Source organism: Arabidopsis lyrata (genome assembly GCF_000004255.2).
Source record: "Arabidopsis lyrata subsp. lyrata unplaced genomic scaffold ARALYscaffold_5, whole genome shotgun sequence".
Classification (NCBI taxonomy): domain Eukaryota; kingdom Viridiplantae; phylum Streptophyta; class Magnoliopsida; order Brassicales; family Brassicaceae; genus Arabidopsis; species Arabidopsis lyrata.
The window spans coordinates 11,622,641-11,764,392 of record NW_003302551.1 but is presented as its reverse complement, the minus strand read 5'-3'; the positions used below and the strand labels follow the sequence as shown (position 1 = coordinate 11,764,392).

Genomic DNA, 141,752 nt, shown 5'->3' with positions numbered 1-141,752 from the left:
ATCCAGAAGTTTGTTAGACTTGCGATCACTGAGCGTAATAACTGCAATCTCCCCGCAAACGACAAAAATTTATTCTTCCATGAGTTGATACGTGCTCTGATTTTTTCAAGTAACGGAAGACAGTCAGAAAGTGTCATCCTCTTAGTCATCAGAGGCAGTCCCAAGTAGCGAACTGGTAAAGCTCCTGAATCAAAAGGAAAACGAGCTAGTATGTCCTCTCTGTTAGTCCCAGAAATACCGGCCAAAAACAGAGTTGATTTCTCCAGACTTATACTCAAACCTGAGATTTTTTGAAACTCCTTGAACACTGCAAGAATTCCTTCCATGGAAGCTGCTTTTCCATCTGTAAAAACCATTATATCGTCCGCAAAACAAAGATGTGTAAGTTTCATGTTTTTGCAGCGAGGATGAAATCCTAACGTCTTAGCCACCGCAGCTTTGTCAAGTAGAGATGATAAGACATTCATACATATGACAAAGAGATATGGAGAGAGAGAGCAGCCCTGCCTTAACCCTCTTCCGCTATTGAAAAAACCAGTCAACTCACCATTAATTTGAACCGAAAAAGAAGCCGTTGATATACATAGGTGAATCCAATGAATAAATATGTCCGGGAAATCCATCGCAGCAAGCACATTCAACAAGAAAGACCATTGTACTGAATCAAACGCCTTCGAAATGTCTATCTTCATCGCACAACGAGGAGAGACTCCTACCTTATGATAGTCTTTCACCAACTCTGTGGCAAGGAGTAAATTTTCCATCAAGAGTCTATCTTCAATAAACGCAGACTGGTTAGGAGCAATGAAATTGGGGAGGATTGACTTCAACCTATTTGCCAAAATTTTTGAGATGGCCTTATACACCACATTGCAGCATGAAATTGGCCTATAGTCTTTCATCACTCTTGCGTCGATCGTCTTAGGAATAAGTGCTAGGATCGTAGCATTCACTCCTTTAGGTAAGAATCCAAACTTGAAAAAAGATTGAATCGCAATTGTAAAGTCACTGCCAACAATCGTCCAGGCTGCCTTGAAAAACTCCACAGTGTAACCATCAGGTCCCGGTGATTTGTTTGTAGGCATAGAGAATAACACCCTCTTCACTTCATCCTCTGTGACTTCCCCTAGCAACTTCTCTCTCTGTTCAAGAGAGCAACGAAAAGGAAGCAGCTCCCGAAGAGCATCAATCTCCATACCAATAAAATCCGAGGGCATGTGTGTCAATAATTCCGAGAAAAAACGGACACCTTCTGCCTTTATATCCTCCATATGATTTAGACAATTGCCATTTGGATCAGAAATCTCATGAATAGAGTTTTGAGCATTTCTTTCCTTTATAGCATTGTAGAACGTCTTGTTGTTCTTATCCCCTACATTTAACCAATGCAATTTAGATTTTTGTTTAAGAAAACCCTCCTCTAGACCCGCTAGTTTCTCCCATCTTTCCACAGCAGAGGACTCGGCGGCAACTTCTAACGGTGATGGGTTTGATAGGGTGCTCAACTGCCGCACACGTAGCTCTTCAAAAGCTTCTGCAGTTTTTTGTGAAATGTCTGACAGAGTGTTACGACTTAGATCCCGTAGAATTGGTTTGAGAAACTTTAGTTTCTTTGAGAAGCGAAACAATGCTGAAGTAGAATGAAACAAAGCTTGAGAATCTCTCCAATAATCCTCCACTTGAACAAGAAACTCCGGTTGAGACGCAATTACATTTGAGAACCGGAATGGCCCTTTCGGTTTCTGAATTCCGGAATCCAAGAAAAACTTACCCCGGAGATGGTCCGAACACCCCCCAGCCTCCATTACACAATAAGCATGTGGAAACTCTCTAAGCCATGTATCGTTGTGTAGCACTCTGTCAAGCTTCTTACAAATGATTCCATTCTCTTGTCTATTGGACCAAGTAAAGATAGGACCGTGAGTTCTCATGTTTAAAAAAGAGCAGTACCGTACAACTTCTTGAAAATCCCTCATCCCCGACGAAACCATGGGGTTAATAGCAGAATTTGAATGCTCCTCAATGTCTAACGTCTCATTAAAATCCAAAAAATAAATCCAAACTAAATAAAAACAATGGATCTGATCCAATTTTAGATTTTTAGATCAGCTTTGGATCTGTGTACGTGTTGGTACGTGGTTGGTCGAGATTTAGTATTACGTCTGATATTTTTTTTCTCCGTGTTTTCTCTTTCGCCAAACCACGGAGATATCAATGAAATCGAAAGCAAACTGCGGAGAACTACTGACATCGGAGTCCTCGATCCGCCGGCATCATCATCTCCACGGATGCATAGCACGATCGGCGCCTTTGATTCAGCAAATCGGTGTGTTTCATGTGTTCCTCATGCGTTTTTCAAGTTAACTAATGTGTAGGAATGATTTTGTGTGAATGAGTTCTCTTCCTGCTATGAATCTCGTTGCATGACTAAATTGAGTGGCTGTAATACTAAAAATCTAGACTTTATTTAGGTTGAGTATGATTTCAATGTCTAAAGCCCTTATTCTCTTAAACTAGATCCCTTTTATGTGTAGGAAACTTATTGATTTCACGGGCAGAGGAGTTGAAAAACCAGGCTAACGAAGCTTTTAAAGGTGTGTAATTTTATCGAAAACATTAACGAAATCTTGTGGAATCAGTTTATTTCAACTCTTTTAGTGAGGTACTCTATCTATTTGCTTTAAATTAAGAACAGCTTGCTCTTTTTTTGTTTGTAGCCATAATTGCTTGTTAATTCATGTGTAGACAGGCTCTTCTGAATAAGGTAATCACCCAAGAAGGTCTTCCACTTCCATTTTGATTTTGATTTTGATTGTTCTTGTCTTTTGTTTACTAGTATTTCTTTAGTGAAAAATTGTTGGGTTTTAAGTGCAGATTTGGAGTTTAATGGCCGAATTGACGAACCCCATGTCAAGAGAAGGTCAAGGACCTTGTTTGGGATCCTATGGTTAGTTCTTATGGCCCTGATGAAGGTCTTCCGGAGTTAAGACAGACTCTTCTGAATAAGGTAATCACCTAAAATTGAATCACCGGATTTCACATCCTCTAAATTATTTCCAAAACTTTAATTCTTCAAATAAAAATCCATTGGTTATCCTATACATCATAAAATCTTCTAATTTCTTACCTAATATACGTACCTTTGCTTCTTAATTATCAATACCTTTTTGAGAAATCCCAAAGATCCTTGACCAAAACAAAAGAGACAGTTTTTCTGAAAACCGAATAGGTGAGACAAAAAACCTTAGAAAACAGAAGCAGTTAACATATATAAGAGAAAATCAAAGAAGCTTTTTATTTTATTTTATACCTTTTCCGTTGCTTCCTTCCTCTACAACTTAAAAACAAAAATTAACCCACTTTATTATATAATTAACTCACTTGAACATGGATAATGGAACCGTGATTTTGAAGATGAAGAGAGAAAAGGGAGACTTGATAAGAGCTATTGGTGTAGTTATAATCGCTAGATGGTACTCCTCCTGAGGTTTAAAAAAAAAAAAAAAAGAATTCGACTCACATGTTATATGTGTGAGATATATAGAGATAAGAGACTCATACAGTTTAGGAACGCAACAGTACGAAACAACTTGTTAAAAAACAAACAACAAAGATAGAAAACATGAATCGAAATAATATCAGTTTTGATTCTACCTACATGGTTCCTTCTTCTTTTCCTATAAGCCTTCTCTGATCAATATATCCTTTTCTTTCTCTTTTGATTCTTTTCACGCTTCCTTCTTCTCCTTGTCTCAATGTCTTCTTCTTCTTCTTCTTCTTCTTCCTCTTTCTGTTTGTCTTTTCCAATATGCTCTTTCTTTTCTTCTTTACTTGCTACGGTGCCAACGTGATCACGTTGGCGATAACATAAGAAGGCTCACAAATTTCAGTGATCTCCAACGTGGCTGTGGTGGTGATGATCTCAACGACGGCGGCTTGGATGCACAATGGATATCAGATTCAGTTTCTCTCTTGAAACTTTATGGCTTAGGGTTTGCGTGAGTTGAGACTCGGCGGTGGCGGTGTCTCCGGCTATGACGATAGGAAGTTAATGTATTTATAGGAGGTTAAATATGTGTTTCTAGGGTTTACGATTTAACATATAGTCGGTGTAGTTGTATATTTTGTTCGGCCCATATTGGTTAAACGGATTACACAATGTGGCCTTTTATTTAAACGAAAATCATTTAATATAATTAGATTAAAAACGGAAAAAAAACAAGAGCTCAACAAGAGCCGTGAGTCTGACACGTCAGCAAAAACACTTCTCAAATATTGTTATTTATAGATTATAGATACATTAATTAAAAGATTACTCCAATTGCCTAATAATATGGAAGAAAAAAAGTTAACCAATGAGACTTCATAAAACAGTAAATAAGAATATCGAGCTAAAGAATCTAACCTAAAATTACATAAAAAAAATAAAATAAATACGAAAATAAATTAACAATTTAAATTCATCTAGTAGATTAGAGAAAGTGGGTCATTCTTCAGAAAACTGCACCATCGAAACTAAATCTATACAATCAATTTTAAATACCTGACAGTTCAATCCTTTTTGAAAAAATATTCTTCATAGCCCAAATTAAAACTTCCATCTCCGAGTGAAGGGAGAGGAACACTTCCGAAGATTCTTTGCATCAAGAAGTACCGTTTGATCATTTCCTTGAAAATACCACCATCCTAAACCCATAGTTGGATCCAAAGATTTCTATGTACCAATGGCACGACCAATGAAAAAAAGAGTTAAGGTCATTTAATTTAAAGCAATATTTTAATATATTTATAATCACATACACTAATAAGTGGGATTTTTGCCAAATGTACCACTTTTTCCCAATTTCTTTCAAAATATACCACATTCCTATCCTTCTTTCAAATCATACCACATTTACATGCAAAGTTACCATTTTGTCCTCACTACTTGACAACATCCATTTTTTCGCTTCCCTATTAATCTCTCATCCCTCGAGATCCGTGCACTTTAACCTCATATCATTATCTCCCTTAGAGAAAACAAAACGCTTTCGTCTCTCTCACTTTCCCTTTCTCTTTCTTCTTCAGATATTGTCTCATAATAAACGATTTCGTTTTGTCTCCAGATCTTGTCCCCGATTGAAAATTCTCTGTTGCGTCTAGATCTTGTCCCCGATTTAATCAGCTTGCTCTATTATCATGAATCCCAGATGATATGGTTTTACCAGCCTGCAGAGATCTGGATTTACTCGGGGACAACATCTCTTAATTATCTATCGCCAGATGATGTGGTTTTACCAGCCAGATATCTGGATTAACTCGGGGACAACTTGATCTTTATTTTATTCTACCAGAGAGCCGAAGACGAAGATTTGGATTTACTCGGGGACAACTTTATTTTACCAGTCTTAGGGACGAAACGGTTACCAATGCGCCAGGAAAGAGAAAAAGGACGGCAGAAATTTTGGAAGGTGTCCTTTTCTCTGACACACACTTCTCTCTCCATCAAGGGAAATTTCGTCCAGCTTTAGGCATGTGGCATTGAAATGTGGTACATTCCAAAAGTTTTTCCCAAATATGGTACTGGGCCTAAACTTTCTCTGGAAAGTGATATCCAATCTAATTTTTCCATAATAAGTTGATACCAAGTTTATTTTTTGATAGCCTAAATATAGTAGTTGTCAAATATGTACATGTTCGTAGTTTGGATTATCCCCTAATTACTATGTCTAGTGGAAAGAAATGGGACAATATCTCTTCTTTCTGAATCAAGAAAATATTTTTCAACATCCATTTACAAAATGAAAAAACATTAGAGAAAAATAAGATTTGCAGAAAATGAATTACTCCCTCTGTTCCAAAATATAGAATTTTTTAGCCTTTTTCTTTTGTTCCAAAATATAAAATTTTCTCAGATTTCTATGCAAATATTCAATTTATTAAAACAATTTTGGTCAAACAATTTTAAAATTCTAAATTCTACTCCATCGTTATTTGTATTGTGTCTTTTAACATTCTTAATTATCCCTTCTATTTAATGTGTTTAATTAATAAGTTATTTTGTGTTAAAATTTTCTTTAATAAGCGTGCTTTTAGCCCAAAAATTCTATATTTTAGAACAGAGGGAGTATTATTTTAAAAATTTGTTGTTCTTACAAAATAAATAATAACATTAAATTGTAATAACGTATACAAAATTAAATTTGGTGTTATCATCTATTTTTATTAAAAAAATCTAAAACATTTTTTTAAAACAAATTTAAGATCTAATAGAAAAATAAAAATAAGATAAGACCCCTGAATATTGTGTTGTTTAATGTATTAAACATATTACATGTCTGTATTATTATATTAACTTACTTTAAATTTATTATAACTTTTGTGCTCAGAAGTTTATGGATGAGTTTCTCAGAATTACCATTACTAAGAGGAAAAGAAATGGAGTACTTAATATTCTTGTTATGTAAATCTTCTATATAATAAAGTCAAAGAAATTAAGATAATATTTTCACATCCATCTACAAGAAACAATAGAGAGAGAAAAAATATTTGAAAAAAGAAATATTATTTTAGTAATTTATTATTGCTGTAAAATTAATAAAATTAAATGGTAATAAATATATACAAAAATAAATTTGGTGTTATCATCTATATTTGTTAGAAAATCGAATTTTTTTTTAAGTAGGCATTAATGTAAAATAAAAATAAGATAAGATTCATGAATATCTTTGGATACAATGTATTAAACATATTACCAGGTTGTAATATTATTTTTACTTACTTTGAATTTATTATAATTTTTGTGGTCAATGAAGTTTATGGATAAGTTACTCAAAATTACCACTACTAAATGGAAAGAAATGGAGTACTTAATATTTTTGTTATGTAAATGTTCTATATAAATAAATTTAAAGAAAATAATTTGTCCCCATCCATTTACAGAAAAAAATCTATAGAGAAAATTAAAGATTTGGAAAAATAAATATTATTTCAGTAATTTATTATAACTAGAAAATTAATAGCGCTAAATGGTAATAAATATATATATATATATATATATATAAAGAAATAAATTCGGTGTTATCATCTATTTTTGTAAAAAAATCCAAATTTTTTATATTTTAAGTAAGATATAACATAAAAATAAAAACAAGATAAGATGCATGAATATGGTATGATAATGTATCAAACATATTAGCTGTTTATATTATTATTTTTCTTACTTTGCAGTTATTATAATTTTCTGGTCAATGAAATTTATGGATAAGTTCCTCAAAATTACCATTAGTAAGTAGAGAGAATTTGAGTACTTTGTATTATTTTTTTTTAATGTAAATCTTCTATATCTATACTAGTATAATCGCAGCATTTTTTGTGATGGGTGGGTAAAAAAGTTTTCGGGTATATCGGATATCCGACCCATTTTAAAAATTCCTTCACAAAAAATTTGTTGGGTCGGGTTATATTTAACCCAACTCATACACCGGATATTCCATATTTAATAATTTAGATTTTTAGAAGATTTGATTAAGATTTATAATTATGATTCTCCTATCATCTTTGTTTGATTTGTTTTTAACTGTTTTGAATCATCATATAATACATAAAGTAAAAAAAAAAATCAATTTTTTTTTCTGCATATACTGTGATTCGAAATTTTAAAAACGGACATATATTATCCAATTGACGAAAATGTGTGTTCAACGTTCTACATCGATTAAAATATTTAGACAATGATTCAGAATCATATCATAAATAAGAACATTAATAAAATAAATGAGTTTTTTGGCGGGATGGGTTTGGCGGGACGTATTTTTGAATCAACAATAATAAAAAGATTAAAATATCATTAATCCGCCGCTTCAATACGGATTTAATCCTTTTTTTTTAATACAAATCACAGGACGGGTTAATAAATTACGGAACGGGTTATATTTCGGAAATGATTTATATGGCGGACGAATTTGAATCAATATTTATATACCGCTTTAATACGGGTTAAATCCTCAGTTTATTAATAATTATCTCGTGGACTCGTGGTATACCGTTACTTAATAACAATTGTAAACTATAATATAAATAAATATGTTATAAGGAGATACAATTTACAAAATATTTTTATACTAACTTTAAAATTAAATCATCCCGCGGTGTACCGCGGGTTAAAATCTAGTAAACCAATTAAAAGAAAAGTATGTTTTCACATCCATTTACAAAAGAAACAATTGACAAAAAATGGATTGAGAAAAATAAAATTAACAACAAGCATAGTTATGTTCATCAAAAGACAACCTTATCTAAAGACTGTCATGAGAAACTTGGATGGTGGTGGCCGCCGTTTTCGGTTTCCAGTTAACTGTGCTTTCAATTATTTTAGCCGACAAAAAAAATTGCCTTCAAAACTGACAGTAAACTCTCTTCCCAAATGTTGAGCAAGCTATGGCTGACTTGGCATTTCGGAGGAGGCAACCAACAATTTTGCTGTCAATCTTGAAACTGAGATTTTGTGTCAGTTGAAATATTTGGGAAGCACAGCTCACTGGAAGCCGGATGAGACGGTCACGACCTCCAATTTTCACATGACGGTCTTTGGATGAAGTTGCCTAATTAGAATTAGGCTTCTTATTTGGTTTTCATTTCTCAAATCTAGTTCTGATTTTGTAAACTGTAAGCAGGAGAATAGATTTATTTTACTTGGTTTATAAAAGATTTTCATCATTAAGTAGATATACATCTACAATATGGCCATATGGTTGATGTATGTTATGTTAAATAGGCTAAAATTATTATGGTATAACTAGGTGATTACTCATACTAGGATGTATATTTTAATTTTTTTATGTAATTTTTTTTGTGATTATTATGTCTGTTTGTTACGTTAATTTTTTGTAAAACTATATTGTACTCAACATTAATGCGTATAATATTGAATATTTTGTTATCATTAATTCATAATTTAAATAAAACACCACGAACCATAGCAAAAACAAATAATAAAATCAAAGTACAAAACAAAAAAAAAAAAGCCGGATTACCAGTGTTCTTTTTTACTTTCCGTTCAATTATTTTAAAAACTTTTCATTCAAATCTTCAGCAACGTTAATGATAGTTCAACCGTTTGATAATAAACAAGTGACATCACAAACGAGTACCAACAGGCAACAACATGGCTTTTTATACCAAGTAATGCATCAAAAACATTGAGAATATCAGTTTACCATTGATTCTTCAAATGCGCAGAAAATCATTTTTCTTAAAACTATTTATACGTCAAAACAAATACAAAAGATAATGGAGATTATGGGACAATTCTCGATATTTTTTTTTTTTTATTAAATCCATTCAAATCTTCAGCAACGTATATGGTAATTCAACCGTTTGATAATAACATACAAGTGACATGATAAACGAGTACCAACATGTAACAACATGGCTTTCTATACAAAATAATGAGTCAAAATCATCGAGAATATCAGTTTCGCCATTGATTGCTCAAATGCGCGGGAAAATCATTTTCTTAAGACTATTTATACGTCAAAACAAATACAAAAGATAATGGAGATTATGGGACAACTCTCGATTTATTAATCAAAATCACAAACTAAATACATGTCTAAACGGCTTATTTATAATAAAAATCAAAACCGCAACATAATCTATAATTATTATTTACATAATAAAATATTTAAAAAATTTCTAAATATTTCGCTACATGAGTTTGTTTCTGGTTTAAGGTGGCTATATTTAAACTTCGGCTTAGCCTTTAATCTCGACCCATTTTAAACTCCCGGGTTTGCATTACTCGAAACCCGTCGGTGACACACTAATATTCTAACCTAATTCTGGAATTTGTGTCAATAGAATTTCTCAGCTATTCAGATACGGCATAAAAAAAATTGAGAATGTTTTTTCATGTGACAATATACAGAAAGATGCCTTATCTTCCATGTGACAGATCCCTTAAAATCTAATTTGTCTTTATTAGGTCAATCTCGCACTTAACGTCTAAAATAAGTGATTGATTTAAGTCAATAAAATGATCATATTATAATTTTAATCATCAATTTGCTTATATAAAATCTTGTAAGCACAACACATACATAAAATCAAAAACAATTTTAGTTATTTAATATATATATATTTTTTAATAATTTCATATACATATAAGTACACGTAAAATAGAATAAATAATAAATCCATAACTTCGTGCATGCTTCATTTCTTTCAACTTATATATGTGAACAACAATATTTACGGCATTGGTGAGTCCATTACGTCTTCTTAAACACATAGATTTGCCTTCTTGAGCTTAGTCTTACGTATTTTTAATGTTAGTATAAAGAATCTCACATTCAAGATCGAGGAAGAGATAGAGAGAAAAAGATATGTGGAGGTTAAAGTTATCGGAAGGAGACGAAGAGAGTGTGAATCAACATGTTGGAAGACAGTTTTGGGAGTATGATAACCAATTTGGAACCTCTGAAGAGAGACATCACATCGCCGATCTTCGGGGCAACTTTACTCTCAATCGGTTTTCTTCTAAGCATAGTTCTGATCTTCTCTACCGTTTTCAGGTACACTTTTTTTTTTCCTCTCAACGCATGTAACACAGCAATTGTATTACATTTAGATTTAAACTTGAGAATTGTATTACTTAGTTTTAATAATTATTAGCAAGCATATTTTCTAAGTTCTAACTATGATATTTACATTTTGTTTTACTACACGTGATTGGTGATCCGCATGCACTTTGAATGTAAAAGCTCACTTTTTAAAGCTGTATAGAGGCTGTAGAATATTTCAAAGTTTGCGACGGTTATATTTTGTTATGTCTTGGGTTTTTTTTTCTTTTCTAAGCCAGATATTTTCGGTGACTGGAAAAATTATCTTGAACGTAGTGGAGACTTTAAGAAAATATTAAAATCTTTATATATATATATATATATATATATATATATATATTATCAATTTATAATATTCTTGTAATTAGTATTATAGTGGTTTTTCTATTTCAAATTAATATTCAATTATATTAAAATAGTGGTTCTCACTTTAAAAGAATTGAAAGATATAGATGGGCTATGATGAAAAATGGGCTATGAGGAAAAGGAGCTTAATAAGAACAAGAAAAATGGGTTGTTAGTAAGGTTTAATTAGAGAAAATGAGAATTTAAAAGATATGAAAAGAAAGTTTTTAAAAAGTTAGCAAATGCTAGATTGAAGTTAAAATATGAACTTGTATCTAGTGTTGGAAAGAGGAAGGAAAAGGAAAGGAGAGGCTTCCACAAGTGAAAGTAAAAGAGGGGGGAGAAGGAGAGATAAATGAAGAAGTGGTGAATGTAACATTAAGAAGAAGTTTGAGATTCTACTCAACACTTCAATCACAAGATGGGTTTTGGCCTGGTGATTATGGTGGCCCTTTGTTTCTCTCGCCTGCTCTGGTAATTCTTTAATTATTCTTTCTCTCTAAATTATAGAGATAAAATGTATATGTGAAAGTTATGATACGTATTAAAGCTTATAAATGGAAATATAACATATAGATATAATTCATAGAAGAATTTTAGAAGTGGTAGTTTTTAGTAATAGATATTAACACAAAAGTAAAATGTAATGGTACACTAAACAGTAAGATGTTTTGAAAAGCTTAAAATAAAGTTCTTACATAACATACACCGATAATGATTTTGGCCGCAGGTGATCAGCTTATATGTGACAGAAGTTTTAGACGCAACTTTAACTGCTCAACATCAAATGGAGATTCGTCGTTATCTCTATAACCATCAGGTTTCACATCAAGAAAAATTATTGAATCTTGTTGTAGTGAAAGAACCAATCGTTTTGTTTGTCCAGGATCTTATGAAAAAAAAAAACCTAACTTGCATAAGAAATAACGTGTAGAACAAGGATGGAGGATGGGGACTACACATAGAAGGGAGTAGCACCATGTTCTGTACGGCTCTCTCATACGTAGCACTAAGGCTCATGGGGGAAGAAATGGACGGTGGAGATGGAGCCATGGAATCAGCTAGACTTTGGATTCACCACCGTGGTGGTGCCACCTTTGTTCCCTCTTGGGGCAAGTTCTGGCTCTCCGTACGTTAACAACAACACAATCTTGTACTGGTTTCGCGGCGAATCACGTAATGAATTTGTAAGTTTATATAAAACAGGTTCTTGGAGCTTATGAATGGAGTGGCAACAATCCTTTACCTCCAGAGCTATGGCTCCTTCCTTATAGTCTTCCATTTCATCCAGGCCGAATGTGGTGCCATTGTAGGATGGTTTATCTTCCAATGTCATATCTATACGGAAGAAGATTTGTTTGTCGCACTAATGGAACTATTTTGTCCCTTCGACGAGAGCTTTACACTGTTCCTTATCATCATATCGATTGGGACACGGCTCGTAATCAATGTGCCAAGGTAGAATCAATTTTTAAAAAATCTTTATTGTTAGATTTTGGTGCATTAATATATAAATGTAGGAGGACTTGTACTATCCACATCCAAAGATTCAAGACGTTCTTTGGAGTTGTCTGAATAAATTTGGAGAGCCTCTTCTTGAAAGATGGCCATTGAATAAGCTAAGAAGCCGGGCTCTTCAGACAGTGATGCAACATATTCAATATGAAGACCAAAACAGCCACTATATTTGTATCGGTCCTGTCAATAAAGTAGGTTAATTATACATAGAGCTCATTCTCAATGCTCTAGTTATGACCAAAAATTAGCTAACAATATGTTGGTTTGGTATTGGATTTAAGGTCTTGAATCTTCTTTGTTGTTGGGTTGATTCCTCGAATTCCGAGGCATTTAAATCTCACCTCTCGCGTATTAAAGACTATTTATGGGTGGCTGAGGATGGAATGAAAATGCAGGTACATTATCATTCTTCTATTTCTTTTCTTTTAGCCCACTTGAACAACATTTCATGTGTATATAATGTCCATATAGGGATACAACGGATCTCAGCTGTGGGACGTGACTTTAGCGGTCCAAGCAATCTTGGCTACGAATTTGGTTGATGAGTATGATTTGATGCTTAAGAGAGCGCATAACTACATCAAGAACACTCAAGTAGTTTGTTCACCTTATTCTATAGATCATTCTATGTGATATGAATATTTCACTAATCTCTTGATTCATAACCTGAAACAGATAAGGAAAGACACTTGTGGAGATCCGGGGTTGTGGTACCGACACCCGTGCAAGGGAGGATGGGGTTTCTCCACCGCAGACAATCCATGGCCTGTTTCTGACTGTACTGCTGAAGCCTTGAAGGTTACTTAACTAACATTGCAACTCTTACACTTAATTTTGTTCATCTCCTCATACGTTTTTTTTTGTTATAGGCGTCGTTGTTATTGTCACAGATACCAGTTGATTTGGTTGGAGAAGCCATGCCTGAAGAGCATTTATTTGATGCTGTTGACTTTATCTTATCATTACAGGTATATTTTATGCATTTTCATATGTGTTTGTATTATACATTTGCTATAAGCTTACCTTTTCCAGAACAACAATGGGGGATTTGCGTCATACGAGCTAACTAGATCATATCCCGCGCTAGAGGTGAAACCATTTCTTCCTTATTAAATTCAACATACAAGCTAAAGCTAGATACGATAAGTGGACTCTAATATCATTTGGTTTATGCATGTACATATCAGGTGATCAATCCATCAGAGACTTTTGGGGATATCATCATAGATTATCAGTAAGATGATAACTAGTATTATTTAAATTTCAATTCAAAAAAAAAAAAAAAAACAGTTTCTTGTTGATGAAGGATTAAAAAATCCACAGATACGTAGAATGTACGTCAGCTGCAATCCAAGGTCTTGCGTTATTCACAACGATCAATCCAACATACAAGAGGAAAGAGATACTAATATGCATTAACAAAGCAGTTGAGTTTATTGAAAAAACACAACTTCCGGATGGTTCATGGTCAGTACTCAGTAGTTGGTCTTTACTTAAATACGTGATGTGGTTTTTCTAACGGTGAGCTGATAAATTGTTAGGTACGGCTCGTGGGGAGTGTGTTTCACCTATGCGACATGGTTTGGTATTAAAGGGATGTTAGCTGCTGGCAAAACATATGAGACCAGTCTTTGTATTAGAAAAGCTTGTGGTTTCTTGCTCTCCAAACAACTTTGTTGTGGTGGGTGGGGAGAGAGCTACCTTTCTTGCCAAAACAAAGTATACACCAATCTTCCAGGGAACAAATCGCATATCGTGAACACATCATGGGCAGTTTTGGCTCTCATTGAAGCAGGACAAGTGAGTTTCATCCTTCTATATTATAGAATGCCTTTTTGGTTTAAGCATTTTAGATGCAAGGGGTTACTTAATCCATATTTTGGGTTTGAATAGGCTAATAGAGACCTGATGCCATTGCATCGCGGGGCAAAATCGCTGATCAACTCGCAGATGGAAGACGGAGATTACCCTCAACAGGTGAGAAAAAATGGTATATATTCATAGGCAGGTTTTTTTTTCACCAATCTAATTTAATATATTTGCTTCTTAATTTTTGTTCAGGAGATATTGGGAGTCTTTAATCGGAATTGTATGATCAGCTACTCAGCTTATAGAAACATATTCCCTATTTGGGCTCTAGGAGAGTACCACAAACTCATGTTGTCTTCGTCTGTATAAACAAGTTTATCTATGTCAAACTCAGATTAAATAATTAAACTGCAACTATGTATTCTCAAATAGTTTTATTGAAGAAAATTTCAAATTTTAACCGCCGTAGAAAGAAAATGAAATCATCCAATTAATTTTTGTATTGGATAAAAAGAAGTTGCTGTCGTAATCATCTTAATTATGCACCCACTCATCGCTTAGTTTCTTTTATTCTTTTCTTGTCTCCATTTCATTGAACCTCTTTAATTGAGCTTCTTCTCATCTTGTTTTACTTTTGCGTATTGAAAACTGATAGTGCCTTTGATTATCCGTTGATAAACAAATTTATTGTGCTCTTATCTCAATACTAGTATTAAGCAATTTTAATCAAATTTATAGATAAACCGACTAATTTTTTTCTTTACCCCTTAAAACTTAAAAGATAAATCTTTGTCACATGCTGTTATATTAACAAAATGAAAATCAAGATGTAATCATATAACGTATAGTGGGCTTAGTTTCATCTAATCGAAAGAACTCACGAATATTACTTTAGTTGAAGCAAACCAACGGAAAATAACAAATGAAATGAAGTAATGGTTTACTTTTTCATGAGAAGTTACTTTCAACCCTTACAATAATTGCTATTGCTCTTACATTAATACATAGAAAATTAAGATTTCTTGGAAATCAGAGATTTGTTAACTATACATTATAACAACATACATGTAACTCATATCCAACTTATTTTCTCTTTATTTTTTTTTCTTTCGCCAATAAATCTGACAATAACATAAGAAAGAAACACAATCTTAAGAGAATTCTAAACAAAAACAAAATTAAATCATTGATAAATATTGAGAAAAATTTAGAAAAATTACAATCCCAAGTCTTTTGGTTACTGAGTTTGATCGCAAGTAAAGTCTTACAAAGAGCTTTGGATCAAATGACAAAAGAGATGTAAGTAAAACTTACATGTTCATCGTTACCAATCATAAGGGCTATTTTTTTTCTTCTTAACTTGTCCGTCTGAAGAGAAAAAGAATCATAAGATAATTTCAATCAAAACTTAGAAAGAGAATGTGGAAATGAGTATACATGGGATTTGCAAAAACAATATAATCATGTAAACTTATAAGAGAATGGTGACAAAAATTTAGACACAAAGATGCTTTACATCGTTTAAGAACTAAAATGCAGGCCACCAATTTTTGCACTCTGAGACATGAAGGGCATTGTAAGAATCTCACTCACCGACGCAAAAGCTACCGATTTAACGAAGAAGAAGCAGAGAAGTGTGGAACATTTTCCCAACTCTACAGAAACTTGATCACATTATAAGAATCATTAACAATTCTTATGAGATTGCAAATAATATCTAATGCAGCAATGAAGTGAAATTGAAACAGAGATTTGAATAAGGATAAAGAAACGTGATATCACAAACTAAAAAATGTTGAGTACCATGTAATTGTAGCGTAGTTATGATTGGCTAGAGAGAGAGAGAGGGAGGCAGTGTTAAGTTTGGATTGATGAGAAGAAGAAGATGAAAAGAAGAAAAAGAAGAAGAAGATTTGATTTGATTCTTTGAAGAGACATGGGATTGATGAAATCATGAAACCCTAAGATGAGAGCATGTAGCGACTTGAAAAATTTTACCCGATAAAAATTGCAGGAAAGAGCGAGCAAGGAATCAGAAAAAAAGAGATTTGGAAACTTTTTGTATGAAATAATGTTGTTGTTCTATTGTTGAAGAAGAGAGGCATAGTGGAGATACTGAGATCGTGGGGGTGAAGAGGGAAAACAGTTGCAAGGAGATTTTTTTTCTTTTAATCTTCTTTTTTCTGTCGAATAGTAAAGTTTAATTGTTTAGAAATCTGAAAGTGTTAAAATTGAGACTTAAGACAGGTGTCGGATGGAGAGAGTTGCGGTTTTTTGAGAATTGACTTGTGATTTATTATATAAAGATATAAAGATTTGAGGAAAATTAATTTCTTAACCAATTGATATTATCTAGTAATTCTCATTTGAGGAGGAACTTCCTTATAGGTCTAGATTAAAGAATAATTTATGGCGCATAATTGTCTAAATCATTCATATTTGGCCCGTCGAAGTGGTGTCATGTTTTAGGTCCATTAGAGAACCCGGTGAATGGACTACTCGACGGTTACACTCACCCTAGAGGATTAGTCTGGTGATAAAAGCCCGGATGGTTATCAAAAATTTTAAAAAATAGAAAAAATGATATTTATTTTAAAATCTTTCTATATTTTCTTGAAAAGTAATTTAAAAATATCAGAATCTAAAAAGAAAAAAACAATTATAACACAGTAGACTTATAAGTATATTTCTAGACTAATTACCAAAAAAAAAAAGTATATTTCTAGACTAAATTTTTATTTAAAATAATATTTATGTAATATCTTTAATTATACTATGATCCCGGTAAATAATATTTGTGTGTCCACAAATAAGAGTCAATTTGAGTTTTAAGCTTGTTATTATTCTGTGATGATTAAAATCTAAAATCTAGTGTTTTTATGGCCCTATTCGAATGAACTGAGGAAAGCCACGATACCTTAGAAAATTTAGTGATGAATGTTGAGGTTTTGGGAAATGTTAGTGATGAGTTTTTCTGGTTTTCATCAAATATATTCCAGACTTGTTTGCTACCCCATAAACGAAGTATTTAAAATATACTATATACCACAATTTGAACATTTTAAATTCCATAGGTATTTAAAACAAATTTTGATTTAAAAAAAGTACACTATATAAAGGAAAGGCGACAGTGACATTTGGGATAGATTGTTCTGAGTTAATTAGTGAAGATGGCAGCAACTCCGACGGATTGATCTGCACACTTGAATGAATTCGTGAGGATTAATGATCTCTTTTTAGTTCTTTCATTCTTACATTCCACACACTTTCAAATCTAAGACATATAGTTTAACACGGAATACTTTACAATATCGTCTGACATCATCTTTGTAGATTTTTTACCACAAGTTTGGATTTTTTTCCTTTTTATTAAATTCATTCTTATCTTGAAATCAATTTCTATAATTGAAACAATCATACTTTAACTTAATTGCTAGGTAAGAATCCGTGCCATGAACGGATAAATCTTATGTTGAAAATTAGAACGATTAAAACTTTTTTTTTATATAGAACGAATTTAAAAAAACAAACTCAACGTTTTCATCGTATCCCGAAACGTGAAAACCAAATTTTGTAGGTGCGTTTTAGTCTATAAATAAAACTACAAATTAAATTTAAATATTTTAATGATTTATATTATACAAATTAAAGTTGCATTTACGCTATTTATCAATTTAGGCTCAAAGATTTGCAGTTTCAGTCTTTTTTTTTTAATAATATATGAAAGAATCTGTTTGTTTGAAATATATATATATATATTTTTAACATCTTACTTTACTTTATTAATATGGAAACAGAGCATACATAGTTGTGTTTAGGACATACACATAGAACCTAGAAATGATTAAAGCTTAAGAAGAAGAAAATACAGTTGAACAAGTGAAGTAAACGCCGCTTTCTTTTATAAGCCTTAAACGTCAATAGATTATCAAATCTATTATCTTCCTTCTTCGTTTTCTTCTTTAATCCGATATGATCATCACGTTTGGCTATCGTTCTTTTGACGAAATTCTATTTAACTTTAAAACGATCAATGGTAGCGATCCATCTGTTACATCGCTTTCCAATAAAACATCTCGAGGAGATGACATCTTTCTTGGTTATAGGTAATGCCCATAATTGCTCTTCGTCTCTGATTCTCTTGTTGGCGTTCTCAACGACCAGAAATGAAAGGTACTCCTTATGATTGCTTCTTGTAACTTCTCCGACGGGTTGTCCTCCATTAGTAAAAGGAATATGAAAGTCCGGGTGCGAGGACGCCTCACACATTCGGGATAAAAGCCCTTAAAACCTTCAACATCCAATGTGATTGGCCATTGATCGTGGTCATAACAACCACGCCAGAGATAATTGATCTGTAATTGATGTAGACGAAGCAACATCTTACTACGACCGCTGTTGTAACCGTTCTGATTTGGGATCGGAAGGTAGATGAACTGCCCTGTTGGTGAATCCTTCCACAAAGTGTTTCCCGAATCACCATAGGGTTGAAGACAAGAAGAATCACAATTCTGATTCCATATAGAACTGTCTGATTCCGACGAAGGAACAAACGCCAGTAGCAAGAGGCGATTGACGATAATAGATTTCGATTTGGAAAACCCATCCCTCGCTCACCTTAACTTCAAAAGTAAAAAACTCAATACAAACAAAAGAAAGAAAATCAAGAGTACGTCCGACGCCGGAGCCGACGTCGGCCGGTAAATCTGCTAATAGAGGTCGATGGTTCTTTTTGCTTTTTTGATCGCACGGTTTCGCTCAGAAAGAGAGAGAGAGCGTCTTTTGGGCATGTTTACGTGTTGATATATATATTATATATATGTTTATATTGTTTAATTTTCTAATTGAGAAACACAATTCCTTTAATATAAACTAGATCATGACCCGCACATACGTGCGGGGTTTCATATTTTTAAAAAAGTTCTAACAAATTTTAATTCAATATAGATTATTTCGTTGTTTCTATGATATATATTTTAGTGTATTAGATCTGGATTCACACGTACATGCAGATATATTTTTATAGAAATTGTTATAAAGATTTTAAAAATATAAAATATTTTGTTTTGTTAGTGAACTTTATAATAGTATAAATATTATAAAATTAGAGTAATGAACGAAATTCAGTTGCGTTAGTGCATAGTTATATTTTAAGATTCAGACCTACACGTACGTGCGGAATTATATTTAAGATAAAACTAAGATATAATTTAGTTGCAAAAGTTAAATGATGTTACTTTTTTATTTTCTAAACTAATCAAAACATTTCTAATAGTTTGATTACATGTGTTAAATAGGATATAGATTCGGTTTGAGTTTGGTTATTTCATGTATATTAGCTAGGCGTAACTATTTTAGAACGGAAAACCTATCCCGTCATGTATCTGTCATAAATTCTTGGTCCCATAACCCGTCTCGTATACGTGAAATAAAAATATGACGGTCCAGTATCCCGCATAAATAGTATATGTGTAACTGAAAACGTACGTATAGGGTTATGTATGTAAACAAATTTATTTTATATAGTGCTCATAACCTGAACTCATACCAATTGGGTATTTAGTTTGATTTTCAATTTATGTTCCCCTCTCATCCCGTCTCGTAATTCCTATTCTCATTTTATTCTATTAAAATCATGTTCCAAATTCTTATTTGCTTACTTTTAAATATCATACAATACATACTGTGAGTTTTGCAGATTAATATATATGCTGTTAAAGTTACAAATATATTTTAACAAATTTATTAATATTTTTTTCCTTAGCTAAATTTTGCATATTCTTCTTTTTATTGTTTAATCATAATTAATTTGATTTTTGGACTAAAAATAAAAATTTGAGATACATCTCTAAAAGGGATATGCTATTGCTGCATAATTTGTTTTGAATTCAAAATATATAATTTGAAAACTGTGTGCAATATATTATTTGAAAACTGTGTGCAATATATTAGTTTGCATTATTTGAAAACTGTGTGCAATATATTAGGGGTTTATTAAAGGAAGATCCGGTTGAAAACAAAAAATAAAACTCAAAATTAGAAATTAATATTTACAATCTATTGTTAGATATTTATCAAACTTGCTCTAAACGAAGGTTATAATGATAATTACTTTAAATTTATTATTATTTGAGTTTATTTCATCATAAATATAAATAGTTGTTAATATCTAATATCGTATTTTAGAAATTTTGAAATAAAATTTTATTTTATATTTTAAAATTTGTGAAAATATTATAACAAAACTGAATCTTAAAATATTTGTATTTAATTTTCTTACGAAATTTTAAATTTAATCTTAAAGTCCTCCATTGATAAATCTTTTAAACGATAGTGTATTTAATTTTGAATTAAAATGATATTATTTTTCTCTTTATTTTTGATATAGAATAGTCTATTACGATTGGTTTAGATAAACTCTTAGTTGGATATCAAATCTTAGATTTTCAATTCTTATTGGTTAACAATTTTTTAAAAATTAATTTCAAATTTTCATTTATAATTAATAAGAGAGAGAAAATTAATTTATTTTTTGGAAATTAATAATTATTTAAAAGAATTAAACTATTTTTATTTAAATATATTAATTTTGTGATTACTATTGTACCTTTAATGAAGTTATTTAAAAACACTAAAAACTAATGGCATTTTTTGTAATATTTTACTCTTCATAAGGTTATTTAATATTTAGTGATTCCCAATTAATAATATAGATTAAATCTTCATATCGAACATTTTTTATTTATAAATTCGAGATATTTAATTTTGGTAAGTTTAGGTAATTAGAATACATAGTATAGGTAATTAATAAAATGTTTGGCAACAAGAATAATAGAATTAAGTCAATAAATTAAAAAAATGAGAATAATTGTGTGTTTGACACCTAAGCACCAATGACTCTCTTTTGATATATAGAGGATAATTATAGTTAATAAAAATAAATAGTATATGAAATTAAAAGTGTTTGGCAACAATAATAATATATTTAAATAAATAAATAAAGATGAGAATAATCGTGTGTTTGACACCTAAACACCAATAACTCTCTTTTAAGTTTTAATATATAGAGGATTAGTTTTCAACTAAAATCATATTATTTTTCTCTTTCCAAATTAATGGACTTAAAAGATGAAAATTCTAAACTGAACTGAATCCAAAACAAATTAAGTAACTCTTGTTACTATTATTCATCTTAACTAGGATCGGACCCGCGGTCCACCGCGGGAGAATATTGGTTTACATACGTTGCGTTTAATATTGTGTGTGTTTTTTAGTAGAACAAATCGTATAATATACTTATAAATATTCATAATAACGAATTGTAGAGAAAATGTAAAATTGTTTATAAATATACCCATCGTATTAATTATGATTTACAAAATAGAATTTTGTGTTTTAAAATTCTAAAATTAGATGATTCATGGGAATTAAAGCAGTCAAAATAGATCAAAAACCGCGGGTCGAGCCCACATCATCTCACTATGGGGCAGATTTGGGAAAATATATTAAACCCGCAAATAAGCGGGCCACATGGATTAATTCGCAGTGGGTCATAGGTTTAATCGGTTTTCATCCGCGGGTTGGCGGATCAGCCCGCATATTAGTATTTATTGATAAAATTATAATTTATTCAACATGTGGTAATTTAAACAAACTTTTAATAGTATTTTGATTTATTTATTTATTTTAGTAGTATTTTAAATTTTGGTTACTTTAAAATTATTTAAACAAAATCCATGGACATTCCCGCAAATCCGCATACATTCGCGGGACGGGTTTGTATTTCATATATGCTACCCGTGGGTCGTGCAGACCGACTAACTACAAGTCAAAATATTTTTTGTCTATCGCAAAATGGACTTAACGGGACGAATCAACTCGCTTTGACAGTTCTAATGGGAATATTATTTAGTCATACAACAAATGAAGTTTGGACATAGTAATAATAGAATATGTATCTTATTTGTTAGATGAGAGATTGAAAGATGAAGTATAATGATTAAAAATTAATTATTATTTTTCATGATTCACAAAATTTAATAAATACTTATCATCTTGTTGAATAATTCTAAAATCATATTCAAGAAATCTTTATAAATTGAAAATTAAACTTCTTTGGTAAGCTATAGGTATGAAAATATCATAATTTTGATTTAATCTAATTAAATTAAAATTAGTTACATGGATTTCATATCTATTTAATTTACACGACCAAAATAAAAATATCTATTTAATTTACACGACCAAAATAAAAATATCAATCTCTATCAATCTCTATACTATTAAAAAAGAAGTACAAATGAAAATTCTATACTATTAAAAAAGAAGTACAAATGAAAATGGATCGGGTTAAAATCAGAAAATTGACCCGAAATTCTGAAATCGGATCTTTGAATTTTTTTTGGAATATAAATTCGAATTAATAATGAAAAATCGAATTAAAATCAAATATTTATGGAAATCAAATAAAATCTAATTGTACTTATGGCAACTAATTATAAAAGCATATTCCGAACAATATTATACATTAATTACGTATAATAAATTTGTTCATATATTTTTGGAACTAATTTCGCTCATTTTAGCCAATTATCATTAATTGAAAGATATCTTACTTGCTTCTAAAGATTTTTAGAAAATTTATCACAAATAAGTAATAACCCATCTGTTTTATAAATTAAATAGATATTTTTATTTTGGTCGTGTATATTAAATAGATATAAAATCCATGTAACTAATTTTAATTTAATTAGATTAAATAGAAATTATGGTATTTTCATACCTATAGCTTACCAAAGAAGTTTAATTTCCAATTTATAGAGATTTATTGAATATGATTTTAGAATTATTCAACAAGATGATAAGTATTTATTAAATTTTGTGAATCATGAAAAATAATAACTAATTTTTAATCATTATATTTCATCTTTCAATCTCTCATCTAACAAATAAGATACATATTCTATTATTCCTATGTCCAAACTTTATTTTGTTGTATGACTAAATAATATTCCCATTAGAGCTATCAAAGCGAGTTGATTCGTCCCGTTAAGCCCGTTTGCGATAGACAAAAAATATTTTGACTTGTAGTTAGTCGGTCCGCATGATCCGCGTGTAGCATATATGAAATACAAACCCGTCCCGCGAATGTATGCGGATTTGCGGGATTGTCCGTGGATTTTGTTTAAATAATTTTAAAGTAACCAAAATTTAAAATACTACTAAAATAAATAAAAATACTATTAAAATTTTGTTTAAATTACCACATGTTAAATAAATTATAATTTTATCAATAAATACTAACATGCGGGCTGATCCGCCAACCCGCGGATGAAAACCGATTAAACCTATGACCCACTGCGAATTAATCCATGTGGCCCGCTTATTTGCGTGGTTAATATATTTTCCCAAATCTAACCCATAGTAAGATGATTTGGGCTCGACCCGCGGTTTTTGACCTATTTTGACTGATCTAATTCCTATGAATCGTCTAATTTTAGAATTTTAAAACACAAAATTCTATTTTGTAAATCATAATTAATACGATGGGTTTATTTATAAAAAATTTAACATTTTCTCTACAATTCATTATTATGAATATTTATAAGTATACTACACGATTCGCTCTAGTAAAAACACACAATATTAAACTCAACGTATGTAAACCAATATTCTCCCGCGGTGGACCGCGGGTCCGATCCTAGTTTAATTTATAAAACAGATGGGTTATTTGTGATAAATTTTCTAGAAATCTTTAGAAGCAAGTAAAATATCTTTCAATTAATGATAATTGGCTAAAATGAGCGAAATTAATGACAAAAACGTTGATTGTTATGGAATTATTCTCAAAAATATATGAACAAATTTATTATACGTAATTAATGTATAATATTGTTTGGAATATGCTTTTATTATTAGTTACCATAAGTACAATCAGATTTTATTTGATTTCCATAAATATTTGATTTTATTTCGATTTTTCATTATTAATTCGAATTTATATTCCAAAAAAATTTCAAAGATCCGATTTCAGAATTTCGGGTCAATTTTCTGATTTTAACCCGAGCCATTTTCATTTGTACTTCTCTTTTAATAGTATAGAGATTTGAGAAACATGAAGAAACAAAAATAATAGCAGCCAAAATAAAAGCAAATTAAGTTTTTTTTTTCTGAAGCAAATTCAAGCCCTAGTTGAACAAAAAAAATCTATAACACATATCATTATTGTAACGACCCGACCGCCCTTACCAGTGAACATCCACGTCCTCTCTCGGTTCAGTAGGCCCCACCCTTGTTCGGCAGTCAGTCCGCTACGTCCGGGAGGCTTTAAAGACTTGTTTACCGACCCTACAAATCACCACATGATTTTTCTCTGTGTTTTATCCTGACTCACACAATTCCGACAATCACTTTCCGGAAAGTCATCCATCCTGAAATTGCTCCAGCTCAAGCACCCTTAACTGTGGAGTTCTCTCAGGAAAGTTGACCGAAAAGATAAGTGCATTTTGGTGACATAGATGGTCAAATCAATTCTTTTAAACCCCTCCGCATGCACCACCATATTCCTGAAATCGAAGTGTTACAATTCACCCCCATTAACAGATCGCAACGTCCTCGTTGCTCACCAAGACCGTCACCCCCGACGGTGTAAGCCCTCTTGACTCCACACTCGCCTGGGTTCGGCTCTTATACCATTTGTAACACCCGTCTCCCTCAAAATTGAGACGGCGTGCGTTCACCTTACTTATCTTTTCCTCTATTCCACTTTCTTAATCATACCAAATCAATTAATCTAGATTTAGAATTTGGTTTAATTATTAAATTAATTTTAGATTATTAATGGAAAATAATCTCTTATCGGTATTCTAAATCTCTGCAGATTGAGATCATTGTTGAACCGGTTATCCGTTGTTGCTAGTCTTAAATCGTGATATCCAACCGAATTGCTAAGGTGAGTGTGATCTGCGGAGATGCGATTACAAGTTTCTATTTTTATGCTTCATGATTCACTTGCATAGGATTAGATCCGTTTGCTTAGTAGTAATGACTTGTTAATTAGGATTGATGATATGATGATTGTTTTAGTTATATAGGATTATTGAGTTAATGTCATTGAGATGACAAGTTATTATATGTGTTATATGAGAAAGTGGAATTACCATCTTTTGAGATGATGAAAAGTGGAACACTGGAAAAGTAGAAAATAGTCTACATTGAATTGACAGGTTCTTTGTAGCTCAATAATAGACTGACGAGTCCAGTGGAACTAGATAGATTCAAAGGTTAGGAGAGATGATCGAACCTGGTATTGATGTGGAGATCTCGCTAAGGGCGAGAATGAATTTTGTGTTATAGTTTGCATAGTAGTGCAGACTATATGAGTGTTGTGTCTTTTTCTATGTGGTTGTTGATTGTTGTTTAAAGATAGTTTCATGTATCGTATTTCTAGTGGGCGGAAAAGATCCTCTCACTAAGTAATTCTTTACTCACCCCTTTTTACCCTTTTTCTCCAGGTTAAGGTGAGAATCGTAAGTAGTTGCGCAAGTCCGTCTCACTTGTGATGTATTTCGGGAACCTCGGGTTATTGGCTTTTATTGTTACTTTTTTATACGTCTCATTCAACAGTTTTAAACGATTTAAGTTTAATTTTAAGACAAGTTTATATTGAGTTTGTAGTAAAAGAAATGATTTCCGGGAAAATACGACATGATGAATTAAGAAAGTGGAATAGAGGAAAAGATAAGTAAGGTGAACGCACGCCGTCTCAATGTTGAGGGAGACGGGTGTTACAATTATTCTCGAGGGTGGACATAGGGTTGCTCATCCGTCCCCATCCCCAACTTATCAAACTCATCAAACAGTGGTTAAGGATGCGGTTGTTGCTGAGGCATTGGTGGTCGTACTATAATAGATCTATTTTGATTCACCATCAAGTGTCTATTTTCCGTCATATCTTTTGCCTGGAAACTAGCTAAAAGAATAAACTCGATGATTGTAGCAGCCGGAAGTACCAATCCATGATGACGAGTAATATTATTGCTAAAAACACCACTTGTGTCTGCATAATGAACAGAGTTCTCACTAGTAAAATTGTGAATGTTATGATAAACAATATTAGGATGATTCATATTGCTTGAATTATGAATACTCATATATGGGTGAAAGAAATCATTCGAGGAGTCATTCGAGGTGGTGTCGACACCGTGGCCCGTGGCAGCGAAGATGGCTGGCTCGGCATTTCGAAGGAGCCAACCGACGGTTTCGCCTTCAGCCTTGAAGCTGAAATATTTGGGAAGCACAGCTCACCGGAAGCTGGATGCGATGGTTACCGTCCTTGCACGATTTTGAAGTCCTCCTTGTCTTTCGCTTAGTGTTGATTTTGTTATTTCTCGAATCCATTTTTCCCTAGCTAGTTTTTCTTTTGAAAGTGTAAGTTGAAAACTAAATTTCTTGTGCATAGTTTATATAGAACCAGATATGGACCCGTGCGTTGCACGGGTTGGCCGTGGAGAATATCATTTTTAATATTTTTATTTTATTTTTGTAAGCTTAACTAAAATTATATAAACATATATATTTTAGAACATACAGCATAATTATTTCTAAATATAGATTTATTAGCATAATACGCAATATAAAACATTATTTATAGTTATGTTATACTAATTATTAAATTATCTAATATAAATGTTGGCCTATTTATAAAATTACATAATTTTTTGCTTATTATAAGTTATGAAGTCATAAATGTTCAAATGTTGTATTATTGAATTTTAATAAGTTATTTGCTAAGAGTGTGTTACATCTTATAATTTTAATGTGGGCAAGATGGAAACAAAACTATGACAATAAGAAAATATAAAATTATATAGTTACGTAAACATATGAACGATATATTCATAATATGTAAATATATAGTCTGAGTTACCTAAATATAGATATTTTTTTTAGAAAAGTTTGACGTCCTAATAAAATAGTGATAATCAAAGAAGAGAAAATATGAGACCGTCTATATTCATGTCATGTAACTTTACTTGATAATATGAAATACTCTCAACAGAAATAAACAATTTAATAAGAAATTAGAAAATATACACTAAAAAATTTAAGACTAAAAAAAATCAAAAAAAAAATATCATACTAAACATTATCTATTTGCTACATGGCTTTTGTCATTTTAGGCTCATATTACCAATTTCTTCGTTTTTTCTTCTTTCTAATTTTCAAATCTTTATGTATCTCTCATTAGATTTCTCTTATTTTTGTTCGAACTCCTCTTTCTTTCTCCTTCTCTCCCTCTCGTCGGATTTCTTCACCACCATATCTTTATTTATTTTTTTTCCCTATCTCCATTTCTCGCATTCGTCGGGATCACTACTGAGTCTCACTACTCTGACCCACCACCACAACTGAATTTCACTACTATCACAATCACCACCATCATCAATTCCGAATCTCGCTAATTCCGACTCACCATCTTTATCAATATTTACCGACGCCACCACCACCAAGCTTGAACCACCATCATCAACACCAACACCACTGTTACCGCCTCTTATCCTCTTTCCCCAACTTCTCTTATTACTCCACTCTTCTCCGACATTAGACCAAGCCTCTCAGACAATAACTCTAGTCTATGTCTATCGCCGTTCATAATTATTAATTTGCCTCAATTGCCATATATTCATTAAATCTGAATATCATATGCTATTTTTAGAAAAACATCGTTATTCAAAGTATTTTTTTATAATTGATATGATATAACATCGTTAAGAAATTAGTTTGATTGATGAGAAAATATGAGATAATCTATTTATTTATATAAAAGTAACTATTTACTATCTTTTTTCTTATAGGATTAATAACTAATTGTATAATTTTCTTAATTTTTTTCTAATTTTTAATCTTTTTCTTGTACAGTTAGTAACTTATAAATAACAAGTTTAGCATAATTTTATAATTTTGATTTTTATGGAAATATACATATAAATTCCTTATATATATATATATATATGTATAGTTTTCTTATTATAATCTTTTTATATTTTAAAACTGTTTAAATTTATAACTTTGTTATAATTATCTTTTAAAAACAAAATTTTTGTTTGTTAGATGGCAAAAACTCTTATGGAAATATATGTACAATTTTCTTATAATTAGCTTTTTACATTTTAAAACTGTTTAAATATATAATTTTTTTATAATTATCTCTTTATTTAAAAAAAAAATTTTATTTGACACATGTCAAAATCTCAGATTGAAAAATTGACACGTGTCACGATCTTGTGAGTTACTAACTTTGAAAACCATACTTTATATAATAAGATATTTGGATAAGAAAGATTCAATTTACTTCATTTCTATTACGTTATATATGGAAATAAAAATGGTGTAACTGACTCATAAATATAAATAATAAGTATATTAAATTTTAAATGCAAAAAAGGAAAAAACAAATGGTCAAAGTTTACAAGTTATATAGGAATATTTAAATGATAGGTCCACTTACTAATGGTAATTTGGAAAATATTATTTAAAAACTTTACATACCAAATACAGCTAATACAATTAATTAATACATTGTATCACACAATATTCATGCATCTTATCTTATTTTTATTTTCTATATTATATCATAATTAGTTTATGACTTTTTATAGAAATGGATGAGATAACTGCAAATTTATTTTTATATACTAGTTTATCACCATTTATAGTTACTAGACGTTTATAAGAAAAATAAAATAATCAAAATAACATATTGGGTATTTTTTTTTTTTCTCAAAGATGGTATTTATTTATATTGACAAAGACATCGTACAGCAGCTTCCAATAATGGATGAACCATTTTGGATAGTCATTAACAGCATTTAACTTTTACATAAACATAAACATAAACATAAACGACAGTCCAGATGACTTTCAAAAAAGCCCAGGCCCAAGAAGAGAATAAGCTCAAGAACGTGTCAGACCGACTGGGATAAGCTGAGGACACGTGTTGCTTCCACAACCTTCACCGCATGCAAGAGATTCCAAATCCGGTGAATCAGAAACGTCGCCGGAGCAAAAACCAGCAATGAATCTTCTTTTTTCCTCACCGATGATGACAATAACGGGTTACAAGACAAACCAATCTACTCATCTCATCCAAAAGATAGGAAAAGAAATAGATCGAATTAATCCACCCTTGATGATCTACGTGAATCTCTGAAATTTTCTAAAAGCAGCAAAAGGCAATCGAAATTCGCAAAGGAAACGAGCTTTTAACCAAATCTTAAGACTCCACTAAACCGAAACTGTCTTTTAATTGGAAAAAAAAACACCACACATCGCCGGAAAACCACTAGATCCAAAAGCAAAAACTTAACGGCAAAGCATATCAAGGCAGAGGAAAATAGATCTGACGAAGTGAAAACTCTCTCGATCTAACAATCACACAAACCAGAAATCTTCTCCATCAAGCTTTTGAGATAACAAAAAGACATGGCAAACGAAAAGCCATGTCGACGGCAAGAACATGGCAACGGAAAATCCATGTTGACAGCAAGAACATGGCAACGGAAAAGCCATGTTGACGGCAAGAACATGGCAACGGAAAAGCCATGTCGACGGCAAGAACACGGCAACAGAAAAGCCGTGTTGGCAGCTAAACTTACGGCGATACTGGACCTCTTACATGAACTCTCTCTCTCTGAAAAATATTAGAGAGAGAAGAAAGAGAGAGTCCTAACATATTGGGTATTATAAAGCTTTTCTTGAATAAATAAAAATATTTAAACAATAATAAACAAAGAGCGCAAGCTGCGCAACAAAGAAAAACTACAAAATCTACCACATTTTCCCAATTTCTTTCAAAATCTACCATATTCTTCTTCATCTTTCAACTCATACCACATTTTGCTGTAGATTGACAATTTTGCCCTCACAGTTGATGGTAGTTTTCACGACTTGACAACCTGCACTTTTTTCCTTCCCTATTAATCTCTCCTCTCTTGAAATCTGTGCGCTTTAACCCCACATTATTATTCTCTTTCTTCTTCAGATCTTGTCTCATAATAAACGCTTTCATTTTTGTCTCCAGATCTTGTCCCCAACTGGAAATTCTCTGTTGCGTCTAGATCTTGTCCCTGATTTCATCATCTTGCTCTATTATCATGAATCCCACATCTTGTCCACCAATTGTTCTCATTTAAGGATTTCGAATTTTATTTAGATTTTTCACCATCTATTTTGGTCCACAGATTAGTTGAGCATTATTGTCTTCACCTACCCGGATTATTGAATTATTTTTTCCTTCTATTTGCAGAATAACAAAAAAATCCAGTTGTCCCCGAGTAAATCCAGATCTCTGGCGGACACTTTCGTTTCTCTCTCACTTTCCCTTTCTCTTTCTTCTTCAGATCTTGTCTCATAATAAACGCTTTCGTTTTTGTCTCCAGATCTTGTCCCCGATTGGAAATTCTCTGTTGCGTCTAGATCTTGTCCCCGATTTTATCATCTTGTTCTATTATCATGAATCCCACATCTTGTCCACCAATTGTTATCATTTAAAGGTTTCGAATTTTATTTAGATTTGTTCTCATTAGTTGAGCATTATTGTCTTCACCTACCCAGATTATTGAATTTTTTTTTCTTCTATTGCAAAATAACAAAAAAAATCCAGTTGTCTCCGAGTAAATCCAGATCTCTGGCGGACAAAACTACACCATCTGACGATGGACAGTCAAGAGAATTGGATGATAAACATCATCACGCTCAATTTTTGATCTAATTATATTACTCATTCGTTTTGACTTGTCCCCGATCTAATTCTATTACCCATTCTATCTGAACTTATCTCCGATCTAATTATATTACTCATTCGATATGAACTTGTCCCCGATCTAATTCTATTACTCATTCGATATGAACTTGTCCCCGATCTAATTATATTACCCATTCGATCTGAACTTGTACTCATTCGAAATGAACTTGTCCCCGATCTAATTCTATTATTCATTCGATATGAACTTGTCCCCGATCTAATACTATTACCCATTCGATCTGAACTTGTCCTCGAACTAATTATATCACCCATTCAATCTGAATTTGTCCATGATCTAATTATATCACCCATTCAATCTGAATTTGTCCCTGATATAAGATAACCATGCAGCATTTATTGCAGACCTGCTCCTTCTTTGGAAGCACCAAACGAAACTGTCTTGTCTCTGACACAGATTGTGTCCCAAGTCTGTCTCTGACACAGACTTTGTCCCAATCAAGGGTATTTTGGTCCAGCATTCCACATGTGCTATTGGAATATGGTAGATTTTGAAAGCTTTTTGAGATTGTGGTAGATTTTGAATGCCACTTGTGGAAATGTGGTAGATACGTATTATATACATAGTATAAACATAAAGTATTATGATTTATGCATAATAAAACTCTGATGGTTATTTTCTCATTTCTCAAATCTATTCTTGCTTTTAGAAATGAAAGTGGGAGAAATATTTCATTTACTTTTTTTGTGTGTAGGATATATGCACTAAATCTATTCTATTAATTGGGAAGCATTGGCTAAAAAATAACTTTATAAAGAGTAAAGAATTACAAAGGATTGCCATTACAATTTTTTGATTCCACGACTAAAAAAAAATATCTACGACGAGGGGTAAAATGGACAAACGTTATCTAACAGGGACGCGGATCTTGGATTCTTTTGTCGGATCTCGGGTCTTTATCAAAACTTTAGTGTGTTTTGATGAATGATTCTATTGGGCTTACGATCAATAGGCCCGATCAGATCTGCAGTATTTAAAGAAATATCCTGAATAAATCAATGCAATCACGAATAAACAGGAAACTTTTTGATTTATATTCGATTTCATTCATCTGTATTTACCACAAATAACAAAATTCGTGATTGAAATATCCTTCTTAGATTCAATTACTTTAAAAATCTTTCCATAACAACTAAAATTATAAATGCGAATTTTAAAAAAACAGGTCACGAATAAATCAATGCAATCTCAATCCCAATATTCCCTATATCGAATGATAACTAAATTTTCGAGAATATATTTCCTATTTTATTTTATATTTAAAACTATAAAATCTCTTCAAATCCATATTCAGTTCTACATTATACCCAAAAAACTCACCCCATAATACAAAAATAGCATAAAATCAAGCATATACCTTAAATATTCTAATAGACTTTATACTCTTCCTCGATAATTCTCTAAAACCTAGAAAAATTATAGCCGACTTTCGATTACTATAAATATAGGATCCAAGCTTATGTTAAACTCACCTTTTCAAGCTTTCACCTTTTCTCTTCACAATCCCACTAAGAAAATGGCAGCTGAGCTAGCATTCACCGACCTTGCTGACGTCAAGCCTTTCAAAACAGAATGGAGAATTCAAGTTAAAATTGTCCATTCGTGGACTCAATACACAGGAGAAACCGTGGAAATGATTCTTGCTGATACATCTGTAAAACTTATATAGGTTTTGAATTAAATATAATGTTAATTCATATACAGAAGCAATATTTACGTTTACGAATTCATGAGGTTGTTAAGGATATGATGATTCATGCAATCTCAATAGGTCACGAATTTTTTTTGAATTAAATATAAATACAGAAGCAATATTTACGTTTAGATATTATCAATCAATAGCATAAATTAACATATATGTCAAACTCTAATATAGTAAAATCATTTTAGAAAACAATTGACAACTACATGTTTTATAACAAGTCTACAATTTCAAAAAGAAATAACAAACTCTAAAATTTCAATTCACTAAATAGAAATATTAAACTTATCAAATCACTAACCTTGACCGAAGCTTCTTTATTTCTCCCTCATCCATAATAATTAAACTGCGAACTGATGCTTGGACTGTATACATTGAACAAACAAAAAGGAATGTTTTGTCAAGTTTTAAAACATACAATGACAAAAGAAATGATATATTTAACAGTTCTACTAATTCAGAAATAGTGCAATAACTAAATACTATTATGAATTAAACCAAATTTGAATCCTTAACAACTCACTAACTTTTAACATTGTTTTCAGATTCTGTTATGGCTTCTAAACGTCATCAAATTTGCCTTCTCTAAAAGACTAAAACTCGAAAATTTTTACTTCTCTGAAACATTGAACTTTGTATCATCAGCACCATATATATTAAAAACATCTTTTGTTAGAGTAGAGCCGTAACATAAAACTTATCTTTGTACATCGTCTTCTTTGGGAAAAATCATCATCTTTCTAATTATCTGAAATCAATTTAGGAACAAATTAAATGTTAACACTATTCAGGAAACAACATATATTGTCAAAATCTATAAACAATCAAATTTTAAACTCTATTAACTCCAACGCTTTGAAGATTAATGTAGATAGATTGAGTTACCCGGTTGAACACAAAAAATTTAGAAAATCAAATTCGGATCTAAACAAAAAATATAATTGACAATACTTACTCATGCAAGTTTGGGTTATTCACAGTCATTGTCCAAGATATCTGTTCAAACACAGAATTTCAAAGATTGTAAATCGAATCGAAAATTTTTAGAAATAGATTGATTGAAGAAGAATCTTTAAAAACCTTACCTCTTTGTAGAATTCCAAATCTGAAATAGAAATTTGATAAACGGAGACATAATAGGGAAATTATCGGCAATTTTTGTTGTTGATTTAAAGATCGAATAATCTTCTGATTTGTAGGGTTTCGTTATGTTTTCAGCGATAAGACAAATATTGTTCATTCGACAATTATCTGTCCAACAATCAATATATTAAATATAAAAAAAAACAAACGAAACCGTGGATCGATTTCAAGACTATTTTTAACTGGGCGTACAATAATTCCAGCCCAAAAAGAATAGATTCGTGATTCATTCATGGCCCATGAAAAAGTTTTGCTTTTGGGTCAATCGTTTACATAAATTACCATTGCATCAAAATTACAAACAATAATTTTGTTTCACTAAATAAATAATTTTATAATGTTATAAAAAAAAATATTCAATAAAAAGCATAAACAAAATTCAATCTTACAAAATAAAACACACCAATTTTACAACTTTCTAAATAATTCACCAAACACAAATTAGTACATTCTTACTAATCTTTCTGTTCACACTTTAAAACCAATCAAACAAATAAAAAAGTTATGTACCAAATTTTATTTTAAACACAGAAAAACATTTTCAATTTAAGTTTCTAATATTATTGTATCTATTCTATTAACTAATTAACACAAGAAACAACAAAAAAAAACATTTACTACATACTACATTAACACAAATATATTGATTATATGTTATACAACACATATCTTATAATATAAAATTCCGCACGTACGTGCGGGTCCGGACCTAGTAGATACATTAAAAGTACAATTTGTTCCATAATTGTTACGTTCAATAGGATAAAGGCCTGGGAGTTCGGGTATCTGTTCAGTTCCGGTTCAGTTTTAGTTCGGTTTCGATTCTTTCGTTCTAGAGTTTAAGATCCATAGAGGAACCGTAACAATTTTGGTTCGGTTCCAATTTGGTTTCAGTTCTTTCGGTTCTGAAGTTTAGGATTCATTCAGCAATTAGGTATTTCGGATATTTTTGGATATTTTCGGATATTTTTGAGTATTTTCGGATATTTTTGGTATTTTTGATATTTTTAGATATAAAATTATATTTGGATATTTTTGGGTACCCGAAATATTTCGATTCGGTTGGTTCTAGAGTTTATGATCCATTTGAATATTTTAAAATGTTGGTCTGATTCCGGTTTGGTTCTTTTTGCTTTGGTTTTAGTTCGGTTCTTTCGGTTCGGTTATTTTGCCAAAACCATTATAATATTACTCATACCCGATGAATTGACTTATAAATCCATTATAGTCAAAGCTCATTTAACCCATCAATCATATCCTAGTGGATTGTTTTGGGTTGGGTCAGCCCATATTGACATCCTAAATCGTAGCTATTTGCTTTAGTATGCTATTCTCGAAAATATACTAGACACTACATCTTTCTTTGTTTTCTATTTTTAAATTTCACACACTTTGAATTCTAAGAGAGATATATATTTTTTAAACTAAGAAGTTTCAGGCCGAAGCCCATATATCTCCCTAGATCCATGTCAACCTATAATAGATTAATCCGTCCAAGCTGCAACTCGATCCTGGGACCTTTTGGAATTTTCCAGAGTACTTTTCCAGTTGAACTATCGACCTCTGATAAATCTAAGAAATATTATTTAGCATATATTGCTAGACTGTTTGCCATCATCTTTGTAGATTTGTTCCATCGGTTTGGATTTTTTCCTTTTTAATTAAAATACACTCTCATCTTTGAATCAAAGTCTCTACAATTAGACTCCAATCATATTAATTTAATTACTTTGAACTCTCATCCATTACTTTTTCCAAATTAATAGACTAAAGATTGGAAAAAAAAAACTAAAAGATAACTTAATCCAAAAATAAATAAATTTAGTTACTATTATTCATCCCAAAAACATTAAGAAACAAAAACGCAAATAACAACCAAAATCAAACCAAATATAGTTGAATATAGAGACATCTCTAACGCCTATCATTAGTCTTGTGAGGAGACATGGCTTGCTTAGAATTCCCCATCTCCACCTTATTAAACTCATCAAACAGTGGTTGCGGCTGGGGTTGCTGTTGAGGCATTGATGGTCGTAGCATAACAGGGCGGCTGTTATGATTAACCATCAAGTGCCCATTTTCCCTCATATCCTTCGCCGGAAAACTAGTTGAAGGACCATACTCGGTCATTGCAGCCGTCGGGAATACCAGTCCATGATGACCAGTAATATTCTCTCGCTGATGGCTGACAACACCACTTGTGTCCGCATAATGGATAGAGTTATCAATAGTAACGTTGTAATTGTTATGATAAACAACACCACTTGTGTCTGTAAAATGGTAATTGTTATGATTACCCATATTCATATATGAGTGGATGAATTCATTGGAGGTTTCATTCGAGGTGGTGTTCACACTGTGGCCCGTGGCAGCGAAGATGGCTGGCTCAGCATTACGAAGGAGCCAACCGACGGTTTCACCGTCAGTTTTGAACCCTAGTTCTTGTGTCAACTGGAAAATTTGGGAGGCACAGCTCACTGGAAGCCGGATACGATTGCTACGGTCCTTGGATGATGTTGGAATCCTCCTTTCCTTTCGCTCAATGTTGTTTTTGTTATTTCTTGAAACCATTTTTTCTCTAGTTTTTCTTTTGTAAGTATAAGTTGAAAACTAAATTTCTTGCACATGATTTATATAGAAAACTTACATAAGAAAAATACAAAATAGTTCCTATGTTATGTATGGAAAACAATAATTGCATAACTAACTCATAAATATCAATAATAAGTTTTAAAATTGTATATGCAAAAAAGGAAAAAAAATAGTCAAAGTTTACAAGTTATATAGGAAAATCTAAATGATAGGTCCACTTAGTAATGGTAATTTTGAGGAAACAAATCTAAAAACTTTACAGACAAAAGACAGCTAATATATATAATACATTGTATTACACAATATTCATGCACCTTACCTTTTTTTTATCACCATTTATAGCTATGGATTTGTTTTATAAGAATCATTAATTAAAATAATATATTTGGTATTATAAGTTTTTCTCAAACACATAAAAATGTTTAAACAATAATGAACAAATAGCACCCAAATTTTTTTTGATATGACAATACCTATTATATACATAGTAAAACATATAAATTACTATGATGTACAAATAATAACATTCTAATGGTTGTTTTTTCTCAAACCCTTTTTTGCTTTTGTAAATTTTGTAAGTGTGATAATTTTTCCTTTTGATTAGTTTCTACATGAGATTTGCACTACATAGATACATTAGAAATACAAGTTGCTCTATGAATGTTATGTTTAATAGGATAAAACTATTACGGTTTTACACATAACCCATGAATGAACTCATAAACCCATTATAGTCGAATTGATGGGTCGTGTTGGACTGAATCGCCCCTGCATTTTTGACCCATTGTAACATTTCTAAATCATAGCTATTTGTTTTGTAGCTATTCTGGAAAAGATAGACAAATAAATGGTGAACTAGTAGTAGACTCGACAATTTCCTCTAAAGTGTAATGTTATAATACTCAAAAGTAATCATTATTTTTCATGGCGAATGAACTCTTTGCTTCATCATCGTCTCTCCTTTTTCATAGATATTTTCCGTTTGGGAAAGACAAGAATTTACTAGAAAAAATCTGAAAACTGTATAGATAATAAGTTACTTCTGTCCTAAAAAACAATGAATCGATGGAGATGAACTTGAGTCACCCATTTCTCACTTTATCTTCTTCCTTGAGACCCTCAGATACCTCGACGTCTCGCTGATCGCAAAGACGGATATCGGGTGCCTCCTCGATATCTTCATCAGGCTGAGGCAAATTCCATTAACTTTGGTGATATTACATTTTGTAAACATCAACAGTTAGAGAAGATGAGTCAATGAGAGATCACCTGTAGTAACTGAAGTAACCGCCAAAGCAAGTAATCGAGGATCATAACCATACAAAATAGCTTCCCTGCCCAAGCTCCACACGAGAGGAACCTACAAAAGATCAGATATTCATCAGTGTTAAAGAAACAAGGAGGGGGTGAGGCTTACATTAATCTAGATACGTAAGGATATAATGTACCGTGATAGACGTTCTAGAAGACTCCTATTTGAACACTTCAAGGCACGATCGTACACAATCTCAGTTCTTTTAGCAACATCTTGCCAACTGTAGAGCTTCTTCATCTAGTTGCAACAAGCAAAACAAGAAATCAAAGGCTTAGAAGAGACTCTTAACTCTTATAAGTAAACTGATACGTTAGGCTTGGATTTGAAGCAGAACTCACTCGATTGTGCATATCCTCGGGGTTAATACTTGGGAGTATTGATATTGCCTTCTCAATTGCTCGTACCATATCATTAGGATCTGGTTCAGCAAGTACAACCATGTCATCTGGTAGGACCTGTAAACCGTGGAAAAAAAACCTGATTTTATCAATCTGGAAGATAGAAGCAATGAGGATGAAGCGAAAGGGCAACGAACGAATTATAGGAAATGTTACACGCCTCTGGGACACCTCCAACACGAGTGCTAACAGTTAATAATCCGCAACTAGCCGCCTCTAATATAGCTATGCAGAAGGCTTCTGTTAAAGAACTGTCAGAGGATCAAGACTATAGTAGCTTTAACTGATGAAAAGTACTGTTGAGTTTTGTGAATTTTAAAAACAAAAACTGTAATAGTTAGCACACCTGTTAAGAAAAATATGACCGGTCACCAAAACAGAGCGCACACGAGAATGCGGAACTGCACCCAACATTTCGACTCTATCTTGGAGAGAATGCTTCTCTCTCATTTCCTCGAGTCGCACATGTTTAGGTCCATCCCCTCCAACTACAAAACGAACCTTTAAAAAAACAAAAACAAAAAAGTAAATGCGGATATTAAAGAGAAATGACAGAATAATTGTGTTACTAATGTGAGCTGGGGGTTATAAACTCACATTCGGGTATAAACGGCATACTTCTGGAATGACTTCAACGAGCAAATCAGCACCTTTCCGATAAACCAATCTACTTATGACAACTATAGTGATGATATCAGTACTGGGTCGAACAGAAGCGGGCTTGAACATAGCAGTATCAACAGCATTTGGTATCATAAAAACCTTTGCTGGGGACAATCCAGACCTTAGAACAGTATTCTCCTTGCTCGTGTGTGAAACACAAATCGCCTGGTCTATATCTGCTAAACTAAACTGTAAAACCTTGTTCATATGGATACTCCCAACATCAGCAAAACCGTACAAGGAATGATCTGTGAACACAACTTTATAGCCCATTGTCCTGGCATGCATTAAAGCTTCATGACAAAGCGTAGAGAAAGCTTGATGTCCATGAACCACCGTGATTTTCTCGCGTCGAAGTATAGTCCTCACAATGGGAAGTGTTCCATAGACCGTCGGAAATGTAGTCTGCATAACAAAAGGTCTCCAAGGTACATAATAGACTTTGAGTCCACCAGTCATGTATCGAACTCCAGAACGGTTCCCATAAGCATGTGTCATAACCACCACCTGCAACAAAGGTAACAATTTCTCAAACCAATGCCCACAGAAGAGAAAGAATGAAACTTTGGCCAAAGCTCCTATCACACTATGCTACATTCGTTTATTACATCTATTGATAATAAAGCCCGAAACTTTGAATTTGAAACTAAATTCTGATCACAGCTATTGATGATAAAGCTTGGAACTTTGAATTTGAAACCAAATTTTTGATCACAGCTATTGATGATAAAGCTTGAAACTTGAATCTGATTACAGCTATTGATGATAAAGCTTGAAACTTTGAATTTGAAACTTGAATCTGATCACAGCTATTGATGATAAAGCTTGAAACTTTGAATATGAAACTTGAATCTGATCACATCCTATTGAAGTAGCATTGCAGGGTTGTGAGAATTTGATTTCTTTATAGCTAAAACCGCAAAAAGGTATGAACTTTTGTTGATATAGAAGACACTGACCTTGTGACCGAGCTTTAACAAGCATTGAGAGAGATAATAGATGTGATTCTCGACACCACCAAAGTTTGGGAAGAAGAAATCAGAGACCATTAAAACCCTAAGCTTTGGTGGTTCCGCCATAAGATAAACTTCTACAACAAAGCAACAAATCAGAACACAAATTAGAAAATTAGATGCTCTAATCGAAAAAGGTTACACATTTTACATCTCTGAAGAAGAGACGACGACTCACGGGGAAGAATCGCGGTGGAGCAAAGCGGCTGAGAGAGCCACCGAAGATCCGACGGAGGCTCTAGGTTTTCGATCAGGATTCGTTAGCTCCGATTGAAGATTTGGAGCCACCGAAAGAGAAGCGAAGTTTTCGGTAACGCCGGAATGCCTGGCCGTGAGTCCCTCCCTGTCTCCGGTAACTTGACCCGGATCCGAGCTCCACTTCCTTCTAGCCACCGTCTCTTTACTCTAATTGAAATTAATCCATAATTTTTTGATTTTTTCTATCAAGTACACATTAAACTTTAGATTTGGTATATGTATAAAATGTAATTTAATATGTTTCAATCAGGAATATTCTGATATTTTTTCTTTCGAAAACTATTTTTTTAAGGTGAGTACTAGATCCTGACCCGCACGTACGTGCGGGGTTTCATATTTCAAAAACATTTCTTACAAATTTTCATACAATATAGATTATTTTATTGTTTTTATGATGTATATTTTAGTGTATTAGATCTAGATCCACATGTACGTGCAGAGATATTTTTTTAGAAATTGTTATATAGATTTTAAAAATATAAAATATTTTGTTGTGTTAGTGAACTTTGTAATAATATAGATATTATAAAGTTAGAGTAATGAACGAAATTTAGTTGCGTTAGTGCATAGTTATATTTTAAGATTCGGACCTACACGTACGTGTGAAATTGTATTTAATATAAAATTAAGATATTATTTAGTTGCAAAAGTTAAGTGATGTTACGTTTTTATTTTCTAAACTATTCAAAACATTTCTAACAGTTTGATTACATGTGTTAAATAGGATACATATTCGGTTTAGTTTGGATTATTTCATGTATATTAGCTAGGCGTAACTATTTTGGAACAGGAAACCTATCTCGTCTTGTATATGTCATAAATTTTTCGTCCCATAACCCGTCTCGTATACGTGAAATAAAAATATTACGGTCCCGTATCTGTCATAAATTGTAACTAAAAATGTACGTATAAGGTTATGTGTGTAAACAAATTTATTTTATATAGTGCTCATAACACAAACTCATACCAGTTGAGTATTAAGTTTGATTTTTAATTTATGTTCCTCTGCCATCCCGTCTCGTAATTCTTATTCTCATTTCATTCCATTAAAACCATGTTCCAAATTCTTGTTTGCTTACTTTAAAATACCATAAAATACATACTGTGAGTTTTGCGGATTAATATGTATGATGTTAAAGTTACAAATATTTTAACAAATTTATTAATGTTTCTTTCCTTAGCTAAATTTTGCATATTCTTCTTTTCATTGTTTAATCATAATTAGTTCAATATTTGGACTAAAAATAAAAGTTTTAGATACATCTATAAAAGGGATATGCTATTGCTGCATAATTTGTGTTGAATGCAAAATATATAATTAGTTTACATAATTTCAAAAACTGTGTGCAATATATTATGGATTTATTTAAGGAAGATCTGAGTTGAAAAGAAAAAAATAAAACACAAAATATTTCAAAATTAATATGTACATTCTATTGTTTAGATTTTTTCAAAAATTGCTCTAAACGAAAACCATTATGATAATTACTTAAAATTTATTATTATTTGAGTTTATTTCATAGTAAAAATAAATATTTGTTAATATTTAATATGGTTTTTTAGAAATTATGAAATAAAATTTCGTTTTATATTTCAAAATTTGTAATAAAAATATTATAACAAAACTGAATATTAAAATATTTGCATTTAATTTTTTTACCAAATTTTAAATTCAATCTTAAAATCTTCCTTAAATAATATTTGCATCTAGTTATTATTTAAGGAAGATCTGAGTTGAAAAGAAAAAAATAAAACACAAAATATTTCAAAATTAATATGTACATTCTATTGTTTAGATTTTTTCGAAAATTGCTCTAAACGAAAACCATTATGATAATTACTTAAAATTTATTATTATTTGAGTTTATTTCATAGTAAAAATAAATATTTGTTAATATTTAATATGGTTTTTTAGAAATTATGAAATAAAATTTCGTTTTATATTTCAAAATTTGTACTAAAAATATTATAACAAAACTGAATATTAAAATATTTGCATTTAATTTTTTTACCAAATTTCAAATTCAATCTTAAAATCTTCCTTAAATAATATTTGCATCTAGTTATTATTTAAGGAAGATCTGAGTTGAAAAGAAAAAAATAAAACACAAAATATTTCAAAATTAATATGTACATTCTATTGTTTAGATTTTTTCGAAAATTGCTCTAAACGAAAACCATTATGATAATTACTTAAAATTTATTATTATTTGAGTTTATTTCATAGTAAAAATAAATATTTGTTAATATTTAATATGGTTTTTTAGAAATTATGAAATAAAATTTCGTTTTATATTTCAAAATTTGTAATAAAAATATTATAACAAAACTGAATATTAAAATATTTGCATTTAATTTTTTTACCAAATTTTAAATTCAATCTTAAAATCCTCCATTGATAAATCTTTTTAAATGATAGTTTTTTTTAATTTTGAATTAAAATGATATTATTTTTATTTGTATTTTTGATATAGAATAGTCTATTAGGATTGGTTTAGAAAAAATCTTAGTTGGATATCAAATCTTAGTTTTTCAATTCCTATTGGTTAACAATTTTTAAAAAATTAATTTCAAATTTTCGTTTATAATTAATAAGAGAGAGAAAATTAGTTTATTTTTTTGGAAATTAATAAGTATTTAAAAGAATTAAACTATTTTTTATTTAAATATATTAATTTTGTGATTACTATTGTACCCTTAATGAAGTTATTTAAAAACACTAAAAACCATTGGCATTTTTTGTAATTCTTTACCCTTTATAAGGTTATTTATTATCCAATGCTTCCCAATTAATAATATAGATAGCTACGAATAGTTTATTCACCGAATTTAAATAGATTTATAATATGGTATTATATTCTATTGGCTAAATATCAATGAAATAGTTTTCAGAAGAAATCGAACTCAAGGAAAGTTAAGTTGTATTGAAACTAGGATCGGACCCGCGGTCCATCGCGGGAGAATATTGATTTATATACGTTGATTTTAATATTGTGCATGTTTTTAATAGAACGAATCGTGTAGTGTACTTATAAATATTTCTAATAACAAATTGAGAAATTGTTAAAAATGCCCCTGTTTTATGATGTCATAAAACATTAAAAAGTAAGAAATTTTGCATAGAAATTTGAAAACGACATCTAATTTTAAAAAAAAAGAAAATCCTAAAACGACACTTATTAAAATACGGAGAGAGTATAAAATATGCAAGCGTTATTTGACTAAGCAAAACTGATTTATTTTGTTGGCATCTAAAAAAGATTACTATCAAACAACAGTTAAATGGTTTAGGAGTATTAAAGGAAAACATGATTATGCCGAAATTCTATCCACCAAATAATCAAATAAGAATTATTTTTAATACCCGCAAAATAAGAATTTGTAATGGTATTTTCTGTAATAAGCCACATCACAATTGGTTAATTTGCTAACAACATTGCTCAAATAATAGTGTAGAAATGATTATTTTTTGAGGATTAAGGTGAATATGTGTAGGCTTAATAATTTATTTTAATTTGTTAATTTTCTTTTTTTTTTAGTTTCTTTTATTTTTTGAGCCACCCGTTACCGTCCACAACCGCAAACGCTTGCAGGAAAAAGCTTTTGAAATCCATCGATTCAAGCTGTCTAAAACGGTTTTTATGATTCGTACAAACCGCTAACAATCGCAACGGCCGCACGCTGAATTTGCGGGTGATCGCAGGAAAACTAATCAACACCTTAGTATTCCTTTCTTGAATTTGCTTTACTCTAAACTTTAACTTTTTATTTTGTTTTGAAAACTAACATTATATTGGCGTAGTTCAACCATAACTTTCAAACGAAAACAAAACAAACAAAATTGCATTCATGAAAATATTTTTTCATACAAAAATTAAACATGATTTTTAAGATCAAACAAAATTAATTTGTGGATATATATATAATATTTTTATATATTTAAATTTATGTGACCTTAATCCATCTTGATTTATAATTTAAGGCAGTATACTGTATACATATATGTATGATCATCAACATATTAATGCATAAAAAAAAATCAAATAAATTTCAACAAATAACTTTTTTTTTTTAATTAGATACGACATACGTTCACTTGTATCATCATAATTTCAGTCACTGCGGTGGAGATATTCGACCACCACGATGTTTGAAAAAACCGACATCAACTTTATTCATAACATGAAATCCATAATCACACTTATCACGGCTTTTGTCGCAATACGCTATACCACATAGGCAGTTTTTCCTGCATTCTTCATCCGTCGAACAAGAATCTTCATACGCAAGAGTGTGTCCTTAAAACACACCAAAGTATAAGAAAAGTTATCTTAAATACAAACACATATATAAAAAGAAAAAAAGAATTAACTAGAAAATGATTTCGAATATAAAGTTTGTTTTAAAATTTTTCAGACTCGATTCTTTTATAAAATGGCTTTTAACAAATATATATTACTTTCAATTATTTGTAAAGACATGTAAAATTTTGTTGGCTTGTATGAAAATGTTACAATTGGTAAGGTATGTATACTTACGAAAAACTACGACAAGAAGAGAAACCAATAACAAAAGTTTAAATGAAATGCTTTTCATTCTCCAAGTTGAAATTTTTTTTCTCTTTTTTTTGTGCTTTTGATGGTGAAGTTATGCATGTCTTTCGTCTCTTTTATAGTCTAGTTTAGGTGATGGTTTGAGCAAAAAAAAAAAGCGACCCTAATGACATCATGTAAGAAGTAAGAAAGAGGGAAACCACTTGGTGGTAAGGTGGTTTGAATTAAAACCACTCATGGATGATTACCGGTTCTTGATGAGCTCATGTTGATGCATTCCAAATCCTGAATCCACCACCAGGGACGAACTGAAACCCGTGGTTACGGAAGACAATCGGATCAAAGAAACGATGCGGTATTGGAGGGAAGACATCTCCACCTCCAATTGCATGACCATCATCGTCGTCGTCATCATCATCTGTATCTCCACCACTGTTTTCACCAACCCCTCCTTCAGGAGGGTTTCCCTCTCTGAGATGACGGGCATACCTATTTTTCACATCCCTGATATTTACCTTTCCACTCCAAGGTAATTTAAACTTGTCGCCATTAACTCTTCCCTTGTAGATGAGAACTGCCCTATGTCCTAATCTCAGAATTTTTAAGATCAAACAAAATTAATTTTTATATATTTAAATTTATGTGACCTTAATCCATCTTGATTTATAATTTAAGGCAATATACATATATGTATGATCATCAACATATTAATGCATCAAAAAAAAAAAAAATTCAACAAATAACTTTTTTTTTAATTAGATACGACATACACTTGTATCATTATAATTTCAGTCACTGCGGTGGAGATATTCGACCACCACGATGTTTGAAAAAACCGACATCAACTTTATTCATAACATGAAATCCATAATCACACTTATCACGGCTTTTGTCGCAATACGCTACATCACATAGGCAGTTTTTTCTGCATTCTTCATCTGTCGAACAAGAATCTTCATACGCAAGAGTGTGTCCTTAAAACGCACCAAAGTATAAGAAAAGTTATCTTAAATACAAACATATTAGAAGTAAAAAAGAATTGACTACAAAATGATTTTGAATATAAAGTTTGTTTTAAAATTTTCCAAACTTGATTCTTTTATAAAATGGCTTTTTAACAAAGATTACTTTCAATTATTTGTAAAGAGATATGTAAAATTTTGTTAGCTTGTTTGAAAATATTACAATTGGTAAAGTATGTATACTTACGAGAAACGACGACTAGAAGAGAAACTAATAACAAAAGTATAAATGAAATGCTTTTCATTCTCCAAGTTGAGTTTTTTTTTTCTCCTTTTTTTTTTCTGCTGTTGATGGTGAAGTTATGCATACCTTTCGTCTCTTTTTATAGTCTAGTTTAGGTGATGGTTTGAGCTAAAAAAATCTTACAGATTTTGTTTGTATATTTACAAGTAATTGTTATAGATATAATAATTCTTTCAAGATTTCACTTACCAAGAACGGTTACTACTTTTAATAAATAAAAAAATATAGTGATATTTAATCAATATTGAAATTTGATTAATATATCTTGTTCATGTGGCTGGTACTAGTCTACTATTTCTCGTCATCCGACCAGTATATTGAATTCGCATGTGTGATGACTATGATATAACAATATATAATGATTAGACGATTTTTCTCACGATGTTTTATTTTATCCTTTTTTTTTTCTTCGTTTTATTTTATCCTAGTTTTGGTAGTAGGTATATAAAATATACACGATGATGATTATAATGTATTTTTTTAATTCAATAGGAAATTAATATGAAAATTTTTTTTACTTCATGAATGTAACGTTTGGAATTTTTGTTGTTTAACGATGGAACCCACTTACTTTGTCCTTTTAGATTCTTTCCCCACAAAGTACAAATCATTCATAGAAGAAAACTTTTTATTACCATTGTTTCCATACAAGATTTACATTTTTACCACTTTTTGATTGTTGTTTATTTAGGGTCCACACGGTGAATCTGAATCATGTGAATAGCATTAACTTTAGATTTTGTTTCTTTTTTTTTCCATTAAGTAATTAGTTTTCTCAATTAATTGTTTTGGTAGTTTCCACTAAAGCTTTATGGTGCCATGATTTTGTAGGGAATGATATCTTAAATGAAATATACTTAAATTGGTGAGAAAATAAACTAGTTAATTATTGTAAAAATTAAAATTCAACTTTTTGTTTATAAATAAATTTAAAACTTAAAGTTATAACTCATTGGGTGTATAACTAATTAATTTATTTCATTATAATAAATACAATGAATAAATAAATATTTAAAGCTGAAATAGCTTTTTAATATAATTATAACTATTAATTATTTTAAAATTTATTTTATATAATGTTGGTAAAATCTTCAATACTGAATAATCAATTTTATCATTATATTTTGAATTTAAGCAAGTAAAAATAAATATGTTCAATTATGGATATTGATTTTGTGTGGTTTAAAATTTAAAACTTAAGTCCATTAAGGCACGATAAACAATCCAAAACAAAATTTTGTTTCAGAATCACAAGCTCTATAAATACGGTATCTATCATCAAAAAAAAAAAGAACCCAATCCCTTGTCTTTGTAAATCGATAGAGCTCATGCAAAGAAACTTTTGTGAAGGTACATCTACATACTCTTCTCCTTTCAATAGAAGTAAAATTCTATTCTTATTATTAAAATTTTTACCACCTCAATTGCGTAAGCAAGTGCATATATTCTATGAAAAAGATAGATTTAGTCGTAACAAAACCAAAACCAAGTTCATACTGGTTTTTTTTTTCTTTTTTTTTTTGAGATTATTTCACATATGGTTAGATATCGAATCTACTTTCTTATTACATAGTTAAATTGCTTACAAAGACCTAATCAAAATGAGTCGGCGAAACTTCTTAACCTTCTCATTGAATAAATCTTGACCCAAAGACAACCCTATTAAAAATAATAAATAATAATATATTATTACAAAACCCCTCTACTTTGATTGTCTCTTAATTTCACATACTTTATTTTTTCTATCTAGATTCCATCCTCTAATTTTTAGCTTATTGTGTTCTGTTATTTAATAAAATGGGTTTGCTTATACCCTTCATTGGATTTAATCTCTTGAATAAATGCTTCTAAAAAGTTAGCAACAAAAAATTAGATTCTATTTCATAAAACTAAAAGGGACCGATTTGATATAAAAATAAAATCTAGGGATGTCTTTGTCAAGAAAAGTAAAATGTTGGTTAAGTTCAAAAAAGCCAAAAACATTTTATAAAAAAGCGCAATAAAAAACAAAATATTTTTTTTTTTGGGTCTGTGTAAAAAAAAGAGATACGTGAGAAAGAGAGAGAGAGAGAGAGAGAATCTTAATTCTTAAAGAAGTCGTGAAGGCTCTCTCTCTTCGAGCGATGCGTTGAAGAAGACGAGTGACCAACAACAATGGCGAATATATCTTCCTTCTTCTCTTCTTCTTCTTCTTATCACGATCCTCATTATAAACCCTAATTTTTTTCACAGTTTTCTCTAACTTCTCCGATCTCCGATTTTCTCTTCTCCGGTATGTTACCGATTGATCTGCATTCCCGATTTTGTCCTCTGATTGTTTGATTTGTTCTGAATTTGTTTGTTTGTTTTGTATAGAGATGATGACGGAGACAACGACGAAGGTTTTGTATATAGTGGTGCGTGAAGAAGGTGATGATGTTGATAATAATGGAGATGATTCGTTTCGTTACACGCGTCCTGTTTTGCAGAGTACTCTTCAGCTTATGGGTTGCAAAGCTCGTCACGCCTGCAAGGTGTGATTTCGATTTTACATTGTTTGAATAACTAAGAGGTTCTGAGCCTAGGCCCGTTACATCCCTTTAAGCCAGGGACCAGAGCATTTTATATGGTCTCTTCCCAAGCGAAAGTCGAAATGATCAATCTTATGAAGATTTGTGAATCTAGTCTGACTTTTTTTTTTGTATTGGTTAGATCAATGATGTGTTTGTATCTAGAAAGGACATAGCATGATTTCGTAATTTGGAAATTTTGTATACTTGTATTGAGAGCTTGCTGCTGTGAGAATTAATGCACGTCTTTATCGATTTCTATTATAGTCTTTCTTGAATTTGGTAAAGGACAAAACTTTCCTTAAACCCATACTATATTTCAACATTGGAGTGATTTGTTTTCAGTCCTGAGAATCTCTTTTTTTTTTTCTCTGTTGGCAGATCAGCCGAAGGGTTTTTGAGTTAATAAGAAGTGAGGGATCTTGTAATAGCTCACCAGAGAATGGGAAGGAAACTGAATTTACTAAGGAAGTTGGTGGTTCAACTTGTGTAGAGAAACTTAACTGTTTGGTTGCTGATGATGTTGATGTTGACAAGAATAAAAGTAAACCGTTTGAGATGTACAAAAGGCGGACTACTGTTGTTGTTTCACGAGAAATATTCTTGGATGTTGTGTGTGATGCCCTGGCTGAGTATAAGTACGTTGGTCGCGACCAAAGGGCAGATTTGATTCTGGCATGCAGGTAAATTTCTTCCCTTTTGGAATATATCTTTATTTGTTATGTCATAAAAAGCTATGGCATATAGAATCTGCATATGTCTTGTGTTTTATGTCGTAATTTCCTCATTTAAATGCATTAAATATGTTTTTGTGCCTTTTTAAGATATTCTTTAGCCTTTGTATGGTTTTCTAGTGTATCTTTGTGACATAAATAGTAGCCTGACTGTTTCTATTGAGTGGCTAATATAGAGTTGTTTAACTCTTAATGTTTAACATTGTTGCTGGTCACGCTTTTCCTATATGTCAACTGTTCTCTCTTTTTCCTTCTCAGTGTGGATAAACATAGTTGTATTTGGTTTGTTATTGTCTGTCTGTTAAGTGCTATGCTCGTGTTTAGCTTCATACTTATCTCCCCCCTTTAGTGCTCCTGTTACGTTGGTAGCGCCATTTATGGCTGTAACTTTATGTTTTACCCATGTGGTTTTATTGTGCCTCGGGTTTGCTACTTTCCCAGTCATATATCATATCCGGAAACTGTAGTTTTTCTTCTTTTATTCACACATTGTCTACAACTCTTATTTTCACTCACAGAATCCGAGAAAGGAAAGAATCTGTAACTGTTTTGCTCTGTGGCACCAGTGGCTGTGGTAAATCTACATTATCCGCATTGCTGGTAAATATTCACTCCCTCCATTTATATGCTTTATACTGACATTAAGAAGGTCTCTTCTTTTGTATTTCGTATACTCACCGTTTTCAGAGTGAGACAATTCATAAGTTATCTGGTTTCATTGTGTTCTTAATCAGATGCAATTTATAAATATGTGTTACAGGGTAGCAGGCTGGGGATTACGACTGTGGTATCAACTGACTCAATAAGGCACATGATGAGGAGCTTCGCTGATGAGAAGCAGAACCCTTTGCTGTGGGCTTCAACATACCATGCTGGAGAGTACCTTGACCCTGTGGCAGTAGCTGAGTCAAAAGCCAAAAGAAAAGCCAAAAAGTTGAAAGGCTCTCGAGGTGTAAATTCCAATACCCAAAAGACGGATGCTGGATCAAACTCTGGCACCACTGAGTTGTTAAGTCATAAGCAGATGGCTATAGAAGGTTATAAGGCACAAAGTGAGATGGTGATTGACAGTCTCGATAGGCTCATTACAACTTGGGAAGAGAGGAAAGAATCGGTAGTCGTTGAAGGGGTCCACTTAAGCCTTAACTTTGTGGTAAGTCTTATCAGTATCTTATTACACATTGTGATCTAAGGTTTTTCAATCTAACTTTTTCTTTATTTCCATTTTTGCAGATGGGACTGATGAAGAAGCACCCTTCGATTGTTCCCTTCATGGTATACATAGCCAACGAGGAGAAACACTTGGAACGGTTTGCAGTCCGAGCCAAGTACATGACATTGGACCCAACAAAGAATAAGTATGTAAAATATATACGTAACATCAGAACAATACAGGATTATCTATGTAAACGAGCTGACAAGCATCTCGTTCCTAAGATAAACAACACAAATGTCGACAAGAGCGTGGCTACAATTCACGCGACGGTCTTTGGTTGCCTGCGTAGACGTGAAACAGGAGAGAAGCTCTATGATACAACCACAAATACCGTTGCTGTTATCGACGACGAGCACAGGAACCAATGTACAGCCAATTCATTAAGTTCCAAGGGAATGTTTCAGCTGATCCAAAGACAAGGCTCCTCTAGGCGTTATATGGCTCTTTGCAATACTGATGGTACTGTGGCCAGAACTTGGCCTGTTGGTTCCGTTGATAAGATCAGGAAGCCCGTCGTTGATACCGAGATGGATAATGGAACAGAGCATCAGCTACATAAAGCTGAACCAGTGAACCTTCAGTTCGGTCACTTTGGGATCAGCGCTTGGCCTAATGATGGCGCAACTAGCCATGCCGGGAGTGTGGATGAATCAAGAGCAGATATTATTGAAACTGGAAGCAGGCATTACTCTTCTTGCTGCAGTTCGCCACGGACATCTGATGGGCCTTCAAAAGAGGTAAATATTGCACTAATCAAGGTGTGGAAACATAAATTTTTTGCGTTTTGTGAAGATTGTTTACCATATCCTCCATGCAGCTGATGGAGGAGCAGTCTGTAGATGGGAGCGATGAAGATGAAGAAGGCGACGATGATTTTCCTGAGCCAGATTCTGATGAAGATCTCAGCGATAACAATGACGAACGCAACCGTGACGAGGTAACCAAATGTTGATTCGTTGGGAGGATGTTAATGCCATTTATCATGTTTTTAGTGTAGCTTTTGGTTAGTTTTAAGACCCTTACATGTACTCTTAAACCAGGTTGGATCGGTGGATGAGGAATCGACAAAGTCAGATGAAGAGTACGATGATCTGGCAATGGAAGACAAGAGTTACTGGACAGACAACGAAGAAGAAGAGTCTCGAGACACAATCTCCATGGTGTCCGAAAACAACCACAACGAGGCTACAAAGCCCAACAAAGATGACAAATACTCCCAAAACCTCGATCTTTTCCTCAGGACAGCGAACCAGCCATTAATTGAATCCCTTGAGCTGTCGAGTGAATACGGGAACAGAATGGGAGTAGCCGCCTCGGATAAAGCCAAGATGAGGAAACGTTCACTTAGTATTCCGGCTGTCGGGAAACATCGTTCAATCATAGATGACCAGATTTTGGCTAACCAGACTGATCCAGTTCTCTAGAGTGCCCTGTGACCTCTTTGCCTGTGTTTTTCGGGCTTTTCTTTCCGGTTTTGTGTTTTAACCTATCATGTAGCTTAGGTTTCCAAAACTCATTGAAGTGTCAAATCAAATTTGCTAATTTCATCCATCTTTCTGCACCATTAATAGTTCACTCATTTCATCTCTGGATATGGAACTTGCTAATATTTTGATCTATTTTGGTATTGTGAAACTACTTGCCAAAACGATTACTATAAATTTAATTTGACTTTTTACGAATTTTAACTAGTTACTTTCCCAAATCAACTAAGATTAAAGATCAAAAGAATATTATCTATCTCCCTTTCCTAACCCCTATTAGTTTTCTGTAGATTTTTTTTTTTTTTTTTTGTCAACCACACATTAATTAATAAATAATTCTTTGATTGGTTGTCCAATTAGGAGGAGTAGAGTTTACAAAAGTAACTTCAGAAAATAAAAGTCTAGAAGAACGGGCTAAGCAGTCCGCTTGAACATTACATAAACGAGAAATAAGAGAAAGCGAGAAGAAAGGGAAAGAGAGACGGAGAAAACCAAACTCGTCTAGAAGATTGGAGAAAGCAGGCCATTCATCCGGTGAGTGTATCATCGAGACTAACTCCGAGCAGTCTGATTCAAACACCTGACAATCGATCCCTCTTGAAAGGATATTCTTCATAGCCCAAATTAAAGCTTCCATCTCCGAGTGAAGAGGGGAGGGACACCTCCGAAGGCACTTTGCACCGAGCAGTATCGTTTGATCATTTCCTTGAAAACACCACCATCCTATACCCATTGTTGGATCTGAATTTTTCCAAGAACCATCAATCCGACATCTTATAGATTGAACCGGTCGTTCCAAAGTTTCCGTAGTAGAACTAGTTTCGATCGGATCCAACTGAGCTTCTTCCCACATTAATTTTTCACTCAAAGCATGATTTAAAATATCTCTTGGTTCAGATTGTAATCCCTTGAAAACCTTTTTATTCCTATCTTTCCAGATGAACCACAAAATCCAAGCATAACTGAAAGTTTTCTCTCCCCCATCTAGATTAGATGGTAACCTCCAATAAAGATAATCTAGATTTGAGAATTCCGAGGTTAGAGGAAAACTACCTATTGCCGTAGGTATATCTGATAATTCCCATATTTTCTGAGAATGAGTGCACTCAAATAAAGCATGATTTATTGTTTCCTCTGCCATCTCACATCTTTTACAGAGAAAGTCACATTGGACACCTCGATGTGCTAATTTTGAAGTAACTGCTAGAGATCCCGTAGCAATTTGCCATAAGAAATGTTTTAGTTTTGGAGGGGCTTTGACTTTCCAAGCTTGTGCTTGTAAATTCTTATAATTCGGGCCCCATTCGATCGTTTCTGTCATCTCTCTAGCAACCCGATAGCCTGATTTTACTGTATATCTTCCCGATCTTGTATGATGCCAGATAAGCCTATCTGGCTTATAAACTTTGCTAATAGCCAATCCCCTAATAAACTGAATATCCACTGGATCCAAAAATTCTTGTAAAATAGGAAGATGCCATTCTTTAGTAACCGGATTAATTAAATGGTTAACCATCAAACTTGGAAGTAATGTTTTTCCTCTTCCATTTGCGGTCCGTGGGTTAATATCAGGAATCCAAGGATCTCGCCATACCGATAGATTGAAACCCGATCCTAGTGACCATCTACCTCCCACTTCAACTAATCTTTTAGTAGAAAAAATACTCTTCCATCCAAATGATGGAGAGTTTGGTTTTTTTGCCTGTAAAGGATGAATATTCCTGAAATATCTGCTTTGTAGCACCCGAGCTACTAAAGAGTTCGGATATTGGATTAAACGCCAATATTGTTTAGCCAACATGGCATCATTAAAAATGTCTAGGGAATGAAAGCCTAAACCTCCTTCTTCTTTATCCTTACACATTTTTTCCCATGCTATCCAATGGATCCCACGATCTCTCCCATTGGAACTCCACCAATAATTAGAAATAGCACTTGTTAACTTAGAAGTTAACTCTTGAGGTAGTTTAAAACAAGACATAACATAGGTTGGTAGTGCCAAAGCCACTGATTTGATCATTGTTTCTTTCCCACCTTTCGACAGAAATTTAGCTGACCTTTAAAACAAGACATAACATAGGTTGGTAGTGATGTTCGCTTTAGAATCAAAACACAAATTATTTGTAATGGATGAGAAAAAGATTGCGATGAACGTTAGAAACGAAGACTTAAGCGAAGAAACAAAGACTCTAATCTCTTCACTTCCTTCAGACAAAGATTCCACTGGGAGAAATGTTTGTAAGTACCAAGGATGTTGGTATACTCCCCATATTCTCCAAGCTGTCCTCAATTTCCAGAAGAACTTCAAGCCTCAAGACACTGATATCATCGTTGCTTCGTTCCCTAAATGCGGCACAACTTGGCTCAAGGCGCTTACATTCGCAGTCGTTTGTAGATCGAAACACCCTTCTCATGATGATCATCATCCTCTTCTTTCTGATAATCCACACGTTCTTGTACCCTACCTTGAGATGAATCTCTATTACTATAGCGCAAAGCCGGACTTTACCAAGTTCTCATCATCTCCGAGGCTGTTTTCAACACACATGCCGTCACATATGTTGCAAGAAGGTCTCAAAGATTCTACTTGTAAATTTGTGTATATGTCCAGGAACGTAAAAGACACATTGGTTTCATATTGGCATTTCTTTTGTAAGAAACAAACCGATGATAACGTTTTAAGCGGTTTCGAGGATACGTTTGAGATGTTTTGTAGGGGAGTCACCATTTTTGGACCTTTTTGGGACCAAGTCCTAAGCTACTGGAGAGGAAGCTTGGAAGATCCAAACCATGTGCTTTTTATGAAGTTTGAGGAGATGAAAGCAGAACCTCGTGAGCAGATCAAGAGACTTGCAGAGTTCTTAGGTTGTCCTTTTACTAAGGAAGAATAAGAGAGGGGAACGGTGGATGAGATAAACAAGTCAGAAACCATATTTCGACAATTCGAATAATGGGAGATAGGCGGTACGACAAGGCGTCTCAACTATGGCTTCTTTCTCGGAGTTAAATTACATAGTTTTTAAGCACTTTCAACATTTAATTTTTTCAAAAAAAAATTCAAACACACGACACACTTTGTTGTAAAAACATTTATTTTTTTTAATATAATTTAATATTACATTAAAAAAAATCATAAACAAAACCAAACTAGAAAAAACAAACTGAATAGTCATAAACCCCGAATAAATCTTTACTTTTTTTATCTGAATTATCCGAACCGAATGAGTACACAAAATACTCCGAATATTATTTTTATATATCCAAAAATATCAAAATAACCAAAATATCTTAAAATTCTTAGTTATATTTGTCAAATTAATCAATTTTTGAAAATTTTAACCAAATAATTTTATTAAATTTGAACTATTATTTTTTTTCTTTTTTTTGTGGACCAAACATGAATTTAATTGAAATCTGACACCTATTCGAACTGAGCATAACCAAAGAGGTAAAGAGTTTTAAAAATTCTAATACAATAACCAAATAGTTAAAAATTCGAATACAATACTCCAAATCTTTTATACCCAAGTCCGGAAAATAAAAACTGATTCAAACTGCTCTGAAAACCTAAATGCTCAGACTTTAGTGACATGCATTAAATTAAGCGCTGCTGCGCTGCAGATTAAGAACTTGCAAAACATTTGATATTTCTCATTGGCCGATATGACGGTGGCGACTAAAACCTCTTATTTTAGCATTTATAATTATAGTTGTTGATTCTGAAAATGACACAATGAATTTGTTTAAGAAGGAAAACAAATTCAATTAACTCTCTTTAAACTTTTTGATCAAAGATTCAATAGAAAGAAGGTGAATTTTATTGCTTAGAGAAAACGCTAGGGTTTAGCTCAAGAATAATTAGGTTTTATGTGTAAAAATTGCGGATCCTTTGAATAGGGACAAACCCCCCCTACTTAACCCCCCTACTTATACATAATTAGGACGGTTTCGAGATATGTTAATCTTCTAAATCTTCAAGACTTTATCCTGAGATTTTCCTTTCTCTTCGGGATTCTCTTTGATTCTTTAGGAAAATCTCCTTTTTCTTGGATGAGGAAGTCGGTTGCAGGCGATCTCCCATCTTCGAGTCGAACTCGCCTGGGGTGATCTCCTTCTTCAGCCCATTAACAGGCTTAACCGGGATTCCCCAGTTTAACTGAATTCTCAGATTAATTTGTGATTTGTCCGGTTTAAGCCAGTATTGTCGGAGGTGCTAATTCTTGCACCAACAATTAGTCCCCCCCCCCAGTTCGAGAAATCTGAATGCTTTAATTCTGAATTTCCGAACTAGAGAAGTGAATATTCGGCTTATACCTTAGGAATGTGCGAATTAATTGCGAGATTTCCTCATATCGTTTCGAATTCTCGGACTCTTCAGTTTTCCTTTGACACGTGTCGCCGCTTGTCGTCTAAACAAGCGCGTGGAATTCGGAGAACGAAAGGTCTAGTAGGCCTAATGATTACTTTACCTAGGACTGCTGCCCACTTTTACCTACTTATACCCGATGAATCTCTCTTGTTTTCCATTTTCAGCCGCTTGCAAGAGAGAAAACAAAGGTAGTCTCCGATTTCTTTTTCTTTTTTGCTTATAATTCTCTGCTTGTTTTTGCGATTTGTGCTCTATTCTGATAATGGGTAAGAGCGCCGGAGTCTCCTCCTCTTCCGATAGTGAAACCGCTAAACTGATTCGTCGCAACTCTCGTCTGCGGCGGAATCTAGGAGGCGAAGCTGAGTCAAGCCGGAGCAATCAGATTAGAATTCCTGAACCGGCTGACGAGTCTAACCAGAAAGAGACGGTGGAAACTCAGTCGTCCATCATGATGATCCGGTGGATGGGTCCAATCGGTTCGAAGTGTTGATCGACCTTACGGAGGGACCTTCTGATCGTCCCGCATATTCCGAGGCTGAGGTGGAAACAAGATTGGCTCCCCTCGATGTTTTTATCCGTGACATCTCTTCAGTGATAGACTGGAATCCAGAGATTTTCGGGGCCCCCACCCTCTCAACCGAGAAGTCGATCAGCGGGATGCTGAATTCCTGCGGTTTGGCGAACTGCGGGATTACTTTTATAATTCCCATGCCAGCTGATCGCCCATGGAATCCCCTAGGGGTTATATTTGTTTGTACAAGGCGTACTTCATGCAATGCCACCTGTGGTTTCCAATTCCAACCTTCGCTGCTTCTAGGAAATGACCACATTGAAGGCCAGCAAGTCGCCAGGCACTTGGGTCGTGAATAATCGGCCGAATCACAAGTTCATGCCCGGAGGTAAAATCAGCAATTTCAAGAATTGGGAACGTCACTACTTCTTCGTTCGCTCTGACCTCAAATCCTCTGAGCTTCAGCTCTCTAGCCGAAGAAGTATTTGGAATGAGGCTCCTGGTAGACCTCTGAGCATGTGGCCGTATCGAAACATATATTTTCGACTTTATACTTACAATTTACTATTTTCTTTTCAGATCGCAACAAACCTAGCAGAGAGTTTTTTGCCAAGTACGAGGAAGTCAAGTCGGCTATCTTCCATGTGCAGAACCGAGCTTGGAAGGACGTCACCAAAGAGAGATTCACTCGCATAATCGGAAGAGTGAGGAGAAGTTTTGTCAGTTTCGCAGCACGGCTGCGAGGTTCGCAGCTCCCTCCGGCGCGTGCCTCTGAGGGGGGTCCTTTTGCCCAGGACCCTATAAATTCTTCCGTCCCAAGGTTGCCCAAGGCGACCGACAGTTCAACTGAAGATGATCTCGCTCTAGTAGAAACTGAGATCGCTGGACATGCTGAAGACCAGGCTGAGGCTGGTATACTGGAGGTCACCGATCCGACCACCAACTCTCAGGTCGCGGCACCTGAAACTACCAGAATCAACTGGGGACGTCCCTCCTGTTGAGGAGGTAACTGCCCTGGAGCAGAGAACCTGACTCTCGAGGGTCCCCCTCGAAAGACCTTTTGCTGGACGAGGGATGATCCAGATCGTCCCGACTGATTCTCTTTTTGGTACGTTGGAGATAAGTACCTGATGAAGGATTAGGAAGCCGCCATCCAGCTCTGGCGCAACATGACTCTTCCCGGGGTCCAGGCCTTTCTAGACTCGGATGAGCTAATCTTCAACGAAGAATACAAGAAGTTTGCTCGCTCCTCTTTCGAGGTATTTATCTTTTATGCTTTTAAGTTTTATTTATTTAGATTCTTTTTCCTCTTTCGACTACAAGGAAGTTTATATTATGCCTTCTATGTTTCAGACCAACGCTTTGGCTAACGACCTGATCGCTCAGTATGAGCGAAAGCTTAAACTCAAGTATACGGACAGGACCCATTTCAGGCTGCTGAGCTCGGTCTTTAAACGAGAGAAGAGTGATCACGAGAAGCTCAGAAAGAAGTACGCTATCCTTGAAGCGGGATCCAATATTCACTCGGCTGAGGTCGCATCCCTTAAAGACGAGATTGTCAGGCTTGGTAGACGTGAGGCTGAGCTTGCTGAGGAGGTAACCAGGCTCGGTGATCGCGAGGTTGCGCTCATGGGGGAGGTCGCCAAGTTAGAAGTCGATCTAGATTTCTCCAGGGACCATGAGGAGAAGGAGCTGACCAGATTGCGGAATGATCGATTTGCCAAGGTCAGCTGTACCACCGAGAAGGCCCAAGCCCGCCTTGACAAGGTTAAGCGCTATATAAAGGAACATGAGCAGATCATCCAGCCCAAAATGGACGCTCTGAATCAATCTAAGGGCGCTCAGGAGATCGTGACAGTCCTCATCAGCCGAGGTTCCGTTGTTTTGGAACTTGAGCTGGAGAATTTGGCCAACGAAGCCAAGATCGCTGAAGAAGAGGTTGACGCTCTGAATGTTACCGAGCTCTCTGATGCCGATCTCAACATGTCCCCTTACCAACTCGGCTTTGGACTTACTCGATTATCGTCTCAGGTCATTCCTGTTTCAAATCAGCATGGCTCGAACTCCGAACTCGTTGGCCAAAGTGACATTCGACGTGTAACCGTTGAAGAGCGAAACCCTGAAGATTAGCGAGCCTCGTCCCTTCTTATCTCATAGTTTTGTTTTTACTTGATTACTTGAATTTTTTCCTTTTAACCGCGGATCCACTTTTGGGGCGGTCTGTTACTAAAACCGAATCCAACCGTGGACCCACTTTTGGGGTGTTTTTTATTTTTAATTATTTTTCGCGTTTCAATGCTTATTTAATTTTCTCCTTCATTCGAAGTAGAGAAAAGAAGAATCGATATTAATGTTTTCCTTCTTGGAAACAAGGTGTTTTCCTTTTCTCCCTCGAGAAGAAAGAAGGCAGAATTAAGTCTCCTTTTTTGAAAAGAGATTCGGCTTTGTGGGTATAAGTATCGCCCTTTGGGTATCGTTGATACCATCAAGAATCAAAACTTCATTTTCTTTGTTTAAAGAATGGAGAGCTCTGGTTCCTCCTTCGAGGTTAATCACAACGTTCCGGCCTTCTCCAATTCTGAAGCGATTGAGCGAGGGATGCCCTTTTTCAACAATATTCGCGTTCCATGGACCCTTTTATTTCAGTTGAGCCCAGAGTCCAGGCAGCAGGTGGAAGGATTTCTTTCTTGCGTTGAGAGTCGACATAAAAAGTATCGCGAACTGTTGATCTTTCACGAGGATCGGCCGATCTGAACTTTTGCACAAGCTTGATTTGCTGGAGTCTCATCAACGATACTGATTGAAGAACGGTTTCCAGCGGTTAGCTCCCATGCCAGATGCTCTTGTATCTTATTGTCATGCGTGCGCACAAGATGCATCTCTTGCTCCGAAGGAAAGACATCCAGCTATCATCGTAGATGGGGATTTTATTCCGAGGTCGCCCGCAATGTTTTATCTTGGCCCATCCGCTTCGAAGGTTGAATCAACTGAGTCGCAGAATTTTGTCAACCTGGTATAAATCGTTAATCTTTGATTATCTTGCTTTTTTACTGTTCGCAATTTACTAAACTGTGTTCTTGTATCCCCAGGTCGGAATAAAGCATCAGGAACAATGTTGCGAACTCCAATACTTTCGCATCAAGAAGCGGAAGGTGGATGATGGACTGGAAGAACTTGGAGCTGAAGTCGCCAAGTTGAGAGCCAAGCGAAAGAGAGTCGTTGCTCGTTTGGAAGAGATCGAGCAAATAACAAGAGCCTTGGAGATTCACTCAGAAGATTGGGAGAAGGTCGGTCTTCAACTGGTGTGGCCCATGCCAGATCGTCTTTTAAAGGATAGCCGATCTGCTGCTGATCGAGCTATCTGAAGCTTATATTTCTTTTTTGCAGTTAGATTAGCTGTCTTTTGTTTTTAGCTTTTGATCAAAATATCATTGTACTGGCGATGATTTATCAAGTTTATGATTTTGAATGACATGAGCTAACTCAAAAATATCAAGTTTATGATCTTCAATTTTTGTTTATCGGAATAATTTGGTTACGAATTTCCCGCGATCCTCGAGATCGGCTTTTGGTTTTTAAGAACAGTTTTATGTCTTTTCGCGAACCTTTGTCGATTAACTTATGAAATAACCAGATCGGAATCTCAATCTTGTAATTAATTTTAAAGATCGACTAAATCGAGTCATCTGCGAGCTTCGAGTTCGGCTTTCGGGCGGACTGGTTTTTACCTGACGTCACAACCGATTGTTCTGTCTAAGTTTGGGTTAGATGTTAAGTGCGAGACGTCTCTCGGCTTATGCCTCAGCAGTCCTATGTTTGATTTAAAGAGGGAGTTCTGGGCTCTGTTTCAAAATAAGTGAGGTGGACTCAGCATATTATCTGAGGGGCGAGATGCTGGGCTCGGCTTACTCCCCGTAGGCATCTGTTCGGCAGATCGCGAAATACAGGGTTTGGCTTATGTTTATGTCCGAACCAGATCTTAAGTGCGAGAAACTGGTCTCGGCTTACCCCTTCTAGATAAATTAATTTTCTAGAAAGGCGTAGATTATTTCACCACTGCATCCATGTGAGACGCGCGTCGAACGCCTGGCCAGGGCGCCGAGAGTTGATCTTTGGTGATCTTAAAGTGAATTCCGTTTTTAGAATGCAAATTTTAATTTTATTAAGTATTATAGCTGCATCTTTACGAAGGATTACCCCTTCGTAGTTCAAGTTACATAAGATAACCGATCTGTTTTTTTTTTTTTTTTTTTTTTTTACCTAGTAGTAGTATTTCTTCAGGTGGACTGCGTTCCACGGATTCTGGATTTTCTTAAGATTCATATTCATGAGCTGGTAGACTCCGGGGTGGACCACCTTTGAGATCAAGTATGGTCCTTCCCAACGAGCTCCGAGTTTCCCACGTTTTTCTCCTTTGTATTATGGAAGACCTCGCGAAAGACGAGGTCGCCTACATTAAAGCGGCGTTCTTTGACATTCTGGTTGTAGTATTTCGCAGCAGCGTTCTGATAGATCTGAATCCAAACTAAGGCTTGATCTCGAAGTTCTTCGGAGAAGTCGTTGTGATGTCGAAGTAGCTGATCATTTAGTGTAGGATCCTCTGCCATCATACACCTTCGTAAGGTCGGAGTTCCTGCTTCGCTTGGGACATTGCTTCGCCGTGGGGTAGTTCGGTGTGACCATATACCCTATCTAGTTTGGCGGCCCAATTTACCTTCTTTGGACCTAGTCGCTTTTTGATTCCCTGTATGATGGTTTTGTTCGTGGCCTCTGCTTGTCCCGTTACCCTGAGGGTATCTTGGAGTTGAGTTTCTAAGGCGAATGTTCTATTTAGAAAGGAATAGCCTTGTAATAAGCGAGACGAACTGGGTCCCATTGTCCGTTACGATCTCTTAAGGTAGGACGTGCCGGTATATGATGTTTTTCCAGATAAACTCGGCGATCTGGGGCGATTTTACTTCGTGGTATGCTTCCGCTTCAACCTACTTAGTAAAATAGTCAGTTAGGACCAGCAAGAACTTCTTGGATCGCGAAGGGGGCAACGGTCCTACAATGTCCATAGTCCATCGCATGAATGGGTAAGGTGCTGTCACCGCGCTCAGCATGGTTAGCCAGTAGTGGTTAGCCAGTAGTGCCCATCTTTCTTGATTTTAAGGGCCAGATCTCGTCTGCCGGAATGATTTCCGCCATCTCTGTTGTGTGTCTCCTCCATGTTGATCGCGACTTCCTTTGAGTTTACGCATGTGAGTAGTACTTTAGTTGCGCTGTACCGATACAGTTCGCCGTCGTGGAGGATGTTTTTTGCGGCCTTGGTTTTGAGACGTTTTGTTTCCCATCGATATGCGGGTAATTTACTGTTGGCTATGTAACATTTGATAGGATCCCTCCAATCAGTTGGTCCGGGATCTACTTCAATATTTGGTTCGTCATCGATTTTCATGGCTGTTGGGAGGTTAGTGATCACGCAGATTGGAGATTGAAGGTCGATGCTTGGTACGTCTATGTTTTCGACTGGGGTGGTACGCCTCAGACCGGGATCCGTATTCGAATCTAAGGCAGCTAGAGCGTCTGCTGAGGTATTATCACTTTGGGGTATCTTTATTAGCTCGAAATTGTCGAATTGCTTGGTTAGATCTTGGACCAGAGTGAGGTAGGCCCTCATTCGCTCGTTCTTGGCTTCGAATTCGCCGCTGAGTTGACTTACCACCAGTTGTTAATCGCTGAAAACTTTGACTCGTTTAGCTCTGATTCTTTTTGCGAGGTGCAACCCAGCTATCAGGACTTCATACTCCACCTCGTTGTTGGTGGCCTTGAATTGGAGTCGAAGTGATTGCTCGAGAATCTTTTTGGCGGGGGATTGGAGCAGGATGCCGAGTCCAGATCCTTGTGACGATGAGGAGCCATCCGCGTAAAGTATCCAGTTCTCCTCGGGGGCATCGTCGACGACATCTGGAGAGAGTTCTATCATGAAGTCAGCTAGTACATGTGACTTGAGACTTGGCCTCGACCGATACTCCACATCGTACTCGCTGAGTTCTATTACCCACTTTGCTATTCGCCCAGATTGGTTTGGGCTGTGGAGTACTGTCCGAAGTGGCTGATCGGTATAGACCACTATGGATGTGATTGGAAATATGGTCACTGCTTTCGAGCGGCTGTTACGACGGCTAAGGCCAGTTTTTCCAGCGTGGGATACCTTGTTTCGGCGTCATTTAGGGCTTTGTTGGTGTAAAAGATCGGTTTTTCGTTGCCACGATCGTTCCTTACCAGTACCCCACTCACCGCCGAACTTGACACCAAAACATAAAGGTATAGCATCTCTTCTTCTTCTGGCTTAGCTAAGATCGCCCCACTTGTGAGATATTCTTTGAGTTCCTGAATGGAGATCTCGCATTTTTCGTCCCAGTGGGAGTCCTTGTTTCCTCGGAGGAGCTTATAGAAAGGAAGACACCTATCGGTTGATCTGGCGATAAAGCGGTTGAGAGCGGCAATGCGACCTGTTAGGCGTGACCTCCCTTTTGTTCTGGGAGAAGGGAGCTCGAGTATTGCATTGATCTGCTTTGGGTTTGCCTCGATTCCCCTCTCAGTCACTATGTAACCAAGGAATTCGCCAGAAGTTACACCGAAGGTGCACTTGGTAGGATTCAGCTTCATCTGATATTTGTCTAGAACGTCGAAACATTCACTAAGATGTTTGACATGATCCCCGGCCTATAACGACTTGACCAACATGTCATCGATATAGACCTCCATCGTGACTCCCAGCTGTTCGGCGAACATCTCGTTGACCAGACGCTGATAGGTCGCCCCTGCATTCTTGAGCCCAAAAGGCATCACTCTATAGCATTAGGTGCCTCGGTCGGTGATGAAGGCTGTCTTTTCGCAGTCATCTTTGTGCATCAAGATCTGATTATACCCGGAGAAGGCATCCATAAAAGATAAGAGCTGATTCCCAGCAGTTGCCTCGACAAGGCGATATATGTGTGGAAGAGGGTAGCTGTCTTTCGGACAGGCTTTATTCAAATCGATATAGTCTACGCAGACTCGCTACTTCCCGTTCTTTTTCTTCATTACCACCGGGTTTTCTAGCCATTCGGGGTACTGCACCTCCATCATCAGACCCGCCTTTAACAATCTTACGACTTCCTCCTGGACAGCCTTTGCACGATCTGGCCCCAGCCGCCGGTTTTGGCGAACTGGTTTGAAAGTTGGATCAGTGTTGAGCCTGTGGCATGTCACTTCCAAGGCTATTCCGGTCATGTCTTTGGTAGACCAAGAGAATGTTGAAGATCTTGACTTTAGGAATTTGATCAGTTCGTCCTTTATCTCTCCGTCCAGTTCGCCTCCAATGCAAACAGTTCGGGACGGATCGGAATCGTCGAAGTTGACTTGGATGATCTGACAACTTGGTGCCCTAATTAGGTCGCGAGCTGGGCAGTCGAGTACAGCGGCGCACTCTTCGTTCTGTAATTGCTATAAAGAGTCCAACTTTCGTTGCTTCTTGAGTCATACTCTAGAGATCGGAGCTAGAAGCGCCGGGTTGTATGAATACCCGATACTGATTTAGGAAAGCAGTGGATAGCTGGGTGAAGTTATCGATCGAGTTCGCCTCTAGTTTGGAAAACCATGTCAGGGTGTTTCTCGTGAGTCCTTCAACGAACAACTAACAGCAGCCGATATCACGTTGTTCGTCAGAGAAGTGAGCTTTGGCAATCGTGGTCATGAAAGAAGTCATGAAGTGCTTTGGATCGCTTCCTCCTTCGTACGTAGGGATCTTGATCTTAACTTGAGGAATCCTCGTGCGAGTGATCCGATCTTTAAAAGGAGTCTTCTGGGTTCGGCAATCATTGGGTCGATCTCCGGAGCCGAACTAACAGCTCGATGGACTTGGGAGTCGATCTCCCTTAATCGAGCCTAGATATCCTCCAGGTGGCCCCCTTGGCCTAAGGCTGGGGATCCGGGGGCGAAGTGCCCGGATGCTTGAGGATACACCTGTTGTTCGATACGAGCGTCAAGCTGGTGCGAATTCTGCGGCATCCTAGTGAATCGATTTGACTGTGCATCGGTGAAATCGAAGCTGGGTGCGAGAGTTTGCAGGATGATTGGCCTAAGTGGTGTCACCTCAGAAATAGGTTGTCGCTGGATTCCTTGATAGAGTTTGTCTAGTTTCCGATTGGTTTCGGTGATAGATTCGGCTAAGTCTTTCGTCACGGTCGTGAAAAGTGCTTTGAGATCGTCCAAGGAGAACGCAGGAGCAGCAACAGCGGTGGGATTTGGCTCCTAGATGCGTTGATCCTCCAATTCCTTGGCAATTTGCTCCTCTTCGCGCGAGCGGGAGCCGTCTCCGTTAGGAAAGTTCACCGTTACGGTGTTTGGCGGCAAGGAGCCACTGTCTTGCGGTAAAGATGAACCGTCGATTTCTTGAACCATGTTTTTTGGTGAAAGATTTCGATCAAGAAAAAATTTTTGAAGAGAGAATATTTTTGTTCCCCACAGACGGCGCCAATTGTTGATTCTGAAAATCACACAATGAATTTGTTTAAGGAGGAAAACAAATTCAATTAACTCTCTTTAAACTTTTTGATCAAAACTTTATCCTGAGATTTTCCTTTCTCTTCTGGATTCTCCTTGATTCTTTAGGAAAGTCTCCTTTTTCTTGGATGAGGAAGTCGGTTGCAGGCAATCCCCGTCTTCGAGTCGAACTCGCTTGGGGCGATCTCCTTCTTCAGCCCATTAACAGGCTTAACCGGAATTCTCCGGTTTAACTGAATTCTCAGATTAATTTGTGATTTGTCCGGTTTAAACTGGTATTGTCGGAGGTGCTAATTCCTACACCAACAATAGTGTTATTAATGTTTTCTCTTCTAGCATGTTCAGCACCAAGTTGTCAAAATCCTTTGCTTTTTCTCCATTAAAAAAAAAATTATTTAATCTAATTAACAACTAGATTATAGGAAGAGTTTTGACTTTTTACTTAAAATATGTCCACAAAGTTGACAAAAGTTTCCATTTATTTTTGTACCAAGAAAGAAAAATCAAAGTAGAGAGAAATCTTATTTAGTCTTTGGCTTTGGCAAGTTAGATGGAAACAGAATATGCTTAATACATAATTACAAACAGCCTGTATTTTGTGATAAAGATATAGAGGCATGATTTTGGTCAAACAAAAAAAAAAAGATATAGAGGCATGATCTGTACGGTAATATTATAACTCACAGTTTTCAATTTCATTTGATAAGAGCTTCTGACTATCTTCCTTTTTCTACTGTTTTCTTAATTGGAGAAGTTATATCGCCCCACGTATGATCTATGACTCAACCTGATGTATTCATCGTGGGTTCACTTATATAAATTATACTCCCTCTGTTGTTCTTAGATATTTAATGTTTTGAATTTTTTTTTTGTTCCACAAAAATTGATGTTTTGTAATAGCATCATTACTATTTTTATTGATGACCAATAGAAAAAGGAAAGAAGTGAGATTAATATTATTAAACTAGTAATAAAACAATAAAAAACTATAAAAATGACTTTTTTTTAATTAGTGTGTAGAACTCAAAACATCACTCTTGTAGGAACAGAAAGAGTATATAGTTTTAGTAGACAGAAAAAAAGTTATTTTTTATCCATATGAACGTGTCCATTCATGACTCTATTATAATTATTTTAGTTGCTGTCTTACTAAGAAATTTGGTTTGTTTTTATTAAAATAAAAAACATGATCAGAATATGACGTTTAGTACAAATTTTTATTAGAGATGAACAGCTTCGAGAACCAATTTATATAAACATAAACTATAGCATCATCATTTGAAATTATATGATGTGATAAAATTAAAAATCATTGAATACGATTGGATACTTCGGTAAAATGTAGTAATCAAATGTAATATAAAATATCTTTCAAAGCAAAAAATAATATAAAATACATATTACTAAAAAAATATTTTGTAAGAAGAGAAGAAAGGATAATAATCAACTTGATATATATGCTATGCCATACGTACCAGAGTTACGTTCTCGTACGGCAATACAAATTACTCTTTTTTTTTCGTTACATTATCTGTCGATATATATAATGGATTGTGAATTTGTGATATTAGCGTAAATCAAAGTTTGATATTTAAAAACTGGGTTATTCCACTTTCTCTCATCAGCTTTCATATTATTATTTTCATATTATCTTTCCATGTATCTGGTTAAATTGTATCCTTTTGTTGTAAAGAGAAAACAAAAGAAGATGAATATAAGAGTATTTAAAAAAATGAAGCGCAAATATCTATATATACATTTTTGGAGTACACTTAGCAAATAAATCCTAGAGTTGCTACGTATTTACAATACAATGCCATTGACATTTAATGTTTTAACAAATTTATTCTCAAATCTAAATATTAATCGATTTTGTTACAAAAATTTAGGAAACTAAAAGAAAAGAAAATTACAAAAATCATTTAAATCTTTCCAAATCTAAACAAAATATACTACACACTAACAATCCTTTTAAGATGATCAATTAGCATTAATCACCCTAATTTTTGTTTTAAATCATTTATTTTCAGTTAATAAAAAGAATGAAATCTCATATTACAATATATGCTTTAAAATTTTCATAAAAAATTAATTACGCCACAATTTTAAAAATTGAAACCCTAATTCTTTCCCAATCCCCTATAAATTAAAATCCATTTTTTAAGCTTCCCTTCATTAATCATTACGATAAATCGGCTCTCTACAGTCCTAATTCTTCATTAAAAAAAAAAATTGTTTTAGTTTTATTTTTTTTACATTTTCATATGTTTGATTATGTTTCTTTAAATGATTCGTTAGGTCTTGCCAATCATGTTTGTTCAATACAATATCACTCTTCTTGAGAAAATCGAAATTGATTTTATTTTATTTTGAATCACTTTTTGGAGAGTATGATCTTCCTCTTATAGTAGTTCATATATAGAAGCCATCCATCACAAATTTTTTTTTAAAAAAGCTCCCTAAAACTTTCTTTTCTGATTTTTTCATGGGAAATTGTTAAAAATGCCCCTTTTGGTGTGCCCCTTTTCAAAAATGCCCCTTTTAGATGTCCATTTTCAAAAATGCCCCTTTTTAAATCTGAAATTTTTATAAAGTTTTATTAGGTTTATAAGGTACTTATGGATTGTAACTACTACTTGAAGACTCGATCCAAGTATTTATAAGGTTTTATAAGGTGTTTTTAAAGGTTTTACAAGTTATTTTTAAGGATTTTAAAGGTTTTTCAAAGGTTTTACAAGATATTTTAAAAGTTTTTAAAGGTATTTAAAATGCATTTATAAGGTATTTATAAAGTATTTATAAGATTTTAGATACACAGAAATGTAGTTTGTGTGTGTTTTAATAATGTTATATACATATTTGGGTAAATCTTATATTTTAAAGAGCATTTTTATAAAGTTTTAAAGAATGGGCATTTTTGAAAAGTGGCATTTTTGCAAAAGCCCCTTTTTTTATTCCGGCGTTCTAATTTTGTTTTTCTATATACTTTTCCAATTTGCAATTGTACAAAATAATTATCACACCCTAAAACATTTTTTCTGATTTTTATTAAATTTTGTTCTTTTTCTGGTAAGAATAAATTGTACATGTATTAAGTTGATATTGCTAATTCAAATAATGTTAACAAAAATGCCTAAATATAGGCTATTAAAAGAAAAAACAGTTAGTCAAAAACACAAGTATATCAATCCCAAATATGATTAAACTAAATATTTATTTATAATATTTTTTACCCAAAACAATAACATTATATATATTAAAAATTTTGAAGTACCTTTTTTAAAGTACTTTTGTGTTAGTAAAATAAGAATTTACAAAGAATGTCATCACATTAAAGTCAAAAAACAAATATTATTTTTGAAATATTATTATTGATATATTTTAACTTTATAAAACATTATTAATTAAAATATCATGAGACGAGTTATATAGCGGGACGGGTTTGGATTAATATAACATGGGTTATATCTTTATTTTATTATTTTATCATCACTAATTTTTTATTTAAAACATTAATATAAAATTATATAACTTTAATACTAAATTAAAAACCATAAAAATTTAATATTATCATATGTATGAATAAAACATTTGCTCTGTGGTGTACTACGGGTTAAATCCTAGTGTGAAATAACATAATGATGTCCAAATCATTTTAAGAAAATACTGTAATCATTGATTAAATTAAAGTTCTAATAAAAGTAATTAATGAAGAATTTATGAAAATTTATGTTTGAAAACTTACACTAGTTTTTATAATCACATATAAATTTCAGAGAAAAACTATTTGCAATCTTTCTCATGTAAAATATATTGCACAAAAAAAAAAACACATGTACTTTACAAATTGTGTTCATTTATAAGTTTGCAAAGAGCTGCCCTAGACATAAATAATACCATGCTTAAAAAGGCAATAAAGTAAAACTCTTCTATAAATTAATACTCGATAAATTAATAAATTCTTCTAGTCCCAGTTAGGACCAGTAAAAAAATAACACAGATTGATAAATTACTAAGACAATAAGAACTTTTCTAACAATCCTACGTAAACATATGGTCCAATCAATTTCATAAATTGACATAATATTTTAATTATATAGCATAGTAATTCATATATTTAAATTTTTAATAAAATATCTATTATTGTTTGGTTTTCTTAAATTTGTATCAAATCTTGGGAAAATTCATTTCTAATTTTTTTATTTAATCAAAAAAATTTTGTTTTGCTTTCTAAATTTAATAATTGCTTTTTCAACTGGTAATTGGTTTGAAAAGATATTGCTTATAAGAAAAACGGCTTTTCAGATATATATATATATATATAGACTAGAAAAATATTATAGATTTGACAAAAAAAAAGAAAAAAAAAATTTATAAGCGTCTAACACGGGATGACAACATTTGTTGTGTCGTCGTGAGGTCTACCAAGTTTTTTTTTTTTTTTGGTTAAAAGAGGTCTACCAAGTTGCAATTATAAAATTTAATCAACCGATGGACAGCGTGAAACATAAACTTATACTATATATATAACCCGATATTGTCAACGACAATTACATTATTTATACCTGTTCGTAAATTGGATATTCCTTAAATCCTTATAGTTATATTGGCATCCAAGAAAGTTAGGTTTTGTTTCTACTTCTTCCAAATTTTTTGACATTCATGCCATGCAAATAAAAGGTATGCATATGTTATGAAAATGGTGAATTAGTCAATTATCCGCCACAAGTCACTAGTCGATATGATTCATGATTGGGGCTTTCTTTAACGATAAAATTCGACTATAAGATAATGAAGTGATATATCGACCAATCATATAATTAAGTAACTCAATCAATCGTTTAACTACTTTAGAGTCGAAAATATAAGTCGTTATAAAAGAAAACTTATTTATAAACTAATCAAATAAATTATGAAATAATCCTATTTTACCAAATCTTCCATCAAATGATTTTTTTTATTGTCTCAAACGAATTTTTTTTTTTTTTTTTTTTGTGCAATGCGGCAACTTCTACGTCTATATATGAGGTAAGAAAAGTAAAGTCGACAAACTTAGAGAACCAAAAGCAAGGGCGTGAGAAGAACAAGAGAAGCACGTTGTCCCCTAATTAAGAAGAAAGACTCTTCTTCTCCCACTTCTTGGGAACAACAATGGCTTACCAAAATGATGATGAAGGCTCTATTGGGACCTCCATGCATGGAGTTACGGCGAGGGAACAAGTCTTCTCCTTCTCTGTCGACGGCAATGCTAGCCATTTGATTCAAGTCGTCCGATCGGATGATCCAACGGCTAAGTTTTCCTTGCCGGTTGACTCAGAACATAGAGCAAAAGTGTTCAAACCATTTTCATTCGCCAAACCACACATGAGAGCTTTTCACTTAGGATGGATTTCTTTCTTCACTTGCTTCATCTCTACTTTTGCCGCCGCACCTCTCGTTCCCATCATCAGAGATAACCTCGATTTGACCAAAAATGATATTGGAAACGCCGGAGTCGCCTCGGTTTCCGGCGCTATTTTCTCTAGGCTCGCTATGGGAGCTGTTTGTGACTTGCTCGGGGCTAGGTACTTATAATTTTTTATAACTATATATGCGAATGTGTTTACTAGTGAAATTATCTTGACTATGGACTTAAGGAACGTAAGTGTTGTTACAAAGGCCGGTCCGGAGCATAAGCATGGGAAGCCATTGCTTAATGCCTCACATTGTTAAAAGACCCGACTTTTTAGTTATGCATAGAGCATCAAATAAAATTTGGAAATTTTGGACCAACATACGTATTATATCTAAGATTCATCTATATAAAACATTTTTTATGTTCATGTATCATATCATGGGGAAAATTTCTGTTTTTCTTAATGATAATCGTGATCTAGATAATTTTTTTGACGTGAAACTTAATCGTGATGCGATCACTTAATGTTCATTTTTGAAACAGGTACGGAACGGCGTTTTTGCTGATGTTATCAGCTCCAACAGTGTTTAGCATGTCCTTTGTGGCTAACGCTGGTGGCTACTTAGCCGTCCGGTTCATGATTGGTTTTTGTCTAGCAACGTTCGTGTCATGTCAATATTGGACAAGCGTGATGTTCAACGGCAAGATAATCGGACTTGTCAACGGATGTGCCGGAGGGTGGGGAGATATGGGAGGAGGCGTGACTCAGCTACTCATGCCAATGGTCTTCCACGTCATCAAACTCGCCGGAGCCAGTCCCTTTGTGGCGTGGAGGATCGCCTTCTTCGTCCCCGGGTTTCTACAGGTCATTATGGGCATTCTTGTGCTCACTCTTGGACAAGATCTTCCTGATGGAAACCTTAGTACTCTACAGAAGAAAGGAGATGTTTCCAAAGACAAGTTCTCCAAGGTACCTAGCTAGACAAATAAATCACATCAATATTTATTATATAATAAGTTCAATTAAATAATAATTACCGTTCCCTTAAATCATTAATTTTGTTTCTTTTTAGGTATTTTGGTATGCTGTGATGAACTATAGAACGTATGTGTTGTTCCTTCTCTATGGATTTTCCATGGGAATCGAAATGACCATCAACAATGTTATCTCAGAGTATTTCTTCGACAGGTTCGGATTAACATATATAACAAATTTTCGTTTAATTAAGTCTAAGTTTCTTTAATCAAAAGTAACCTGATCTGTTTCTTGTGTTTCACGTATACTAGGTTTCAACTTCAACTTCACACAGCTGGTATGATAGCAGCCAGCTTTGGTATGGCTAACTTCTTCGCTCGTCCCCTTGGTGGCTATGCATCTGACATGTCTGCTCGGTTTTTCGGTATGAGAGGGCGGTTATGGACCCTTTGGATTTTACAAACTTCTGGTGGACTTTTCTGTGTTTGGCTAGGCCGTGCTACTTCACTTCCTATAGCTATTTTAGCCATGATGCTCTTCTCAGTTGGCGTGCAAGCTGCTTGTGGAGCTATCTTCGGCATCGTTCCTTTTGTCTCGCGCCGCTCCTTAGGGCTAATATCAGGACTTACCGGTGCAGGAGGAAATTTTGGATCGGGACTAACTCAACTGATTTTTTTCTCTTCCTCAAGATTCCACACTGCCGATGGCTTGTCGATGATGGGAATCATGGCGATGGTTTTTACGCTTTTGGTTGCGTTTATACATTTTCCGCAATGGGGAAGTATGTTTTTTGGACCAACAAGTGACGAGAAGAAAGTATTGGAAGAGCATTATTACGCAGCCGAGTGGACTGAGGAAGAGAAGCGGCAAGGATTGCATGAAGGTAGCCTTAAATTTGCAGAGAATAGTCGATCAGAAAGAGGCCGAAAGGCGGCTGTGGACGGTGCCTCCACGCCAGAAAATCGAACCCCGGCTCATGTTTAGTCTCACGGAATAGAATGTTTTATCTCCACATGTACACACTGAGAGACACGACACACACATTATACTACTATATATGGTGAGGCATATAATCATATGCTATGTTATAGAGCTTATTCTCCCGTTGGTATGGGCTATACGTTTCACGGTTTTATATATTTAACAAGCAAGATCTTAATTAATTTGATTACATGATGTTTGATAAATTATGGGCTTCATAACTCAAACTTAGTGTGTGGCTTGTTTCTTGTTTTATAGTATTAAGTTTCCTCTTCCATCATTACCAACTTTATTTTCATAAAATTGACATGCATCTTTATGCATTAATTATCAATCAAATGTCATATCATTTAATGCTTTTAAGCAAAAGTCTATGAATTCTTACTCCAACATTTAAATCACATTGAAAAGTACGATTTTAATTAACCAAGTTGTGGTGGACTAGTGGCTCATGTTTAAGGTGTGGGATTTTCATGTGGGTTTAGGTCATAAATCGATTTTTCTCAAAATCTTGCACATCGCAACTTAGCCATCCATAGACATCATTTCGGGGATTAGTCTGGAATTAGGGATTCTCTTTATTAACAAAAAAAAAACAAAAAAGTACGATTATAGTTTGTTTAATCAAACCCGTATACATCAAAAATTATAAAAGTCAGCAAGAGGATGAATAATTTTTTATATAAATCTTCAATTGTTTTTTTGTATATTCTCGACTTAAAACTGAAGGTATTGAGTGGTTATTTCTACCGAAACAGCGTCAGCTTAAGTTCGAAAGAGATGAACATTACAACTTGGCTTTGAAAAGTGGAGATGATGATGATGATCTGTACGGTCCATAAAACAATAAAGTATGGATCGGTAGGTACGACTATATTATAAGACCAAGTGGTTATCTTGTCCCGCGTATCTTACGCGTTTCGAAGTCAACAAAACGTGGCTTGATTGCTCCCCCACTTATCGCGCTGTTCTTTATTTAAATGCAACGATGCCGCAGAAACTCAATTGATAGAACCCAAGTCCATTGTCAACGTACGTTATCAAGAATTAAAAATTATGGGTTCTTTATTTTCGAAATTATATAATCGAAAGAATTTTAATATTATGGGTTCTTTCGATTATATCATTTGGAATCTTGAATTTCCTTTTTGTTATAATCCTGTTCGTTTAGAAAGAAAAAAAAGAGATACTTTAACAAAAAAAAAAAAATCTTGAATTTCCTTTTTGTTATATATATATATATATATATATATTCTTTTTGTATGTAGTAGTATGTCTTGATTGAGCCATAACCATACTAAAAAAAAAAAAAAAAAAACTGTTTACCCTATTTTTTTTAACGCCAATGTCAAACGCATGTTGTTGAGATAAGACATATTACATTTTAAACTACGTTTATGCCGGAAATTAAATAGTTAATGTAATTGAGACGAATCTCGCTAATATACGGTGATGCAATGAAAGCCATTGAAAGAATATAATTATAGAGATATTTTGAGAATGGGACACGCTACTTTTGGTAAAATGTATCGATCAAATGTTATAAATAAACATAACATAATATTACAAGATCCCTATTCCAATAAGCCAATAATTAACAGTTTAAAGAGTAATCAAGTTTACATGTTTGGAAAATGGGTCGAAACTATAACCAAATGTGAGTGCCCTACGTCTCGACCATGCATGCATCTACCTGCCAGTTCACTAATTTGGATAAATTGAAACAAGAAATATCTATAAAGGAAATGTCAATATTCTGTTCCAATCTAAGTGGTTACAACATTAATACGGCTTTGATTAATCTCTAGATTGAGTTTAACAAAACAATAAAACCAAGATTACCAACAATTAGAACTAAACCGTCTGCAATCTCTACTGAACTATCTCTTTTATGACCAAATCGTTCCTAGTTCTTAAGCATTTCACTTTATTTTTTGTCATACTTCAACAACATTTTTTTAGTCAAAACGAGTAGGACCGAGCTATGGTATGTAACGAGTTCCTCTTCTCCTGAGATTTAATTTAATTAGATTAATTAATCGAGTCATCGTCCAATTAAGACACTTACATGTGAGTGCTTTAATGACCCGTATTACATCCCAACTTGCCATGTGAAAGTAATCAGATACTCTCTCCGTTTCGTTTTAGTTGTCGTTTAAGGTTTTCTCATACAAATTAAGAAAAACAATATATTTTCAGTTTTATCTTTATTAATATATCTTATAAATTTTTTCATTAGTCAAAACATTAAAACAATAGGATTAATACTGGAATTTTTATCAAACATTTGATTGAAAACCTAAAACGACAACTATTAAGAAACAAAATTTAAGTCCTAAAACGAAACGGAGAGAGTATTAAACAAATCATATACTTATATATATATAGAAATCATAATGAAAATAAAATAATTTGTTGTTTGATTCCGAGTAAAAAAAGTACTTATTTATTCATTAACTAGTCAATTTTCGCAAGAATTTTTAAAACAAAGGGATCGTTACTTTCATAATATATTTTTTTTTTGTCAAAACTTTCATAATATGTTTTTTTGTCAATTAAATTGCTGGACTTAAAATCGAAACGCCACCGTATCATACAGCTTGCTTATACATACAACACAAGGCAAATTTTCTTTTAACGCATGGTACACGTTTCTTTAACCAGAAAATATGTATTGCTATTCGATTTTTTTTTTTTTCATTCAATTTTTGTTTAATTTCTATTCAAAATTTAGAAACATTTTTAAGGCATGCTAATTTTCTTAAAAGAAATGATACAAAACCGAGCAAGAATAATAATCAACACCCAAGGAAGAGCCGAATAATTTTTTGCTGTTTAAAACGTTTATACCAACTCTATAAAATTTTAGTAAAAACATTTGACATCCAATAAATACCAACCACTAATTAGTTTATAAACTACTGTAAATTGGTTTGGTGTCAACATAATAGCCGTATTTTAAGTTTTGTACTTTATTGACCATGACAAAGTGTTCGATTAGTTTGGACTACGTACCATGACATGATGGACCAACAAACGTGAATTTCAAACCCATTCTTGCATGTTATGTTTATGAAACATATATTTGTAATCACGTATTGTCGGTAATATTTAAACTAAAGTCGTAATTTAGAAATGAACGCAAAATCAGTAGTGACACAAATTGGTATAATTGTATAAATGTTTTAGTGGATAAAAAAACGGTAAATGATACTATAATAGTTAAAAACAGTATGAAAAATTGAAAATAACGTTTCCTATATTGTTTTTATGATTGGTTATTGTTAAAACGGTACGTTATTATCCGTCAAAACTATTATTTTTATTTATATAACTAAAAATTTCTAGGCGAAGCCACCGAAGGGACGGCCAAATACAGGTGCTGCGCAAAGTAATTAAATAAACAGTGTCTAACATTTGATAAGTCCTACAGTTGAAAAAACTTTCGCAGACATAAGTACAGGGAACTACAAAAAGTGTGAGGAAAAACTTTATCAAAAAAGTACAGAGATCTAATGTACACATAAGTACAAAATTGGCAAGAAAAAGAGACGTGTATCAATTTCAGATGTGTTGAATGATGAGGATCATAGTCAGAGGCCCGTACATCTTCCACGTCAACAGGAGAAGAAAGCCAAAAAAAAACAGCTGTGATCTGTACGGTATTAAATTTGTAACAAGTCATAAGTACGACTTTGATATTATTAATATAAGTCAAATAAATTATCATTAATGTAAAGTACGCCCATCAGAAACCACGACGATAAGCATCATCAACCCACTTTTCTAAGTTTTCTGCTGAAACATCCCCACGTTGATTATTACGTGAAACCTGCCGTAATATAAGCAGCGATTATTGAACTATAAAAATTGTAAGTAGCAGACTTTTTTTTTTTGTCTGATATAAAAATCACAAATCACACTTACATTATATACAGTCCCGGCTCATATGGGCGGGCGGAGGTGCGACGGCCTAAAGCTTCTTTTTTTAATAAAAATTTTACATAGAAAAAAGATCCAAATATTTTTTGAAAAATTATTAGTATAAGAATTATATTTCAAGATGCCTAATTCTTTATAAAAAATATATAAAAAGGCCCAAAATTTTAGTATAACAATTTTTACTGTAAAGAATCTGCAATTTTTTTTTAGAAAATAAGTAAATTATATTTTTATATATAATAATAGGCCAAAAAAAATTTTTTTGCCCTAAGACCATCTGCATTGGGGGATCACCCCCCTGATCTAAGCATTATTTAAATCCAAAAAAATGGGTCAATGGGCTTAAGATCAGGAACTGGGCTCTTGACCTGGATCTGTTCTTGTGGGTGTTGCGGGGTGACGTGGCATTTGGGCATTGGTTGGAATATTCAACATATTTGGAATAAATTTGGATAATAAACTATGTATTAATTAGATAAAATGTTTTTGTGCTTTTATTAAGTAATATGTTTGTTTGTTTATTGTTATTTATATTTTTAATGTTTTTTTCATAAATATTTAGTATTGTATTTTCACTTTTATTTTCAGTTTTTCATAAATTTGGCATTTGCAATTTATATGTTATTTTTAAATGTTTTAATAATTGTAAAATTTTAATTTAATTTAGATTATTATATTATTAAGTCTTAAGATCTTACACATGTTCTCCCACTAATCAACTTCTAAACAAAAGATCTAAACACATGATCTTACATTATTTTAACATTATATTCTCTATAAGAACACCCTCACATGATCTCCCATTGATGATGCCCTAAGGCTCCCAAATATATTGGGCCGGGGCTGACCATATACTCACTCTCCCTCTGTTCTTACTTATTTGATGTTTTGAGTTTTTCACTTGTTCTACCAAGATTTATCATTGTTTTTGTTTGTGACCAATAGAAAAAGGTGAGCAGTAAAACTAATATTATTAAACTAATAAAATAATAATTAAAAATTTTAAAAATTATTATTTTTTAAATTGTGTGTAAAACTCAAAACATCATTATTTGAGGAACAGAGAATATTAAACAAGATATATATGTAAATATATAGGACCAGTTTTGAGACTATTATATAGGAATATCGGACAATTAGAAATCTCGTGAAACAACCACATTTTCTCTAAATTACTGAAGCTACCATTGTTTCTATGAATGTTTTGATAATATTGTCAAATATGAAATAAAAAAAGTAGATCTTGTTTGTGCATTAGCTTTTTGAAACGAATATAATATTACTAGAAATCTAGCAAGTTGCAACTACTTTAAGCGAAAAACTTACACTTTATACTAGTCAACGGCCATCCCGATGAAAGATCAATGGTTAAGAGTTTTTTGTTTGACTTATCCCGCATTATTGGAATTTTCTTTACCTATAAAGATTGGACTTTCTTTACTTGCTTACTAGTGAAACGCAGAATAAAATAAGAAGACAAAAGAAACATTTAATTACAAAATTTTGTTAGATGTTCTCCTACTGATCCAAGTTTGATAAAATGTAATTTGAGTTGAGTTTAAGTTTTCATATAGTTGTTACTATTGTTTCATTTAAAAAAAAATCGAATGGCTTAATTATATTCAGATATAGTCTGCAAACTAAAAAAGATTGATCTAGATGGTACGGAGATTGAGGAAGATATGAAGAAAGTCAACTTATCGATACAAACAATTCATTTGATAACTTTCTAATATTGTTGTTCCTTCGTTAGCTCTTTTGTTGCCAAAATTTTGATTTCTGCAATTTGAGTTTCTCTTAAATATAAGTTTACGTTCAAAATAAGAAATGATCGAGCTAGTTGAAAACCCCTCAAAATAAATAAAGATCACGAATTTTTGATATCTTATTGGATAACTGAAAACAAAAAATTGTCCATGAATTTTTGAATAAAGTTTGATATAACTTGAAGTTTACCAAAATTTAAATTAATTTGATGAGTCGACCACATGCAAGGGATCAGTGGCGGATTTATGAAAATTTTTATCGGAGGCAAACAATAATCATATGTAAAAAATTTGTTAACTAAACTAATTTTTCTTGTAAGTACGTTATACAATATAGTTTGTATATAGGGTCAAGGAAAATTAAAGAACAACTCTAAAAAAAAATTAAAAAACAAAACAAAAGATACTAAAACTCAAACAAAAATCACTATATAAAAACAAAATAAACGTTTCCATGGTACGAAAGACATATACTATATTTTTTTGAAGCATAGAAGTGTTTCTTTCACTTATGAATAGATAATCATATTCAAAAGATTTAAGAAGAAAAATGTTATTCTTAATCCATTAAATATTTTGCATCAAAACATTGATTTGTCCATCAAAGAGTTACGTTGAAGCAAAAAAATATAATTTTATGTAAAAGGAAATAATGTTTAGTGTTTTCAAAACAAATAAAGAATCACGATATTGCTAATAGAAATATAATAAATGGCCTAGTAAAAATAGAAATAATGGAAAGTTAATTAAGTTTGGAGCAGTGTTCTAAAATACGCTAGACGGTAGTCGGGCGGTGGATTACCGTATAGCGCCTAACTGTATATGCGGCTATATATGCGGAGTATATACGGTGAATATATTTTTATATATGATTATATATATATATAATATAAATATATTGCAAATATATCTAATATCATTAAAAAAAACAATTGTCAAAAAAAAAAAAAGAAGTCTCAGTTAAACTCCAATTCTAAAAAAAAATGAAAACATAATGACAACTGTATTTATATAAAGCAGCACCGTATAAATGACCGTATTAAGCCGTATAACGCCGTATAATGACCGTATTGAGCCGTATAATGCCGTATAGCGCCGTATAAGTGGCCGTATTGAACTCAACCGTATTTGTTAAACGCATAGCTTTAAAAACAGTAAGATAGTCTGCCGTATTAGCGTATAGCGTAAGGTACCGATATACGGCGAGTATGCCGTAATTAACACCCTGGTTTGGAGAAATGATTGTCTTACGTGGGGCAAAACATATTTTCCAAAAGGAGCAACTTAATTAAATCCTTAACATTTAAAAGGAAATTGAAAATTTGGGGGGGGGGGGGCAACTGCCCCCGACCTTACCTTACGTAGAATACACAAATGACAAAACTGAAATTATTTTTAAAAGAATGAAGTTTCTACAATGAACCGTACGATCTCATAACTCTCTTTGACCTTTTGGTTGAAAGTGTCAAACATTTGTATTTCTATTCTCTCTATTAAGATATTCTTGTACTTTGTTGACTCTTTAACAAAACAAAAAAGACGATCGAAGATATTAATGTAAAGTTACTATATTTATATATAATGTATAAATTTAAACAAAATAAAATAATATTTTTAAATAATACTATTATAGTAGCTGGAAACATCCATGCATTAGGTAGACACATGTTGTACATTAGCTACGAAATGGACGCTAAGCCGGCGGTGAAAGAGACACGTTGTTCTACTGAATTTATTCCATTCGTACGTAATATTCCATTCGATTAAAAATAAAAACTGTGCGAGTTATTTAACTTGGAGGGATATTGTTACAGAATAATATAAAACTATAAACAAAAGTGATATACGAAAACTATACAAAAAAGTTGAATAAATACTTTTAGTAATGTTTTTGATATCGCTTTTTATGATTGGTAATTATAAAAAGGATACATCATGTATCAGTATCACGATAAGGGGTTGACATGCAAAGCCATAAATGTCTTGACTTGATAGAGATATACTATGGTACAAGTAATTAATCAATGAAATGTATTGACATCATTAAGTTATAAACATTTTAATACTAATAGTAAATGGAGCACGTAATTTGCATTATGTGTAAACTACATATGCTTAGTTACAATAGGATATTCTCTTCTCCGTGTGAACAATTATGGAGCCCTCGACACTATATGTATAAATAAGTTCTGATAAGTTATAATATTAATAAAGTCAAGTGTTAAGAAAAAAAGTTAATAATATTAATATATATGTGAAGTCCTCACAGTTTAGATATTATTAATTTGTTTGTGAGCATCAACTGAAATTAGAAGATTATATTATTCATTTTCAATCAAATAACAGAGAAATTTTTTTTTTACGAATCTCTTCTAAATAGCAAATTTTTTACATGAACATTTAAACATATTTCTATTTCTATTTTAATTATTTTCTAATGAAAATTTCTGCAATATTTTTACGAAACAATGTCATATATTTTTATATAATAAATCAACTTAGTTGCGACATGCCATCACTTTTCTTAATAAAATCACCAAAAATAATATATGGAGGATATATTATTCATTTCACGTAGTATTATTCAAATGTTATCATTGGATCCACCTAACGTTACCCATAATGTCCAAAGGAGTATTCATCTCTCTATAAATACTAGACAACTCTTCTTCTCCAACTTACACCAAAAACAGAAAACAACAAAGGCGACAAAGAAGAAGAAAACCTTCTTCATTGTTTAAAGTCTCTTCTCTCTTAACTTCTCCCATTTTCTTTGAACTAAAGATCAATGGCTCATAACCATTCTAATGAAGACGGCTCTATTGGAACCTCTTTGCATGGAGTCACGGCAAGGGAACAAGTCTTCTCCTTCTCCGTCCAAGAAGATGGTCCTTCGTCTCAAGCCGTCCGATCAGACGATCCAACGGTTAAGTTCGCCTTACCAGTGGACTCCGAGCATAGGGCAAAAGTGTTCAAACCATTATCATTCGCCAAACCACACATGAGAGCTTTCCACTTAGGATGGATCTCTTTCTTCACTTGCTTCATCTCCACCTTCGCAGCTGCACCTCTAGTCCCCGTGATCCGCGACAACCTCAACCTGACCAAAACCGACATCGGAAATGCCGGAGTAGCATCAGTTTCCGGCGCCATTTTCTCAAGACTAGCTATGGGTGCCGTATGTGACCTTCTAGGAGCACGTTATGGGACCGCTTTCTCTCTTATGCTTACAGCTCCAGCCGTTTTCTCCATGTCGTTCGTAGCTGATGCGGGAAGTTACTTAGCTGTTCGGTTCATGATCGGTTTTTGCTTAGCGACGTTCGTATCATGCCAGTACTGGACGAGCGTTATGTTCTCTGGAAAGATTATCGGACTCGTTAACGGATGTGCTGGAGGGTGGGGAGACATGGGAGGAGGAGTGACTCAGCTACTCATGCCAATGGTTTTCCACGTCATCAAACTCACCGGAGCCACTGCCTTCACGGCGTGGAGGTTCGCCTTCTTCATCCCCGGCATTCTTCAGATCATTATGGGTATTCTTGTTCTTACTCTCGGCCAAGATCTTCCCGATGGTAACCTTAGTACTCTCCAAAAGAGTGGTCAAGTTTCCAAAGACAAATTCTCCAAGGTAATTAATAATAACAATATATTAAACATGATCAATAATTAAGATAATATTAGTAAGTGGTTCTAATTACATTTTGTTTTGTTTAATAGGTATTTTGGTTCGCTGTGAAAAACTATAGAACATGGGTCTTATTCATGCTCTATGGATTTTCTATGGGAGTTGAATTAACGATCAACAACGTTATATCTGGATACTTCTACGATAGGTTTAACCTTACGCTTCACACAGCTGGTATTATAGCAGCCAGCTTTGGTATGGCAAACTTCTTTGCCCGTCCCTTTGGTGGCTATGCTTCAGATGTAGCTGCACGGCTCTTCGGTATGAGGGGCCGGTTATGGATCTTGTGGATCTTACAAACTGTTGGAGCTCTCTTTGGTATTTGGCTCGGTCGCGCTAGTTCACTCCCTATAGCTATCTTAGCCATGATGCTCTTTTCCATCGGCACACAAGCGGCTTGTGGAGCTCTCTTTGGTGTTGCCCCTTTTGTTTCTCGCCGTTCTCTTGGGCTTATCTCTGGATTGACTGGTGCTGGAGGAAATTTCGGGTCGGGAGTTACTCAACTTCTTTTCTTCTCCTCATCGAGGTTTAGTACAGCTGAAGGACTATCCTTGATGGGTGTTATGGCTGTTGTGTGTTCCCTTCCGGTTGCGTTTATACACTTTCCGCAGTGGGGAAGCATGTTCTTGAGGCCATCGCAAGACGGAGAGATATCAAAGGAGGAGCATTACTATGGAGCGGAATGGACAGAGGAAGAGAAGAGCTTAGGGCTACACGAGGGAAGCATTAAGTTTGCTGAAAACAGCCGGTCAGAGAGAGGCCGCAAGGCGATGTTGGCTGATATTCCAACGCCGGAAACTGGATCTCCGACTCATGTCTAGTGAAGGATAGTCACATCACATCTTTTTCCACATATAAATAACCATCAAACTTAGCTTTATATTTCCTTGTTTTATGTTCCTCTTATGAAAGATGTACCGAGTAAGATCCTGACTTAATAAGTGAGGTTCAGTGAGCCCGGTGCTCGTGATGTAAAATGCCGTTTGATATAAGGCTTATGCATCAATTTTCTCTCTGTTTTATCAACATTTAAAAGTCTTCCAAGATCATATTACTAATTTAAAGAAATAGATCAAATACTGAAAATGAGACGAGTGTTTTGAGGCGCAACTAGTCTACATGAAGAAACCTTTCTTCCTTGGAGAGACGTCATAGCGATACAAACAAAGACCAAAGAAGAAGAAATTGACTTTAGTAATCTTTACGTCTAAGAAACATATCGCATTAAAAGAATCTAGAAAGAGTAAGAAGAAAGTATGACGCATGAATCTTGAAAATATAAAACTAAAGTTTGATGAGAATTTTTCAAACATTGCAGAGTCTGTCATAAATTAAAACAAAACAAGAAAGTTATGCTAAAATATTGAATTGGGTTCCCAAATAAAACGAGTTAAACGTACTTGTGTACTCTGCGTAAGGTGCTAGATGCTTGTCTTTCCACTCCCACCACATGTTATACAAGATCGTGTGGACGAACATTTTGTGCAGTAGCTCCATTTCTTGGGAAGCCTGTAAAATGTGTGTTTGATGGGACTTGAGAATCAATTCAAGAAAAAAGTGGGAAGAACAATGAGGGAGTTTATTATTACCCGGCCGTATATCGCGTGGCCATATTTTTAGCTGTAAGTCTTGCTTTCTCAGCATTTGCATCTGATAGTTTCTTTAGTACAAATCCTTCACCTTTGCATTCAGGACAGATTCCCGAACCGAGACAAGCTTCACATTCTTTCGTAGAAGCCTGAAACTCAGCTCACAGCGAGATTTAAACAATAATGATCCTCAAGTTTAACCAAGAAAAACCAATGTAGATTGTATTCATGGATCATATATATATACTAAAACAAACTACCTCGGCTTCTTCAGCGGCTTTGGAACTTCTCCGTGCAAGGATAGTTGCTGCAGTACCAACAACCGTGGCTGCAATCGCTATAGAAACAGCTGTTTCAGCTAAAGCAGGAGTCACTGTTAATGATCTCTTAGCATTATTATGTTGTGATGATTTCAAATCGAACAAAGAAACCGTCTTTAAGAACCTCGCATTGTTAACACCTTCAAAAACAAAAAACAAAACCTCAAAAGTGAGTGAAATGGTCAAGGCTAAAAGCTAATATGAATCAGACAGTAGTGTTTAGTCATGAATCCACAAATTAAAATCATGAAACTTAATTAATTCGTCGTAATACAATTGAACCTTAATTCCACCATGTAATAAAACACTCTAAAGTAAGTAACTACCAAAGCTTGAACTGCTCCAAGCTCCATTAGAAACTAAGAAGATCAAACAAATTTAAGACCCAAACTCGAAATTTATCTAAATTAGATTGTCTTAAATGCTTTAACTCGATTCATCATCAGAAATATCAAGAAATTTTTGCTTTTTCCCGTCAAATTTCTCAGGTCAAATCCAATAAATGGTACATCCAAATTTCAGATAACGGCGAAACAAACAAAATTGAGAATCAGGGTTTTGTTCAGCTTACTTGAAACTGACGAAGGGAATGAAAAAGATTGCAGCTTGAGACTAAGCTCCATCACAAAGTCACAACAGAGGAATTATCATTTCTCTCTTCTCATCACTTCGTTACCTGTGTTATCTTCACAAAGTCTCACTCAACGGACTAAAAAATCTAATTTCAATAACCGTAACTAAACCGAATCAAACCGAACCAACCGATCAAATTGACTTTTATTATCACGTGGAAAATTAAGCGTGACCTTAAAGTCCGTGCCTAACCGTGTTTCGTGGGCCCAAGTACACACAAGTCACGTTTTGTTGGTGGCCCAATAAAACAACAAACCAACAAGAAACAATCGCGCCTTAATAAAACAACAAATCTCCGGCGAAATCATCATCATCTCCGGCGATGAAGACGACGGCGACGTCGTTTGTAACAGGAGAGAGAGTTGTAGTAGCAGTCGTGGTTTCTCGTATTCTCTTATCTCTCCCTTTATCACTAATCTCCCATGGCTTCTCCCTCTTCCTCCTCTCTCTCTCCGCCTTCCTCGTCGAGATCCGCGCCGAGACTTCTCCGTTTCTTCTCTCTCGTTTCAGCTCCAGGTGAAATACCCTCATTCTAATTTCATAATTTCGATCTCAGAATCAAGAAAAATTCAATCTTTTGTTTGAATTTATATCAGATTGGTAATGAGATTGAAGAAGTTGTCTTTGTTGTTTTCGAAAATTGTAGACGTGGTGCTTCTTCAGGGATATTATTAGGAGCTGTAACACTTCCTTCTGTTATGATATCTAAGTTAGTTCAGCTTTCAAGAGCTATCTCATTTCATGAAGCTGAACAAGATGGTAACTTTCACAGCTTTTGTATTGGGTTAATGTTAGTATTTAAATCATAAACATGTTTTGATTTGATTTGTTGTGTAGAGCTTGCACATGTGACAATGCAGTATTGGGCAGCATCGGCTAGTTGTTGTGCTATACTTATATATCTATCAGTGATTATGTCACAAGCGAGAAATGCTGAATCTTTGTCATCGTCGTCTGTTTGGCTTATGAGAGTTAGCTTGACTGGGACAGTGTTGTATGGAGTAGCATGTTTTGTCTCACTTTCCATGATTTCACACACTGGTAAGATCAAGTTTTGGGTTATTAGTTGTTTTAATGTCTTTTTGTGTTGCTTGGTTTCCATTGGTGACCTCTGTCTGTTGTTTATCTCGACAGGTTTGAATACTTCATTGAAAATGTTGTGGATGTTATTTCACGGCCTTGCAGCTTTGAAGTTAATTCAACATTTGCTTTGCACCTTCCCTTCTTGTGCTTCAATCGGTAATGCAATGCTATTCACGACTTGAATTAAGTAGTAGTTTTGGTTGTATGCTTTCAACATATCTCTTTTAGACAATTTGTTCATAGAGCCACTTTGGCAGTCATGAAATGGTTTTGTTTCTATGGAACCCTGGATTCAATTAAAACATTACTCTTTTGATTCCACATATTTCTAGTTCACCTTCAACAATTGCCACTTTTATAGGGGAAGCGCTTCTTGTGACTAGTGGTCTTGTTCTATATTTTGGCGACTTTTTGGCATGCACAATTGCTAAGGTTAGAATACTTTAATTTTCAATCTTTGAACAGGTCACACATTTTTGTGCTTTCATTGGTTACTGCATGCTCGCAAAAATGGCTCCGTAATTTCGTTGTTGTAACTTTCGTATGATGTCTGTTACAGATTTTCGAGAAATTGATACCTGTAGATCTTGTCTCAATAAGCTATGGAATAAGGAGGACTGAAACTGGCATAATCGTCCAGGTATCATAATAATAAATAGAAAGTAAATGCAGAATATCCTTTACTGTATTGCTTCATAACAACTTACCTGTCTCCTTCTCAGGGTCTGCTGTTGGGCCTTCTACTTTTCCCGATAGTGTTTAGAATCGTTCTGCATATATATGAAAGCTCCTTGAGAAAGAGAGATGCTCGACAAAGAAACTGCAGTGTTACTGCAAAATCTATCTTATTCTTTGTTTCACTTCTATTTTTTATTATCGTGGCTGTTCCTTCTTGGATGCAGTTTGTACACGATTTCGACCAGCATCCCTTCTTATGGTACTTAATCTCTACTATCAGTTACTTATCTTTTGTCCTCTCAGCGTCGGTAGCGATCCTTTGTACAGTAACTTCCACATGCTAAGATTGTATCCAACTTTAATACTCCTCTGTCGCAGGGTACTCACATTTGTCTTTTCTGAACCTCTGAAGAGACTTTCATTATGTATCTACTGGGTTCTGTTGATCGTTGTGTCTGTCTCACGATTTTATAACATCTCGAGGAATAGCAAGGTTGAGAGAATCTTGCTTCGGAAGTACTACCATCTGATGGCTGTTTTAATGTTTTTGCCAGCTCTTGTGTTACAGGTGACTGGTGGTCAATAATTTATAATTTTACTCTCTGGAAACCCGTATGTGTTAGTCTGCTCCTCTAGTCGCTTCTTATAATTTCCACATCTTTTCATTCAGCCTAAATTTCTCGATCTAGCATTTGGTGCAGCATTGGCAGTATTTGTTGTATTGGAGATCATTCGAGTAAGCTCCCTTCTTTTGAAATAACTCACCTTCTAGGTTTCATTGTTTTCAATGGTCTTAATGCAAGATACTCATTTTGCAAACCAGATCTGGAGAATTCAGCCGCTTGGAGAACCTTTACATCAATTCATGAATGCTTTCACGGACCATCGTGACTCAGAGCATCTGATTGTCAGGTATGCCAAAACTGTTTAGACCATGGATGGGAAAACTCAGTGTAGACTTATCACATTTTTTGTTTGGTTTGTATAACCATTGATTATATTATGTTTTTTTGTAGCCACTTCTCACTCTTGCTTGGATGTGCGCTTCCAATTTGGATGTCATCTGGGTTCAATGACCGAGCTTTATCCCCATTTGCCGGAATTCTCAGCCTAGGAATTGGAGATACAATGGTAAGCTTAGGTCTTCCAATGTAACGTTTATAAGCTCACTCAGAGTGGCTTCTGTCTGACAAACGTTCTTGCTTTACAGGCATCGATGGTTGGTCACAAATATGGGGTGTTGAGATGGAGCAAGACAGGAAGTAAGCATTTTATTTTCTTTAAAAAAATCTCAACTATTGCTTTCATCGGAAACTAATATTGTCAAGTGCGTAAAAAATGTTTGCGGAACAGAGAAAACGGTTGAAGGAACAGCAGCGGGAATAACATCGGTGATGGCAGTGTGCTTTGTACTGGTCCCAATATTAGCATCAATGGGTTATATACTAAGTCAAGGATGGTGGTCGCTTCTGGTGGCTGTGACAGCCACCGGGATGTTGGAAGCTTACACCGCACAGTTAGACAATGCCTTTATACCTCTTGTCTTCTACTCACTCCTCTGCTTGTAGTAAGTTAAGCCTAGAGTCATTCTACATTTTCCCACTTAATGTACATAACAAAGTATCTTACTACTAACCACACTTCCTCTTGTTAATTGCCATATCTGTTAAGAGAAATAAATTTTTGTATATCCTTCAGAATTCCCATAATGTCTTCCATATTCAAGCTGCAAAAATGAATCAGTGATAGAACTGAGAGTCTGAGATTATATCACAAAGATTTTACTATTCCAGGAGAGGCTTTTCTGAAATGTTGCAGTGATTGTGGATGTCTATATAAAGCTGTAACAAGGTTTAGATTAAACACACATGCTATGTATATGACAGAACATGTTATAACATAATATGAAGGAGACGCAATACTTGAAACAGTACATAAAGCATTCATTACATATAGAATGGACAGTTGCTTATTTGGTGAGTCCGGATCACGAAAAACACCATCTCACGATGACATATTATGGAACAGAAAAATAAACCAGAGAGGACTGTATAACTATTTTTTGTGGACAACGGTTCTCACAATAGTAGCAAATAGGTCGAGACATATGATGATTGTTGGGTAAAGCCTACAATGGGGAGAATTTGAATCGATTCTTGTTAACATGAGACTAAAAGAGATCCCAAAAAATATTACAGGTGGAGTTTGAAGTGTCGAAACAAAAAAACGTTCAAGAAGGTTTGAGTTTTTTTCTTTCTCTTCTCTGGGTGCTCCCTCTTCCTTTTCTCATCCCTCCGAGTTTTATCTGCTCCTCTTCTTCTCTTTCCTTCCCTTCCCTTTCCTTCTCTTTCCTTCCCTCGGGCCCGATCCGGGGCTGATGGCACGGATGAAAGAAGGGTTTTGGATCCCCCAGCTCAACTTCAAATAGCATCTTCTCGCTATGCTCCAAGACACGCAAGTTGTAGTTCCAGCTTATGCCTTTAGGTACCTGCGAAAATTCAAACTTAGCTTATCAGCCCACAATATGTCAGTCACACAAAAACATCAAATCACAACACACGATATCACTCACCATGAAGTGACCTACAGCCTTTGAAGTGACAAGGGAAGAAACAACGTCACAGAAATGAGCTGGAAGGCTCTCTGGGTCAATGCTGGCGAAGTCTCTGTCTCGGTTTTCTCTGCCCCATTGAAGAGCTTCATGAGTAAGCTGCACAACACTTGGGGTGCTAAAATAACCTTGAAACAATATGGTTCATCTTTCCGCTGCAGAATATCTAGGTATATTCAAACCCTATGATCTAGATTTAATTCTTTATTTACACGGTTCCTAGGAATTGAATTCGTTATTAGTATTTATAAATCGTTATAAACCGGTATGAATTCCTACACAGCCACCTGTGTAAAACCCATTAAAGATTAGAAGAAAGTTTATAATTTATGATGCAAGTTTCAGAGGGATTATTTATTTTCAAAACCTTTTCTCCAATTACTGTTCTCTTGTTCTAATTGGAGAAAGAAGCTTAATCCTAGATTAGTAAGAAAAAAAAGTTTCCATGGGTAACAGACCTCAAGCCCAACATTATTAGGGTGTAAGCGTTAATGACATGGGTGAAAGAAGGGTTTTGGATCTCCCAGCTCAACCTCAAATAGCATATTCTCGCTATGCTCGAAGGCACGTAAGTTGTAGTTCTAGCTTATATCCTTAGGAACCTGCGAAAATTCAAACTTATTAGCACATAGTATGTCAGTGACACAGAAACATCAAAATATCACTCACCATGAAGTGACCTGCAGCCTTTGAAGTGACAAGAGAAGGAACAACGTCACATAAATGAACTGGAAAGCTCTTCAGGTCAATGGTGGTATATGCTTTGCCTCTGTTTGCTATGCCCCACTCAGAAGCTTCATGAGTAAGCTGGTACATCTTCAGACTCCTTTCTAAAGCTAGAGATAAAGTGGCAATCACGGCATTCTCATCCAAATGTTGTGAGCAGTGAAAGAGAATGTCCAAAGGCGTCAGAGTGTTTATCTCTTCACTTTGTGTACGTATGAAACCAATTGGTTTTAAGCCATCTGGAATCTGATCTTGAGGGATAGGTGAAGCAACGTGAAAGTGTTGAAGATATTCCCATTGTGGCACCATCACTATACAATAGATCTTTCTCTCTTCATAGCCATAGAGGAAGCCAACAATCTGACTGTTGGGATCAGACACACCAAAGAACTTTTCAACTAGACTGACTGGAATGATGTAGCTTTCTCATTCCGCAGATACAACCTGTGTATAACCCATTAAAGATGAGAAGAAAATACCTAATATTTAACACATGATCCAACATACTTGAGAGGGAATCATTGTCAATAAGCTACTTTTTGTTATGAAAATGAATGGGTATTAATAACATGCATATTGATCCAATTAGAGCAGACCTCAAGCTTAAGCCCAACATCTTCTGATAGTTCTTTGACCTCATTGGTTTTCCTTTGTGGAACTCCGAAACTAACTCGCGAAAGTATTGAAGAATCAAATAAGATGACCTGTAAAAAATGTGAAAAAATCATGCAATGAAGTGATTGATCGAAACCGTAAATAGCGATGAACAAGAATCGGCAAAATTGATCTGAATTTTTTCAAAACGCATGTCTCTAAAATTGTGTAAGATCAAGAAAACAACGAAATTGAGTGAACCCTATATCGCGACGAGGAATTAAAAAAAGAAGGCAAAACTGACTATGAATTTTTTGAAATGCAAACTCGTGAAAGTTGTGTAAATATCAAAAAACGCCGAAAGTGATCAATCGCGAACATTGTGAAGCATAATAAACCAAAACAAATATATCAGTTTAGGCGGCGACTAGACACCGTATATTCATGAACCTTCGAATGCTCCAATATTAGATAAATCGGTTTAGACGTTCAAAATTTGTACTAATCGGTAAAATCGGCCAAATTTGTCGGTTTAATGCATGCTATTTTTTTTGTTTCTTTTCCTAATATGACTTTTTTTTTTTTTTTCCGACAAAATCAGATTTCATTAATTATAAAAGTATTACAAAGACATTATACAGAATTACTGTAACACAATTATTACATACGCGGCTGTATGTGCCATACACTAAGAAAAATACAGCAGAAGGGAGATTGACGATGCTTTCCGAAGAGTAGTCTTACTCGCTAACCGATCAGACGATCTGTTATTGTCCAACTTCATATTTGATTTTTCTTTGTTACGATTTGCATGCAACATCTTGTGGCTGAACTTTCTTTTTGCGAACCGTAACTGTAAACCCGATGTGTCCAAACATAACTCTGAAATGTAGACATAATGGTACCAAGGCTTCCGTACCAAAGTCTTTCTGGAATATCTAGCCTCTGCAACTTTCTTCAACATAATCACAAATAACTTTACCGTAGTAGCAATTGCAACCTTAACATCCTTTGAGAACAGCTTCTTGCCAGATTTTAGCGAATCTCTATAGCTTACCGGGAATGACCATAGATCTCGACGTAATATCCGGTTGATTAAAGAAACAAGTTGTGATGTGATTGATTCTACAACACGCTCAGCATCATCATCACCAACAGTCCACCCGTGTGGGATTTGAGAAGTCATAGTCCATAGATTTTGTTTTTGTGGATTCAAAGATACCATAACAAGGAGGAAATGATTTGTCGTCGCCATATGTTCTATATGGTCCATAGATAAAGTAATGGGAAAAGCATCAATTACAATGTGAATTCCTTGATTATTGCGTCCAACTTGATCTCTGAAACTTTGAAATCCTTGATGCGCAAATTGCAATCCATTCAGCCATAACGGTTTCCTTAGTCGATTTTCAATCCTCCGAGATTCTATCCACATACGAATGATTTTGAGATTCTTATTTCTTATTTCTTCCCACCATTGTTTCTTAGAAACCATCCACGACGATACGTGCCAGAGATCACAAGATGATTGGCCGAATGAGAACAATCCATTACCGTATTCGACGTAAACGTATTCAGTCCCAAATATAACCAAGTTGAATCCGATGGATTCCGGGATCAAAAACCCAAGTGAAACCTCCATTTTTGTTTGAGAACCATACCCGATACGATTTCTGAGAATCTCAAGCCCTCCAAGCAAAGTGTGTACGCCATGGATTCCGGGATCAAAAACCCAAGTGAAACCTCCATACCATCGAGTAGGAGGACATTCACCGGTTAAGAACCGGAAATTCCACCGGCAAACACCGGAAACAAACCTTCTAAACGGAAGGACATAATGATTCTTTCGAATCGGAATTGGATTGACCCAAATTTGAGAAAATCTCCAATTTTTACGGAAAAGAACAGATGCTACTCTTGCCACACTCGGATACAAAAATCTGAATACAATTTGAGTGTGTTGTAACGCTACGCAAATTAGAGATGGATCCGTTATCGAGACCGTGTAATGAATTGAAGTCCTCGGACTCGTACCAATCATCACCATCGTTAAAAGGAGGGAAAAAAAGAGGATTTGTGATTCTGAATTTGTCATGAAATCACCTAAATCAATATTGAAAGGGAAGATAAGAACAAAAAGGAAAAGGAAGAGCCGACCGACGCCGGAGAAGCCAGCGCCGGCCGGAATCAAATGCTGAAAAGGAAGTTTTTTTGTCGGAGAGGTGCCTTTGGGGAAATCGCCTTGGCGAGAGAAAAAACAGTTTTTAAGACGGTTTCTTAAGTCACCCCTAATATGACTTTTTTTAAATGAACAAAAAAATTAAGAAAAAATGCCTGATTTTTAAAATTGTAAATTATGATTTAGTCAATCCCAATTTTTTTTATACTTACTAGCACTAACCTATTTTAATTCCCATATAAACTATTAACGATAATATGAGATTTCATGATATATATATATATATATATATATATATATATATATATATATGATGCCAGAGGTAATTATTGTCATAAACTATGTGACTTACATCAACTATTTTTTTTTTTTTTTTAACGTCTACAACTTACATCAACTATTTATGAATTCATAATACCTTTATGAACTCACAAAAGACGTAGTTATTTTGGCTGAAAAAAATATGTAACTAACATCAATTATTTATGAACTCGTAATACGTTTACAACATTAATTTTTTGATCATGGTACATAAATTAGAAATCAATTGTGATCGGAGGAGTAGTTTAGTAATTTTAAAGATATTAAATCCGCATGTGCTAATTTTTCCGGGTTTTAGAAATATATTTCAAATTTTAAATTTTTTTTTTTGTCATCCGAAATTAATTAAAGCTCAAAAGAGCCATTCCTGAGGAATGTTGTTTACATAGGTGATATGAAGCGGTTCTGTACGAACTTTTCGTGCCAGATTATCCGCTTTAACATTAGCCCTACGAGAAATTAAAGATAAAGAAAAAGATAAAAACTTTTCCTTGTAGCTCTGAAATTTCTCCAAATACACTGAAAACGCCGGCCATTCGGTTGGAGAAGACACCATCTTCACCAGGTCTGAACAGTCTGTAAAGAACGCTACCTCTTGATGATCTGCACCAATCATACACTTCATTGCCCAGAGAAGGGCTTCGACTTCGGCATGTAGTGGAGATAAACTTCTACGGAGGTTCGCAGCTCCCATGGTTGACGGCTCTCCATTTGACGATGTACAGAACCACCCTGTACCAGAAAACTTATCACTTTCTTTCCATGATCCATCCACAAAACAACGGTATCCTGAATAATTCGACTCAAGTAAAGCATCTCTCACTCGAGTTCGAGTCACCAAGTCCATAGAACCATGATTTTCATTAAGGAGCTCAATTTGAGCTGATTGCCACAATTGTGCCTCTTTTTCCGCTAATCGTAATACCTCTATTGGGTCTTTATCTATATTTTCAAATATCTTTTCATTCCTTGCTTTCCAAATATACCAAATAATCCATGGGAAGGCTAATGAATCAAATTCTGAAGGTATTCTCCAAAACAAATGATCCAAATTCGCAAAATTAGATTCTGTAGGAAAAATCCCTACACCCGTAGGAATCTGTGAAAGCGCCCAAATCTGCCGTGCAGGGTGGCACTGAAAAAGTGTATGATTGATTGTTTCCTCTACTGCGCCACATCTGGCACATCCCGTGTCACAATCAATTCCTCTTTTTCGCAAATTTTCCGTAACTGGTACACAACCCGTTAAGATTTGCCACAAGAAATGGCGTATCTTAGGTGGACACTGTACTTTCCAAGAATGTGCTTTTAGTAGGTTGATGTCAGGGCCAAAAACAGGTAAATTGGTCTCCGACTTTTCTATCCGTATGGTATGATATCCCGATTTGACTGTATATTTTCCGGATTTTGTAAAATGCCAACCCAAAGAATCTTCCTTTGTTGGCACACCCACATGTATGGCGCTTATTAGCGCGACATCTTCTGGATCAAAGATCGCTTTTAAGAGATCAATATTCCAAAAATTCGACCGACTATCTATAAGATCGTTAACTTTTAAAGATGGGTCAGCAACTGAACCATTACTTTTTGCTGGTCTCGGGAATTGAGCTGGAATCTAGGGATCCTCCCAAACCGAGATGGATGTCCCAGATCCGACTCTTTTAATAAGTCCTTTATTAACCAGAGATCTAGCTGAACATATACTCTGCCATCCATATGATGGAGAATATGATTTATATTTTCCAAAGGATTGGATTTCCTAAAATACCGTCCTTTAAACACCTTTGCGAAAAGAGAGTCCGGAACCGTGATCAACCGCCATAATTGTTTTGCTAGTAAAGCTGAATTAAAATCGTCAACGTTCCGAAATCCTAATCCCCCTTCCGATTTGCTATTGCACAATTTATTCCAAGCCATCCAGTGCATACCTCTAGAATCACCATTTGAGCTCCACCAAAAATTAGCAACCGCACTAGTAAGTTTAGAAGTGATTGTTTTTGGCAATCTGAAGCATGACATAACATAGGTTGGTAATGCTGCAGCTACCGATTTTATCATCACTTCTTTTTCCCCTTTTCATAAAAATTTTGCCGACCATCCGTTAATCCTTGTTTGTAGTCTATCTCTGACAAAAGAGAAGATTTTTGTCTTCGAGCCCCCCAAACTCTCCGGCAATCCAAGATAAGAACCCATTCCACCGATATTAGTGATACCTAAGGTAGATTTGATTTCTTCCTTAATTTCATCATCTACCTTATGTCCAAACTGAACCGAGGATTTTAAAAAATTAATCTGTTGTCCCGAGACCGCTTCATACTTCTTTAAAATCCCTAAAATTACCCCACACTGGTCTTTATTAGCCTTGCAAAAAAACAAGCTATCATCCGCAAATAACAGATGTGAAACCGAATGACTTGCATTAGCTACTTTGATACCTGTAATTAATTTTTCCCGTTCAGCTTTCCGAATGTTCGCAATTAGCACTTTTGTGCATAGGATGAATAAATAAGGAGAAAGCGGGTCTCCTTGTCGTAAACCCCTATCTGGTATTATTAGTCCTTTAGGTTTTCCATTAAGGAGAACTCTATATTGGACCGTTGTAATACACCACATTATCCATTTAATCCATTTTTCACAGAAACCCAATTTTCTTAAAACCTTCTCTATGAAAATCCATTCCACCCTATCATAAGCTTTACTCATATCCGTTTTAATGGCCATGAATTTTCCTTTACATGATGGGTTAGTTCTCAACCCATGGAACATCTCTTGTGCAATGAGAATATTATCTGAAATCAATCGTCCTTCTACAAAAGCCGATTGTGTTTCCGAAATCAGTTTTGGTAGCACCGTCTTAAGTCTTTGGCAAAGAATATTCGATATAATTTTATACCCAACATTGCAAAGACTGATAGGCCGTAATTCCGTCATCCATGTCGGTCTTTCCGTTTTTGGAATCAGACAAATATTAGTCGTATTTAACCGTTTATCAAAAATTTCATCCTCTAAAAAGGAATTGACCAGCAATAAAAGGTCTGTTTTAATAGTAACCCAAGCCTTTTGGAAAAATAAAGCTGTCATTCCATCAGGTCCTGGTGCTTTTTCCGGATGCATCATAAACAGAGCTGTTTTCACCTCACATTCCGTTGCGGGTGCCGTTAGAAAATTGTTAATCTGATCCGTAATCAGAGTTTGAACTTCTGCCAAGGATTCTTCAAAAGCCTCAGGCTTAATTGTAGTAAAGAATTCCTTAAAATAAGTTACCGCTATATTTTGAATATCTTTATCCTCTGCAGACCAAATTCCGTTTTCATCATGTAACCCCGTTATTCGGTTCCTTGCCCGTCTTTCTTTTGTTAAAGCATGAAAATACTTTGAATTATTATCCCCTAGTTTCATCCAAAAGCTTCTGCTTTTTTTAGGCCAATACAGTTCCTCATCTCGATAAGCCTCTTTCAACCGCAAAGTTAATTCTGTAATCTCCTCCCGTGGTCTCCTATCATCTCTTTGTGCCATAAGTAATTCCGATTTTAGTTCCTCAATTATTTGCCGCCCAAAAGGAGTTAAATCTTTCCTCCACTGCGAAATAGCCCGCCTACAATTAGTCAATTTTTCCACAAATTTTCCTTCTCCTAACTCAGAGTCAGAATTCCAACCATTTGAAATTGCCTCGAGTAATCCTTCCTTCCCAATCCATCTTTTATCAAACCTGAAATTTCTTTTCCCACGTGGGACCTTATCCATGAGGGTAGCTACCACCGGTGAATGGTCGGAAGCTACCATTGGTAAATATTCAACGAAAGAATTGCAAAATAATTCATGCCAATCTTCGTTTGCTAAAGCTCTATCCAACCGACACCGTATTGGTTTCTTATCCCGCCAACCCCGCCATGATAACCAATCTCCGATATATGGGAACTCCAAAAGACCACAATTTTGAATCATTAAATTAAAAGGGATAAAAGAAGATGCATGTCTTAAATTACCACCTCTTTTCTCGTGATTTCCGGTTAACTCATTAAAATCTCCTATTAAGAACCAGGGTGTGTCTCTAATCAAACCAATCCGTGTTAACCGTTCCCAAACTTGATCTCTGTTTTTCGGAACCGGATCACCATAAACAAAAGTAAGATGTATTGTTTTTCCTTTTATCACCGCTTCAACATCAATTAACCGATTACTTTCATAAATAATTGAAGCATTAAAATCATTATTATAATAAAGGGCTAAACCGCCACTACAACCAATAGGATCAACCGTTTTTAAATTTTTGTAACCAAAATGACCGATAAATTTTTCCATGAACCAAGAAGGTTGTTTTGTTTCCGAAAGAAATAAAAAGTCTGGCCGGTGTTGTTTCCATATATCCCTAAAATAACCGATAGTTGCCTTATTCCCAAGTCATTGACAATTCCAACTCAAAACCTTCATTTATCAACCTTGTGTATTGGTGGGTTGCGTCCACCCATGAAGTCCTTTACCGTACCATAGTACGTCGAGTTATGGCCTTCATTCCTTTGATTCTTCTTTAAAGAAATCCAATCATAATTTAATCTAGATATTTTAACCCTTATAGTATCCACAACCAACCATAAAAAACCGGAAATAAAACCGTAGTAAAACCGTTTGTTACAACCACTGAACCTCAACTCCATACACTCAAAATCCAACCACAATCGACCAACATCATACTTTTTAGGAAAATTCTGACCACCCACAATAGCCCTTGGAAGAGAAATCAACACCCTCCCACTATTATCCTTTGACAACCATTTGTTAAAAATTCCTCGATCTGACCGTCTCTTTTCAATTGTTTTCAACCGAAAGTATCTTTGATCCGCAGCCCAAAACCAAATTGTGACTAAAAGAAACTCAAATTCCGACAACAACACATCGCAATCTAAAAATTGTATCCCATTGAAACTCAAATCCAAAAACTCAAACTCCCAATACAATCGGAAAACTAACTGAATCAAACAGCGACCACCACCGGGAACCATCATGTCTGAACTCTCCATCTTGGTCTCTTTCTTTGCCAAAATCAATCCATCAACTTCTAAATACCCAGAAGCTAGATTAAACCCATTAATCAACCACTCACCACCACCAGATTGAGCACAAAGCCGCCGGACTTACCATACAAGACCACCAATTCTGAATTATAACCACCATACAAGCCAAGAAGGAACCTTCACAAAGAGACATCTCAGATCCAAACCTTCTTAACCAAAACCATTTCAAACCTTCCCTTGAACATCTAAATCAGATCGGGTTCTACTCAAAACCGCTTTTAATTGCGATTTCGTTTCTCTCTCCGATCCTTGAGTCAACCGTGATAATCCAAACCAGAACCCCAATTCAACCGAATCCAACCTAATCATGGTTGGCTCAAGACCGAGACTCTGAATCCCATCAAAAACTTGAAAACAGGATGAGTTCTTCGTTATCACCTCAACTGCAGATTCCTTACCACTCCTGGAAGAGTGTACTTTCAGAATTTGGAAAGCAAAAACCAGCTTAAAACCTGAAATTCTCAAAAACCTTGACATAACCTTCCCTGAGATTCTCAAAACCCTCGACGGAATCTTCCCTGAGGCTTCCTTTCCTACCTCTGGCATCGAAAAAACCTTATCAACCATTGCAAACAGACCCATGGCCAACAATACATCAATCGAAAACCCCAAAATAGGCCCGTATTCCTTCATATCTCTCCCCGGGACCAGACCCCACGGCTTTGCCTTGAAACCAAACCGGAAAACACAGCAAACTTCTGATTCTTCCTGAATCGAGATCCTCATAGACTGGAGAACAATCATTGATCCTAAACAAAGGTCACCGAATCTCATCGACAGCGACTCCGTAGCCTTTAGAATCCATCGATCCCCATGAATCCACCCTCTGGGATTCCCATCCAACCCGATAAACGACCTAAATAAAAGTCTCCGATCATCAACCCTCCTCGAGAACCACTCCGTAACCTTGAAAAACCTTTGATACCCATAGATCCACACACTGAAGCTCCAATCCGACGCAAGAATCAACCGAATCAAGAGTCTCCGGTCAAAAATCCTCATGGTCGGGTTCTATAACCCTATCGCCGCCTCCATCGCCGCCGGTTACGGTTTCTAATTTTCAAATTTTAAATTAAAACGTTAAATTAAGAATAGTCGTTGGATTGTTTAATCTTTTATCTCAACCGTTCACAATCTCAGACTCTCAGTTAGGGGCCTCGAGGCCTTTTTTAGTCAAACAATATATCGATTATTTGGGCTTAGCTAGCACCAGCCCAATTCATTATCTCCTTTTAAGTGGTCTTCTCCGTTTCTATTGGGTCAATTTCGAAAATGATATAAATCATGGATGGACTCCATAACCGGCCCAAGGCCCATTATATTTTATCTCCTTCTATGTGTTTCCGTGTAAACTCATATATATACTCTCTTATGTGTTAATAAGATTACACAGTTTATCACACGTTATCAGCACGACGCTCTAAAGAAATAAAACCACCTTCAAAAAGCCCTAACCCTAAAAATTGCTAAAACCCTAAAAACCGCACATCATCAGATCCGATCGCGGTACTGTTCATCATCGGTACTGTTCTTCATCGGCACTGTTCATCGTCGACACTGTTCATCGCGGTACTGTTTGCGGTTCGTTGCAGCAGCGTGTAAAATTCGACCTGCTCTTGTTCATGATCTCTTGGTGGTCCATTCAACCCATCAAAAGGTTAAAGATATACCTAACTCTAAAACCCAGAATCGAATCTGATTAATGTTCAAACTAAAACCCTAAAATCTGAAACCCTAATTTACGTGTGCATGGATTGTTTTGTTGATTAATTGAATGATCCTTTGAGGTTTTAAATCTGTGTGAGTTAGGTTGATAGAGATTTTATAATCTGATTGATTGATTTAGAGGTTTAAAACCCTGATCTGTTTCGAAATTGAAACCCTAAAACCCTTAATCCGTGTATTGCAAGTTAATTGAACTGTTTTGTATGTTCTTGAGGTTTGATATGCTAGGTTTATAGAATCTGCTTTGTCTCATGAATCTAAACCCTCAATCATAAAATAGAATCTGTTTTGATTAAATCCTATGCGCATATCTTAAACCCTAAAATCTTAAATCGCGATTCTCAATATATAAAACCCTAAAATATGTTGCTTGTTTTTGATTGAATTGAATCCCTAATGATAGAAATCTAAATCGCGATCTTATTCCCTAAAAGTCTAAACCGGTTTGCTTGATTGTTATCTCATGCCATAAAACCTCCATAAATATAAACCCTAATCGCGAAAACCAAACCGCCATTTCCGTTTTTCATTCTAAACCGAAACCTTAATCGAAACCTTAACCAGAACATAACCGGTTTGATTAACCGGTTTAATCCTAATCGCGATTTAAAAATGCGAAACCCTAACTGCAAGTTACGGTTTGATTATAGACCTAAAACCGGACTTATGTTCGGTATAATCCAAAAGAAAACCGAAACCTTAAATCCTCGATTAAATCTGGTTCTCGTAAACCCTAAGTCTCGGTTCCCGATTAAATTTCCTAAAATGGCAAAATTTTCCCGTAATAGAAAGCTTCCCAAAATAAGCATAAATAGAAAGTTTCCAGAAATAGAAACTTTCGTAAAATAGCAAGTTTTCCAAAATAGAAAGTTACCAAAATAGGAAACCCCTTCATAAGGAAATATTCCAAAACCCTAAAGTACACGTTTGTTTAGGATTTCTTTCTAGATGAGAAATAGAAAGTTTCCATAAATTGAAAGTTCCATATAAGGAAAGTTTCCATAAATAGAAAGTTCCATACATAAAACCGAAACCCTAGCAAAAACCCTAGTACTATAAATCGCGGACGCTAAAACCCTAAAACTTAACCGCGAAATCCTAATATCCTAATCTAGTATGATCCGATTGTTTGGTTGTTTTTTTGTTGCATACTAGATCAATCTTCTAGGGTTGATTTCATCCATATATATATAACATGATTGTTTAGAAAACATTTGCTCAAGACAAGCATGGCTCGGTCTTAAATACCGCATGACTTGGTCTAACCGATTACATGAGTTCTCATTTAACTCTATATATTGTAGATGTCAGAAATCAACTATTATGAATACACGACACTCAATGCCTCTGGTGACAATTATTTACAATGGACTTTGGACACTGAGATTGTCCTAAAGGAAAAAGGGCTTGGTGAATCTATTGTGGAAGGAAACAATGTCACCAGAAGAGAAAGATATAAGGCGATTACTAACATACGCCATCACCTCAATGACAGTCTCAAAATCAGTACCTCACTATTAAGAATCCTCTGGACCTCAGGACAAAGTTGAAAAAAAAATTAATATAACCACCAAAGAACGGTGCTATTACCCAAAAGCCCGATTCGATCGAAAGAATCTCAGATTCCAGGAATTCAAATCCATGAATGAGTATAACTCAGCACTATTTAAAATAGTGTCAATACTGAGATTCCGTGGTGAGGAAGTTACTGAGAATGACTTGCTAGAGAAAGCATTCTCGACCTTTCACACAAACAATATATTGCCTCAGCAACAATATCGTGAAAAAGGTTTTTACCATATATGCAAGTCTAAACTCTTGTTTTGCTACTTGCTGAGCAAAACAATGAGTTATAAATAGTGAAATGAGACCTCCTGGTCCTACCCCATTATCAGAAGCCCATTGGGCTGAAGAGCCTAAAGAGCCTAATGAGACTAAAGAGTCTAACCACGTCCAAAGAGATAAGTATCATGGCCACAGTCATGGTAAATGGAATGAACGTGGTAGAAGTGGCAATTATAATTTATATGATCAAGGAAACCATTCATATGGTTAAGGCCGCCGACCCGACTTTGGTCGTAATCAAGGTAGAGGCCGCGGTATACCCAAACCACAACACTCAAATAAACTTGTTAGCCACTAATGATGAATGGGGAAACCATTGGACTAAGACGTGCAGGACACCTAAGCATCTCGTTGATCTCTATCAAGAGAGTTTGAAAAGAATCTAGAAGCTCATTTAGTTCATCACGATGGTGAAGAAGATTTCGACCCTAAGATAGATGATTATGAGACTTCGGATTGCCTAGAAGAGGCTTAATTGTTTTCGGCATCTAAGTGTTCTTGATTTGTTTTCTTGACTTGTTTTGTTTTGTCTTGATGTTTTCTATGTTCTATGACTTTGAATTGATTGATTTATAAGTTATGAGAATTCAATAAACGAAATATCTAAAGACATGGTTCATTAGCCAAATTGCGGGTATAGCTAAATTTAGTGAAGGCTAAGGGCAGGCCCATGGCAGGCCCATATTCCCAAGGGCACGCATCCTCAGATGCTTCATATTCACCCAGCTCAAAGGGGCTTGTTGAGTTTCAAAGAAATGTGTTTGAATGGTTTCCACATTGAAACTAAGGGTGAAGGGAACAAAGGATTCCCATATATTACTAAGAGCACCCAAGACCATGAGAAGGTCTTAGAGACTATACCTGCGTCATAGACCTTTACTATGCCAAGGTCAATATGATAAAGGCTAATACAGTAAACAAAAGGGTTTACTGAGAAATTCACTAATGGCATGACCGGCTTAGCCAGCCTGGTTCTAACATGATGCGTAAAGCTGATATTAAAATCAAAAGGGCACACCCCTTAAGGACCTCACGTGTGTAGCATGTACACAAGGGAAACTCATACTAAGGCCATCACCAGTCAAAGCAACTAGAAACTTGGTGTTTGCTAGATTGTTGGCCCAGACCATAAGTCTGTGAGCCCACATACTTAAGACTATATGTCTAGATAATGCTGGTAAATTATGTCCCAAGCGTTTTATGGCTACAGTATGTCCATGAGGGGGAGAGTAGTATACCCCGTGGCACATGTCCATACTTGAACTCACAATAGCTGCTTGGGGACACGCAATATTACATGCAACAAGAGCTTATATGCATCAGGCCATTCTAGTGAGCATAGATATTCACCATCCCAACTACTCACAGGTCAGGAGCCAGATATATCCCATCTAAAGACATTTGGGTGTGTCACCTATTTACCCATAGCACCACCACAGAGAGCAAATGATGGGACCTCAAAAGGGGATGGGAATATACGTTAAAAATGATTCTCCCACCATCATTAACTATCTCGAGCCAAAGGCCAGATACAAGGATTGTCATCTCAATGAATCCGTTTTCCCAACACTGGGTGGATAGACTAACAAGCTGGTCAAAGAACTTACATGGAATCAAACATCCTTCACATGGCAAGATCCTTGGACTCCATCAGAGATCCAAAAGACTATATATCTGCAAAAGCTAGCTAAAACAGTTGCCAAGATTCCTATAATGACCCAAAGAGAGTAACAAAATCGTACATACCAGCTTGTAATGCACCAGTACGTATTGATGTTCACAAGGAACATAATCAAGTTGCTACAGAGGCTACAACACGTAAGAAACGTGGTAGACCCAAAAGGTTCCAAAGACAAGAACCCTCGAAAATCAAAGAAAGGTGCAAGGAAAACCGAAAAGGTTCAAGAAACCATAGACATGGCCGACTAATAGACATAACCCTAAAGTACCAATCAATGAGGTTTGGGACGCCAAACCTCAAGGTCCTGAAAGTGTAAAGAGATCTCTATAAACTATAACATGTCTAGAATACAATGGAACCGAAAAGATGTCGACATCAATGATAAAATATTTGCGTACAAGGTAGCAACTGAAATAAATGAGGATCAGGAGCCCACGTCTATACTAGAGTGCACTCAAAGACCTGATTGATTAAAATGGTACAAGACCATAAAACGTGGAGCTAAGAATCATTAAGAAGAGGAATGTGTTTGGTCCAATACGAAGGACACCATTCAATGTAAAGCCAGTGGGACAAATGAGTCTTTGTGATTGTGTGAAATAAACATAGTGAAAGCGTGATATATCAGACACGGCTTATCGCACAAGAATTCACACAAAGACCTAAAATAGAGGAGATATACTCCCCTGTGGTGGATGCTAAGACATTTAAATTTTTGCTAAGTCTGGCTATATAAAAGAGAAAGACTTGATGTGCGGCTAATGGATGTAATGCCTGCATATTTATATAAGTCCACTGGATAATATATGAGATTACCAGAGGGTATTGAGCACAAAGATAAGAAAGATTCTCGAGAACAGCACTGCATAAGGCTGGACAAATCCTTTCATGGACTTAGACTAAGTGGGCGTATGGAAGGTTATAAATGATCCCATCAGTCCATGTATTTTCATAAAGAGGTTTGCAAATAAAGGATTTGTAATCATAGCAGTGTATATGAATGATTTAAACCTCTGGGTAATCGACCAAACAGTTGAGTATATCTAAAGAAAGAATCTGAAATGAAAGACCTAGGCAATAATTAAGTTCTGTTTGGGATTACAACCTGAGTACGTGAATAATGGAATCCTTGTGCATCAAATGGCATACACTGAAAGAGTACTCAAGGAGATTTAATAAGGACCAGGCCCACCCATTGACCAGGCCCAATGGTGGTGAGAAGCCTCAGATTGGATAGTGATCCATTCAGTCCGGAAATGCCATACCTCAGTGCCATAGGAGTTCTAATGAATTTGGCTAGACACACTAGACCAAACATTTGTTTTGCCGTGAGTCTCCTGTCTAAATTTAGTTCATGATCAACCCAAAGGCACTGGAAAGGTTTAAAGGAAGGTTTGGTTAAGTTTTAAAGTCTATTATTCCTGCGTTGTTTACTTGGGTTTTATTCTATACTGATCTAAGCAAAGAAGGTCCAGTTTGCTTTGGTTTAGTTTGATTTGCTGATGCAGGTTATTCATAAGATCAGATTATGGCATGGTCAATGAATAGGAACTATGTGTGGCTTGATCCCTTCCAAGGGTACGTAGGCAGCCTTCTTTAAGGCGCATCTACTACTACATCAAAGACCATCATATTTGAAGACAACGCAGCCTGTATTGCTCAACTCAAGGACGGCTACACTAAGAGAGACCGGACGAAGCACATTTTGCCAAAGCTCTTCTTCACACACGAGTTACAGAAAGCCGGTGAAGTACAAGTTCAACAAGTCCGGTCCAGCAACAACTCAGCCGATCTATTCACCAAGTCTTTGCCAACATCAACACTTAAGAAACTCATATATCAGATTGGGATGCGAAGACTTAAGGAGCTTCAGTGATGTACAAATCAGGGGGAGTAATGTGTGTTGTACTATTTTTTCTTCACCATGGTTTTGTCCCACTGGGTTTTCCTGGTAAGGTTTTAATGAGGCAGCATTCCCAAGCATATTACGAAGATCTCTGAACATCTACACGGTTATGTCATCCAAGGGGGAGTGTTATAAATCATATGGATGGACTCCATAACCGACCCAAGGCCCATTAGATTTTATCTCCTTCTATGTGTTTCCGTGTAAACTCATATATATACTCTCTTATGTGTTAATAAGATTACACAGTTTATAACAGAAAAAGATTTTTACCAAATGTACTACATTTTTTAAATTCTTTAACATCTCTACCACAATAGAGAATGGTTTACCACTTGTACCTAGAGATGTTAATATGGGTTAACCCACCCCATTTAGACCCACCCCATTTAAAACTAACCCCATTTAAAACCCACCCATTTAAGCCTATTTAAGTTTACACCCCATTTAACCTCCCCATTTAAACCCATTTAAATTTTCTTTACCCATTTAAACCCATTTAGGGGGTGTTATTGGATGGGGGTTTTTAATGGATTTTGAAATCTGCTGTTATTGGATTAGTATTTGCAAAATTACGTTAAAAATCTGCTGTTATTAGATTAGTATTTGTTTGATGTATTCTAAAATGAATCAAAAACAACTGTTATTGAATATTCATTTGATTTGTTTCATTTTGGATTTAAATGTACTTTTACTCATAAAACATGAACAAAAACAATCCTAGCATTTTATCAAGTATTTCATCTCTCTCCCTCTCTCCCTCTCTCTCTCCGAAAATTGGTATCCACGAATAAAAAATTATAACCTATTACCTAGTGTTTTCTTTTGCAATTCTCTCAGTTATTTTGCAATACACATACTTTTAAGTTATTTTTTACAAAACATCAACAACCTTGGGTTCTTCATCTTCCACGGCGGCGCTCTCCAGACTCCAGCCCACCCAACCTTGGGTTCTTCAACCTAGTTATTATATATATATATATATATATTTTTTACAGCCGTTCCTGAAATATTTATTATTTTGTTATTGGAATAAAGTTTTAAAATGTATAATTTTGTAATTCTTGACATAAATTATATGCATTGGAATTCAAAATCCATTACCAATGACTTCAAAATTCCATTACCAATGACTTTCAAGTTCAATGGACACCCCACGTTTAAGCATTGGACTTCAAAATCCAATTCACTTTATATGTCAATTCAACTCATCTAACATTGTTTTGTTCTAAACAATATAATATAATCAATAATTATTTTAATTGATTATTTAAAATTTACAGATTATTTTATTAAATAATTGATAAATAATGATATAACTGTTTTTATTATTTTGTTGAAGAATAATATAGTTTCAAAAAATGCAATTTTACGATTATGGCGGGAAAATTCGGGTTTACGGTTTTGCGGGAAAACATCATTTTATAGTATGATATTTTTGTTGATAAAACGCAATTTTACGATTATGGCGGGAAAATGCGGGTTAACGGTGTTGGCGGGAAAACGTCATTTTCTGCCAAAATCGCAAAATCGCGTTTTCCCGCCAAAACCGTAAACATGCGTTTTTCCGCCAAAACCGTAAACTCGCGTTTCCCGCCAAAACCGTAAATCCGCATTTTCCCACCAAAACCGTAAATCCGCGTTTTTTCGCCAAAACCGTAAACTCATATTTTCCCGCCAAAACCGTAAATCCGCGTTTTCCCGCTAAAACCGTAAACTCACATTTTCCCGCCAAAACCGTAAATCCTCGTTTTCCCGCCAAAACCGTAGATCTGCGTTTTCCCGCAAAAATCGCATAACCATGTTATAGAAGACGTGGTTTTACGTTTTGTTTTAAATATTTAAATCAAAAATTGAATTTAAGTAGAATATTAGTTTAAAAAATATTTAATATTTTTGCGGTGTACGGTACAAGTTGTACGGTACAAGTTGTACCACATTCATGTTGTATTGTGGTATGAAAAAGACGGTTTTGCCCTCGGCTGATGTGGCAGATAAAGTGTAACATTTAGGGACAAGTATCTGGGGACAAAAAACCTATTCGGGGACAATAATCAAACGAAATATAAACATCAAACAAAATAAAAATACCGCAATTAGAGTTTACATACTAAAATCCAAGAACAATGAATTAAAATTGAGGGACAAAAACTAGCAAACATGCAAAAATAAGATGAAATTATGGAGAAACTCAAACTTCGGGGACAAATATATGTAAACTTCTTTTTGTGTGCTCAAACTATGAATTTTGTCCCTGAAATTTGAACAAACAAAAAGAAGGGCAAAATGGTCATTACATACCTCAATTGTGGTATGAGTGATAAATGGGCTTCGAAAGTGGTACTAGACCTAAATTTTGGGCCAAATGTGGTACCCAATCTAATTTTCCCTTTCGAAAATTAGGATACCAATTAATTACTTTTTCGAAATTTAATTGTTTCTATTACCAATTAATTTTTATTAAGAACTAAATTTAATTTTTAAAAATGAATATATATAACCAGGTTTCATACAAGAACAAAACACGAATTCATACATGTTCAGATGTTCATACGAATTCATATAGGTAGGTACTCAATCTTAAAAAATCTTATGCTGTATTTAGTAACGTACGTTAGAGAAAAGTTTAGTAACTACAACCTAATAGTATCATAGTAGTATCATCTAGGTTTAACCATGGACATGTCTTGCCTGAGTATCCCATGGCTACTCCCTCTTCATCCTCTCTCTCTCCGCCTTCCTCGTCGAGATCTGCGTCGAGACTTCTCCGTTTCTTCTCTCTCGTTTCAGCTCCGGCGACTGCTACTACAACTTTCAGCATATCCCTCACAAGAGTTTTTAGCCGTCAGTCATGAAATGGTTTTGTCTCTATGGAACTATGGATTCAATTGAAACTTTCCTCTTTTGATTCCACATATTTCTGTTTCACCTTCCAACTAATGCCACTTTTATAGGGGAAGCACTTCTTCTGACCAGTGGTCTTGTTCTCTATTTTGGCGACTTTTTGGCATGCACAATTCACAATTGCAAAGGTTAGAATTCTTTATTTTTTCCAATCTTTGAACACGTCATGCGTTTTTGTGCCTTCATTGGTTACTGCATGCATTCAAGAATGACTCAGTGATTTCGTCTCTGTAACTTTGGTATGACAAATTTTACAGATTTTCGAGAAATTGATACCTGTGGATCTTGTCTCAATAAGCTATGGAATAAGGAGGACTGAAACCGGCATAATCGTCCAGGTATGATTATAATAAAAGAGATATTAAATGCATAGTAACTTGACCGTATTGCTGCATAACAACTTACCTGTCTCCTCCTTCTTAGGGTCTACTTTTGGGGCTTCTACTTTTCCCAATGGTGTTTAGATTCGTTGTGCATATATATGAAAGCTCTTTGAGAAAGAGAGATGCTCGACAAAGAAACTGCAGTGATACTGCAAAATCTGTCTTATTCTTTGTTTCACTTCTATTATTTATGATCGTGGCTGTTCCTTCTTGGATGCAGTTTGTACACGAATTCGACCAGCATTCCTTCATATGGTACGTAATCTCTACTATCAATTATCTATCCTGTGTCCTCTCAGCGTCGGTAGCGATCCTTTGTACACTAACTTCCACATGCTAAGATTGTATCCAACTTTAATACTCTTTCTATTGCAGGGTGCTCACATTTGTCTTTTCTGAACCTCTGAAGAGACTTTCATTATGTATCTACTGGGTTCTGTTGATCGTTGTGTCTGTCTCACGATTTTATAACATCTCGAGGAATAGAAAGGTTGAGAGAATCTTGCTTCGGAAGTACAACCATCTGATGGCTGTTCTACTCTTGTCTTACAGATCAATAATTTATAATTTTACTATTTGGAAATCCGTATGTGTTAGCCTTCTCCAGTCCTCTAGTCGATTCTTATTATTTTCATGTCCTTCCATTCAGCCTAAATTTCTCGATCTAGCATTTGGTGCTGCATTGGCGGTATTTGTTGCATTGGAGATCATTCGAGTAAGCTCCCTTCTTTTGAAAGAACTCACCTTCTAGGTTTCATTGCGTTCAATGGGCTTAATGCAAGATACTCACAGATCTGGAGAATTCAGCCGCTAGGAGAGCCTTTACATCAATTCATGAATGCTTTCATGGACCATCGTGACTCAGAGCATCTGATTGTCAGGTATGCCAAAACTGTTTAGACCATGGATGGGAAAACTCAGTGTAGAATTATCACATTTTTTGTTTGGTTTGTATAATTACTCCCTCCGTTTTCGAATAGTTGTCGTTTTAGAGATTTTTTTTGTTTTAAATTAGTTTTCGTTTTAAGGTAATAATGTAATTTATGCCAATAACTACCCAAATTACCCTTATTTTATTGAACACAAATTATTTGTAAATAATTACTTGTCATTTTTATGAGGTTAATATAGTCATTGTATACCTTTTCTTAATTTGTCTAAATACAGTTAAAACGACAACTTTAAAAAAACAGAGGGAGTATTGATTATTATGTCTTGTTTTATAGCCACTTCTCACTCTTGCTTGGGTGTGCGCTTCCAATTTGGATGTCATCTGGGTTCAATGACCGAGCTTTATCCCCATTTGCCGGAATTCTCAGCCTCGGGATTGGAGATACAATGGTAAACTTTTAGCTTCTACTTACATTGTCCGGAGATACTAACTTAGAAAACCGCAGTCTCTCCCAATGTTATGTTATAACGATTTTCTCTTCAGGCATCGATGGTTGGGCACAAGTATGGGGTATTGAGATGGAGCAAGACAGGAAGTAAGTCTTTTCTTTTCCTTTTAAATAATCTCAACTATTGCTTTTATCGGAAACTAATATTGTCAAGTGCGTAAAATAATGTTTGCGGAACGGAGAAACGGTTGAAGGAACAGCAGCGGGAATAACATCGGTGATGGCAGTGTGCTTTGTACTGGTCCCAGTATTAGCATCAATGGGTTATATACTAAGTCAAGGGTGGTGGTCGCTTCTGGTTGCTGTGACAGCCACCGGGATGTTGGAAGCTTACACCGCACAGTTAGACAATGCCTTTATACCTCTTGTCTACTACTCACTCCTCTGTTTGTAGTAAGTTAAGCCTAGAGTCATTCTTCGTTTTTCCACTTAATGTACATAACAAAGTATCTTACTACTAACCACACTTCCTCTTGTTAATTGCCATATCTGTTAAGAAAAATAAATTTTTGTATATCCTTCAGAATTCCCATAATGTCTTCCATATTTAGCTGCAAAAGTGAGAGTCTGAGATTATATCTGAACTATTTAGATATGATTATATCACAAAGATTTGACTATTCCAAGAGAGGGTTTTCTGAAATTTTGCAATGATTATGGATGTCTCTATAAAGCTGTAACAAGGTTTAGATTAAACACACATGCTATGTATATGACAGAACATGTAATAACATAATATGAAGGAGACGCAATACTTGAAACAGTACATAAAGCATTCCTTACATATAGAATGGACAGTTGCTTATTTGGTGAGTCCGCACAAGTGTAACACCATCTCACGGTAACATATTACGGAACACACAATGAATCCGGAGGACTGGATAACTATTTTCTGTGGACAACGCTTCCCACAAGAGTAGCAAATAGGTCGAGACATATGATGATTGTTGGGTTGAACATATGCCTGAGAGAAACCCCGGAAAATACTCAGTGATAAACCGGATTTCATGTATAAGTCCATCCCAAGCATACAATCAATGTGTAGGGTGACACAACAATACTCGTCGCACATATAAAACCGCTTCTTTGGATTTATCTCTCGTTCGCAAATTTCACACCAATACATCATAGTACTTGTCTCCTCCCCATATGAAAGAGTGAGTGTATGCTTATCATGCTTATACCTCACCTTTTGAGGTAAAGTAGCACATCCAAAACACAAAGAAAAGTCACACTCCTCAATGCAATTGAATGTTTCCTTTGTGGAACTTCTTCCTTTATTTTTGCAAACAGAACAAATTCTTTCCTCTCCTGGTTTAGATGTTAGGAATAAAGGATGCATATGACTTTCATGGACCAATGGCTCAGAAATTGTGGTGCACTGCACGTGTAGCTGGAAAGAACATCCTTCTTTATCGCACTCATAGAAGAAACCAGCTCTGTACATCGATTGACAAGCTGAACATTTATCATAATCGTAGTCTATCAAACCATCATATCCTCCTCCCACTAGAGTAAGTAGATGTGGATGTATCGGGTGATGTATTTTGCGAGAAAGATTTACACATGTTTCATGAAGAATAAACTCGCATTGCATACATGAGTAGAATTTACAGAAATAGATTGGCATGACGCATGCTTGACATTGATTATTCTCGTCGTAATCTCTGCATGTGTTCTCATCAAGTCTCAAATGATGATGCAGATGACTGAAATGTCGTATGATACCATCGCTTATCCTCACAAAGGGCGGCTCAACTTCTTCAATTTCTTCCGGCACTCCCTCAAGCTCTATACCATCCCACACATTTCTTTGTGTGGCACATCTTGAATGAGCCGCATACGAACAACCGTCCTTGCTGCAAGAATAGCCTCCATAATCATTGTCGATCTTTCTACGACAAACACCACAACGCCAATCTCCTTGTTCAAATGAAGCCGTAAACGAGACACGATGGGGATGGCGAGATATCCTTATGACACGTGGTAAGCTGATACACCTTTGATGGACCACAAAGTCACAAGGGGGACATATATAGAAAGGACAGCTTGAGTGTGTCAAGGCACATAGGTTGCAAGGTAAGGAAGCCTGACTTGGAAACAGAGCAAGTGTATGCTCATGCCACTTAGGAAGGTCCATAGACAAGGCTGGTGGTTTCGCAAAACAAATCATGTTCATAGCAAAATCGCAAGTCGAGCAATAAAAAAATATCATTATGATATCTTCATCACAACAATAACATTTCCTGGTCTCGCCACCCTTCAACTTGACAAGCTGAAGAGAATGTTTTGGATGAAGATGGTGTTTGATCTCAACCGGAGTCTTGTTATATTCTTCATGGTTCTCGCCATTGCAACCTGCGCATCGAAAATGTGTAGCGTCTCCTCCTGTAAAACTGATAGTTTTCCTTCTTACAGGGAGACAATTCCAATCCTTTTTGCTGTTTCTCTGGACGTCTTCAATCACATGAAATTTTCCTTCTTTCAATCTTACATATGCTTGAAAGCTAAAGGGAATGAACTTCTCCCACTGTGGATCCATAGAAGTGGCAAGGTAGCATATCTCATAGAGGAGTGATATGAGCTCCGACTCCTCTATCTTAAATACCATTATCAGCATAAAGAGTGATAGGAACATCTTCTCCCAATCAGAATCTATAGAGTTGACTTTTTGAGAAATGAATGATATGAACTCCCTTATTGGCTCCGGCTGAGAATTCAAATCCATAGAGCTGAAGAGTGAGATGGCTTGAGTAATGAGTGACATGAGCTTCGACTCCGGCTTTGGCTGCAAATCCAAATCCATTGCGTTGACCAGAGAGATTATTTGCCTAATGAGTAATTTGACCTCCGACACATAACCCGTTTCCAATTTATCAGGGTCGATGTAAGACATTAGTTGAGTAACGAGTGACAAGAGCTTCAACTGCGGCTCTGGATCCATAGAATTATCGAAATAGAATACCTTAAGAAACGAAAGATGGCAGAAATTTTTTTTTTTGGTAAGGAAAGATGGGAGAGATTTTGAGTAATTAACTTAGTGCTCTCCTCTATGTTTGTGAATGGTACTTGTGATATTTAAATAACTAATCCAGATAGAAAATGACTAGCCAACCAATCGGCTCAATCATTTAAGCTTATAGGTTGTCCGAAAGAAAATTAATACAGAAAGAAAATCACTATCCAACCAATAAGCTCAATCTCTTAAGCTTACAGGTTGTCAGAATTCAAAAGTCAACCATTAAGATGATTAGTAGCATCCTATTTTCTACACTAAATAAGAAAAAATTATTAGCCTATGCAACTACTCCCTCTGTTTCACAAAGAGTGTCATTTTAGAGTTTTGCACACAGATTAAAAAAACATTAAATTTTTTGTTTTTTCTAAACAAAAACATCATCAACTATATATCTAAACATAATCTGCCTAATAGTAAAACAATCTGCAAAATACTAATAGTCATAAAACATAAAAAATCATTAAATTTTATATTAAAAACCTAAAACGACACTTTTTATGAAACAAAATAAAACCTTAAAACGACACTCTTTATGAAACGGAGGGAATATCAGTTTTTTCAAATTTCTTGAAAACAAAAATCATTGAAATTAGTGCTCTCCACATGGGTCGTTTTATGTTTTCACGCATTATTAATCAACTTTTGATTTCTATATAAATTTTCATGTCCCAATGTAGCTTGCTGATCTTTGACTTTTTTTTTTGTTAAGAGGTTCTAGATCGGAGTATTTGATAAATAACGCTAGTGTACCGGTTTGGTTTGGTACAAAACATTTTTAGCCCAAAGTAAAAAGCCCATTATGATTGGACCGACTTGGTTATCGGTATAGAACCCGACCCGACCCGACCCGACTCGTTTTATTCCTGCTTCGTCGTTGTTCATCTTGGCGCTCTGGAAATTTTCTCGTCGCAACGATTCTTCTTGATTAGGCTCAAGTTAGACATCCCTTTACACGTAAGTTCGAACAAATTTCAATTTTATTTTCGTTGGTTTCTCTTCCACGACTTCGTGTTATCTAGGCAGAGATTTTTGTTTTTGTGCCGTGGATTGTTTGATTTCCTCGTTTCTACGCTGTGAATTATTTATTCTCATTTTCGATTTGATTTTGAAAATTTAGCAGCTTTATAAAATGGGTAGTAGAGTAAGCCTCTTGAATTGAAGTTTACAAAGAATAATGTTTTTGCCTGTAAGGTGTTTGACGAAATTCCTCTGAGAACATTATCTAGTAGACAAGCTTTTAAGGAGCCTTTGATGCATTTATGTTGTGTGTATTTTGTAGAAGCAAATGACAGTTTTGAAAAGGTATGTATTGAGGTTGTTCATGTCGATCAAGTACATAACAGCAAACGTAGTGGACAGAAACAACGGGAGAATAGTGACTACGGCTTCAACTGTAGAGCACGCGATCAAGAACTCACTGGAGTGTGGTCGTACTTGCAATGCTAAGGCAGCGGCTATTGTAGGAGAGGTTTTAGCGATGAGACTGAAAGTGGAAGGGCTTCAAGATGGGCAAGGAAGAGGTATTCATGCTGATATCAAGAAAGAAATCGAAAAGAAAGGGTTTAAGAGTCGAACCAAGGTATGGGCTGTTATTAATTCTCTTAGAAACAATGGTGTTACTCTCATTTTTGACGATGATGATGATGATGATGAGTATCGTGATCGTTCTTATGAGGGTCATCGGTGAATTTGCAAGCTTTGTTTTTATGTGTCATCTTCTCTAGTTGTTGTGGAATCTTAGAGATAGGTTTGTATTACTTGGAATAGTCAAATCTTTGTGACATATAAAGGTTATAAAAGAGTGTTCAATGAATGAAGTATTTCTTAGGTTTTAGATTATAGATTAAATCATAAGTTCATAACCAAATATTTCAAATTTGTTGTTTGAAAACATTCAAAATTCAAATGATGGTTAGAGATTAACAATGAAGTTTCCTGTGTATTTATAGAAATAATTCACAAGTATATGTTATTTAGCTTTCTTAAAAGTAAAGTATTGATCTCCTAAATACATAATAATTCAGTCGGTTCTGAATTTGGATTTACTGATGAGCGGTCCGACCAGTGGGTGTACTGAGCTTTCCTTGCATCCAGTTTTGAAGCATTTGCAATGCTGCCTTTGGCTGATCCATTGGAACCATGTGTCCAGCATCATGGACCTATAAAACGTTTTCCAATTTCACTTAAATTAGGTGTTAAAATCGATAGAAATATGTTCGGCTTATCGTTTTTTTTGTTTAGTTTACCTTGAGGAAAGTAAGTGAACCGTAGTTCTTCATCAAACCGGCTTCTTTGTTGTCTACGAGGAAGGGAACTGTCGCGGCTGCTACAAACTGTTTCTGGCCTGACCATTCCATCTCGTGAACCCACTTCGAATTTCCTATATACCAAGAGAAATATATTCAATCAATCTCATCTTAACCGGTTTTGTGGAGATGTAACTAGTAGTCAGCAAACACATGGACATAGCAAGGAAACGTACCGAGCCAATTGCAGATGAGATCGTATTCCCCGGCGTAAACAAGGAGCTTAATTCCATCTTGAAGAAGAGCTGGAATCCCGACCTCAAGATTCCGCATCCAGTCCATCTGCATTGCGTCGTAAACCGCTGTACTACAAGACACAAACTCGATATCTCCCACACCTAATGCCTTCCGTACCGATTTCTGGTTCAAGAACTTCTCCATGTTCGAGAAATCATAGCACAAGCTTCCTTCACATTGTTTCCTCACGTCGTAATACTTCAAACAATAGAAACCAAAACAGAGGAAAAATCTTGTTAGCTATTATTTCAAGAACAAACAAGTAATAAAGGGATCCATTCAATTCCAGTTTTGATGCTTACGTTTACGTTTCCTGCAATATCCATAATCTTTTGGAAAATGTTGTTGCAAACAACGTAAGAAGAAGCACAAGCATCACCTTCACCACCATCCGCGCCTGAACCCGCATAAAAGAAGCAAACATAATTCATAAAAATTCACAAACTTCTTACTATCATTCTTGAAAGAAAAGAGGTTGAGAGATTGTTTCTTACTGCATTCTTTGATGGATTGTTGACAAGTTGCGTAGTTACGGTTAAGGTTATCGTGATCAGACTGTGTTATCAACTTCATGTCTAGCGCGTAATCCGCATAAGCACCATATTGAATCTCCGGGTTGGTCAAACCGTTACCGATTGCAAAACCCTGATATATATAAAACAGGTTTTGCTTTAGCCAAACACAAAAGTGTGAACAAAAAGAATCAATGTAGATTTTTTTTTTTTTTTTACCTTAAGGTTAATGTGAGTTCCTTCTTTGTTCTTGTTACCACGGTGAACCCGTGAAGCCAATGCCGGAATGTAATGTCCGGCATAGGATTCACCGGTGATGTAAAAGTCATTCTTCACAAATTGTGGATGCTCTTTGAAAAAAGCCTGCACAAAAAAATGTGTCACGTCAAGATTCTTCAAGAAACATGATCTTTGTGTGATGAATGAAACAGAGGAAAGTAACTTGAAACTGAACCTGTAAGAAGTCGTAAAGGTCATTACTAACACCATCCTCGTCGTGTCGAAGATCACTTTGGTCCGATGTGTAACTGAAACCGGTTCCAACTGGTTGGTCCACGTAGATTAGATTCGATGCCTATAACATTAAATTAAAATAAAGTAGTTGAGATTAATTTGGTTTCTTGTTGAGATTTGAGAAAACGTGTTTTCGTTGACCAGTTTTTTTTCTAACCAACCTTGTCCCAACCAAATTCGTTCCAAGAAAGAGATGAGTTGTTGGAGACGGTGAACGGTCCGTTCTCGTAGAACAGAGCCAGTTCACTGCTGCAACCAGGTCCACCGGTTAGCCAAATCACCACTGGATCGGCTTTGTTAGTCCTTGACTCGAAGAAAAAGTAGAACATCCTGTGAAAGAAATTGAGCAATAGAAAAACCCGGTTTAGTCATTATACAAAAGTAAACCGAGACGGTTCCAAGTATTATTAAAACTGTAGAACGGTTAAAAAAGAGTAAACACTAAACCGGATCGGTTTTCTTTTTGAGAAGACATTGAGAATTAAAATCCCAATGTGAACCGCATCGGTACCAACCAAATAGAACGGTTAAGAAAAAAAATCTTAATCTAAACCGGATTGGTTTATATAATTGTGAGAAATTATGAACCGGATAAATTAAACCGTATTGGTTGAACCGGTTTAGTTTTGGTACAATAAAATGGAAGTTACCTGGCTGCTTTTGAATTAGGGAGTTTGTAGTAACCAGCATGGTGACCAAAATCTTGAACCGACGGAGAACCACCGGAGCCACGACGGTCAACCTCGGCCGGCAACTCGAATTCTCTCTCGACTAGCCTCGGAGCCTCAGAACCGTCTTCATCGATGACATTGACGTCACGTGTAGGCATCAAATTGAATCCTTTGATTAGTCTCTCCGCCGTGAGAGTCGGCAAACTCGCCGACGGTGAGAAAGATAAAGGCTTTTCTGTGAGAGATTTGGAACTTGAGGGTGAAAAATGAGAGAAAATGGAAATACAGAGAACAAATGTGAGAAAAGTTGTTTTGGAGTCCATTTTTTTGGTTTTCTTTGAGAGAACTGTTGGGTTATAGGATTGAAGAAACGATGATGTTATTTATATAGTTGGCTTGTTCGTCTACTAAACAAATCGTGGATCAAATATTAAAAAGTTATTTAGTTTCTTAAACTAAAAGTATTTTATTTTACTTACGAAAATTGTCAATTTTTACTATTTTGTTTGCCACCTCGAAAAAGGTGACGGTTGCTAGAATCAATGAAAATCATCTTCACATTTTTTTAACTCTTATACAACATTTAGGTTGAATAAATGTTGTGAGCGGAGCGGATTAAACCGTTAACAAACTAATGTCTAAACCATTTTTTTAGGCGAAAATTATCTATTGTATATTAACCTTTTTAAATGGTTCGTAATGGATTTGTTTTATATTGTGTCTCCTCTATTATAAAGTATAATTTAATAATGATAAAACAAAAACGGTATCATCCGTAAATAATTTTATTCCTTATATCCGTCGCAACCATTAGAAATTATAATTCAAATTTTTTAAAACTTAGACTAGATAACTATTTTGTGAAAATGTAATATATAAGACTAATACGATTATTATATGAAAACATAGCGAATAGAATTTTAATAAATATTGTGATTCGTTCTTTTTTTATTATGTGTGATTCGTTCTTTCATGTGTAATTTTTTTAAAATATCATAGTTTTTGTTTTTTATGTTAATGAATATCATAGATTTCTATGACTTATTATATTTTTAAAAATTACTCAAGATGAAACACAACCATTTATTTACGAAAATTCACAATGACTTTTCTCCAAAACATTCTGTCAATTCCGTTACATACCTACTTAATTCACCTTTATTTTAATTTGTAGCCACTCATAAGACTTCCTTTTGTTTTCTTTTTATAGTTTCATACTGTGATAAACCCCACTTGTTCTTTCGAGGAAAAGTGAATATGATTGCTCTTGTTTTAAAAAAACTCAGACACCAAAATTAAATTAAGATGGATACACGTACCTACCGAAATATTAGGATCTTTAATTTTCTTTATCATATGTACATAAATTTTCGCAATTGCAATTAATTCGGTTAGAAAAAGACAGAGACAAAGACAGTGTGTAAATTGTGTGAACGCTAGCTATTATCTCGTTTGCTTTTGCGTACATTCTGTCCAAATCCTTGCTTTAATTCAAATCTTTGCGTATAAAATTGTGTTTGGATTGAAGAATCCTTTAGACATGGACAAATCAATGCACTATAATGGCGTATGTGTTTCACCAACCAAAATGCGATTAACGATGGAAATTAATGTTGTTAATGCCTGAATAATGTTGTTGTTGATTTTGTATGTGTGTGTATTATAATTACAAAAATATTAACCAGAATCTTCACATGTGGCAGTTCGACTGTTTTTTTTTTATTATTCTTTCATTAAATGTAATTCTTTTTTTTTTGACAGCCATTAAATGTAATTCTATATTAAAATTTAAAAATAAGTTCCCTCCTTTCCATAGTACAAAAATTTGCAAATATTGGCCATATTATATATAGGATTCCATCATTATTCTCTTGCTATACTTGTTTTGCAAAATTTGGAGATGCAAAAACTTGATGTGTCAATACATTTTTCCCAATTGTACAATGACCTCTTTATGCTTGTTAAAAATTCAGTGAATGTACTATTTGACGACAAGTATACTCATCCGAGAAGATTAGTGGGATTTCTCGGATTACGCTTTGTTAATCTTTTTGAAATAGCGACAAAGTAGAGACTCATAGTATAAACGATAAACTCTAGTGACCAACTTCTGCTACACATTAGACACATGAAATCCAAACAAAAATAGTCAAACCAATCGCATTTAAAATAGAGCATTTAAAATAGAAATTTTAAATAATTCTAAATGATAGAGAATGTATTGGCATTATTATTGATTTCAGTATATTTCACCGCTCTTAAATAAAAAAAAGCTTAAAAAATAGAGCATTTAAAATAGAATTTTATATGGTTCAACGCTCTTAAATCAAAAAAGTTTTAGCTTGAACATATACATTATAGTTGACTTCATATGTCTAAACTATGGAGAAGAATAAATAAATTCTACATCCATATGAATGATCAAAAGTATCAGCAACAAAATGACATCCTATTACGGATCAATGATCTAACTTTAAAAACCATAATGGAAATATAACTTAGTCAAAACATCAGTTAACAAAAATAATCAAACATATGTACCACAGTATACACAACATGGTTTTATCACCAAAATGTTATTGTCAACCTCTTTGTAAAATCTATTTCCTTTCTTTGTTATAATTGTCATTATAATAAAGTTATCTTTTGCGCAAGTTGATGATTATGTAGTTTAATGTTTGAAGATCCGATACTTGTATTACATCAACTTACACAACTACACCTTCAACATTTCTCATCTCATCCTAGGAATCTTCCTCACACTCAAGTTTTTCTCTACCTTAAAAAAATAGATGAATAAACAAAACTTGTGATGTAGCGAAGTATCAGTATGTCACGCTTTAACTGTGTGACATTATCTTACATTGGGTACCAAAATATTGCCAGAGTAGATCATATTATGTGACTCACAAAGACAGATAATTTAGCACGCAATGCTAAAATGTATCCGCATAAAATCTTTTTGTAAACATTTTTCCTCTTCTGGATTTTCATCCCATTCTAGTTATTTATAAATACTTTTTTTTTAATTCCCTTTCATATATTTTTGCTTATTTTTATCAATACTTTTTTCTGTTTTAGTCTCCATAGCAGATAAGAATCTTGTAGTTATTAATCCAATATACATAATGTTGATGAATGATGACCCACATTTAGTGTAAATAAATCCTTTGTTTTCCTTTTCAAGAATATAAATCAGAAAGACCTACGTCGGCCTCTCAGATTCTCAATCTCATAATTTGTTGTGTGCAAGGCATAAAAACCTTTTTGGTTTTAGAGGTACTAGGACGAAACCCGCGCTTCGCTGCGGGTATTATTTTGAATGTAAGTTTGTTAATTGATATCTACCTTAAGCATCGAATATTAATTGAATTTACATATCAATATGATTTTTATAACTTTTATTCATAAAACCATTGTATAAGATTAATCCTCATCAATAATGATTTAAACGAAAGTTGAGTTTTTATATCTTTGAATACAATTTCTTTAGTTGCATTTATATAAGTAATTGGTGGATCTTGGTTCAAGAACTAATCTCAAGTCCAGTTTTATAATATCAAATCACAGTAAACGTCATCGATTGTCTTGGGACATCCACTAACCCGAGTTTTCATGTTGTTAGCTTTGAAAACTAAATGGGAAACCAATCACCAAAACACAAAACAGAGATAAGTGAATCTCATTCATTTTAACCAACTTAAAAAAAATACCAAGTGTTCGGCAAAGAGACAAGCATTAGTATTGGAGTCATCTCCACCAAGTACCACAAGACCATCGAAGTCCATTTTAAAAAAACTTAAAGTGATAATTGCAGAGGTATTTTAAAAGAGTTTTGTGGAATTGATGATGGGTGATTTGGCAAATAGGAGAGAATTTTACAACACAATGTTTTGTGGAAAGCTCAAAGAAAATCAAAAGCCATGGCGAGGAAAAAAATGATTTCTATTGAATAAATTCATCATATCCTTTTTTCATCTCTCAAACCAAATATAGAGCAAGTGTAATCTATGACTTTAAGAAACTCCTTAATTAGCTTGTATCATGAGCTCATAGATGGAACAAAAAAAAAAATGGAAGCTTTTAAAGTAACACAAACGTTAAAACAAATTGATGATTCTACTCCAAAAACAACTTTAGCACCAAATGCTTTCAACTTCTCAACGATCTTCTCACCTTCTTCTTTAGACAATCAAGCTTTCAAAATCGGAGGAGTCTTCTCCACCAATGCTTTAGCTTCTTTCAAACCCAAATCAGTAAAACTCTTCAACTCCTTCATAATCTTAAACTCAACAGAAGCATAAAAATACTCCAATTTTATCTCAAACACAATCTTCTTCACTTTAGCTTACTCACTCACACCACCACCACTTTGTCCTTAAACCGATCTAGCCACGATTCCACCATCACGCTCCGTTGGTGGACTACGGTGCTATGTTGGATCAAACATCGTTGGATCTGTATACAATAAACAAAGGAGAGCGGCTAGGAATTCTGAGGAGAGAAGAGGAAGAAAGTGAAGTAGAGGGAAATGAAAAATAGACTTCATCGGAGTTCTCACAGTTTTACGAATTCGATCTCCAGAATCATGAGATCAACAATCAAAACAGGATATCGGTTTCTCGATCCAATTCGGGTTTGGTGAGTAAGATTATGCAGCTTTGGTTTTCTCTTCAATGAACGACAGTAATTTTTTCACCGATTTATTTTCTACGATTTGAGATACTTACCTAAATGGACTTTTAATTATGGGTTCAATAAGATTTCTAATTTTCTATGTAAACAGCTAACCAATATGGGCTGTCAAACTATTTAATTAGGCTTCGGCCATTTATACTTTTTGCAACAATTTTTTTAAAAAAAAATTTTACTGGCTGATAAATGTTGAGTTGTATTAACTGAAATGTTTTCATTGGACGATGATTTTAATGAGGTGTCAACCTGAGAATAGCTTAAAAAGCTGAGGTGTCAGGCCTGGAGAGACTCTTAGTGTTTTTATTGTATTGATTAAAACTTCTCATTTTTTTCCAACCAAATTATAGTATAGTATTTTTAAAAACTGAGCACCAAAAATATTAAACGGAATTAATAAATGTGTTGCGAAAACTGTCTTATGTAACCATTGTATTTATTTCTTCCAGATTTTTTTTGGTTGTTGTTAAAACTGTCTTATGTAAACACAAAACTGAAAGTGAAGAAGATGATGTAAACAGTTATCCCCAACTAATAATATATGCGACTTATGTTCCCTTGCTGACCGACCTAACTTTTGCTTCACTCGTGGTTTTTCATTCTATCCTAATAGATATCTTATAACTCCATCCCGTTTTACTTTAAATGATATTTAAGAAAAAAAATTTGGTTAATTTTAAACTATGTTTTAAAGGTTATATGTATTTTTTTTGCTAAATATATTTTTCAAGTTTATATACAAAAATTTAAATGTATTTGATTTTTTTTTTTATCATTTATATTCTGCAGTATGCTTTTTATTGGTTAAATTAGTTTTAATTAATAATGTTTATGAGTAAAAAAAAATGAAATTTATATAATCTTTTTAATATGTATGCAAAAGCCTTAAACATTACTTTTTTTTTTACAAACTAACCTTAAACATTACTTAAAATGAAATAGAGGGAGTATTATATAATTCACATATTATGTATTTCACTTATTCACTCATTTATTTAAGAAAAAAAAATATAAAGTAGATTAATTACCCATTATATTTTATTGGTTTTCCAAACAATCGACAAATAGGGTAATTTTGGATTATAAATAAAACGAAGCAATATTTAAGAAAAAAACGATCAACTACATTCTGCAGTATGCTTCGTCTTCAGTTTTTTTATTGGTCAAATTTTAGAATAAAAATGAAACTGACAGGTCCAAATTTCGGTAATCTATATTTTATAATAATTTTATATTTTATGTAACGTCATTTTTTTTTTATATCATCAATATAACACCTTTGCTTTATGCACAATTTGTGCCTACTAGAATATTAAATTTAGACCACAACAGAAACATGACATTTCCTCGAAGAAATTTTGTCTTTCACAAATCCAAGATACATGATAATTCTGTATTTTACTTATATACATTCTATGCAACCAAGTATTTATGTATATACTTAGTTGCATAGAATGAATTTAAAAAATCACACTTAATGAGTTAATGTATAGATACACTTATATATTCACGAATACACCTAGGAAAAATATTATGATCCCAGGTAATTTGCTGAATGGATATTTTGATACTAATAAAGATATTGAATTAATATTTAGAAAATGTAATGAATGATAATAAGAACGTTTAAAAAAAAAAAAATTATAGAATGACCATCTAAATTGGACAAAAAATCGTCATTCCTTCATGCTTAATATACTCCTCCACCGATGACATGTGATTCTTAGTCCATAATTTATTAGAGACTGAAAATTTAAGACCTTGACATCTTAATTGTGTTTGTGTGTACAACTTATTACACACCAATCGTCTAAACCCAAATACGTAGTATTTTATATTATAAAATATAAACCAATTAAACACCTTTACTTCGCTACTAATGGTATCTACTCTAATTTCTTAAAATGGGATATGATTTTGTAACAAAGGGAACTGCATATCACTTATCAGTTATCAAAGGGAAATGCCAGAGGAATGACTAAAAATATCATCTGGTTTTGAAATGATGATGCAATTAGTATATAGCCAAATCAATAAACAAAATATATCAAATTTTAACCAAATTTAATCGAACCGGACTAAATCAAATCAAGACGAACCAGAACCGAATGAGTTTCCTACTCCAAATCCAAAAACTTTCCAAAGAACCAAACCAAACAAACACTGAAGCTAAAACTAAAACTCAACTTTCTTTAGTATCTATACAAATGGCACAATCACTGACCAAAAGCTTTGATCTTTCCCTGTTTTCATCACTTCAGTCCAGTTCAGATATCGACCAAGAATAAAAAATGGTTCTAAGAAAAGACTCACAAGTATGATCCAGTATATATCAGTCAAAATCTAACATTGGCGAGCCGAGCTCTAATGTCCTCTAGTTCGTCTTCATTATCAACTCCTTGTGCAATTGCATCTTCCTGCAATACAGTATACTTCTCCTTTTCATATTTGATCTCCCAATATGTAACTATCCCATCTTTTTTCATGTACTTGCAATCATTCAACTGCTAGAGCTCTTACCCCGTGTGAAGTTCCCGCCTTTTGCGCTAGTACATTTATCTTTTCCTTCCTAACTGCTTCTGGGAGCTCAGCTGCAGTCTCTCCTGCTATGGCAGTCCATACCATATCAACCTCTTCCTCGATCTCCTCTTCGATATCCTCAGAATCTAAGGCATTATCAACCGCATCACTTACAAACTCTTCAATAACCCCAGCCTACATAAATCTTCACATTAGATAAGCGGTAGACAAGAGCTTAGTTCGTAGAGATAACGTTGCACTTATGCATAAATTAACTACCTTGGTCATCTCTTTGCTAAATGCCTGCATTGTCACAGCCATATCTGGAGCTTTCATTAGACTATTAACAAGCTTCATAACCTCACCGCTCTTCGAAAGAAGCCCAACTGTTCCCGAAATCGCTGCAACACGAAAACAAATGTAAACAACAATCTAAAAACCACATCATATAACAACAATGAAAAACACCAAGTAAAGCTTTTGATCATTACCAATACTCTCTCCAAGATGCATTGATATTGAATTCATCTTCGCTTTATTCTCGTATAACCGCTTAACCGTTCTTCTCGATCTCACTATTTCCCTAACAAGTGCCTTAACACAAAACAGAGAAACAGAGCCTTTACACTTTAAAACTCCAATTTCTTCCACCATTGCTCAGATTTGCTAAGAAAGTTTCATACTTTACCTTAGCAGTGACCATATCATACCGCTTCACCGAGTCTTTGATAGCTTTATGTACATTTCTTTCTTCTCTCTCAATATCTGAAAAATGAACTCTCACTAAGTAAAAACCCTAATCCACAAACCCTAAACCCTAAACCCAAACCCAAATGATCAAATTGAAGCAATTTCGTAAGAAAGGAACACACTTTAATAGTCATCATCATTCGATCATAACTCCAATGAAGAACAAATTCTCAAAAATTGGATCTTTAATCCAAAACCCTTTAATTGGAAGATACCCATCAATCTAAATCATCATATAACTAACCAAATTCCGCAAAGTTCGAAACTTTCCTAAGAATCTGATCAATACAAGAAAAAATCGATATTTTGAAACTCCAATGAAGAACAAATTCTCAAAAGTTGGATCTTTAATCTAAAACCCTTTAAATCAAAGATACCCATCAACCTAAATCATAAATATAACTAATAAAATTCCTCAACGTTCGAAACTTTCCTAAGAATCTGATCAATACAAGAAAAAAGCAACAAGAACCTCGAATTTGGCGTTCAATGTTACGGACTTCTTGACGTAGCTTTCGTTGCCAATCTCGAAGCTTTTGCTTAGGATCAGACTTCCGCTTAAAGAATTTCATCACTCTCTTCATTTCTTTCTTACTTCTTGAAATTTTTGATTTTCCAGTTCAAAAACACAAAGAGTTCTTTGGACTTTGTCTTGTTTAGTATATATATAGCATTTCAAATTCTGTTTCTTCAGCCCAAAGAGAGAAGAAGAATCCATGAAAATTGACAAAGAGTCCTCAAAATTTCAAAATTTCACTTTTGAGTACGAATGTTTTCAGTGTTTATAAAATAGGTCCAACTTTGGGCTTCTTCGTTTCATAATAATGAAAGCCCAAATTTGGAGATAGGAACTCAAATTGAATTTGAGGTAGGCCCAAATTTATTTTTCTTACTGACGAATGTTTTGCTTCCGTTTTAGTATGTTCATCACTTTCTTGATTTCTTTCTTTTTGAAATTTTTGATTTTCCAATTCCAAAACACGCAAAACAAAAATTAGTTTTTTTTTTACTTCAATTATTTTGTTACTAAAACAATACTGAAGGTGGAAGCCCCCTTGACCCATTGGTTGACTAAAGGTTGATTAATGCTTCTACACCAAGAGGTCTGGGGTTCGAGTCCCAGATATTGCGATTTATTAACAAATTTGTAGATTAATGGAGGCAAGTGTGCAGGAGATCTCCAGCGATGTACAATTATAGCCGTTCGCCAGGATTCTACGCAGAGAAGGAAGTTTGGCCAGGTCGTGGATCATTGAAGATATTCATCAAGATCATGAAGAAGGAAGTGTAGTCTGTCGTGGATCTAGTAAGGGTCAGAATGAATTGTCAGTTGTAGAATCGTCTATGTAACAGTTCTCACAATTTGCAATTAATAATAAATCTAGACGACAAAAAAAATATATATATATTGAAGATTTTGGATATAAATACAGTGAATTCCAAAGTGTTTAGTTCTTACATCTATCAATAAACTTTTATTGGTCGATTTTTGACATCTATCAAAAAGTTTTAATTTATTCAGCATGGATACGAACCAAAAAAAATGATCATTGAAGTTCAAAAGAACAATATAAGTTATTTAACATTAATTTAGTTGGATACAAATTGTATTTATGGGTGTATTGTAATTTTATTCGCAAGTGAAAACAGAAAAAAAAAAAAAAAAAAAAAAAAAAAAGAAAAGAATGAATTTAGTGAGGATGTTAGAATATAATTGTTACGTTTTACTTTATAAATTTTAATGCATTTTAAAAACTGGTATTACTTTAGAAATTACACCCACATAAGGAGTATGTACATAAATTTTTTATTAAGTAAATTATTTTCTATTATTTTTTAAAAATATTTCTAAATAACATTCAACTACGAGAAACATTTAATTCGGTTTGTTAAATTTAATATTATAATAAAAATCAAAAACCCGTACATCGGGTGGGTCCTAATTTAATATTATATGATTGAAAATATGATATACTATAATATTGAAAAAGTATAAAACTACATCTCTACTAAAAAAATTACATATTATAATATAGTTTTCCATATTTATCAAAATCACAACAGATAATTTCTATTTTATATTTTATAGTATAGACATTAATCATATGAATATTGTCCTTTTTTTTTTTTTTTTTTTTTTTTGAAAACTATGAATATTGTCCTAGATAACTTAATTTTTTCATTTCATTTGAGATCAGGATCTCAACTGTTTATTTAGATTTAATTTTTTTTTTTGGCTAAAATGTTTTTTTTTATGATGGACTAGTATTTCAAGATTATGTTACAACCTTTTTTTTTTTTTTTTAATTATGAACGCAAATGAGGAGAGTTTTAAGTTTGTTTACACTGTTTAAGATTTTTGTTTATATGGCGGCAGTTTGAGTACACTGTTTTCGAAATATATATTATTATTAGTATAGTCATTGTCAACAAGAAAACTGAAAACCACTTAAAATATCCGGCGTTTTGTTTTAAAAAGGAGCCATCGGGTCATTGCTTTATTTATTTTTAGTAACGTGATCATTGATTTGTTAATTATTATCAACTTTAATAAACAAATCATTACTAACAACTATGGAGCAATCATTGGCGAGTGTTGTTTGGTTTATTTTGTTGAAGACATTATTGGAAATGTAATAGCCATTCAAAGACTTTTGCCCTCTTTCTCCTACTAAACGTTTCCACTATTCTAGGAAGATCGAATAACTAACTATTCACATTACCAAATTATTTGTCAAAATTATTTTTAATGATCCTTTTAAATTATTATTCTTTCATATTGACTTTGTAGACAATGTTCAAAAGCTTTTTTTTGAGCTTCAAAGTTGGATTAACGTAACTATGCTAGTGTGGTGTAACATGTTCTAAGAATATTTTGTTAGTCCTCACATGTATTTCTGTTGAATCGTAGCTAAAAAGAAGAAAGAAGAAATGATTTACTACGTTGTTGTTTTTTTAACCAGTGGTGATCCGGGTTCTTACTATATATCCAACTAATTTTGTTGGGTGATTGTACCCGTCGAGTAATCTATTCACCGGGTTTTTTTAATGATATGACACTATTTTGGCTGACCAAATAAGAATATCTATACTAGTATTTTTGCAATACTTTGATGACGGGTGGGTAAAAATATTTCCGGGTATATCGGATATCTGACCCGTTTTCAAAATTCTTTCACAAAAAATTTGTTGGATCGGGTTATATTTAACCCAACTCATACACCGGATATTCCATATTTAATAATTTAGATATTTAGAAGATTTGATTAAGATTTATAATTATGATTCTCCTATCATCTTTGTTTGATTTGTTTTTAACTGTTTTGAATCATCAGATAATACATAAAGTAAAAAAAAAAATTCAATTTTTTTCTGCATATACTGTGATTCGAAATTTAAAAAACGGACATATATTATCCAGTTAACGAAAATGTGTGTTCAACGTTTTACATCGATTAAAATATTTAGACAATGATTCAGAATCATATCATAAATAAGAACATTAACAAAATAAATGAGTTTTTTGGCCGGACGGGTTTGGCGGGACGGGTTTTTGAATCAACAATAATAAAAAGATTAAAATATCATTAATCCGCCGCTTCAATACGGATTAAATCTTTTGTTTTAATACCACAAATATTAGACATATTAAATCAGTCTCATTTAGAAAAGATTGTATAAAACCAAAAATTGTCCCGTGGTATAATGTTACTTAATAACAATATTTATAAAATTTTAAAATATCATTAACATGCCGCTTTAAAACATATGAAATCTTTAGTTTATTAAAATATAAATGTCTTAGAGAATGATATGTATTGTAAAATTTTATAAATAATAAATAATCATTAAATTTTAAAATAAAAAAAAATCACGGGACGGGTTAAGAAATTATGGAACGGGTTATATTTTAGAAAGGATTTATATGGCGGACGAATTTGAATCAATATTTATATACCACTTTAATACGGGTTAAATCTTCAGTTTATTAATAGTTGTCTCGTAGACTCGTGGTATACCGTTACTTAATAACAATTGTAAACTATAATATAAATAAATATGTTATAAAGAGATACAATTTACAAAATACTTTTATATTAACTTTAAAATTAAATCATCCCACGATGTACCGCGGGTTAAAATCTAGTGATTATATACTTTCACGTTTTATGGGAATCGATTTCTGCCCCAATAGAGAACTTCTCAAATAGAAATCACGGACCGTTACCACTTGGTTAATAATATCGTTGTTCTTCTTGAGAATTTTTAACATCTACTATACATTTTTGCAACACTTTTAAGGGATCCTAATCGGGTCGAATTTTGTTTCAATTTTGACCCGGAAATCTTCAATTGGATCTTCCCTTAAATGTTGGCAAAATTTTAAAACAAAATTATTTAATAAAATCTAAAAATATATATATATATATATTCAACTAATTACTATACATGAACTCTTTATTTATGGCATATTCTCTATGATTTTTATAGATAAGGAAATCAAATATGATGATTTAATGCTAATATAACAAATTTGAGCTAATTTCCTAAAACTTCTCTACCTAATTTAAACATAAATATATGATTCTTATTTCACTTTTATATGATCTTATATTTATATTATTTTGAATTATTATAAAATTTATATAGTTAATAAAATTTCCGTTTTTTTTTGCAATACGCTATGATTTAAATTTTTTAAAACAGACATATATTACTCAATCGATAAAGAAAAAAGTATGTGTACAATCTATATTAATATTTTTTAAGAACAAATTTGCGCGTTTAATCAGGTCATATTTTTTTTTTACTCTGTCCCGGAAATGAGTCATTCGGATATTTCCTTAATTTTTACAATTATCCAAAAGGGAACAATATACCACGGTTGAAATCCTAAAATTAACAAATCAAAATACAATTATTTAGTATTTTAAGATACAATTATAAATTATTTTTACGGGTTGGTACAAAAACCCACACTAATTTAAATATATATATTATGGAATCCATTTGAAAGCAAACTTTTAAATTGACTTGAATTATATGTCTTTTAAATAAAAGCGTTATTAAAAGAAATAACAAAATGATGTTTAATTTTACGGGAATGGATTATATGGTGGGACGGGTTTGGATTGATATTAATACGGGACAATATATCACGGGTGAAATAGTAGGATTAACAAATCAAAATACAATTATACAATTTTAAACACTAAACAAAACAAATACAACTTAAAATTTCTATTTTTAGTTACAACGCATGTGACCCGCGGTGTACAACAAAAAAATATTATATACAACAAATTCATCAGTTTATAAAAAGATTAAAATCAAATAATTAACCCGCGGTACACCGCGGGTCATATCCTAGTTCATATAACATCATTGTAGAAATAATCTTATCGTTATATTGCTGTAGAGAGTATTTTTTCGGTGAGATGTTATAATGATCGAATATTAAGATGAGAGAAATCGTTCCAATTGTATATATATTTTTTTCAAAATTAGGTTATACGAGAAAAAATGAAGGCTTTTGCAAAAATGCCACTTTTTCAATGCCACTTTTCAAAAGTACCCCTTTTTTAAAACCTTATGAAAATGCTCTTAAAAATATAAGATTTACCCAAATATGTATGTAATATTATTAAAACATACACAAACTACATTTCTATGTTTCTAAAATCTTATAAATACTTTATAAATACCTTATAAATGCATTTTAAATACCTTTAAGAACCTTTAAAATATCTTGTAAAACCTTTGAAAAACCTTAAAAATCCTTTAAAATAACTTGTAAAACCTTTAAAAACACCTTATAAAACCTTATAAATACTTGGATCGAGTCTTCAAGTAGTAGTTACAATCCATAAGTACCTTATAAACCTAATAAAACTTTATAAAAAATTTAGATTTAAAAAGGGGCATTTTTTAAAATGTACATCTAAAAGGGGCATTTTTTAAAATGGACATCTAAAAGGGGCATTTTTGAAAAATGGCACACCAAAAGGGATATTTTTAACAATTTCAGAATCAAAACTAGATAATAGTAAGTGCTAGACATATATGCTTTTTAAATTAAAGGTTTGTCATATATGTTAGTATAATTTACTGATTGATGAATAACAAATCTTTTCAGATCCTATCGTTTTAATTTCATTCAATTCTAATAGTAACTAATATTTTGGATGTATCCTTTCAAATCATATTAAACTGGATCACTATTAACTGTTTTTATTTAATATCACATATTTTATTATATTTTAATGACTTATTGTTATCTGTCCTTTTCATTTTATTTACTTAAATTTAGTTTAATTTATTATCTCCTCATTTTTGTTAAAAAAAATATCTTTAAATATGAGATACTTTTTCTATTATTTTTTATTTTTCTTTTGTAAAAGCTTACAATTTTATTAAAAACATATGTCAATTGGGCTATTTTCGGAATAGGCCAAACAGCAATACCCTTAAGTTTAAAACATTTATGCTTTATGTTATGTATGTTATAAATTGTATCTCATGTATGTTATAATTTTTTTAATTTGTAACAATTATTAAATTTTCTATAATTATGAATTTTTGTTTTATATTAATTTTTTTTTAAGAACCACATGTTAAGAGCCTACCATTAATCACACAAAAATCTTAACTCAAAAATATTATCTCTTAACAATCACTTTTACAAATAAATTATTTAAATATTGCTAAGAGCAAATACTAAGAACCCACCCATAATCATGCTCTTAGGATCCAATCCAATTACACCATCCAAACCAGGAAACCAAACCAAAACCGATCCGAAAATAAAACCAATCTAACTTAGCAGATAACCGATTTAAACCAAGAACACATAAACCCTAATCTTCTATCGGAAAACCGTTCGAGCCGCCTTCCCACGAATCAGCGGATACTCGCCGAAACAGGACCACCGGTGAGCCAGGAAGATGGGAGTCGAACGTAGAAGACACTGGACCATCGCCATCCCGCAACCATAGAGCTATGAAGAGAAAGAAGAAGAACCGATCAAAACCGTACCATCGAAAAACTACAGTTCAGTCGTGAGAGAGATAAAGTAGTAGGGAGTAGAAGAAGACAACCATCGACGGTTGCATAGCTTTGCCTTACCGGCCGTAGACCTTCCCACAGGGCCGGTCCAAAGTTTCAAAATTTTCTTTGATACCCTACGCATAACTAAAAATTTAGGCCTTTTTGTTAATGTAAAAAAAAAAATTCTCCCAAAAAAAAAATTTTATAATGTGAGACCCTAAGCGATGGCTTCACTTGCTTGCCCTCCGGACCGGCTCTGCCTCCCCATCAAAACACGGGCCGTAACAGAACCTCATGCGTCTCCAATTGTCAAGAACTAACCGCCGACTTTTCTCATTCCCCGTCGAAAACCTCATTCTTCACTCCACGTCGCCACACTGCCGATAGAGCTCTTACCGGTAGCGTCCCACATAAGCTTTTCCCTGCCACGAACTCTCTTGATTTCGATCTGGAGATTTCGCCGGTAAGGTACAACGGACTACGGATGACGCGCTATAGACCATGGGTTCCTCATCGACGCCAGAATCGTCGGAGGAAATCCCTTACACGGTGCATGAGATTACGATCAAAAAATAGGAGGAGAGAGGAGAGAAACGCGAGTAGAACTCACACGCTCTCCTGTATAATAATTTTGCTATTTTTAGATATAGTTTATCTTAAAATATAAAAACAGACCGTTCATTAGTGGATAATAGCAGTATATAATTTCTAGTTTAGCATCTAAAATGAGTAGAATATTAACAAGATTTTTGGTTAATACCCTGACCTTCGTCTTCATCATGAACTAATATTCATCCGTCGGCTCTCGTAGAGTCGTAGCGATTCTATACGAAAGTATTCTTGTTTATTTTATCTCCATCTCTACATGTCGATCACTATAATAGTAAAATAGTATGTCATTCATGAAAATAAAGATAGGCAATAGCATTTTTTTTTTTTTGTAAATTACGAAACAAATGAGAATTTCGTAAAAATTATGATATTTTTGCTAAACTAAAATATTTTCCCCCATAGTTACATCAAAAATCTCGGTAAAAAAAATTGAGTGTCTTCTCTGTTAATTATGGTGATTTTGGAAAGTTGTAAATAATTTTTACAAAAATATTATGCTATATCTGTCGACTACTAACAATTTATATATATATCACTAAAATGAAAAAGAACAAAACGCCTCCACAGATTGCACGTAAAAGTTATATTCTTGCATTGCACTTTTACAAAAACAAAAATTATACTTGCATCGCTACTACGTGAGAAAATAGCGTATCACCAAAACTTTATTTGCAAAGTTATATTCACCAAATTTCTTCCCAGATAAACGTCATCTACCTAATTCAGTACGTACGCTAACCTTCATTAATTTGTTAATAAATGGAATTCTATGATACCAAAGTTAAAGTTAAAGAACTTGATACCAATTTTAACAATTTAAATGTGCACCTCGAAACGAATTTATAATATATATTGACGTCTTTCCATGCAAAACTTTCATCATCTAACTTTTATAAGCAACTAGGGTTAAATTTAATATCTGAGATCATGACTGCTCAACTTACAAGATCAAAAGTCTTCTTGCTCTACCGACAAATCTCAACGCTATTTTGTTGATAATACCTACCAGATTTAGTTAGTTCTTTTTCTCCGCAAACCAGATTTAGTTGTTTATATGTTTTAGTTGCATTAGTAGTCTCTTACAGTGAAACACTTAACGTACTTTACGTGTAGAATTGAAAAGATTAATGTTTTCTTATGAAAAAAAAAAAACACTATCTATGATTATAGAATTTATAAGTGAAAATATTTGTTCTTACTCTCAATACCGAAGAGAATAGAATGTTCTTCACAATGGTTGAATTGACAATGTGACACGACTTAATTAAGCTTAGATTCCAATATTTTTCCCACTCACATTTTGTCGGTAAGCACATTTCTAATTAAGCTTTAGATTCCAATATTTCCCCCCACTCAAATTATTTATCTGCAAAGTTATTTTCTGAAAATTTTAAGGGAACCTTATTTAATCATGGTACTTAGTATAAATTAAATAGAAGTATAGTTTTACTGTTATTGGATTTGTGATATAGAAAAGTAGGATCAAAAAGTTTAAGGATAATTTATTACAATTAGGTAGTTTTAACTTTTAAAAGTAGAGATAAAATTAAAATGGGTAATTTATAGTAATAATTTGAAGAAATAATATTGTTTTACTTAATGAAAGGTTAGTGGACGTTTATCCACAATTTTGTGGATTTTCTAACGACGGGGATTATTGGGTTTTCTTACGATAGGGATCATCCGCTGTCTTTCATATTATATTTATGCAATGACTTTATATCGAGAGACTGGATAGTCCGTAATTCTCATGTGTATAGAGAAGCTAATCGTCTAGCTGGCGCATTAGCAAACTATGCGTTTTCCTTACCGCTTAGTTTTCATTCGTTTGATGTATATTCGGATATTAACGGATCTATATACCTACGTAATGTCCGTTTATAAGTATTTTCATATGAACTGATATGCATACCCACGTAATGTCCGTTTATAAGTTTTTTTATTTTTTAATAATAAAGTATAGGGGTCAATTGTCCCCTATCGATTATCCAAAAAAACAAAAAGAAAAGGTAAGTAGACATTTTTCTTCTTAAGAAAATTAAAAAAACAAAAACCAGCTGATAGAAAAAAAAAACATTCAGTTCGTTCAATTTAGATTCTCTAAAAGTTTAGAAATTAATGTTTTTAGTTGATTAAAAATTTTAATAAACAAAATACGTGAAAATAGATTGACCAAATAAATGTTCCCAACATCATGTACCATTGACCAAATATTTTCAACAAAAACCATTCATTGTCTATCATAAATACTTTCAACGGATCCATTGTAACATTCTTCGGCTATTGGTGGATGGTACTCGTCGACATTATTTAGTCTAAGTTATACACTTACTGATCGATTCCCATGTAAAGTATTTGGTACATGTTGGGTGGGAATTGTTCTTGTGAAAATTAATTGGTTCATAGTGGGTGGAATGTTAATTTTGTGGATTATATTTTATCATCAAAATAATGTCCACTGAAAAAATATGTTTTAACAATTGTATAATTTGATTTTTATTAACCAAGTATCTAATTTTATCATTTGCTTTTTTTTTTTACTGAAAATCTAAATTGAATAAAACATTTTTAATTAATTTTTAACCCCAAATATCATTTGTTTTTATTTTTTAAGATAACTCTAATTTGAGGATAATTGTGATATCTAATATGTGCAAATCTGATACAATATACAATCCACAAGTACTAATTTCAAAACAATTTTCTATGTGGAAGTCTCTTTGATCCAATGGTTGACCAATGCATTAATATTTTATAGAAGGTAAGGGGTTCGATTACTAGTTAACGCAGTTTTTGCATGTTAATGGTCAAAGTTTATCGAAGGTCCAGAATGTGATAGTAGTTAAGCTTTGACAAAAAAAATATTGAATTATTAGATAAGAAACACTTCTTTAGCCAACCAAAAATTAATGTTATCCTGCTTTGATGATTTAGATTTTAAAACTTGTTAGATTTACTTACAACAAACCTCACCAAACATTTATTTTATCTGTTTTTGTATTTGCAGAAATGGACTTCCTTAGAATCCATCCTACATAAGTACAATAGTAATATTTATTCTTTTCTGAAATATCTAACACTAATCGGCATCGGTAAATTTGAAATTGTTATTGTTTTGACATCAAACTATTGATGATTATTTGTTCTCTTTCTGATTATTAATAGTGAATCATGTTATAGTTAATATTAATTTCCGTACATTAAGTAGCTTTTCTCGGCATGATTCATGCACCTAACTACCTAAGCTACCTGATTTTATTATCAACATGTCCAATTCCAATACCATAACCAACTTCAAATGTTTTTTTTTTTTTAAATTTTTGTTGAACTAACTTCAAATGTTAGATAATAAAATATATTAAGCCACAAAAAGTTATACTTTTTATGGACAGTTACCGATTCTATACTTTAGTTATGTTAACCTTGCTTTTGTCTTTTTTCTTTTCTTTTTTTGTTAACCTCGCTTTTGTTGTTTTTGAAGTTATCATGACCAAGTTATTAGATCACCCTAACCGGCAGCTAGAGCATTATCATAACCATTGAATCTCCAATGAAGACAAATTCAACCGTCAGATAGATCCAAAAATCCGTCTCGAACTTATTTCATATACTATTAATTAAGATACTCTAACTCATGAATATGTACATGGTTTGAAACTTTTTGATATTAATTATAATACGTAAACAAGAATCTTAAATTTCATAATTTTTTCATTATCTTTTATGCACGTTCAAATCAAAGATAATTAATTCAAAGTAGTAAACTTGTCCATTAGTTGCAATAATTTATAATCCTTACAAATTTAAATCCTATACATTATATAAAAGGATCAATTAATTATTGGGCAAACTAGTGGTGGGACTTCCACAAAACAATAATCTAATTTCTCTTTATCTATTTATTTATTTCTCCATTATACTGTATTTTTAAATAAACTGCTACGTCAGGAAATCTGTGTCTATATTACTTATAATTATGTCAATTAACTACAACGTCAAAAAAAGAAGTCAAACTAACCTTATTTTCAACTCTCGACTTAGCCTGAATACATATTATAATTGGATAAAGAAATACATATCCCTTTCTTTCCAGTAAAATTTTAAGTTCCGTTTGCAAAACAATTGTGTATTGATTTACATGCAGATTTTTATAAACTTTTAGAGTTGAGCTAGATTTATTGATAAAACTATCATAATTTAAAAAGCTATGAAACTACATTGGATTGATCTAGTTTCTTATCCATGCATGTGACCTCCGATAGGAAATTGACCAAACATGTTACATCTTCGACTTTATCCTAATATTTAAAAGAAAAAAAAAAACAGAAACTCAAATGAAATGGGTTCAAATTTATATTAATAAAGATAGTGTCATTTTTTAATAGGCCGCTAAAAAAGTGTCATTTCATATGTGAAATGTGTGTGTGTGTTTTTTTTTTCTGGGTCATAAAATGGGTATGTTCATTGTACTCTATTTATATCTATGCGTTCTCATTCTTTTCCTTTAAAAAATAAATTTTATTAATGCTTTTGAACCGACAGTTTCTTACTTCACATTACTGAAAATGTAAAATTAAGTTACAGTAAAATATTTGTTTAGTCCATACTGTATTATTTTATTTTATTATGGTAAGTAGTCCATACTGTATTATTAGAACCATGTTTAGTTGATTTAAAACCATTGAGAATTTTTGGATGACAACAATATTTTTAGACAAAAATATGAATTTATGCATAAAACATAATTACTTTGGATATTGGTTTTAAATAATCCTTAATTAGTGCATTTGATTAAATAGTTGGGATAAAATGTATAATAATATACATTAAAAAAATTTTTAGTTAAATTTGTTCGTTTTGGTGGACTATCGTGATGGTAGTGAAGATAGATGTTATAGGGCAGTGGCGTCTACGGGGAGCACAACTAAGTTCTCTGGAAGGTAATAAATTTGTAGATTATACCCATTGCTAGAAGAGTACACTAGAATCTTTGTCATAGAAAAAATAGACTTAGATCTATTGTTTGCCTCCATTGTTTCACTACTTAGATCTATACTTTTTTGAGGTAGAGGAACAAAATCTCTTTGAATGGCGTGATACTATGTATATGTATACGATACGAGCACACTAGGACTAATTGTACCTATACTTTCAATAAAGTAAAAACAATTTTTAAATATCATCTCTATATTCTGTTCAAAAAAAAAATCATCTCTATATAGGAAAAATTTATAAGTTTCCTCATTTTCCTTTTCTTGTATTTTTCATTTTCTTACTTCGTTTTCTTTATTAGTTCATTATATGATGTAAGTTTTTTTTTTTTTGATAAAGATATATGAATGTAAGTTTATATGAATGTAAGTTTATATGAATGTAAGTTGACATTAAATGTTTCATATTTTGACATGGGATCAATCCAAAAGGCCCATCCAATCGACGGATAACAGTCACTCACTCCTATAACTGTCGGACCCGCATAACTCTATTTATACACACCTGCCTTCTCTCACTTTTCTTCATTCATTTCATACATATTTGTCTCTCTTAAATGTGTTTATTCCCCCTTTTGTAGTAACCACTCAAAAGGCTTTAGTTCACTTTAGAAATGGCTTTGTCTCTTATCTTTCTAGCTCTCTTGGTGTTGTGCCCTAGTAGTGGTCACAGCCAGGGTTCTCCTTCACCCGGATACTACCCGAGTTCCCGAGTAGCGACTTCATCTTTTGATCGTGAATTCCGTACTTTATGGGGCTCTCAACACCAACGTAGAGAGCAAGACGTTATCACTCTTTGGCTCGACAAATCCACTGGTCTTTTTCTTTTCGTTATTTCTTCTTTTCATTTTTAACCAAATTTATTGACTCAATTCATTGGTCCATATTATAAAATGTACTAATAGATTATATGCTATTCATTTGGACCAAAACATTAGAAAATAAAATTAATGAATGTAAATATTGATTAGAATCAATTGAGGTAAGTGGCGATTACAAAAAAAAAAAAAATGTAAATAATGAATAAAATTGTTATTTAATACACCGCACGACTTGTAGGACTGTGTCGGTAGCTTATATTTATTATTTTTATTCCCAATTAATTCTTTTAAAATTAATTTAGTCATATAATTAGTCATAACAATTATTTTTTGTCGTATGTAATAAATTGATTATATTGACTGATTAAATGTGAACATGAACAGGGAGTGGGTTCAAGTCTCTTCGTCCATACCGGTCGGGCTACTTTGGTGCTTCCATTAAGCTCCAACCAGGCTTCACGGCTGGAGTTGATACATCCCTCTACGTAAGCATATGATCGAACTAATTAAACATCTAATAATTATGTTGTTAAACGTTACTAAAATTCTAAATTTCCTAATATTTTTTTCGATTTCTAGCTCTCAAACAACCAAGAGCATCCTGGAGACCACGACGAGGTTGATATCGAGTTTCTAGGGACGACGCCAGGGAAGCCCTATTCTCTTCAAACGAATGTATTCGCTAGAGGAAGTGGCGACCGAAATGTCATCGGAAGAGAAATGAAATTTACCTTGTGGTTTGACCCTACTCAAGATTTTCACCATTACGCAATTTTGTGGAACCCTAACGAAATTGTGTAAGTCAAGAATTCTTATGTTAAGTATACACATTTTTTTATTTGTTTGATATACTAAATTGGACAAATTTTACATGTACACAGATTCTTCGTAGACGATATACCGATACGTACATATAATAGAAAGAATGAAGCTACGTTCCCCACTAGACCGATGTGGGTGTATGGATCGATATGGGATGCATCGGACTGGGCCACGGAAAATGGAAGGATTAAAGCCGACTATCGATACCAACCATTTGTGGCTAAGTACAAAAACTTTAAGCTAGCCGGATGCACAGCGGATAGCTCTAGCTCATGCAGACCGCCATCGCCTGCACCAGTCCTTAACCAAGGGTTGAGCCGGCAGCAGATGGCGGCATTGGCATGGGCACAGAGGAACTTCTTGGTCTATAACTATTGCCATGACCCGAAAAGAGACCATACCCAAACACCAGAATGCTAAAACAAACAAACAAACAAAAGAAAGGTTTTAATAATTTTTATTTTGAATTATAAAACATACATTTAAGTTAATAATGGGAGGTCTTGTGACGGGTCCACACTGGAAACTAGATTGAAGCAGTTGAGCGTCCGGTCCTCTATGATTTGAGATTAAAACGAAAAAGGTTTTGTTTTTTTCAATACTTTGTAATGTTCCATTTCGTATATTTCTTATAATTGTTGCAATATTGTGTGATCACATATATATATATATATATGGTATTGTATTGTTGTGTGAACCAAAAAAGAAAAAGAAAGCAAGTTGTTCTTTCGAAGGTGGCTTGAATTATTTGTTGGAACTATATATTAACAAGTGAATCTCTAAATCGACTTAATTATATGATTAGTGGTTGGTTGGGAAATAAATTTGGCTTAGTGGTCAAATACTTCAAGAGTTCAAATACTTAGTGTGTGTGTGTGTGTGTGTGTAATGTCTAATAACTATAAGAAATTAAATATAGTTATACAATTATGGACGATCAATTTTAGCATATTAAATATATATTTATCTATATATATATATATATACAGAGCAATTATGGAAAAAATATTTATATATAAACAAAAAAATCTTGGCAGCCCCAAACAATAATGGACCATTGTACTTTCATTATGGATCATGGAATAAGCGGTTAGAGCAGATATTGTTCGACACAAACAAAACAAATTAAACGGTAGGAAATGGTGAACATATAGCGTATTGATAGTGCAACAAATTACGGCTTTAGTGTGTTTTAAAAATTTTCAAAAAAGCTTTTATATAATCTATAACATTAGCAAAATGAAAATCGAAGAGGGGCCATTGAACAAAATCAAGAATCTAGAAGGGACGGTTAATGGTGCATGAGCAAGGATGAGGATAATGATGATGATGACCACTTTTCCCAACGTCGAAAGAGATAGTGAACACACTGAATAGTGTGGAGCCCAATCTAAATTCTCGAAGATTTCATTACTCTCATAAGTTAAAATTGAAAGAAATATATTCTTGTTAATTGTTGTTGTCTTATTTCAAAGTGTTGTTTTCCTCTTTGGCTTTTTGTATGTGTATTTCGGTTGTCGACATCATCTTTGATAAAGATGTCCCCACAAATTTTTTTTTTTATTGGTTACATATTAACGGAATATGATGTGTTTATAATTGAAATAGATGTTTTTTGTTTATCAAAAACTAATTAATTACTTGTTTGGTATTATGTTACTTTGTATAATATACTAATAGTACCAAAACATTAATAGAAAGGCGTCTTATATTTTGACATATCAATTAGGTCTAAAGTCTAGGGGTGGTCTGGACTCTGAACTAACTCTGAAAATCAGCGAGTTCAGACTTAAATATATGACCAAAAAAATTAGACCTTTCTGATTAAGTCCGTTCAGGCTAAAGAATTTTTTGGACTCAGTCTGGCTGGGCTCGGACCAGTTCAAAAAGCCCTTAAAAAGATATTATTGATTTTTTTTGTTAATATTTTCGTTTAATTGGTAAATTTGTTTAAGAAATGTTTTTTAATAGAATTGAAAACTCTAAACCTAGTTTTCTAATTGTATCTCACAATAAATCTAAAGAGCAAATAATTGGCTCTACTACCTAGTTTAAATTTTTATGATTTTATATTTTATTTGGTATGAGTTTAAACAATTTTTTGAAATTTTCTAAAAAAATTAAATTGGCGTTAGTGGTTAATTAAATTTCAAAGGACTCAATCCATGCACTGATTTTTTTAAGAGATATTATAAATGGGAAAAATGTCGTTTTATCTCCCAACTTTCAAAAAGTGGTCAATCAATACGTCAACTTCATATGTGGCCATTTAAAACATGAAATAAACGTTGACTAACGTTTGAGACATGAAAATTCGTTGACCAGGCCAAAATAGACATGCCGTTATCAGTCGTTAACGGAACCTCTAACGCCCATTATCACCCGTAACGACTCTGTTAATCAACTTTCAAATTGTGGCCATTTTAATCATCAACTTCATATGTGGCCAT

At 34.0% G+C, this 141,752-nt stretch overlaps 16 protein-coding genes and 2 long non-coding RNA genes across 26 annotated transcripts; 8 read left to right on the top strand and 10 right to left on the bottom strand.

Moving 5' to 3' along the window:
• Positions 1–2,188: 2,188 nt before the first annotated feature.
• Positions 2,189–14,733, top strand: LOC9311782 (lanosterol synthase). 4 transcript variants are annotated; one of them, XM_021025363.1, is made up of 20 exons: positions 2,189–2,326; positions 2,535–2,594; positions 2,718–2,764; positions 2,875–3,007; positions 10,315–10,553; positions 11,226–11,420; positions 11,677–11,766; positions 11,881–12,075; positions 12,153–12,404; positions 12,467–12,655; positions 12,746–12,859; positions 12,936–13,058; positions 13,140–13,262; positions 13,334–13,432; positions 13,497–13,553; positions 13,652–13,698; positions 13,788–13,931; positions 14,006–14,264; positions 14,358–14,441; positions 14,526–14,733. In XM_021025363.1, the coding sequence occupies exons 5-20, from the start codon at positions 10,365–10,367 to the stop codon at positions 14,640–14,642; spliced, it is 2,277 nt and encodes a 758-aa protein (XP_020881022.1). In that variant the 5' UTR covers positions 2,189–2,326; positions 2,535–2,594; positions 2,718–2,764; positions 2,875–3,007; positions 10,315–10,364; the 3' UTR covers positions 14,643–14,733. The 4 variants fall into 4 exon arrangements, with proteins under 4 accessions (XP_020881022.1, XP_020881024.1, XP_020881023.1 ...); XM_021025365.1 differs by having other exon boundaries at positions 2,870–3,007; XM_021025364.1 differs by having other exon boundaries at positions 2,518–2,594.
• A 14,308-nt stretch (positions 14,734–29,041) lies between these two features.
• LOC110228517 lies at positions 29,042–29,843 on the bottom strand. The gene is given in 2 exon segments (XM_021026170.1): positions 29,042–29,558; positions 29,766–29,843. Coding segments are annotated over 2 exon segments (225 nt in total). The 3' UTR covers positions 29,042–29,411.
• Positions 29,844–31,828: 1,985 nt separating this feature from the next.
• Positions 31,829–34,019, bottom strand: LOC110228027. The gene is made up of 6 exons (XR_002331620.1): positions 33,884–34,019; positions 33,754–33,794; positions 33,326–33,546; positions 33,100–33,163; positions 32,569–32,655; positions 31,829–32,060 (listed from the first exon to the last, which is right to left on the bottom strand). It is a non-coding gene; the product is annotated as an uncharacterized LOC110228027 (long non-coding RNA).
• Positions 34,020–35,788: 1,769 nt separating this feature from the next.
• Positions 35,789–36,838, bottom strand: LOC9311780 (transcription factor TCP16). Its single transcript, XM_002875666.2, has one exon. It carries the CDS (start codon positions 36,510–36,512, stop codon positions 35,856–35,858), a length of 657 nt encoding a protein of 218 aa, XP_002875712.1. The 5' UTR covers positions 36,513–36,838; the 3' UTR covers positions 35,789–35,855.
• Positions 36,839–37,407: 569 nt separating this feature from the next.
• On the bottom strand, positions 37,408–40,381 carry LOC9311779 (phosphatidylinositol N-acetylglucosaminyltransferase subunit A). Its single transcript, XM_021026603.1, has 9 exons — positions 40,101–40,381; positions 39,869–39,999; positions 38,844–39,416; positions 38,593–38,747; positions 38,407–38,497; positions 38,187–38,303; positions 37,982–38,085; positions 37,803–37,893; positions 37,408–37,720 (listed from the first exon to the last, which is right to left on the bottom strand). Exons 2-9 carry the CDS (start codon positions 39,986–39,988, stop codon positions 37,616–37,618), a joined length of 1,356 nt encoding a protein of 451 aa, XP_020882262.1. The 5' UTR covers positions 39,989–39,999; positions 40,101–40,381; the 3' UTR covers positions 37,408–37,615.
• A 5,083-nt stretch (positions 40,382–45,464) lies between these two features.
• LOC9313452 (defensin-like protein 255) lies at positions 45,465–46,053 on the bottom strand. The gene is made up of 2 exons (XM_002875664.2): positions 45,943–46,053; positions 45,465–45,707 (listed from the first exon to the last, which is right to left on the bottom strand). The coding sequence occupies exons 1-2, from the start codon at positions 45,998–46,000 to the stop codon at positions 45,526–45,528; spliced, it is 240 nt and encodes a 79-aa protein (XP_002875710.1). The 5' UTR covers positions 46,001–46,053; the 3' UTR covers positions 45,465–45,525.
• Positions 46,054–48,051: 1,998 nt separating this feature from the next.
• On the top strand, positions 48,052–52,068 carry LOC9313451 (P-loop NTPase domain-containing protein LPA1 homolog 2). Of its 2 annotated transcripts, XM_002877337.2 has the most exons (8): positions 48,052–48,271; positions 48,355–48,512; positions 48,930–49,231; positions 49,801–49,882; positions 50,043–50,435; positions 50,516–51,235; positions 51,316–51,435; positions 51,539–52,068. In XM_002877337.2, exons 2-8 carry the CDS (start codon positions 48,357–48,359, stop codon positions 51,920–51,922), a joined length of 2,157 nt encoding a protein of 718 aa, XP_002877383.1. In that variant the 5' UTR covers positions 48,052–48,271; positions 48,355–48,356; the 3' UTR covers positions 51,923–52,068. The 2 variants fall into 2 exon arrangements, with proteins under 2 accessions (XP_002877383.1, XP_020881679.1); XM_021026020.1 differs by lacking the exon at positions 48,052–48,271 and having other exon boundaries at positions 48,412–48,512; positions 48,935–49,231.
• Positions 52,069–54,069: 2,001 nt separating this feature from the next.
• Positions 54,070–55,040, top strand: LOC9313450 (cytosolic sulfotransferase 6). Its single transcript, XM_002877336.2, is given in 1 exon segment — positions 54,070–55,040. A coding segment is annotated over 1 exon segment (861 nt). The 5' UTR covers positions 54,070–54,072; the 3' UTR covers positions 54,934–55,040.
• Positions 55,041–70,427: 15,387 nt separating this feature from the next.
• On the top strand, positions 70,428–73,190 carry LOC9313448 (high affinity nitrate transporter 2.3). The gene is made up of 4 exons (XM_002877334.2): positions 70,428–70,958; positions 71,333–71,759; positions 71,863–71,978; positions 72,077–73,190. The coding sequence occupies exons 1-4, from the start codon at positions 70,546–70,548 to the stop codon at positions 72,747–72,749; spliced, it is 1,629 nt and encodes a 542-aa protein (XP_002877380.1). The 5' UTR covers positions 70,428–70,545; the 3' UTR covers positions 72,750–73,190.
• A 7,834-nt stretch (positions 73,191–81,024) lies between these two features.
• LOC9311778 (high affinity nitrate transporter 2.6) lies at positions 81,025–83,145 on the top strand. The gene is made up of 2 exons (XM_002877333.2): positions 81,025–82,082; positions 82,172–83,145. The coding sequence occupies exons 1-2, from the start codon at positions 81,243–81,245 to the stop codon at positions 82,958–82,960; spliced, it is 1,629 nt and encodes a 542-aa protein (XP_002877379.1). The 5' UTR covers positions 81,025–81,242; the 3' UTR covers positions 82,961–83,145.
• On the bottom strand, positions 83,138–84,733 carry LOC9313447. 3 transcript variants are annotated; one of them, XM_021026397.1, is made up of 5 exons: positions 84,620–84,733; positions 83,989–84,188; positions 83,729–83,877; positions 83,540–83,648; positions 83,138–83,276 (listed from the first exon to the last, which is right to left on the bottom strand). In XM_021026397.1, exons 1-4 carry the CDS (start codon positions 84,669–84,671, stop codon positions 83,561–83,563), a joined length of 489 nt encoding a protein of 162 aa, XP_020882056.1. In that variant the 5' UTR covers positions 84,672–84,733; the 3' UTR covers positions 83,138–83,276; positions 83,540–83,560. The 3 variants fall into 3 exon arrangements, with proteins under 3 accessions (XP_020882056.1, XP_020882057.1, XP_020882054.1); XM_021026398.1 differs by having other exon boundaries at positions 83,138–83,272; XM_021026395.1 differs by lacking the exon at positions 83,138–83,276 and having other exon boundaries at positions 83,397–83,648.
• A 204-nt stretch (positions 84,734–84,937) lies between these two features.
• On the top strand, positions 84,938–110,307 carry LOC9311777 (dolichol kinase EVAN). Of its 3 annotated transcripts, none has more exons than XM_021025392.1 (13): positions 84,938–85,197; positions 85,328–85,440; positions 85,519–85,722; positions 85,816–85,920; positions 86,126–86,196; positions 86,324–86,404; positions 86,487–86,701; positions 86,821–87,010; positions 109,039–109,104; positions 109,182–109,270; positions 109,616–109,730; positions 109,825–109,876; positions 109,972–110,307. In XM_021025392.1, exons 1-13 carry the CDS (start codon positions 85,004–85,006, stop codon positions 110,181–110,183), a joined length of 1,707 nt encoding a protein of 568 aa, XP_020881051.1. In that variant the 5' UTR covers positions 84,938–85,003; the 3' UTR covers positions 110,184–110,307. The 3 variants fall into 3 exon arrangements, with proteins under 3 accessions (XP_020881051.1, XP_020881050.1, XP_020881049.1); XM_021025391.1 differs by lacking the exons at positions 109,039–109,104; positions 109,182–109,270 and adding exons at positions 87,113–87,178; positions 87,266–87,354 and having other exon boundaries at positions 84,939–85,197; XM_021025390.1 differs by lacking the exons at positions 109,039–109,104; positions 109,182–109,270; positions 109,616–109,730; positions 109,825–109,876; positions 109,972–110,307 and adding exons at positions 87,113–87,178; positions 87,266–87,354; positions 87,459–87,573; positions 87,653–87,704; positions 87,796–88,146 and having other exon boundaries at positions 84,941–85,197.
• Positions 110,308–110,422: 115 nt separating this feature from the next.
• Positions 110,423–112,803, bottom strand: LOC9313446. The gene is given in 2 exon segments (XM_021025467.1): positions 110,423–110,716; positions 110,718–112,803. Coding segments are annotated over 2 exon segments (2,058 nt in total). The 5' UTR covers positions 112,734–112,803; the 3' UTR covers positions 110,423–110,674.
• A 724-nt stretch (positions 112,804–113,527) lies between these two features.
• On the top strand, positions 113,528–114,635 carry LOC9311776. Its single transcript, XM_021025469.1, has 2 exons — positions 113,528–113,762; positions 114,088–114,635. Exon 2 carries the CDS (start codon positions 114,094–114,096, stop codon positions 114,493–114,495), a length of 402 nt encoding a protein of 133 aa, XP_020881128.1. The 5' UTR covers positions 113,528–113,762; positions 114,088–114,093; the 3' UTR covers positions 114,496–114,635.
• Positions 114,636–114,719: 84 nt separating this feature from the next.
• Positions 114,720–117,521, bottom strand: LOC9311775 (serine carboxypeptidase-like 48). Its single transcript, XM_021025468.1, has 9 exons — positions 117,027–117,521; positions 116,538–116,706; positions 116,318–116,437; positions 116,083–116,226; positions 115,846–115,996; positions 115,654–115,748; positions 115,291–115,549; positions 115,055–115,188; positions 114,720–114,967 (listed from the first exon to the last, which is right to left on the bottom strand). The coding sequence occupies exons 1-9, from the start codon at positions 117,368–117,370 to the stop codon at positions 114,851–114,853; spliced, it is 1,533 nt and encodes a 510-aa protein (XP_020881127.1). The 5' UTR covers positions 117,371–117,521; the 3' UTR covers positions 114,720–114,850.
• A 3,455-nt stretch (positions 117,522–120,976) lies between these two features.
• Positions 120,977–122,046, bottom strand: LOC110228346. The gene is made up of 2 exons (XR_002331859.1): positions 121,609–122,046; positions 120,977–121,505 (listed from the first exon to the last, which is right to left on the bottom strand). It is a non-coding gene; the product is annotated as an uncharacterized LOC110228346 (long non-coding RNA).
• A 1,727-nt stretch (positions 122,047–123,773) lies between these two features.
• On the bottom strand, positions 123,774–125,797 carry LOC9313445 (putative vacuolar protein sorting-associated protein 24 homolog 2). The gene is made up of 6 exons (XM_002875660.2): positions 125,482–125,797; positions 124,948–125,024; positions 124,751–124,853; positions 124,539–124,660; positions 124,260–124,454; positions 123,774–124,156 (listed from the first exon to the last, which is right to left on the bottom strand). Exons 1-6 carry the CDS (start codon positions 125,591–125,593, stop codon positions 124,076–124,078), a joined length of 690 nt encoding a protein of 229 aa, XP_002875706.1. The 5' UTR covers positions 125,594–125,797; the 3' UTR covers positions 123,774–124,075.
• A 12,316-nt stretch (positions 125,798–138,113) lies between these two features.
• LOC9311774 (xyloglucan endotransglucosylase/hydrolase protein 31) lies at positions 138,114–140,059 on the top strand. The gene is made up of 4 exons (XM_021026712.1): positions 138,114–138,475; positions 138,865–138,965; positions 139,060–139,277; positions 139,362–140,059. Exons 1-4 carry the CDS (start codon positions 138,274–138,276, stop codon positions 139,720–139,722), a joined length of 882 nt encoding a protein of 293 aa, XP_020882371.1. The 5' UTR covers positions 138,114–138,273; the 3' UTR covers positions 139,723–140,059.
• The last annotated feature ends 1,693 nt before the right edge of the window (positions 140,060–141,752 follow it).

Excerpts from the sequence above, each read along its gene's own strand:
- LOC9311782 (XM_021025363.1), top strand. The coding sequence starts at position 10,365 with ATGTGGAGGTTAAAGTTATCGGAAGGAGACGAAGAGAGTGTGAATCAA. Across the intron at positions 13,059-13,139 it reads ACTACATCAAGAACACTCAA|ATAAGGAAAGACACTTGTGG; the intron begins GTAGTTTGTTCA and ends AACCTGAAACAG. Across the intron at positions 13,932-14,005 it reads CAACTTCCGGATGGTTCATG|GTACGGCTCGTGGGGAGTGT; the intron begins GTCAGTACTCAG and ends ATAAATTGTTAG.
- LOC9311780 (XM_002875666.2), bottom strand. The coding sequence starts at position 36,512 with ATGGTTTCAAGAAATAACAAAAACAACATTGAGCGAAAGGAAAGGAGG.
- LOC9311779 (XM_021026603.1), bottom strand. The coding sequence starts at position 39,988 with ATGGCGGAACCACCAAAGCTTAGGGTTTTAATGGTCTCTGATTTCTTC. Across the intron at positions 37,894-37,981 it reads CTTCTAGAACGTCTATCACG|GTTCCTCTCGTGTGGAGCTT; the intron begins GTACATTATATC and ends GATCTTTTGTAG. Across the intron at positions 37,721-37,802 it reads GGTTACTTCAGTTACTACAG|CCTGATGAAGATATCGAGGA; the intron begins GTGATCTCTCAT and ends AATTTGCCTCAG.
- LOC9311774 (XM_021026712.1), top strand. The coding sequence starts at position 138,274 with ATGGCTTTGTCTCTTATCTTTCTAGCTCTCTTGGTGTTGTGCCCTAGT. Across the intron at positions 138,476-138,864 it reads TTGGCTCGACAAATCCACTG|GGAGTGGGTTCAAGTCTCTT; the intron begins GTCTTTTTCTTT and ends GAACATGAACAG. Across the intron at positions 138,966-139,059 it reads GAGTTGATACATCCCTCTAC|CTCTCAAACAACCAAGAGCA; the intron begins GTAAGCATATGA and ends TTCGATTTCTAG.
- LOC9311776 (XM_021025469.1), top strand. The coding sequence starts at position 114,094 with ATGACAGTTTTGAAAAGGTATGTATTGAGGTTGTTCATGTCGATCAAG.
- LOC9313451 (XM_002877337.2), top strand. The coding sequence starts at position 48,357 with ATGATGACGGAGACAACGACGAAGGTTTTGTATATAGTGGTGCGTGAA. Across the intron at positions 51,236-51,315 it reads CTGATGGGCCTTCAAAAGAG|CTGATGGAGGAGCAGTCTGT; the intron begins GTAAATATTGCA and ends TCCTCCATGCAG. Across the intron at positions 51,436-51,538 it reads ACGAACGCAACCGTGACGAG|GTTGGATCGGTGGATGAGGA; the intron begins GTAACCAAATGT and ends CTCTTAAACCAG.
- LOC9313452 (XM_002875664.2), bottom strand. The coding sequence starts at position 46,000 with ATGAAAAGCATTTCATTTATACTTTTGTTATTAGTTTCTCTTCTAGTC. Across the intron at positions 45,708-45,942 it reads TCTTCTAGTCGTCGTTTCTC|GACACACTCTTGCGTATGAA; the intron begins GTAAGTATACAT and ends GTGCGTTTTAAG.
- LOC9313447 (XM_021026397.1), bottom strand. The coding sequence starts at position 84,671 with ATGGAGCTTAGTCTCAAGCTGCAATCTTTTTCATTCCCTTCGTCAGTT. Across the intron at positions 84,189-84,619 it reads ATTCCCTTCGTCAGTTTCAA|GTGTTAACAATGCGAGGTTC; the intron begins GTAAGCTGAACA and ends TTGTTTTTGAAG. Across the intron at positions 83,878-83,988 it reads AAGCCGCTGAAGAAGCCGAG|GCTTCTACGAAAGAATGTGA; the intron begins GTAGTTTGTTTT and ends GCTGAGTTTCAG.
- LOC9311775 (XM_021025468.1), bottom strand. The coding sequence starts at position 117,370 with ATGGACTCCAAAACAACTTTTCTCACATTTGTTCTCTGTATTTCCATT. Across the intron at positions 116,227-116,317 it reads ACCTTTACGACTTCTTACAG|GCTTTTTTCAAAGAGCATCC; the intron begins GTTCAGTTTCAA and ends TTTTTTGTGCAG. Across the intron at positions 115,749-115,845 it reads ACAATCCATCAAAGAATGCA|GCGCGGATGGTGGTGAAGGT; the intron begins GTAAGAAACAAT and ends ATGCGGGTTCAG.
- LOC9313448 (XM_002877334.2), top strand. The coding sequence starts at position 70,546 with ATGGCTTACCAAAATGATGATGAAGGCTCTATTGGGACCTCCATGCAT. Across the intron at positions 70,959-71,332 it reads TGTGACTTGCTCGGGGCTAG|GTACGGAACGGCGTTTTTGC; the intron begins GTACTTATAATT and ends TTTTTGAAACAG. Across the intron at positions 71,979-72,076 it reads TCAGAGTATTTCTTCGACAG|GTTTCAACTTCAACTTCACA; the intron begins GTTCGGATTAAC and ends CACGTATACTAG.
- LOC9311778 (XM_002877333.2), top strand. The coding sequence starts at position 81,243 with ATGGCTCATAACCATTCTAATGAAGACGGCTCTATTGGAACCTCTTTG. Across the intron at positions 82,083-82,171 it reads CCAAAGACAAATTCTCCAAG|GTATTTTGGTTCGCTGTGAA; the intron begins GTAATTAATAAT and ends TTTGTTTAATAG.
- LOC9311777 (XM_021025390.1), top strand. The coding sequence starts at position 85,004 with ATGAAGACGACGGCGACGTCGTTTGTAACAGGAGAGAGAGTTGTAGTA. Across the intron at positions 85,441-85,518 it reads TCATGAAGCTGAACAAGATG|AGCTTGCACATGTGACAATG; the intron begins GTAACTTTCACA and ends TTTGTTGTGTAG. Across the intron at positions 87,179-87,265 it reads TTGTATTGGAGATCATTCGA|ATCTGGAGAATTCAGCCGCT; the intron begins GTAAGCTCCCTT and ends TTTGCAAACCAG.
- LOC9313445 (XM_002875660.2), bottom strand. The coding sequence starts at position 125,593 with ATGAAGAGAGTGATGAAATTCTTTAAGCGGAAGTCTGATCCTAAGCAA. Across the intron at positions 124,854-124,947 it reads ATGATATGGTCACTGCTAAG|GCACTTGTTAGGGAAATAGT; the intron begins GTAAAGTATGAA and ends TTTTGTGTTAAG. Across the intron at positions 124,661-124,750 it reads GCATCTTGGAGAGAGTATTG|CGATTTCGGGAACAGTTGGG; the intron begins GTAATGATCAAA and ends TTCGTGTTGCAG.